General features: G+C 43.2%; 2 protein-coding genes, 2 long non-coding RNA genes and 10 other non-coding genes across 14 annotated transcripts; 7 read left to right on the top strand and 7 right to left on the bottom strand.

The window, feature by feature from the left end:
* Positions 1 to 5,958: 5,958 nt before the first annotated feature.
* LOC147917962 (uncharacterized) lies at positions 5,959 to 12,621 on the bottom strand. Its single transcript, XM_087417804.1, has 4 exons — positions 12,580 to 12,621; positions 12,118 to 12,398; positions 10,053 to 10,153; positions 5,959 to 6,164 (listed from the first exon to the last, which is right to left on the bottom strand). Exons 1-4 carry the CDS (start codon positions 12,619 to 12,621, stop codon positions 6,088 to 6,090), a joined length of 501 nt encoding a protein of 166 aa, XP_087273930.1. The 3' UTR covers positions 5,959 to 6,087.
* LOC147917963 (U1 spliceosomal RNA) lies at positions 9,046 to 9,208 on the top strand. Its single transcript, XR_015549313.1, has one exon. It is a non-coding gene; the product is annotated as a U1 spliceosomal RNA (small nuclear RNA).
* TRNAH-GUG (transfer RNA histidin (anticodon GUG)) lies at positions 11,660 to 11,731 on the bottom strand. The gene has a single exon. It is a non-coding gene; the product is annotated as a tRNA-His (tRNA).
* A 37,922-nt stretch (positions 12,622 to 50,543) lies between the features above and the next one.
* LOC101403781 (NBPF family member NBPF6-like protein) lies at positions 50,544 to 78,484 on the bottom strand. Its single transcript, XM_014791743.2, has 7 exons — positions 78,048 to 78,484; positions 65,402 to 65,614; positions 63,498 to 63,600; positions 60,833 to 61,068; positions 56,905 to 56,956; positions 55,880 to 56,043; positions 50,544 to 51,006 (listed from the first exon to the last, which is right to left on the bottom strand). Exons 2-7 carry the CDS (start codon positions 65,577 to 65,579, stop codon positions 50,996 to 50,998), a joined length of 744 nt encoding a protein of 247 aa, XP_014647229.2. The 5' UTR covers positions 65,580 to 65,614; positions 78,048 to 78,484; the 3' UTR covers positions 50,544 to 50,995.
* Positions 78,485 to 86,807: 8,323 nt separating this feature from the next.
* Positions 86,808 to 86,881, top strand: TRNAN-GUU (transfer RNA asparagine (anticodon GUU)). The gene has a single exon. It is a non-coding gene; the product is annotated as a tRNA-Asn (tRNA).
* Positions 86,882 to 94,183: 7,302 nt separating this feature from the next.
* On the top strand, positions 94,184 to 94,256 carry TRNAV-CAC (transfer RNA valine (anticodon CAC)). The gene has a single exon. It is a non-coding gene; the product is annotated as a tRNA-Val (tRNA).
* Positions 94,257 to 97,240: 2,984 nt separating this feature from the next.
* Positions 97,241 to 98,194, bottom strand: LOC147917967 (uncharacterized). Its single transcript, XR_015549029.1, has 2 exons — positions 97,913 to 98,194; positions 97,241 to 97,487 (listed from the first exon to the last, which is right to left on the bottom strand). It is a non-coding gene; the product is annotated as an uncharacterized LOC147917967 (long non-coding RNA).
* Positions 98,195 to 101,624: 3,430 nt separating this feature from the next.
* On the top strand, positions 101,625 to 101,696 carry TRNAH-GUG (transfer RNA histidin (anticodon GUG)). The gene has a single exon. It is a non-coding gene; the product is annotated as a tRNA-His (tRNA).
* Positions 101,697 to 111,639: 9,943 nt separating this feature from the next.
* TRNAG-CCC (transfer RNA glycine (anticodon CCC)) lies at positions 111,640 to 111,710 on the top strand. Its single transcript has one exon. It is a non-coding gene; the product is annotated as a tRNA-Gly (tRNA).
* Positions 111,711 to 113,879: 2,169 nt separating this feature from the next.
* TRNAG-CCC (transfer RNA glycine (anticodon CCC)) lies at positions 113,880 to 113,950 on the bottom strand. The gene has a single exon. It is a non-coding gene; the product is annotated as a tRNA-Gly (tRNA).
* Positions 113,951 to 120,088: 6,138 nt separating this feature from the next.
* TRNAE-UUC (transfer RNA glutamic acid (anticodon UUC)) lies at positions 120,089 to 120,160 on the bottom strand. The gene has a single exon. It is a non-coding gene; the product is annotated as a tRNA-Glu (tRNA).
* A 3,409-nt stretch (positions 120,161 to 123,569) lies between these two features.
* Positions 123,570 to 123,641, bottom strand: TRNAH-GUG (transfer RNA histidin (anticodon GUG)). The gene has a single exon. It is a non-coding gene; the product is annotated as a tRNA-His (tRNA).
* A 355-nt stretch (positions 123,642 to 123,996) lies between these two features.
* On the top strand, positions 123,997 to 128,040 carry LOC147917973 (uncharacterized). Its single transcript, XR_015549031.1, has 3 exons — positions 123,997 to 124,264; positions 127,075 to 127,361; positions 127,787 to 128,040. It is a non-coding gene; the product is annotated as an uncharacterized LOC147917973 (long non-coding RNA).
* On the top strand, positions 124,396 to 124,469 carry TRNAN-GUU (transfer RNA asparagine (anticodon GUU)). Its single transcript has one exon. It is a non-coding gene; the product is annotated as a tRNA-Asn (tRNA).
* Positions 128,041 to 132,823: the final 4,783 nt, after the last annotated feature.

A 132,823-nucleotide genomic window follows, 5' to 3' on the forward strand; every position in this document is an offset into this window, starting at 1 on the left:
CATCTGTTGTAAGAGGTTTGGTGGATTCGATCGGAGACATAAAGAGAAACTTTCCAACCCAGACAAATGGATTGAATGTACATTTTATTACATAGGGAAGGGTAAAGCCAAAAGTCCACGAACAGATCCGAACAGGTCAGAATAAAAGGAGGAAACAACATCAGCTTGACCAAAAAGGGAAACTTCAGATCGACCGAGACAGAACAGATTCGAATAGGTCAAATAACAAGAGGGAAAAACATCAGGTCGAACGAAAAGAGAAAAGTCAGGTCGACCGAGAGAGAAACATCAGATCCGGTACTCACAACATCCACGCCCTTACACCGGGAGAGTCCCTTGAGTTAACATAGGTAGGCTGGAGTGTCCATAGACAGAGGTCCTGGGCAAGGCATCCCCCGCACAGAGAGACTCTCATCAGGTTTCAGTTTCCAGCAGTTTATATAGCATGAGCAAGTTCCAGAGTAAGCATTTGTAAAGTAAGCATTTGGTGTTCTCATGCACAAATGGTTATCAGTTGTGTACGTGCATTGAGCCCCCTGGCTATGTCCCAGCCCGGCCCAGATGGCCAGTCCCTTCCGAGCTGTGACTCCCATGGAGTCTTGTAATTTTACAAATTGCAACTATCTTTGTGGGAGAAGGGCCAGTTCCCACCACACACAAAGCCGCTTCATATTTCTTTGTGTGCTGGTGGCTGTAGGTTCACGGACCGGCCAAACATAGGTGTACTCATGTCAAGACACCATCCCAGCACACTTGTGGAACAGGCTGATTTGCGTGATGGAGCAGAAGAAAAAGAACCGAAGACTGCACTTGGGGCTCCAGCCAAAGACAGGTAGATGCTGTCTCATGCTCCACTAACTGAGCTGGTCTGGGCATGAAAAGGAGCTTGTACACGTGTGGTTATCAGGGGAGCCCTCTGAGCCAGTTCAGAGACCAGGGAGCAGACAGACTCCGCTCCTCACCCCGAGAGCCAAGCCTACATCTTACTCAGAAGGAAACCAAGGTTCAGAAAGAGAGCATGTCCTTGGCTCTGCCACACACAGTGCTGAAGCTGGACTAGAACGGAACACAGACCAGTTTCTTCGTGGTCAGGCCTCAGAGCCCAAAGCGTCGCCCAGGCTGGGAGAGGTAAAGGGTGATGAGCTGCGGGATAAAGGCTGGGAACCTTGCACAGCTGCATTCAGCCCTGGGCCACTGGGAATTGCTTCCACTTCTCTCTGGGTCTCAGAAGTCCAATCTTTACTTTCAGAATTTTCATCTAGAGAGGCCAAATTAGAGTCCTTGTGTGACTCCCTGGTGGTCCAATGGCTAGGAGTAGGCGCTTTCACTGCAGGAGGCCTGGGTTTGACTCCTGGTCAGGGGAACTCGATTCACAGTGTCTCCTCCAGCAGTGATCTCTGCACTTCAGAGATGTGGTTTGCCGCAAGATCAAGATGAGTCCCTGCCACAGTTTCCAAGACATCGCCCAGGCTGGGGTAGGTAAAATGTGATGTTTTGACCTGATCCAAGCAGACAGAGGCATCCTGATTTGTGGTGAGTATTCAACTGTACCCCTCCCCAAAGCGGGAGGTAGTGACCAAGCTTCTATTTCCAGGATTTCTGTGGAGTTCAAGGACACTATACGGATGGGATTTTTTTTGTTGCATTTCCATTCTTGCTGAATCTGTAACTCAAAAAAAGGTCTAGCTGTAGATAAATTAGTGGTCTCAGTACAGGTATAAGAAAAAAAATTCAAGTTGATAATAAGGATGAATTTTGAATAGTTTCAAACACTTTAAAGAATCCTAATAACTGATGTATAATGGCATAGAAAAGTTTTGCCATGTCATATTTCTAAACATGACTCCTTGTATGCATCAAGCTGCTTTACTAAGTTTGGTCTAAAAGCTACTTTATGTTGTCTTCCAAATTTTCTGCAATATTGGTAGCATAGTATTCTACTTTATACAAGTCGTGGATTTATTTTCTCTTCAAAATCCTAATGATCCCAATACTGCATAAATCTCCTATACTGGTTTTGCTGATCAAATAAGCAAACTTTAATTCCAGTAAATATTTAAGTTATAAAATTTAAAATTATCTGTTGATGTAAACGAAGTATACCATATAACATCTTTTAAATGGAGATTAAGTCTTATAATTCTAGAAATTATGGTGACTCAATTATTCCACTTACAATTTTTGGGTAAACATTTTTAGGTATCATCTAATATGTGAGTCCAACATGCATTTCTCTATTATGTGTCAGATAAAGTAGTATTTTAAGATCAATTATTATCTTTAAGTTCTTTGACTGATATTAAATTGAGTTAATTAATGTATAATCTTTGCCTGGGGATTTTCCAATTAAGATAGAATAACACAACACCTTTTTATTATAATGCTACTCTATAATGCTATATTTTATAGGTTATAGAGTGGCGGTATGTTATCAGGTTAGGAGGAAGTGTGGGTATCTTTAGGGGATGTTGGTGAGTGTGGCTATCACTGTCACTTTAAGAAGTATAAACACATGCAATGTCTGCTCCAGGAAGTAAAGAGTTGTCACTGGACACCTGCTATTTTCTTGAAGTGCTTGTTTATTTCAAAGGAAAAGAAATCATAGTTCTTGGTTACCTGACTTCTAGATCTGAAGTCATCCATTTTCCCACTCTTCATTATGCTTCTCTTGTCTTGCTCACTGCTAGTGACCCTAGGCCTGAGTGGGTGGATGTGCCTGGGAAGGATAGAGCATGAACCAGTTATGTTCCCAGCACTCTGCTCCTTTTTGATGCTTCTAGATATAGGCACCTCGGGGCAGGGACCTTGGGTTTACCCATGATGCAGCATCTCTCCCAGAACAGGGCCTACCACCTAGTAAGTGCCTAATGATTCTCGGTGACTGAAGGTGTGCTAATGCAAGTTCCTGGAAAGCTGAAGAGGAAGAGAAGAAAGTGGACAAGATTGGGGGTAGCCTAGAGTATGAGGGATGGAGAGATGCAGACGGACTCAGATGCGTAGGTGGGGAAAGAGAGAGAGAGAGAGATGGAGAGAGAGAGTCCAAGAACCAGGTTTAGTGGGTAAAAGCCAAAGAGTTCTTATTTTGCTCCTGAGATTCAACAGAAGAACCAAGGGAAAGTGAGCCAATAACGAAGGATCCAGGGCTGCACAAGATGCATTGTCAGGTACGGGATGCTGTTAGTTCCAATGATTTTTCTCAAATGGGATAATTTTTGTAGAAATACCCAAGCACTGTCAAGGAATCACATAGAGACAGTTATTGGCATGGATAATGCACCCTAGCATAGGAGGGAGACCAGTCATTAGATTGTGTGCATCCATCGAAGGCAAAAATGCAATTCATAAAGGAAAGGGAAGAGGAACAAATGTCTGGGACTGGTAGTTTTTTCCCCTCCAACTGATAAGCTGCTCGGCAGGAAGCAATCTTGGGTCATTCTGGCCAGTCTTCTTTGGATCTGATTAAGTATGTCACAGTCAAAATAATTACAATTATTAGAAGACTTTCTAAACATCTTGGAAGTTTAGCTGCTCAACATATGCAATAGGGTATCTCTGGGTAATATCCACATTGTCCTACTGTTGTACCTTCCACTTCGATGAGTCAGGAGGGCACCACTCCTTTTGTTAGAGTATTAGATGTATAGAAAGTTTGTTGTGCTGGCAAGAGTATGAAGAAAAAGGCTCTTTCATCGAGTTGAAAAAATACATTAGAATATAAATTGGCACACCTATTGAAGGCAAATGAAGAACCTGTAAAGAGATGCCTTCAGCTTCTGGCAAAGGTGGAGTGACAGAAATCAGATTTACTCTTCTGCCTGAAATCTCACCCTCCCCTTCTCCCATGCACCCAAAGAAAAGAAAAAGACAAAATACTTGAAATACCAGTTTTCTAGACACTGGAAATCAGGCAACAAAGACAGCAACCCCTGCGAGATGAGGAACAAACAAGATGAACCCTATCATTGGCCCAGCTTACTCCTTTCAGAGAGATTCCAGGCTGGGCAGGAAGAGGGGAATCTGAGGCCAGCTCTTTGGATTGTGGGCATGAAGCTGAGTATCCATGGAGAGCAAGGCAGCTGGAGTTCATAGGACAAAGATCCAGTGTTGAGAGAGATGGACAGAGAGAGAATCCAGGCACAAGGAAAGGATTTCCCTCAAGTATTCAGCAGATACTGATCAGGGCATGCTTATGAAGAAATTGCCTGTGGCTACGGGAAGAAACTTCTGAAAAGATTACGGAATGGTGCCTGGTGCTTGCACAGGGCAGGAAATCATACTTGCTCCCACCAGCCAGACTAGACTAATAATTCATCGGCCATTGGGAAGAACATTCATGAAGGTCTTGTTTCAGTAATAGGAATATCAGCACTAGATGGACCTACCTAAAAAACATCATAGAAACAACATCCAAAGTGATCACCAACTGTTTACAAGTCACTTAACTATACCCCAGAACAAAACTCAAGAAGATTTATAGGAATACCAAGACAGCAAGTACCCGAGAAGGTAAACTTTCACAATGTCTGGCATCCAATCAAAGAATGCCAGGCATGCAGAGGCAGGAAAACATGATCCTTAATGAGAAGAATAATCAATCAAGACTGAACCAGAACTAACACGATGTTAAAATTAGCAGTGATGACTATAAGACAGTTATTATGACTATATTACATATGTCCAAAGAGTTATGTAGATACATTGAGTGTATACAAATGGCCAGAATCAAACTTTAGAGATGAAAACTAGAACGTCTGAGATAATAAATTCCCCAGATGGAATTAGCAGCAGATTAGACATCACAGAAAAATAGATTAGGGAACAAAAAGCCATGAACAATTGAAAATATCCAAAACGAGACTCACAGTCAAGAAAAAAATTTTTTAATGAACATAGCATCATGAATGGTAGGGCAACTCTAAAAGGCCTAATATACAAGTGATTGGAGTCCCTGAAAAGACTGGGGAAAAATTTTCTGAAGAAGACATTTTTGAAGACACGATGACAGAAAATTTTCTAATCATAATGAAAATTATAAAACCACTGATCCAAGGAGACAAATGAACCCCAAGTACCAGAAATATGAAGAAAACTATATCTAGTCACATCATATATAAATCGCTCAAATCCATTGAAAAGGAAAAAAATCTCCAAAGCAGCCACAGGAAATTGACACTGTACATACAGAAAACAAAAATAAAGATCATATCAGATTTCTCATCAGAAGCAGTGCATGTGAGAAGACGGTGGAGCAATATCTTTAAATGACTGAAGGGGAAAAAGTCAAATGTGGAATTTTATGCCTCCTTCCCCCAAAAAATCTTTCAAAAATGAAGGTGAATAGTGACATTTACAGACATACAAATGCTGAAAGACTTCATCACCAGCAGATCCACACTACAAGAAATGTTATAGGAGTCCTCCAGGAAGGACACCGATACCAGAAGGAAATCTGGATGTACACAAGGGATGAAAGACAAGGGAAATGGTATCTGCATGGGAAAACATATAAGATTTATTTCTTAGTATTTAAATCTTTTTAAATACATGGAAGAGATTAAGCAAAAGTAATAACAAATGGATTGTGGGGTTTATAACATTTGAAAAGTAAAATGCTGGACACCAGTATCATAAAGGCAGGCAGGGGAGAAATGTGAAGAGGTATGACATCTCTTGCAGGCAGACCATGGTAAGTTAAAGATGTATGTTATAAATCCTAAAGCAGTCGCTGAAATAACAAAATAAAGAGTTATAGCTATTAAGCCAACAAAGGAGAGAAAATGGGATCACGTACAAAACCAGGTAAACACTATGATAGAGTAATTGCTCTTCCAGGATTCTACCCTATAGATATGTGTACAAGAATGATGACTGCAGTATTATTTGTAATAATAAGCACGCAGAATGAAATTAATTTGAAAAGTATATGGAAAAGGTAAAATAAATACCAGTACAAACAAGGGAAGAAACTTCTTTACTAAAAGGAATCAGAGGGTAACGATGATGACTCTACTCTTTTGGGGATTCCCGAATTCCCAGTGACCTGTTTTCCTCTGGAGCTCTTCTGTGAGAATCCATGAGGATCTTGGCTTAGGTCCTCACGTTGTGCACAACACACAGAGGACAGGAGGGTAATGGAGGAGACCCAAAGCAAACATTTTCACAATCTGAAAAAAAAAGAAGAAAAGAAAATGCAAGACTCATCCCCGGATAGGCTCGAACCACCAACCTTCCGGTTAACAGCCCAATGCGCTAATCGATTGCACCACAAAGAAACGTGAAGACAGTCGCTGTCACCCTAGCAGAGAGCAAGCACTCATCCAACTTAGGCTGAGCCACTCGCCTTTTGCAGGACAGCTGAGCTGGCTAAAGCCTCTGAAAACCATAGAGGTGAGGGCGACACAGTGTGTTCGTCCGGTTTGAAATCTGTGCTTTGGGTGATTCCGAAGGCAAACGGCAGCCCAACGGCCTCACCCCGCCTTACTCCACACCCTCCTCAGATGCCCGCGCCACGGAGACGCCCGGGGCCGCGACCCTCCGGGGCCTGAGCCGAGTGGGACCCAAGGGAAGCTGAACATCCGGTGGGCTCCTGTGATGGCTCTTCCAGACCTTTGTTCCGCCCTCACCCGACCGTCCACCCTGCTTGCGCTCCCCTCATTCCACTCGGTTGCGGTGGGTGGAGTAGGTGGGGCCGGTGTGGCTGCAGCGGGAAAGAGGTCAGGTCAAAAGAGGAAATGTGAAAAGGCGAGAAAGAAAGCAGAGGCATGAATGAGACGAGACCTCCCAGGAAGAGGCACAGGCCCGAATCCTGAGAGATGAAAATTGTTTTATTAAGTAGCAGAATGGGGAGGGAGAAACGGAGAAGAGCACGAGAGACAAAAGCATGAGTATCTGTAGGTGTCCAAAAATAAAACAGCAAAAATAGTGTGAATATTTTTACGTCAAAAAAAAATTATAGGAAGTACAGTGGCTGCCAGCAGGTCCGTGGCGCATCGTGACTCTGTGTGGTTAGCACTGTGTTGTGGCTGCAGCAACCTTGGTTCAAATCCAAGTTACAGTAGGGCAATGTCCCCGACGGTCTTTCCGTTTGCTTTTAATCCCAGCACCAGCTACGTACGCTCCTTTAGCAGCTGTCAGAGAGCCGAGTTTACCAGTGGCCGCACAGTGAGATGCTGTTAAAGGAGGAGTAAATCCCACAATGCACAAACCTATGCGCGGCCAGGCAAAGCGAAACTTTGGATGTTTCCTTGTCTCACTATTGAGCAGAAAATATATCCAAAGATGAAACACTGTCTCTCAAGGAGCCTTGTCGGGAGCTTCTATTTATGAAATAGTGTGGTCATGGCCAGTTTTCTGGTAAAGATATTTCAAGTATCAGTGGGGGGTTTTTTACACTAATGGAGAATGAGTTTTTAATGAGTTTACAATAAAGTGAAAACTAGTTATGTCTACACCGGCTTGTGTCCATCCGCCATCCACTAATTTTTATGGGAAGTCAATTATTGAAATACAGTCCACATAGAATAAAAAGCACAAATCTTTATCGCACATTTTTGTTGAATTTTGGCAAATGTAATCATCACCCAGATCAAGTTACAGAAAATTCCCATCACCCCAGAAATGCCCGTTGAGCTTCTTTCCAAGCAATTCCTACCCTATCTCCCTTAGTTAATTACTATTCTGAGCTCTGTTGCCATAGATTACTATTGTCTGTTCTTGAAATGTAAATGAATGAATTTTGTATCTTTTTTCATGCAGCATTATGTTCATTAAATATATCCATATTGTTATGTATATCTCTTCTTAATTTTGGTATTATTGGAGTAATTTGGGTGTTAATTGGTGTTATTGATGAATACTTTTGGTGTTTTGATGAATACTCTGAAGCAATCTTTTTCTGCACTTGTGCATTCATAGAAGTACTGTAATTGCTTCATCATGGAGTAGGTACAAGTTTAACTTTATTAAAAATTGCCAAACAGTCCTCTAGAATGGTTTCAAACCAACAACCACGGGTGTGATTACTCCACACTCTTGTCAGCATTTCGTGTACTTTCTTTTAAATATAAATATGATATAAATATCATGTGATGGTATCTCCTTATAGTATTAATTTGTATTTCCCTAATGGGTAAAAATGTCAAGAAATTTTTTTTTGTAACTTTTGGTCATTAAGATAACTTCCTTTGTGATCCAGGAAGACCCCAGGTTAGGCTTCCCAGGAGAAGGAAACGGAGTTGGTCACGGAGTCGGTCACCGCGGGTAGGTGGATCCTCTGAGGCTCCTCCGGAGACAATGATCCGACTTCGGCGTTTTCGAAGCAGGGGACCGGAGCAGCATTGTATCACAGGCGCAGATCCAACGACTGGCACGGCATTGGCGCACACGCCAGGGGCCCTAGGCTTTTGCCATATCCATGCACTTAGTTCAGGGAGAGTTGAATACATACTTTAAATATTCTCTTTCAATCGATTCACATTCTTTTCCCTCAGTAGTATGACTTTTTAATTCATCTCACTATCACAAGTGGAAAACTGTTATCAGTGCCATAAGCAGAAGGTAGGTATAAAAATCAACACCAGAATATCAAAGCAATGGTGTTCCAGGCAACTGCCACAACTTCTCCAACTGCTGTTTTTTTTGAACCCCCGTGGACTCTATCAGGTACATTTTCCCTTTTCCCTTCTACACTCGCTCTGAAGATCTGTTGGGGTAAATGTTGCGTCCACTGTAAGGCGAGACAAGAGCCAGAGCCTGGGAAGGTGATGTGGACCGAGCTACGGAGGCAGCAGGTGGAGTGTGGAGTATGGAGATGACACAGAGCAGCGGCTGCTGGTCCGTGGGTCTGGAGCCGCTGCTGAAAGGCTGTCAGTCTGGTGGGCCCGCCCGTGGGTTCTCCTCGGGGGTGGCGGTGAGGGGCGGTCGTTTGAATTTCTTCAAAAGGAGAAGGTTTAGAAGAATGGCGAGGGGCGGGTGGAGGGGAGGGTGGTGACCCTGAGTGAACGGTGGAGGGATGGGAGGCTGCACTGTGCCTGCGGGGAGGTGTTCACACTTACCGGACAGCGGAGATACCGTCATCACAAAAGTGGTTTTCCCATGAGCGAGGCTCGACTATTGCACTCGGGCCATGCTGACCCCTGCGGTTTCCCCACGTGTGGGAAATTTGATTGTGGGATTTCTCCTAGTGGGAGACTGCGTTCGCCTTCTCCCCTGATATTCCTCGTTTCGTGACAGACATCTCTTCGTGGTACCTCACTGCTCTCTGCCAACCCAGGCCCAGAACACGAAGTACCCCACATTCAGCGCTCCACTGCTTGGGAGATCGCATCTGCACTGCCATCTTCCTGGCTCTTTTGTTTTGTGACCAAAGCGTATGGAAAAGCCCTGCTTTTTGCGCAACACCTCCTTCCTCTCCAAAAGCTACCAAAGGTGCGGTCTACTCCAGCCTGCAGCCCGCCATGGGCGTGTTAGTGCGCGGGGACCCAGCCCAGTGTGCGGCCACGGCAGCCCCTGCACGCTGGCGGGCAGGCGCCCCAGGAGAAAGACCACACGTCGGCTGTGGCGAGAGGGCGTTCTAGACGTTGCCTGAAGGCCTCTCGCTCCACAGTCCCTTTGGGGCCAGGTAGGAAGGGGGCACCCCTCCCAGGAACAAAGAGGCTCCTGGGTCCAGCGCGCCATCTCTGCCTAGGCCAGCCAGCTGCTTCTCGCCTCTCACCCTTCCCCCTCCTCCTCCACCCCAGCTGTGTTCCTGGAGACGGTAAACCTTCCCCACCCCCGCCCCCAACCCTTGGAAATGACCCAGACGCCTCTCCAGTGTTTGGGGAAGAAGTTGGATCCACACTCCAACAACAGGAGGAGAGAAAACCTGAGGCAGCAGGAGGTTCCCTAGCTAGTTCTCTTGCCTCAGCCCATTGAGGGGCCAGGCTCAGGGGCCTAAAACCTTGCTCCTCCTTGTGGGGCCTGTGATGCGCGAGGCCCATGGAGCTGGCCAAGTTGGTGTCTCTCTCCCTGCTCCTCAGGGAAAAGCAGGTATATCCTGTGGGGTCCACTCTTACCCAGAAGAGACACCGGCAAATACTCCAGCAGAAGCCCAGACTCTGCGCACTGCACCACTTCGGAGCGGCGCTTCCGTGGGCCCATCCTTCCCCGGGAGGACCTTGGAGAGAGCAGAAATGATGGAAGAGAATGCAGTCTTCAGTGGCAGTAAAAATTCCACTTTTCTCTGAGTTGCCTCAGTGTCCCCCTCCTCTCCCTCATTCTAGCACCTCTAGGATAGGCCAGTGGTCTTGCTTTCTTTGCAGATTTTCTGTCTATGGCTTTCCTTCCTTCAGTGGACATTTTTTCACATATCCACAAATTACTAGTAGAACAGTATTCACATAAGCCTTTTTCCCAATGCTGTAGTTTGAAATTACCCAAATGTCCACCATTTGTGGTGTAGTTTACATTGGTGTAAAACTTAACATTTACACCAAAATTAGGGTGTGACAAACGCAATAACATACATATATATCAAAAATATAGTGTTGCTTGCATCATTCACTATAGCCAAGACGTGGAAGCAACCCAAGTGTCCCTTGACTGATGATTGGATAAAGAACATGTGGTATATATATACAATGGAATACTACTCAGCTGTAAAAAAAAAAGACAAAATTGTCCCATTTGCAACAACATGGATGGACACGGAGGGTATTATGTTAAGTGAAATAAGCCAGACAGAGACAAACACTGTATGACCTCTCTCATATATGGAATATAAACTAACACACAGACAGAATAGTTTGCTGGTTACCAGGGGGAAGGGAGTTGGGGGGTGGGCACAAGGGGTGAAGGGGCACATTTATATGGTGACTGACAATAATGTACAACTGGAATCTCACAATGTTACAAACTATTATGACATCAATAAAAAAATAACATCTTCCATGTTGGTTAGTAAAAGCATGTTAAAAATCTTAAAAAATGTATATAATGTTGCTTGATAATAGCCAGACAGAAAACATGTATATTCATTCATGTGAATCTGAAGAACGAACAAGCCTAATCTGTGGGGTAGACAAATAAAAAAAATGAAATATCAGGGGATGAAGGCATTACCTGTAAAGTGTATCAAAGGGCCATGCTTAGATGGTAGAAAATTTCTATGTAGTGATCCTGGTGACGCTTGCACATTTCAATAGTCAAATAGCTGTCCATTAATAATTTGTGCATTTTTTCCTGTCAATACACGCTAATAGTTCCCTTATAGGATAAAAATTGGCCGTTTGTTTTCCGAGACTCCAATGTAGACCATGAACAGTTTGGAGAATATTGTAAACTCTTTAAAAATCTGTTCTTTTTTTTGTGTAAAAAAAGCCTCGCTGATGTTTGAAATATGTCAGTAAAAAAATCTGTAGTGACTAGACCATTCCCTTAGTGGAAGCTACACACAAGTCTCATTGAGAGCTCCCACCTCATCTTTCAATATCGTCTGTTAAATGGTGTGATGTGGCGCACGTCCAGGGTTTTCCCCTGTGACTGCGCTACAGCTTAGTGCACTATTTTTTCTTCCCTTCTCATGACCTTATTACACTTGGTGGCCAGCGAAAAGAGCTGCTCTGTGGCCCCAGGTGAGAGGCGCAGCCTGTAGGGTTTTAGACACAAAGCAAAAGGGAAACACTGCCGTGACTCGGATTCGAACCGAGGTTGCTGCGGCCACAACGCAGAGTACTAACCACTATACGATCACGGCGCGCCACAGTCCGAGTGGCAGTCTAGTCTTACTCTACGAATTTTCACGTATAATCATTCCATTTACTGCGCTGCTTTGTTCTTGAACAACTGCAGGTACTCATGCTTCTCCCTCGTGTTGTCTCTCGGTTTTCCCCTCCCCATTCTGATGCACTTCTCATCTCCCTTGAATCCGGCCCGCGCCTCTGCACAGGCCTCCTGGAAAGTCTCATTGTCCTCAGTCCACGCCTCCCCGGCTTCTTTCCCGCCTCTCCGCGTTTGCCCCTTTCGACCCCCCCCCCATCCTCTCTCACCGACCGCAGCCCAGTGGAGTGAGGGGCTAGCGCCAGCGGCGCAGAGGCTCTGGTGAAGGCAGAGCAAACTCGAGGAGCCGTCACCGGGGCCCACCTGGCGTTCAGCTTCCCTTGGGCCCTACTCGGCTCAGGCCCGGGGGGGTCGCGACCCCGGGCGTCTCCGGAGGGGCTGGCGTCTGAGGCGGGTGTGGAGCAAGGCGGGGCGAGGTCGTTCGGCTGCCCTCTGTCTTCGGAATCACCAAACGCACAGGTTTCAAAGGCGATGAAGACGCTGCGTCGACTCCACCTCTCAGGTTTTCCGAGGCTCTGGAGCCTGCACAGCTGTACTGCAAAAAAGCGGGTGGCTCCACCGACCACTACATGAGTGCGTGCTCTCTATTGAGATGAAGGAGGTGTTTTCCGTGTGTCTTCGTGGCACGATTGGCTAGCGCGTTTAACTGTTAACTGAAAGGTTGGTGGTTCGCACCTGCCCACAGATGCAGGTTTTTGCAGTTTAAAAGTATTTAGCCTGCAATCCTGTCACCTACAAGTAGGGAGAGGGAGAGATCTCTCTTACCTTACCCTCCTGTCCTCTGTGTCTTGTGCACCACAGGAGCATCCTGAGTGAGACTCAGGAGTAAGTGAGAGTAAGTGAGGCCATCTTGTTACGCTAAACGATCCCAGCACCTCATCTGTGTGACTATTTGCTGCTCTGCACGTACTCTAAAATAATTCATATGCTCTCCTGATTTATGGCCTCCACCTATGCACACATTCCCCTGTAGCTTGGTATATTAAAACTTTGTTCTCTGAGTTTCTCTCCAGGAACAGGCCGGCCACAGGCGGGAAACACACCTACAAGGTATCCATCACAGCTGACAGAAGAATGAAACAATGTGATGTCTGGAGTCCATCATGCCTGGAGACCACCATCCCTGGACCTCCTCCTCACTGCCCATTTTCCCTATATAACTGCCTCAAGATTCTGTAATTCTGGAAGATGGTTTTTTTGAGACATTAGTCTGCCGTCTTCCCGCTTATGCCAGCTAATCGAATTAAAACTTCCTTTCTTGATCCCTAACGCCGTGAGATTAATTGGCTCTGATTGAGGCAAGCAGAGCAAGCCCATTGCTCGGTAACAAGATCTTCTCAGATCTCAGATCCTCCTGAGAGAACCAGTGAAAAAATACAAGGTTTGTGCTTGAGAATCAAGAAATGTATGAAAAAGCAGAAACATCATAATTATCCTCTGCCTTACTTTTTGTTGTTGTTGTTGTTTTTTTGTTTTTTTAAATTTTTTATTTATTGCAGTAACATTGGTTTATAACATGTGTAAATTTCAGGTGTACATCATTATACTTCTATTTCTGCATAGATTACATCATGTTCACCACCCAAATACTAATTACAACCCATCACCACACACATGTGCCGAAATATCCCATTCGCCCTCCTCCCTCCCCCCTTCCCCTCTGGTAACCACCAATCCAATCTCTGTCTCTATGTGTTTGTTTATTGTTGTTATTATCTACTACTTAATGAGGGAAATCATACGGTGTTTGACCTTCTCCCTCTGACTTATTTCGCTTTGCATAATACCCGAAATGTCCATCCATGTTGTCACAAATGGCTGGATTTCATCATTTCTTATGGCTGAGCAGTATGCTATTGTGTATATATACCACATCTTCTTTATCCATTCGTCCCTTGATGGGCACTTAGGTTGCTTCCAAGTCTTGGCTATTGTGAATAACGCTGCAATGAACACAGGGGTGCATGTATCTTTATGCATTGGTGTTTTCAAGTTCTTTGGATAAATGCCCAGCAGTGGAATAGCTGGATCATATGGTAGTTCTATCCTTGATTTTTTGAGGAATCTCCATACTGTTTTCCATAGTGGCTGCACCAGTTGGCACTCCCACCAGCAGTGTATGAGAGTTCCCTTCTCTCCACATCCTCTCCAACATATGTTGTTTCCTGTCTTGTTAATTATAGCCATTCTGACGGGCGTGAGGTGATATCTCATTGTAGTTTTGATTTGCATTTCCCTGATAGTTAATGATTTTGAACATCTTTTCATGTGCCTGTTGGCCATCTGTATATCTCCTTTGGAGAAATGTCTGTTCAGGTCTTTTGCCCATTTTTTAATTGGGTTGTTAGTTTTTTTGTTGTTGAGATGCATGAGTTCTCTATATATTTTGGAGATTAAGCCCTTATCAGATGTATGGTTTGCAAATATCTTCTCCCAATTGTTAGGTTGTCTTTTCGTTTTGTTGATGGTTTCCTTTGCTGTGCAGAAGCTTTTTAGTTTGATGTAGTCCCATTTGCTTATTTTTTCTATTGTTTCTCGTGTCTGGTCAGACATGGTGCTTGAAAATATGTTGCTAAGACCAATGTCGAAGAGCCTACTGCCTATGTTTTCTTCTAGAAGTTTCATAGTTTCAGGTCTTACATTTAAGTCTTTAATCCATTTGGAGTTAATTTTTGTGTATGGTGTAAGGTAAGGGTCTACTTTCATTTTTTTGCATGTGGCTGTCCAGTTTTCCCAACACCATTTGTTGAAGAGACTTTCTTTTCTCCATTGTATGTTCTTGGCTCCTTTGTCAAAGATTAGCTGTCCATAGATGTGTGGGTTTATTTCTGGGCTTTCGATTCTATTCCATTGATCTGTGTGTCTGTTTTTGTGCCAGTACCATGCTGTTTTGGTTACTATAGCTTTGTAGTATATTTTGAAATCAGGGAGTGTGATACCTCCAGCTTTGTTCTTTTTTCTCAGGATTCCTTTAGCTATTCGGGGTCTTTTGTTGTTCCATATAAATTTTAGGATTCTTTGTTCTATTTCTGTGAAAAATGTTGGAACTTTGATAGGGATTGCATTGAATCTATAGATTGCTTTAGGAAGTATGGACATCTTAACTATGTTAATTCTTCCAATCCAAGAGCACGGAATATCTTTCCATTTCTTTGTGTCTTCTTCAATTTCTTTCAGCAATGTTTTATAGTTTTCGGTGTACAGATATTTCACCTCTTTGGTTAAGTTTATTCCTAAGTATTTTATTCTTTTTGTTGCAATTATAAATGTGATGGTATTCTTAATTTCTCTTTCTGCTACTTCATTGTTAGTGTATAGAAATGCAACTGATTTTTGTATGTTGATTTTGTATCCTGCAACTTTACCATATTCGTTTATTACTTCTAAAAGTTTTCTGGTGGATTCTTTAGGGTTTTCTATATATAAAATCATGTCATCTGCAAATAGTGACAGTTTCACTTCTTCCTTTCCACTTTGGATCCCTTTTATTTCTTTCTCTTGCCTGATTGCTCTGGCTAGGACTTCCAGTACTATGTTAAATAGGAGTGGTGAGAGTGGGCATCCTTGTCTGGTTCCTGTTCTTAGAGGGCTAGCTTTCAGTTTTTCACCATTGAGGATGATATTAGCTGTGGGTTTCTCATATATGGCCTTTATTATGTTGAGGTACTTTCCTTCTATCCCCATTTTATTCAGAGTTGTTATCATAAATGGATGCTGTATCTTGTCAAATGCTTTCTCTGCATCTATTGAGATGATCATGTGATTTTTGTTCTTCATTTTATTAATGTGGTGTATCACGTTGATTGATTTGTGAATGTTAAACCATCCCTGCATACCTGGAATAAATCCCACTTGATCATGGTATATAATCTTTTTAACCTATTGTTGTATGCGATTTGCTAGTATTTTGTTGAGGATTTTTGCATCGATGTTCATCAGTGATATTGGCCTGTAATTTTCTTTTTTTTGTGTTGTCCTTGTCTGGTTTTGGTATCAGGGTAATGTTGGCTTCGTAGAATGAGTTAGGGAGCTTCCCCCCCCTCCTCAATTTTTTGGAAGAGTTTGAGAAGGGTAGGTATTAAGTCTTCTTTGAATGTTTGGTAGAATTCACCAGGGAAGCCATCTGGTCCTGGACTTTTATTTTTGGGGAGGTTTTTGATGACTGTTTCGATCTCTTTACTGGTGATTGGTCTATTCAAATTCTCTACTTCTTCTTGATCCAGTTTTGGAAGGTTGTATGATTCTAAGAATTTATCCATTTCTTCCAGATTGTCGAATTGGTTGGCATATAGCTTTTCATAGTAGTCTCTTATAATCTTTTGTATTTCTGAGGTGTCTGTTGTAATTTCTCCTCTTTCATTTCTGATTTTACTTATTTATGCCTTCTCTCTTTTTTTCTTGGTGAGTCTAGCTAAAGATTTGTCAATTTTGTTGATCTTTTCAAAGAACCAGCTCATGGTTTTGTTAATTTTTTCTATTGACTTTTTGGTCTCTATTTCATTTATTTCTGCTGATTTTTATGATTTCCCTTCTTCTACTGATTTTGGGCTTTGTTTGTTCTTCTTTTTCCAGTTCCTTTAGGTGCATTGTTAGATTGTTTGAGATTTTTCTTGTTTGTTGAGATAGGCCTGTATTGCTATAAACTTCCCTCTTAGAACCACTTTTGCTGTATCCCATAAATTCTGGCATGTCGTATCTTCATTTTCATTTGTGTCCAGGTATTTTTTGATTTCTTCTTTGATTTCTTCGTTGACCCAGTCATTGTTCCATAGCATTTTGTTTAATCTCCACGTATTTGTGGCTTTTCTGATTTTCTTCCTATAGTTGATTCCCAGTTTCATACCGTTGTGGTCAGAAAAGATGCTTGATATTATTTCAATCTCCTTAAATTAATGGAGACTTGTTTTGTGGCCTAATATGTGATCAATCCTGGAGAATGTTCCATGTGCATTTGAAAAGAACGTGTATTCTTCGGTTTTTGGATGGAATGCTCTTTATATATCTACTAGGTCCATCTGTTCTAGTGTGTCATTTAAGGCCAATGTTTCCTTATTAATCTTCTGTTTGGATGATCTATCCGTTGGTGTAAGTGGAGTGTTAAATTCCCCTACTATTATTGTGTTACTGTCTATTTCTGTTTTTATGTCTGTTAATAATTGCTTTATATATTTAGGTTCACCTACATTGGGTGCATAGATATTTACAAGTGTTATATCCTCTTGTTGGATTGTTCCCTTGATCATTATGTAATGCCCTTCTTTGTCTCTTTTTACAGTTTTTGTTTTAAAGTCTATTTTGTCTGATATGAGTACTGCTACCCCAGCTTTCTTTTCATTGCCATTTCATTTCTTTTCATTTCATTGCGTGGAGTATCTTTTTCCATCCCTTCACTTTCAGTTTGTGAGTGTCTTTAGGTCTGAAGTGTGTCTCTTGTATGCAGCATATATACGGGTCTTGTTTTTTTATCCATTCAGCCACCCTATGCCTTTTAATTGGAGCATTTAGTCCATTGACATTTAAAGTAGCTATTGATAAGTATGTACTTACTGCCATTTTTTAACTTTTTTTTTCTCAGTGTTTTAGTAGTCCTTCTCTGTTCCTTTCTTCTTCTATACAGAATTGATAGTCTCTTTAGTTTGACCTCTGTCTGAAAGCTCTACTCTTTAACTCCCCTCCTCCCTCCTTTTATATTTTTGTTATCATATCTAACCTCTTTTTTGTGCACTTGTATCCATTACGTTCTTATCATGGATATAGATAATTTTTCCTATTTGTGGTCTTCTCTTTTTCCCTTAAATCAGTCCCTTTAACATTTCTTGTAGCACTGGTTTCTTGTTGACGATCTCCTTTAATTTTTGCTTGTCTGGAAAATTTTTGATCTCTCCTTCCATTTTGAATGATAACCTTGCTGGGTAGAGTATTCTTGGATGTAAGTTTTTTCCTTTATCACTTTAAGTATATCGTGCCACTCTCTTCTAGCCTGTAAGGTTTCTGCTGAGAAGTCAGCTGATAGCCTTATGGGGTTTCCTTTGTATGTAACTTGACTTTCTCTTGTGGCTTCCAGGATTCTCTCTTTATCTTTAATTCTGGATATTTTGATTATGATGTGTCTTGGCGTGGGCCTCTTTGGGTTTATCTTGTTTGGGGCTCTCTGTGCTTCCTGTACCTGGATGTCTGTTTCCTTCCTTAGGTTAGGGAAGTTTTCATCTATTATTTCTTGAAATAGATCCTCTGCCCCTTTGTCTCGCTCTTCTCCTTCCAGGACACCTATAACACGGATGTTAGTGTGCTTGATGTTGTCCTGGAGGTCCCTTAGACTGTCCTCACTCTTTTTAATTCTTTTCTCTTTTACCTGTTCAGCTTGGGTAATTTCTTCTAGTCTTTTGTCCAGCTCGCAGATCCGTTCTTCGGTATCCTCTACTCTGCTTTTGAGTCCCTCTAGTGAATTTTTCATTTCCAATATTGTATTCTTCATTTCTGATTGGTACTTTTTTATATCTTCCATTTCTATGTTGACATTCTCACTGAGTTCATCTATTCTTCTCCCCAGATCAGTGAGCATCCTTAAAACTCTTTGTTTGAACTCTCTGTCAGGTAGGTTGCTCATTTCTGTTTCACTTAGTTCCTTTTCTGGGGTTTTGTCCTGTTCCCTTACTTGGAATGTATTCCTTTGCCTCCTCATTTTGCCTCTTTCCCTGTGCTTGTGTCTTCGTATTAGGTAGATCAGCTACTTCTCCTGCTCTTGGATAGGTGACCTTATGCAAATGATGGCTTAGGAGGCCTGCAGTGTGCTTCCCTCAGTTCTCAATGTTCCAGGGGTGACCCCTATGTGGGCTACGTGTGTCCTTCTGTCGTGGCCTGTTTGCTCTCCCTGTAGGCGCCCAGGGAGGCAGAGTTATGCTCCTGGCCAGCTGTTGCAATGCTCAGCTGCTTGTAGTTGTTGTGGGCCCTTCAGTCTCTTTATCAGGTGTGGGGAGCCCCAGCACAGTTGGCTGCAAGTTCTAATATCACATTTGTGTGGCAGTATTTCTTTTAAGTGAGTAGGCCCCCAGCATGGCAGGTTGTTAGGCTCAGGGCCTTACAATTGCTATAAGCCTCCAGCCTTTAGGTCTCTTGTCAGCTCTCTGAGGATTGCAGCTGGGTGGGGCTGGCCTCAGGCACAGGAGCACCCAATTGTTTCAGGCTTTGGAAGGTGGGGCAAACCCCCTAGGTGGGTCTTTGAGAAGCACAAGTCTTCTGCAGCTGACAAACCCTGCCACCCACAGGTCCACACACACAGTCAACACAGTCCTTCCCCATGTGCGTGCCCCGACCTCCTGAAGTGGACCCAGTCTCTCCACGGCGGGAGCCCCACACACTCCACCACCGCCCCACACTCTCCACCTGCTCCTTGTGCACGTCCTGCTCCGCTGAAGTCGGCTCAGTTGCCAGGCAGCAGAGAATCCAGTCACCAATCTCTGCAGGCCCACAAATTGCCTGAGGGCTTGTTGTTGGGTGGGGCCAGTCTCTAGGGTGGGATGCCTGCCCTGGCTGAGCTGGATTAAATCAGTGCTCTAGTGGGTGGGGCAGACCTGGGGTAGCAGGCCTCAGTGAGAACTCCAATGGCCTCTGTGTCAGCATGCCCACACCGGGCCACAACAATGGCCGCCGCCAATGTCCCAGTCCCTGGAGAGGTCTCACCCCTCACCGAGATGCACTCAGGGCCTATTAGGTGAGTCTCTTTTCACCACAGCACTGTGCACCTTTCTTTCTGGTGATTTTAGGTTGCTTTCTGAAACGGGTGAATTTCCGCGTGGGCCCTTTAAGAGCCAGTTTTAATTTTTTTTTTTTTATTTTTTCCCCCAAAGCACCAGTAGATAGTTGTGTGTCATAGCTGCACATCTTTCCAGCTGCTGCATGTGGGACGCGGCCTCAGCATGGCCGGAGAAGCGGCGCGTCGGTGCCCGCCCGGGATCCAAACTCGGGCCGCCAGCAGCGGAGCACGCGCACCCAACCGCCAAGCCACGGGGCCGGCCCTAAGAGCCAGTTTTAATGTCTTTGTGAATCAGCTTTTCTGGGGATACTCCCCAATGTTTTAGTAGCAGGCAAAGTCAGATATAATGCCACTTGTCTCAATTGTGCTGGGTCCACAAAATGCCCCCAGCGGTGGCGCTCCCGGCTCAGGGCCCTGCTCCTCCAGGGAGGGCTGCGTACCTGTACACTGCTCCTGGGCAGCCGTGAAGCTGGCGGCTTGTGAAGGCGGCGTTTTTCCTCTCCAGAAGGGAGTTTCTGCCTCTTCCACCTCAATTAGGATTGTCCGTTGTTGCAGGAATTCCTCTTATCCAGTTTTCAGTTCTGTCTCTGGGGTAAATTTTCCACGAGTAGTTGTAAATTGGCTGTGTCCGGGGGAGGAGGTGAGTTCAGAATCTGCCTACGCCGCCATCTTGACTTCCTCCTCTGCCTTGCTTTTGACAAAGAAGTTCCTTCCATTGTTTCTTTGTACCCTTTCTATATATTTTTGAAATTAATTTGGTTCTATGCTTTTAATATTACAAATAGTGCTGTGGTCATCACTCTTGTATGCATATCTTTAGCCACTTGTACTAGTATTTCTATAGGGTAGAGTCCTGGAGAGCAATTGCTCTATTGTAGTGTTTACATGGTTCCTCTATTATTCCATTTTCTCTCCTTCATTGGTTTATTAGCTGTAACTCTTTCTTTTCTTATATCAGTGACTGCTTTAGGACTTACAGCATACGTCTGTAACTGACCACAGTCTGCCTTCTAGTGCTATCATACCTCTTCACTTTTCTCCCCTGTCTGCCTCTATGATATTGTTGTCCCACATTTTACTTTACATATGTTGTAAACCCCACAATCCTTTGTTATTACTTTTGTTTAATCTGTTCCATGTATTTAAAGAGATTTAAATACTAAGAAAAAATCTTATATATTTTTCTGTGCAGATACTATTTCTCTTGTCCTTCATCCCTTTGTGTTCCAGGTTTCCATCTGGTATCAGTGTCCTTCTTCCTGGAGGACTCCTTTAACATTTCTTATAGTGTAAGTCTGCTGGTGATGAAGTCTTTCAGCATTTGTAAGTCTGTAAATGTCATTATTCACCTTCATTTTTGAAAGACTTTTTTTGGGGAAGGAGGCATAAAATTCCGCATTTAACTTTTTCCCCTTCAGTCATTTAAAGATATTGCTCCACTGTCTTCTCACATGCACTGCTTCTGATGCGAAATCTGATATGATCTTTATTTTTGTTTTCTGTGTGTACCATGTCATTTTTCTCTGTCTTGCTTTGGAAATTCTTCCTTTTAATGGATTTGAGCAATTTGATTATGATGTGACTAGGTGTGGTTTTCTTCATGTTTCTTGTGCTCAGGATTCATTTGGCTCCTTGGATTGGTGGGATTATAATTTTCATTATGATTGGAAATTTTTCTGTCTTCAAAAATGTTCTTCAAAAAATTTCCCCCTAGTCTTTTCAGGGACTCCAATTACTCATATATTAGGCCTTTTAAAGTTGCCCTACCATTCATGATGCTATGTTCATTAAAAAAATTTTTTTGACCATGAGTTCTATTTTGGATATTTTCAAATGTTCACGGCTTTTTGTTCTGTAATGTTTTTTCTGCAATGTCTAGTTTGCTGTTGATTCCATCTGGTGAATTTATTATCTCAAACATTCCAGTTTTCACCTCTAAAGTTTGATTCTGGCCATTTGTATGTTTTCCAAGTTTCTACTTAATTCTTTGGACATATGTAATAAGTTATAATAACTGTCTTAAAATCCTCTCTGCTATTTTTAACATCACCTCAGTTCTGGTTCCATTTTGATTGATTGATTGATTGATTATTCCCCTCATTATGAGTCACACTTTCCTGCCTCTTTTCATGCCTGGCATTCTTTGATTGTATGCCATACATTGTGAAAGTTTCCCTTCTTGGGTACTGGCTATGTTGGTATTAATATAAATCTTCATGAGTTTTGTTCTAGGGGACAGTTAAGTGACGTGTGAACAGTTTCATCCCTTTGGATCTTGCTTTTATGGTTTTTTTAGGTGGCTCAGGAGCAGTGCTCATTCTAGGGCTGATTATTTCTTACTACTGAAGCATTATGATTATGAATAGTTCCAGTCTGGCTGGTGGGGGCAGGCAAGCACTGTTTCTTGCCCTACCTGGGTACCAGGCCCTGTTCCATGATGTTTTCAGATGTTTCTTTCCATGGCTTCAGGTAGTTTTCTTCACAAGCATGAGCTTGCTGATCAGTACTCTGCTGAATACTGAAGATGGAACCTCTACATATCCCCAGATTCTCTCTCTGCCCAGCTCTCTCTTCACTGGATCTTTGTCCTATGAACTCTCTTTGTTTCCCTCTCCTCAGACACTCAGCTTCATCTCCTCAATGCAATCTCTTCATCTGCCTCAGATCACTTCCTTGTGCCTAACCTGGAAATAATTCTGCACCTGATAATGTAAGGTGGAGTAATCATAGGATTCACCTTGTTTGTTTCCCATCTCTCAGAGGTTGCTATCATTTTTTATTTTTTTATTTTCTTATTTTTTGCTTGAGGAAGATTGTCCCTGAGCTAACATCTGTGCCAGTCTTCTTCTATTTTGTATGTGGGACACCATCATATTATGGCTTGATGAGTGGTTCATAGGTCTGCGCCTGGGGTCTGAACCCATGAACCCCAGGCCACCAAAGTGGAGTGCGTAGAATTAACCACTATGCAACCGGGCCGCCCCAGAGGTTGCTATCCTTTATTGCCTGATTTCCAAGGTCTTGAAAAGTATAATTTCATGTATATTATCAGTTTCTTTTTTTGTTTTGTTTTTGGGAGGGTAATTCTGGTTTGTGTTACTCCACCTTTGAAGCCTTCTCTTTATATTTTCTTAGTTTGACTTCAATAGTAAGTGTACCAATTTATATTCCAATGTATTTTTCTAACTCAATGAGAGAGCCTTTTTCTTCATACTTTTGCCAGCACAACAAACTTTCTATACATCTATCTGATACTCTAACAAGGGGAGTGGTACCCTACTGACTTAACTAAGAGAGAGATACAACAGAAAGACATGTGGACGTTATCCAGAGATACCTGATTGGGTATATGTTTGGCAGCTAAATGTCCAGGATGTTTAGAAAGTCTTACAATTAACTGAATCCAGAGAAGACTGGCTAGAGTGACCTCTCTGATAGTTTCCTGCCAGTTTACCCAGTAGGATAAAAAACTCACTGGTCCAGACATTTGATCCTCTTTTCTTTTTTTTATAAATTGTATTTTTGCCGTTGTTGGATACTAACAACCTAATAACTGTCTTCCCTCCTATGTAAGGGTAAATTAGCATGCTAATAACTAACTCCATATTTTTCCTTGCCAGCCTTTGGTTATTTCTGCAAAAATCTCACTTATACAAATCACTGGAGCCAATGGAATTCTGTACCTGACAATGCATTCGTGCAGACTGCAATCCTTAGGCCCACATTCCACTGGTCCTTCTGTTGAATCTCATGAGTAAAAAATGAGAGCTTTGGCTTTTATACATTAAATCTAGTCCTTGAATTTAATATATCTATCTATCTATCTCTCTATCTTTCTATCTTATTTGTACGTGGTCAATTATTTCCTTCCATCAGTGACATCAGTGTGGATGGTTTTGGTTTTGATATTGTGAAATGAACTTCTTGTGATGAACTCATTTGTTGTTTGACAGAGATCCATTCTCTGTTAGGTGATAGTTGACAATTAAATGAAGCCAGTAAGAGTTCCTCCAAATCAATACCTCTGTGCTATTGACATGCTCATATTAGTCTTTGGGCATTTTATTGATTTGTAGCACAACTATATTTTCCATGATCTTATTATTCTTTCTATGGCAGACCTGAAATCCACCATTTCTCAAAATCTCTTGGTCATTATAACGGGTAATATTTAGAAACCAAGATCTGTGTGTTAGTTGTTCTCATTAATACTGTAACGTCATTGTCTCTCAACAATAAAAACTTCAAGAGGTCATACAGATATCTCTGATTCCAAACTGTTACCACACAGTTCTTTCTTCCTTTCCCCATGACATATTTTTCCCTTTTCTCATAGTGAGAACACTGATTCCCACAGTATCAGCACATTTACTCATTTGTTCTGTCTTATAATAAACTCAAAAGAGTTTCAGAATTTCTCCACAATACAATTACCAACCAAAAAATTCAGTAAAATACAAGATTTCTTTGAAGTCCCTAGAAAGTACTCCATTAAGGGTATATAGGTAGAGCATTGCTTTAAAAAATCACCAGGGGGCATTCATTTCCAATTAGGGTATGAAAAGTTACAAGAGAGTATCACTCCCACCCTAACCTTGAGAACAATCTAGATAAGCTAAAAATCACTAGACAGCCAAGATGAAAAGAAATTAAAATGAACTGAATTCCAGGGAGTGATAAGCCCATTCTAGGAAGAAGAAATATATGACTTTTTCATCTCTTGTGAACTGGTGCAATTAGATGAAGTCTAAATATGCAAAAGTAAAGTAAGATCAGCCAAATATTTAACAAAATTTTAATGGCAACATGTTGGTTACTGTGATAGATTAGCATCCCAAGGAGCTCCAGTTACAGATCAAGTCATTACCCATCTATCAACTTTTTCTCACAGGCATTGTTATGGAATGAATTTTAGTCCCCCCACCCCCAATTCATATGTTGAAACCCTAACTCCCAGTACCTAGAATACAGTACCTGTTCTTGGAGATAGAACCTTCAAAAAGGTAATTAAGTTAAAATGAGGCTATTAGGGTGGACTTTAATCCAATCTGACTGGTGTTCTTATAAGAAGAGGAGATTAGGACATACTGAGGGAGACACCAGGGATGTTCCCTGCACAGAGAAAAGGCCAAATGAGGACACAGGGAAAAGTTTACCATCTACAAGCCAAGGAGAGAGACCTCAGGAGAAACCAAAACTGCTGATACCTTAATCTTGGACTTCCAGCCCCTAGAACTGTGAGAAAATAAATTTCTATTGTTTAAGTCACCCAGGCTGTGGTATTTTGTTAGGCAGCCCTAGCAAACTACTACAGACATCAACAAATTCAGGGTAGTATACTGAAAGCTGAGGGCAGTGCAGGAGGGCTCTCTCAGAGAAAGAGCTGCCAGGTATCCAATAAAGACAACAAGTCAAACTGAAAGTAACAATCAAGCCTTTATTCACTTGCTGCTATACTATAAGCAAGAGGCTAAACAGAATAGATGCCAGCTCCTTCAGTGTTCCATTTTCCCCCATGGAACAGCACCAAGCAAGGGTCAGATGTATCAGTGCAGGTAGGAGGATCATCTCACTGCCAAGGGAGCCCTGAGCATAACGCCCCCAGGGCTAGGGGGAGAGAGAGGGGTAAGGGTTAGGAGTAGAAAAGTACTGAGTACTGAGTCAGAGTAAAGAAAATTGTCTTTGAGGCCCCCTGATAAGATCATGTTCACAAAGGCACTTGAGCAGTGTCTCAGCTGAACCTCTCACTCCCACTTCTAGCCTCTGGGCTAGGAGTGCAGATATGCATTACAGCATTGCTGGCCCCACCAGTGGGCAGGGTGGAGGGAGAGCCTTAGTCCTTAATTGCAACTACCACCAGAGGCCTCAAGAATGCACTGGCTGCTCACCAAGTCTTTGTTGGAGAGCAACTTTCCCCCATGAGGCCTGCCTGGTAAAGCCTTATAATTGCCTATGGTTGTGAAGCCGGGCACTTGAGGGTTACTGTAAATATTCAATAAGAACATGATTCCTCTTGGAACTTGTTCCCAACACAGGCACAGATGAAAAGAAGTTAATCTTGTTAATTTGCTGTTTTCGTCTTTAGCCTGAGGGGTGACTCAAGGGTCAGAAGGATTTTTGACCTTGTTTTGCAGGAGAAAAAGAATGCCTTTAAGGAAGTTACAACTGCCAGATAACCAGCCCTCAGCTGCCACTGACACCCAGAAGTCTGGTTGCCCAAGGACTTGTCTGGAATGAAAGAAACATGGACTTCCTCTTTGTTTCTCCAAATCACCTTCTCCCAAGCCCCTTAGCTCTATAAAGACCCCCTACTTTCTTCTTTCATTAAGGCAGATTTGAAAGAACCTAGCCTCCCACCTTCTCATTTTGGCCAATACTAATAAACCTTTCTCTACCTCCAAGCACTGGTAGCTCAGTGATTGGTTTACTGCGCATTGGGCACACAAATTTGAGATTAAGAGGTTCGGTATCAATTTGGCCTGAAAAATCACACATAGGATTTTGACTTGGAGCTGGACTCCTCAGATGAAAATGATTTCCTCTTTTGGGTACATAGGGCCTTCCTAAAGTGGAAACCAGCAGCCTGACAAGTGTTGAGAACCCCAAAAAATTGCTGAGAGAGATCACACTTGGATTGTCCAAACACAAGGCAGGTATTTTCCCCAAGTGCTAGGCAGAAGCCCAGAAGGCTGGGACAGGGCTGATAAGCTGAGAGATCACTCCCAGGCAAACAGAGCCTTCCCTGAGTGCAGATCTACGGAGTGCTGAAGACTTGATTGGACAGGATGGCAGAGAACAAAACCACTAGGAACTTATGGCCTTCACTGAGTGCACGTCAGTAGCCTGCCAAATGTTGGAGTTTGGGTAGGAAAGAGGAAATATATCTTTCTGAAGCACAGCAGGACTGATACCACAATGATCCATTGAAGCCTGGAAGCAGGGAAGCAGGGTGGAGAGAGCAGAATGTAGACAGCTTACAGCACGGATAGAGAGCAAAGAGAGTTCTTCTGTGACACAAAGAACTGGAAGTCAGACAGCAAAAGCAAAAGATACCAGAAAGAGAAAGAGAAAGCTGGTCTCTGGGCTGTATTGTATAAAAAAATGCCTGCAGTCTCACCAACGTTCACATCCCAATCTATATTGAAGGAAAAGTTGTAATCCAACTTCCAAACATTTGAAGCGAGTGGCAAACTGAATCTAATTTAGGTGAAATAAAACCTAGACTTAGCCTAAGTACAGATTAGGCCTGATAGAAAAATGAGCAAGTTCATATCTGAGAGTAAATATTATTTCCTTCAATGTTTACTATTCTTTACATACTGTTTGACTATCTAAAAATTACAAGATGCCTAATGAAACAAACAAAAAAAAGAGATATATAATCAAGTGAAAATATAGTGCATAAAAGTTGGACTATCAGACAAAGACTTAAAAAATAAGATCTTGAAAAAAAAGTAAACAAAATGCGTGGTCAAAAGAAAAATAGAAACATGAAAAAAACAAAATGAAATTCTCGAAGTAACAATCATAATATTGGAAACGAAGAACACATTCAATGGGATTAACATGAGCCTTCAAATAACGGAGATATCACTTTTCAGGTTTGTGTCTGGGGATGCTGAGATGTCAGGCGCCCAGGAAGGAGTTTTCTTGAGGTGAAAACCACCCACTTGAGTCTAGAGCACTTTGGATTGGCAGATGAGGTCACACATATTATTCAGTTATTATTATCCTTAGTCCTCTAACCTAAAGAGAATATTCTACAGAGATAGGAAGGGATGGCAAATAAGGGGTTGTTGATCTCTACCCACAAGAATAAAATAAAAGGGGAAGAGAAAGTAGGATCTCAAGGCTTCTGGGCACCATGATAATAGGGGGTTGGGCAACTATAGACCAAGGAAAAACTATGTGAATTTTTCAGGTTTCTGGAACCTTTTAAACTTCTTGTTGTGTGTGATTTTTGACCACCCCTCACCCATTCACTCATATATACACATATCTATTTCAATATGGCAGATACTAGAGGCAATAAGTAATGTAGTAGAGGTCCAAGTTCTTTATCAGCGACGTAGGGGCCAGAAGTGTTTCAGAATCAGAATTTTGTGGTTCTTTAGGGAGGTAATACAGCACACAATCCTTATATTTCACACCCCTCCAGTGGGGTCTGGGGCAGCACCCTATAATCAAACATATTTATATTTCTATTGTGAAATGAGCGTATATTCTCACACTCTAGGCTAACTAAAGTCTTCACATAGCCTCATGTCAGCTCAGGTCAGGTCCAGGGGGAAACATGGGGCTCTGCTCTCTCCTCTCCCCTACATATTCTCATTCTCATCCAGGTGTGTTTAAGTTTTTCTTAAAAATGTCTTTCATGTATTTCTTACCACTTAGTCTTCCTGACAGTACCTTATATCAGAGTCTCATCATTGATGCCTGGATTCACGCATTCTCCTAACTGCTTTCTCTGATTCTACCATTTCCGCATCATCAAATGGCTTACCAATCTTATTGCTCAAAAGTCCTGTTCTCATCATGTCCCTACTCTGTTTGTGAATCCTTACTCTCCAATATCTACTACCCAAACTCTAAACTCACTTTGCCTTTGTAGTGCTTCTAACTTCTGGCCCCTCTGTCTTATCCAAAATTACTTCCCACAACTTGCCTAGAGTCAGGCTGGCTCCTCCCTGACCCCAACTCTGTATCAGCTGCCCTCTAGCTTCCAGGTCTTTCTACACAGACACGTCTCTTGGCTTGGTGTGCCCTCCATCAATACATATTATTTTTCCTCAATAATTTAGGATCCCTGATAAGATTTTATGCTAATTCGTATTGAAATGAGTGTAAAAATATCTGAAACCAACAAACCTGTTTGATGAAAGAATTGTCAAGTACAGAAAAAAATATCTTAGAGTTGAAAGGACTGAAGGAAGCAACTGATGCAAGAATCTTTTCGAAAAACACTTGACTCTTCATACAGTTTCTGCTCAAACGTCTTGTGAGGAAAACTCACTTGCTCACTCACAGTCAGCCATTCTATCATTAGACAGTTCTGGTGGTTAGGAAAGTACCTATATGTATGGCCAACACTTGTCATCCTGTACTCTTACTTCCTTTGATCCAACCAGTATAAAGTTGGCCTCCCTGTAACCAGTCCAGTCTACTCCAATCCTTTTGCCACATGGCATCCTGAGTGACTCTTCTACATCCTAAATCTAGACATATCTGAAGCCTAAATCCGTTTAGTGTCCCCCATATTCCTTGACTAAAAAGTCTTAGTACCTTATGATCTGTATACTGCTTCACTCCATGCTCATCATCCCGATAGCTCTTGCCAATTCTCAAATCCAGTAGCAGTGAACTACTTCACATGTCAGTCACTCTCATACTTCCAGGCATGTGCTTCCCTCTGTAGGGAATGGTCTCTCACTGCTCCCTCTTCATTCTTCTAATTCATTCTCATCTTACAAGTCTCATTTCAGAAGTTATTTCCTTTGAAAGATTTTTTCTGACCACCCTAAACTGTAAGATGCTCTCTGATGTGTTTATTTAATTTGGACATTAATAATTCTCTAATGAAATACTTTTTTACTTGTCTCTATCTTCTAAAATATTGGTAATTCCTAGGAAGCAAATTTTGTGTGTGTGTGTATGTACCTAATACATCCTCAGGACCTAGCATAGTGTTCAATCTATAGTTGTTAAAGAATGGATAAATGAATAAAAGGATATTTTTCTCTCTCTCTGATAGACACATAAGAAAAGGAATTTGGCAGGACAGGCAGGAGAATTAGTCTACACAGCAGAGAGATTCTAGCAGAGCAATCGGGAAGTGTAGAGAATAAAATAAGCATGAATAAAGTTTTGCTTGAGTGTAAGCAGTAAAAGGGTCTTGGATGGATCTTTGGGATTGAGAATAAGTGGTAATAGGTGGCTTTATAAGATATGTATGGAGAACAGAGGGGAAGGGTAGAAATAAAATTCCATCTCTGCTCCCTTAAAGTATCATTCCATAGTTATCAAGGTCTTTTTTATCCCCATCCACTACTTATTGAAACCATGAGGCATGGTTTAAATACTGAACATGAAAGCCAGTGGAGCTTCTTTGTCAAACTTGATTATCAAAGGGACCTATTTGGAAGTTATATCACTTTATATTGGATTACTACTCTAAAGGCATAGCTTAGCTCTCCCTGGAAGTTCCAAGAATACTGTGCTTCAATCAATTGCAGGAGAACTCAGAAGAATATGATAAATTGGTAGGACTCTGAACTTCAGAGACAGGTCTATGGAGAATAATTTTTGGCACTCTAAGATTTAGAAAATTCATTACAACCTTATTGGGGGTACCGAATGAATCCAAACTGCATGTTTTTCTCTGACTGACGGTCAGCTAATTTTTGTTTCTCCAAAAGTTTTATGAACCACCCCCTCCCAACAATATCTTAAGGTCCAGAGATCAAAGCACTGAACTAGCAGTTCAGAAGCAAAGTTCAAATCTCAGTGGGACAAGAATCAGAAAGTAAGTGAAGAGACCAGCTCATATTGTCTAAGATGCATATGAGAAATTCTTATATGATGAGGATGGCAACATGAAATCAGGCCCAGGTCACTTAGACTTGGCAAAAGACAAAAACTTCTTTAGGGAGTTGTTCCCTTGGAAAGGAAAGATAGTTTCACTTATTCAAGTCCTTTTATTCCACCTCTAAACCTTCCTACCCGACAACAGTTCCCACACCAAGATACTCACCAACTGCAGACCTTAAAATTGGATCAGGTGGAAGTTGATGGGGTTGTGTCCAGCTATATGACTTGCTTTTGATGAAGGCTTCTAGCTTGAGCCAGACTTACTAACATGCAGAGGAGAAAATCAGAAGAATCACAAGATCTCTCCATGGAAAAAAGGGAGGAGAGCACTAAGAATAAATTACTTAAGAGTAATAGGCAATCAAGGGAAGGATAAAAGAATAGAATGGAAACCCATTGGATGACTGCAGGGAATGGTCTCTAGGTGGATGTGAATCACTACTTACTAGGTTAAGAGCCAAACATGCTGACAGACAGCATGACCAAAATACTTAACGCTATTATCCACCATAAGTTTCACAGTATGGTTGCTAAAGGCTGTTTCTAGCAGCTTCTGGAAGCCAAGGAGTCTGAGCATAAAAATCCTATTAATTGGAGCCTTCTGCTCTATGCTGGAAGCCTGGCCCAGGGACTGGATTGCAAACCCAGCTATTGTGTCTTGGAAAATCCGCTAGCATGGACCTATGGAAAGTTTATTTCCTCAGTGGCTGATGCAGTCTCTTTCCCCTCCCATTGCTTGGTGCCTCCCAAACCATTTTCTCCCAACCTAGATTTCGCCATTAATTCTTCTCCCAAAAACGTATTCAGGACTCAGAGACAATTCAGGAGTCTGAACATTTGGGAATGTGCCCAAGATACTAAAGAAAATCTGTGTGATACTTGAACTTTTTTTCTCTGATGCCTCTTGTGAGTCTCTGGAAAAGGCCAAGTATTGAATGATCCTTCTTTTAGTCTCCTGTGTTTTACAGAGACCTACATGAGGGTAAATAAGTGAAAATTCACTCCAAGATTTCTTCATTTTACCACACCTTTGGCCATGAAAGAAGGCCAAGTCAGTGCAAAACAATTTGAGTACATTTCAAGTAGACACAAGACTACTACACTTCTACCCAATTTAAAGTTTTTTGCCTTCTGCCTTTGTCTAAGAATCACATTTTCACTCTTTTGAGTTCTTTCGTGCTTAGCCTGGTACAGATTTGTACTACTCTTAATATTTAACCCTTTTCTGTCTAGTACACCACTAAAACTGGAATTTACCTTTATAAACAGCCTGAGAAGACTTGTATGAATTATGATTAGCGGTATTTAGTCTTGTGTTGGACATTCTTTTTTTTTTATTTATATTTTTTGTGAGGAAGATCAGCCCTGTTGTAACATCTGCCAATCCTCCTCTTTTTTTGCTGAGGAAGACTGGCCCTGGGCTGACATCCGTGCCCACCTTTCTCCACTTTATATGGGACCCCGCCACAGCATGGCTTGCCAAGCTGTGCATCGGTGTGCTCCCGGGATCCGAAGCAGCAAACCCTGGGCCGCCACAGCGGAGCGTGCACACTTAACGCTTGTGCCATGGGGCCGGTCCCATGTTGGACATTCTTGACATAGTTGGTCTCATTTCCACCATGTCATTGTATTAAAAAAACACTTTCCAGAAATAGATAACTTCTTAGACTCATACAACCTCCCAAAACTGAACCAAGAAGAAACAGAGAATCTTAATAGACCAATCACAAGAGATTGAAGTAGTAATCAAAAACTTCCCAAAAAATAAAAGTCCAGGGCCAGATGGCTTCTCTAGAGAATTCTACCAAACATTCAAAGAAGATTTAATATCTATCCTTCTCAAACTATTCCAAAAAATTGAAGACGACAGAACACTTCCTAACTTATTCTATGAGTCCAACATCATCCTGATCCCAAAGCCAGACAAGGACAATACAAAGAAGGAAAATTACAGGCCAATATCGCTGAAGAACATAGATGCAAAAATCCTCAACAAAATATTGGCAAACTGAATACAGCAATACATTAAAAGGATCATACACCATGATCAAGTGGGATTTATAACAGGGATGCAGGGATGGTTCAACATCCACAAATTAATCAATGTGATGCACCACATTGAGAAAATGAGGAATAAAAGCCACATGATCATCTCACTAGATGCAGAGAAAGCATTTGACAAGAGCCAACATCCATTTGTGATAAAAACTCTCAATAAAATGGATATAGAAGGAAAGTACCTCAACATAATAAAGGCCATATATGACAAACCCACAGCCAACATCATACTCTATGAGGAAAAACTGAAAGCCACCCCTCTGAGAACAGGAACAAGACAAGAGTGCCCACTCTCACCACTCTTATTCAACATAGTACTGGAGAGTTTGGCCAGAGCAAATAGGCAAGAAAAAGAAATAAAAGGTATCCAAACTGGCAATGAAGAAGTGAAACTCTTGCTGTTTGCAAACAACATGATTTTATATAGAGAGAACCCTAAAGAATCCATCAGAAAACTGTTAGAAACAATCAACAACTACAGCAAAGTTACAGGGTACAAAATCAACTTATAAAAATCAGTTGCATTTCTATACTCTAATAATGAACTAACAGAAAGAGAACTAAGAATACAATCCCATATACAATCTCAAAAAAAGAATAAAATATCTAGGAATAAGTTTAACCAAGGAGGTGAAAGACCTATACAATGAAAACTATAAGACATTATTGAAAGAAATCGAGGATAACATAAAGAAATGGAATGATATTCCATGCACATGGACTGGAACAATAAACATAGTTAAAATGTCCACACTATCTAAAGCAATCTACAAATTCAATGCAATCCCAATCAGAATCCCAATGACATTCTTCATAGAAATAGAACAAAGAATCCTAAAATTCATATGGGGCAACAAAAGACCCTGAATAGCTAAAGCAATCCTGAGAAAAAAGAACAAAGCTGGAGGCGTCATAATCCCTGACTTCAAAATGTACTACACAGCTGTAGTAATCAAAACAGCATGGTAGTAGTACAAAAACAGACACACAGATCAATGGAACAGAATTGAAAGCCCAGAAATAAAACCACACATCTACGGACAGCTAATCTTCGACAAAGGAGCCAAGAACATACAATGGAGAAAGGAAAGTCTCTTCAATAAATGGTGTTGGGAAAACTGGACAGCCATATGCAAAAGAATGAAAGTGGACTATTATCTTTCACCATACACAAAAATTAACTCAAAATGGATTAAAAACTTGAAGGTAAGACGTGAAACCACAAAACTCCTAGAAGAAAATATAGGCAGTACACTCTTTGACACTGGTCTTAGAAGCATCTTTTCAAATACCATGTCTACTCAGGAAAGGGAAACAAACAAAAAAATAAACAAATGGGACTTCATCAGACTAAAGAGCTTCTGCAAGGCAAAGGAAATCAGGAACAAAACGAAAAGACAACCCACCAACTGGGAGAAAATATTTGCAAATCATGTATCTGACAAGAGATTAATCTCCAAAATATATAAAGAACTCATACAACTCAACAAAAAATAAACAACCCAATAAAAAAATGGGCAGAGGAGGGGCTGGCCTGGTTGTGTAGTGGTTAAGTTTCCATCCTCTGCTTTGGTGGCAACCATGAACCAGGCCTATATACTGCTCATCAAGCCATTCTGAGGTGGCGTCCCACATACAAAATAGAGGAAGATTGGCACAGATGTTAGCTCAGGGCCAATCTTCCTCACCAAAAAAAAAAAAAAAAAAAAAAACGAGCAGAGGATACTAACAGACATTTTTCCAAAGAAGATATACAGTCAGCCAACAGGCACATGAAAAGATGTTCAACCTCAGTAATCATTAGAGAAATGCAAATCAAAACTACAATGAGATATCACCTTACACCCCTTAGAATGGCTATAATTTTCCAAGACAAAAAATAACAAATGTTGGAGAGGATGTGGAGAAAAGGCAACCCTCATACACTACTGGTGGGAATGCAAACTGCTGCAGCAACTATGGAAAACAGTATGGAGATTTCTCAAAAAATTAAAACTAGAAATACCATACAACCCAGCTATCCCGCTACTAGGTATTGGGATAAACACCCAAAGAACTTGAAATCAACAATTCAAAGAGACTTATGCACACCTATGTTCATTGCAGCATTATTCACAATATCCAAGATGTGGAAGCAACCCAAGTGCCCATCGACTGATGAACGGATAAAGAAGATGTGGTATATATATACGATGGAATACTACTCAGCCATAAAAAAGACAAAACGGTCCCATTTGCAACAACATGGATGGACTTTGAGGGCATTAAGTTAATAAAAATAGGCCAGACAGAGAAGGACAAACACCATATGATTTCACACATAACTGGAAGATAAACAAACTCATGGACAAAGAGAACGGATTAGTGGTCACCAGAGTGGAAGGGGTTTGAGGAGTGGGCACAAGGGATAAAGGGGCAGATATATACGGTAAATGACAAATAATAATGTACAACTGAAATTTCACAATGTTATAAACTATTATGACCTCAACAAAAAAAATCTTTTCCTTACTTTTTTCACTAGACTGGTCTGCATGGATACAATTTTCTGTTTTCCAATAGTGTTTTTGAAATTCCACTTCTCTGATTAGTTAACATATTTTCTTAGACCTCAGGTACATACGATTAAGGTAATTATGCTCCTTAGTTGCAGAAACATTCACGTGGGTTCTCTGAGCAAGGCTCTTTCATACTTGTCTTTCAATTATTTTCTGTTTATCCACACCCCTTCCCTTTTCTACCCCCAGAGGCTTACACTCTAATGGGTTTACTATATGCCCTTTTATTCCACTTTCTCTTTGCATATATAAATAAGGGTGTGTCCTTGAAAAATATATAGGCCCTAGAGTGGTGTTGTTTTTTAAATTGTGGTAAAATAAAAAAATATATACTTTTGATTGGTATGGATATGGAAGGTTGTCGACGCTACACATCCCTGGCTTGAGATCCGGATGCAGGTTTAGATTCTTTTACTTTGGTTCTGTCATGTAAATCAATCTGTTCCCTCCACAGTGGAGGGAAGCTGAACTGTACCCTCAGGAAATACTTCCTGAGCTTTCAGATAATCATTTATTCAGTGTCAGCCTATGGAGAAGATTCATGAACTAGAAGATAATGAAGAGGACTTCAAGGGATTTCCTGATCCAAAACCTAACCTGAAGTGGACATTGTCGTGTGCCCCTCATGGGACCCGGTGACAAATGTGGCCTCTTCCACAACCTGGCTAGGAGGAGAAAAATGCATTCTGGTTAGTAGAGAGTAGACCAGTTGAGTAGTAATGGCACTTTCTTTCCGCCCGGGGAAAATTAAGTTGTCTCCCTCAACCCTGGCTTCAGAATGGAGACCTTTTGGTGTGTGAGGCGAACATGATAACCACTATGTTACCGCATAAAGGGCAAGATCTGCTCCAGGCAAGACAAAAGCCAATCGTCAAGAGGCAAGATGGTGGAAAAGAAAGGGCAGTTTATTACAGCTTTCTAGCAAGGGGCAAGATGGCTGAATAATGTCTCAAAGAACCGTTGTAAGGGGGCACAAAGTCTTACAGCAGTTATATATGCTGGTGGGTTATAGGGGAGGGGGTAAGGAATGTTGACCCTCCGGTGTTACAGACTGGGAGTCGCCACACCAGATCTTTTAGTTTTCATTGATGATAGCTATCAGCATAGACTCTCTGTTCCGGGGTCATCACATTCCTAAAGAACTCAAAAGAACAAAGTCATCATCTTACTGCAGCTGGGAGGTACCTGCACAAGCAGGGGTTGTAAAATTTACAGAGCAGTTAGACCTCCTGGAGGGTGTATATCCAGTCAGGTTAGTTTGTCGGAGGTCATTCAAAGTTACAATAGGGTTTCTTTTCTACAATGGCTTCCCTCATGTCAACCTTGTCTTGAGCCAGTATCAACTACACTACAGAGACAACATAGACAAAGGAATTTCATGATATATCCATTAAAACCTTAGGTCCTGCCACAACTATTCTGGTCACTAACATTTTTGAAAGAAAAGGCACCTAGAAAGAAGCATCAGCGATCCCTCAAGGCAAGGATACTGCGGCTCCCGAGAGGCCCTGGCTCAGGGTTCCGCGCCTATCCCGGAATCGAGGGCCCTGGGACCCCACAGTGTGACTTCGTGATCCCGGATCACACGCAGGGTTTCCACCTCCAGAACTAAGCGCCCTTTTGCAGGAATCGACCCCGCTGATCCCAGCTCCCCGAAGCTGCACGAGCCAGAGGTTAGGTGCGTCTGAGCCCCAGGCGTACCCCACCGCCCAGCAGTGTAGACGCCGTCCCTCTGGGCTGCAGATCCTGGCCTCGGTGGCCTTTTCACGGCGCCGGAAGTCAGTGCTTCCGCTGTCGGCAAAAGATCGGTGCTTCGAATCCACCCAGGAACCGTAGGAAGCGCTCTCCCCGCCCTCCCCTCTGCTCACATGCGCCGGACCAGCGCGATCTTTACACGCAAGCCCTTTCGCCTTAGTGCTTCTCCGGTGTTCTCCCCGGGCGAAGGGGGTCCCCGTGGTTCTTGCTGCTGTCGCTAAATCTATCCGACTAATTTGAGTCCAATACTTTAATCATGCTTTCATGTTTTAGCAAGTGCCGTAGCAAGGGCTGACGTCTTAGGGCATCTGTTTGAAAATATTGAACATCCAACACAGGCCAAACCATGTCTTTTGTCCTCTAGTTGAATTCATTTGAAAATCAGGCCACCGGGCCGCATATAAACAAGGGTTTCAGCCCCTGCTTGTAGGTCCTGATGGTGGAGGACCCAGGGACAGCCCACGCAGATTTCGTGATCGCAGGATTTCTCCCTCGTTGGTCTTGAGATTGTTTTTTTTTTTTTATGCTTTCTTTTTTTTTTTTTTTTGTGAGGAAGATCAGCCCTGAGCTAACATCCGTGCTAATCCTCCTCTTTTTGCTGCGGAAGACCGGCTCTGAGCTAACATCTATTGCCAATCCTCCTCCTTCCCCGCCCCCCCAAAGCCCCAGTAGATAGTTGTATGTCATAGTTGCACATCCTTCTAGTTGCTGTATGTGGGACTCCGCCTCAGCATGGCTGGAGAAGCGGTGCGTCAGTGCGCACCCGGGATCCGAACCGGCGGCGCAGTAGTGGAGTGCGCGCACTTAACCGCTAAGCCACGGGGCCGGCCCTCGAGATTCTTTTTTAAGGGCAGTTTTATTTCACCCTTTACATCACCCGAAAATTTTTATTTGCCTTTTTAATTTTCCTACTCAACAGGTCATACAGTGCAAATTTTAGCAAGGAGGTAAGGACAGTTATCAAATAAAGGTAGTATCTGAAAACTTTTCCCATTTTCCTCACAGCAAAAGACCAACAAGCAGAAAGAATTTCCTTTTACTGAAAGACGTTAATGTTTTTTTCTCTCTAAGGACTTCTTTGGACGTGAAGTTAAAAACGAAGTTTGGAGGAAAATGTGCCATTTTCTCCAGCAGTTCCTTTTCTTAGTATAATGGTTACCGCGATCCTTCACATCCAAAATTCAAATGCTCCCATCCTGAGAAAGATGCGAGTAGTGTGCTCCCTGGGTCGTGGTGCTTGGCCTTGTTCTGCCTTTGGCTCAAACTGGAGACTGGGACAGGAATGGACTACGTCACCCTCGCCAGTGTCTGGAGGGTCCAGTTCCAGATGAGGCAGACTTCAGGGTAACTTTAGGTCAGCAAATTGCGTAACACATTTTTTCTCCTTTCCTTCCCTCCTTGATCTGTCTCCTCCCCTGCCCACTCAGAGGAAAAGATTCATCGTCTTTCTGTTGAGTAGGACGCTTTGGGGTTCCTCCTGGACAGAACAAAAGGAGCAGTTGCCCTTTCCTCTACAAAAGTGAGAAGAGCTGCAGGCACTGGGGGAATTACGAGCTCCTTTAGAGCGCGCCTGGGCGCCTGCGCTGTGCAGCATCCTGGAGAACCTTCAAAAGGCTGCTGCCTGAAGCTTCCCTGAAGGTTGAACAGGAATGTGTGGGGTTCCTGCCTCGGCTAGAGGAGCCGCGCAAACAGGCCTTAGGCACGTCGCTGGGCTTCAGGGACAGAGCAGGAAGACGGTGAAGTAGAGGGCAGGGCCAAAGAAAAGGTGCAAAGACAGACCAACCCCACCATCCCACGGTTAAGTGTCTGGAGCCTGAGATCTTGAGCCAGACAAGGATCGCGTGTTAAATTGATCTCCCCGCTTTTATCAGGAGAGTCATTTGCTCTAATTCAGAGATGAAGAAAGGAGAGGGGCCGGCCCCGTGGCTTAGCGGTTAAGTGTGTGCTCTGCTACTGGCTGCCCAGGTTCGGATCCCGGGGGGCGCACAGACGCACCGCTTCTCCGGCCATGCTGAGGCCGCGCCCACATACAGCAACTAGAAGGATGTGCAACTATGACATACAACTATCTACTGGGGCTTCAGGGGGGAAAAAAAAGGAGGAGGATTGGCAATAGATGTTAGCTCAGAGCCAGTCTTCCTCAGCAAAAAGAGGAGGATTAGCATGGATGTTAGCTCAGGGCTGATCTTCCACACAAATAAATAAATAAAACTGTTAAAAAAAAGAAAAAAGAAAAAAAAAAGAGAGAGGATTAGGTAGACCAACGTCCATACTTGACCAACAGGAAAACACAAATTCCTGACTAATTAGATGTGAGGTTTGAGTAAAACATTGGCGTCAAAAAGAACTCTAGGTTTTTTGCTCTGAGCACTGGAAGGATGGAAACAAATGATTCCAACTAAGACGGAAACACCGTAGGTGCAAAAATTTTAGGGGGAACATCCGGAGTTCTGTTCAAGGCTCCTAGGCCTTGCTTGAAAATTTTCATGCACCCTGTCTTCATTCTTGCAAGCGTCTGAGTCCTGTTGTTGTTGTTGTTGTTGATCCCTGGGTCTCGGAGCTCCGTCCCTTCTCACCCTGGGCGCCCCCCCTCCCACCCCCTCGTCTCCACACACTTGCCGCCTCGAAAAGGCGCATCTCCAGGTCAGACGCGCCAATTCTCTCTGTGACTTGTGCGCCTGGCCGCCTTCGCGGCGTGCTACTTGCGGGGCAGGGCACTCCGTGCATCGCCTATGGTCTTGCCTTTGAGAGAAAAGGTGGAGGGCACGACCTTTCACACTATCCCTGAAGGGGCAAGCGGCACCGGAAAGCGTAGGCAGACGGAGATATTTCAGCGCACCATTCCAATGAATATATCATCAGAAGGCACGAGAGGAGGACTGTGCCATCACTTCCCCTGGTGGTCTAGTGGCTAGGATTCGGCGCTTTCACTGCTGCGGCCTCGGGTTCGATTCCCGGTCAGAGAACATATTTCCTTGCAAGTCTTTCTGCACGCAGGAATCCTCTTGCTGCACAGAAGTGTGGTGGTGTACCACAATGGCGACATGTGGAAGAAGCTCTGCAACCTGTGAAGCCCTAAAACTCAGCTGAAGGAAGGATGGTGGCCCTCTTGTCCCTTCTCAAAACTGCTGCTGGCCACTCAGCCCTTCATGCTCCCTACAGGAGCCTTTCTTACGTGCAGTCCCTCTTTTTTAACTCAGCGCACCCTGGTTCTTGTCACATGTCCTTTTTACACATGGGGAAGGAGTGACTTTAGAGATACATTAGGCACCTTGCCCAAGCTTACACAGCCACACAGAGATTCAAACCCAGTTTGCTAGGCTGCCATTACTGACAGAATGCGTTTGGCTTCTGGTAATGGCCTTTTTCGGAGTAACCCCTCTACAGATAGCAACTGTAAATTGTGGACAAAATATATTCCTAAAAATTTATCTGAAGGTGCTGGGAAACTGAACAAAAGCAGGCAGACACATGGAAGAACTGCACATAGTGAACTTTCAATTTTTCAAATTTTTCACTGAGAGCATACCTCGGTCTGCCCTATTTGGGTCAGCTAAATTTCAATACAAAACCAAACTGTCTTACTGGATGAAAGAAGCAGAGGGGCCGGCCTGGTGGCTTAGCGGTTAAGTGCGTGCACTCTGCTGCTGGCGGCCCGGGTTTGGATCCCGGGCGTGCACCAATGCACTGCTTCTCTGGCCATGCTGAGGCCGCGTCCCACATACAGCAATTAGAAGGCTGTGCAACTATGACATACAACTATCTACTGGGGCTTTGGGGGAAAAAATTTTAAAAAAGGAGCAGAGAACAAAGTTTGGGCAATCACAGCATTTGAAAAATCAAGAGGTCGGGAAGAAACCCAGAAAGGGAAAAGCCACTGAAGGGAAATTCAAAGTTGTGTGTAAAAATTCTGCCCAAGTTTCTGGCTGACTCCTGAATTATGCATGTTTGGGCAGTCTCCAAGAAGTTCAGCTAAAACTAAAGTGACTGAACTGAGATTTCACCTGTCATCCATTGCAAGGGAAAGAGTTTGCAATTTGATATCAACCAAGCTTGCTCTTTAAAAAAATCCAGTGCTTTTGTAATGCATAACAATCCAAAATCTCTATGTCATTCACAATATCCACAATGCAACCCAAAATCACTCTACATAAATTACTCTAATATTGCTGTACCCATGTGCAAGATAAGACAATCATGGGAGACTGACCCAGAAATCTCATGTTGGAAATAGGAGGCCAGAAATTTTAAGCCACAATTATAACTATGTTTAAGAATGTAAAGGAAAATATAACCATAATAATTAAAATTTAGAAAATATTATCAGGAAATAGTAAATGCAGGACCAAATGTAAAATTTGAAATTGGAAAAAGTTCTCAAAAAACAATCACTGGATGGACTTAACTGCATAGTGGAAGTGACAGAAATTCAGTGAACTTGAAGAGAGAGATAGAAATCATCCTACTTGAGGCACAGAGAGAAAAAGAGTTGAAAAAAAAATTAATAGAACCTTAGGGACCTGTAGGGCAATATCAAAAATTCTAAGATATATATATTTAGAGTTCAAAAAGACGAAAGAGAAAATAAGGCAGAAAAAATATTGATAACTACCTATGATACCAAGCAATGGGGTCACTCTGCTCACTGAGATCTGAGCCAATTAATTACAATGAGTTAGAGATTGAGAAACGAAGTTTAATTAAATTAGCTGGTAAATCAGAAGACAGGTGACTAATGTCTAGAAGACCCATCTTCAAAGATTACAGAATCTTGAGGTAGTTACACAGGGAACATGGGCAGTAAGGAGGGGGTTGGGATGTTGGTCTCCAGGTGTGATGGGCTCCAGGCATCACATTATTTTATTCTTCTGTCAACTGTGATGGATACCTTATAGGTGTGTTTCCTGCCTGTGGTCAGCCTGTTCCTGGAGAGAAACTCATGGAACAAGGTTTTTTTTTTTTTTAATTTATCAAGCTATTGGGGAGTACATACGTAAGGAGAGGCCATAAATCAGGAGAGCATGTGAATTTTTTTAGAGTATGTGCAGAACAGCGAGTAGTCACACAGAGGAGTAGCTGGGGCCATTTAGTGTAACAAGATGGCCTCACTTATGCTCACACCTAAATTTGTTGAGAAATATATATTTACCATACAAAGACCCTTTCATTGTTGTCTAGAGCCTGCATAAGTGTATGTCCTGTTTCAGGAGAGGGTAAGTCCTGCAGACAACTGCAGTGCTTCATCTATGTTGGGGGACAGCCCAAGACAGCCTCACCCACAGCTCACCTCCTTCCCGTCCTCGTGGGATTGCCTCCAGGTACCTCTTCCAAATGCCCAATAAACAACTTACAAGCAAAAGAAACCAAAGAGGCAGGGTAGACCATCCCATTTCCAGGGGACGCACAAAGGCTGTGACTATGTTATTCAGAGTTCAGCCCGCTGATGGCTCTGGGGCAGCAACAGCAAGACGGTGGGCTTCAGTGTGAGCCCAGTGCAAGTTGGAATCTCTGCATGGTTGTGTAAGCTTGGGGAAGCTGCTTAGTGCTGTAAAGCCACTCCAGCCTCTGTGTAAAATGGAGATATGACAAGAACAGGTGTGCCCGGAGGGAAAAAACAGAGTGCAGGTAAGAGGGCCTTCTGTGGCGAGCGTGGGGAGCTGGGTGGTCAGCACTGAGTTTGAGAAGTGACTAGCAGACCACCATTACTTACCCGTCTTCATCGGAGCTTTGAGACTCGGTGCCGAGATGCTTCTGTATCTCACCCTTGCAGCACACCAAAACTCCAGGGATAAAGATAATTCTTGCATGAAGGGAGATGTTGCAAAAACATGATCTGACTGGGAATCAAGGCATGGTGGGAAAAACTGCCAAGTCCTAGCCACTACACCAGGGAACCACCTGTTTGGTTTTCTCAGACCCTCCGACTGTAGCTCCATTAGAGTGGAATACTGAGCCTCGACCTACCTACCTTTGTGAATGCTGCTCTTCCTTCCTGGGAAGGTCCAGAAGACTGTTCTTTCCCTGCTTTCCCCAAAGACAAGACCTTTAGTGATGTACTGAGCCCTCTGTGAGGCCAATGATGTGCCCACGAGACCCTCCAGGTCCACCAGTCCAGGAGTGAGTTGCCTCCTCCCAGCAGCACCTCTCAACTGCCCTGGAGACACGCCTTTTAGAGGTGCCCATGTGTGGAGAGAAGGTTGCTGAGCCAGGGAGTGAATGAGATTGCTGAGAGGAAGCAGGAGGGGAGGCGTCCAGGGTGAGACCCCAGGATACTCAACATCATGCCGGAATGGAGATGGCGTGGATGGAAAACTCATTCAAGCAAGGCTCTGAGGCCCTGAACTAGATTTCAGATCTTCCCCCTACAACATGCTGCCTTTACAGTTTTCCCACCTTAGTTGATGGCAACTCCATCCTTCCATATGCTCATGCCAAAATCTTAGTTTTCTCTGACTTCAGAGTTTTCCTTAGAGTCCACATCCAATAAGTCAGTAATCAATGTTGTCTCCTAGGTAAAGTGTGGACATTGATCTACACCAGGGTTTCTCAACCTGGACACTATTGATATTGATATGATAATTCTTTGTTGTGGAGGGAATTCTCGTGCATTGTAGGATATTTCAGTGCATTGTAGGCTAGGGCTTCCCAGGCCTAGGCAGACTAGATGCCAGTAGAGGCCACACACACCTCAAGTCGTGATAATCAAAAAAGTCTTCAGACATTGCCAGATGTCCTAGTGGGAAAGGATGGGGTGGAGGCAAGATCACCCTCTGTTGAGAACCACTGCTGTGCGTGATCCCTCCTGTCCAGGTCTCTGAACTCCGGCTAATGACTCTCTTCATAAATACACAGAATAGATTCAACTCTTGGCCCTTTGCTCATTCAGAGGTTAAGATCTGAGACTTTAGTCTCAGTATCCTGGGGCTGTGCTGTCATTGATCCTTTTCTTTGGTTTTGTCCTAAAACCTGCCTCATTCGAGCCTGTACTGGAAGGCCAGGCTTCAATCTGGGTCAACACAGCAAGGTTTTTCCTGACCATTTTGGAACCTCACACCTCTTTAGTTTGGCCTGCAGAGAAGATTGAGGGATAGCGTTTTCCTCTTCCCCACAAACCCGAGGAGCAGGTGAGCAGTGCACGAAGGGCCACCTGGCTTAACTGTAGTGTCTCCAGCATGTGCTGTCATCTGGGCTCCTTAGGGTCTCATAGGCAGGGAGTTAAGTCATGAGTCACTTCTGAGCTCCTTAAACGATCAGATCGGGAGAGACATATAGGAGAAGCCAGCCACCAGACATGTCTCCAGACATGTCCACAAGGAACCCCAAAAGGGTCCTAACCAGAAATATAGGCAGTGAATCCTCTCCTGTTGAGTAGGTGAGAGATAGTTCAAAGAGAAGGGAAGAAATCCTATGAGATTTCAGGATCTAAAATTACCAGGAAGTCAACCTCATCCAGAATCCGGTCTTCCTGTGGCTGGGGAAAGTGAGTTGAGTCTCCAGTTTGCCAAGTTAGAGGACACAGACAACCTTGGCCAGGCTACCCGTGAGTAGGCAATCTGTAATCTTGCCTTGAATTTCCTTACCCAGGATTTCTGTGGTAAGGATGCAACTGAATATTTTTTTTTTTCCAATAGCCTTTATTTAAAGAAGACAAGATCAGGTCTGAAGGAAATAGGAAAATCACTACATTATGGAAAGCTACTATTCTTGAGACAGTCACAACCCCTTTCCTTAATTTTAATTGCACTTTCCAGGTAGATCTCCAGGTGGGGCCCATTTTACTCTCAATGCACAGTTGATAGGACCAAATATGAAGCTAGGAGGTTCATGGATGAATATTTGAAGTATAATAATTATTTTTATTTAAATATGCATTCCAAAAAACATATAACAGACATATCAAGCTCACCTGTGCCATATTTACAGAGATGGGAAAGAAGAATTACACATTAGCAAATGAACAACGTCATAAAGTAGCCTTTAAATATCTGTTGTTTCCACTAAAGTTCTTTTTCCCTGGATATGCCCATCCAGTATCTTCTCTTTTCCAAAATCTGATATTCACTGCCAAATCCTAAAATCAGTTCTTCCCACTCTTTATCTCTGCCTCTCCCCTATCTTCATTCATATGCAGAAAAAGTCAAGTCTCCCTTAATCTCCAATTTGCACGTCACATCTAACAATAAGGTTAGCAAATTAGGGATCATCCATAGGACTCTATTTTCCTAGAAAGAAAAATTATAAATAACACACAGCTTTGTATAGTTCACAGTTAGAAATAAGCAAAGGAAACATTTCCTAAGATCAAAGGACGGAAAAGTGACCTAAATTTTTTTTGTTCAGGAAAGATTCAGACTCTGCTGAGTGTTGCAGGCATTTTACCTCTCTCAGCCTGCAGCCAATGGGAGATTTATTCTTCCCAGAGGGTACAACAGACGATCATTGACCACAGGGGTCAATCAATACATAGGAGGGCATGTGTCCTACACTGAAATAAGAGGAATGAAATGACAGCACATTTTGATCTGTGATGGTTGCATAAATTTTTTATGTATTTCAAAATTCAGCTGTGTGAAAAGGAGAGCAGAACTGGAGGAATTGCACTACCTGATTTAAGACTTACTATAAGCTATAATATGCAAGGCAGTGTGCTAGTGGCAGCAGGATACACAAATAGATAAATAGGCTGAATTGAGAGGCCTGAAACTGACTCATGTGGTCAACTGGTTTTCAATAAAAGCAGTTCAATGAGGGAAGAAAATAGGTTCAATAAATGGTACTGGAACAACTAGGTGTCCACATTAGGGAAAAAAACTTTATTTCTACCTCATACTACACATAAAAATTAACTTGAGGTGCATCATAGACCAAAATATAAAAGTTTAAGATAGAAAGCATTTTGAGAATATCTTTGTGACCTGGTGATAGGAAAAGATCTATTAAACAGGACACAGAAAAATAGTATGAATAAAGATAAAGTAGACTTAGCAACATTAACACTATCTTCTCATCAAAAGACATCATCAAGGGGCTGACCTGGTGGCGTAGTGTTTAAGTTCAGGGCACTCCACTTCAGTGGCCCCAGGTTTGCAGGTTTGGATCCCTGGTGTGGACCAACACCACTCCTCAAGCCATGCTATGGAGGCAACCCACATACAAAATAGAGGAAGATTGGCATAGATGTGAGCTCAGGGCCAATTTTCCTCACCAAAAAAAAGACACCATCAAGACAGGGAAAAAGCAAGTCACAGGGAGAAAAAACTCACAAAAACTGTCTGACAAAAAAAAAGTCTGTATCTAGGATATAATAATGAGCTCCCCCAATCTGACAATAAATAAATCAAACAACCCAAGTTCTTTAATTGGGTAACAGACTTGAGCAGATAGTTCAGAAAGGAAGATATACACGTGGCCAATAAAGCACATCAAAGAGTGCTTAATCTTGTTAGCTGTCAGGTAAATGGATATTAAAACCACATTGAAATACCACTACTCCCAGTAGTGTGGCTAAAATTATAAAGACAGAAAACACCCAATCTTGGTGAAGATGTGGATAACCCACAACTCTCACACATTGTTGGCAGGAATGTAAAATGGTACAACTACTACAGAAAAACTAGATTTTTTTTCCAAAAGAAATCAAAACAAATGTCCAAAAAATCTCCTATGTAAAGATGTTCAAAGCAGCTTTATTCACAATAACCAGTACTGGCAACAACCCAAATGTTTTTTATCAAGTGAATGGTAAAGAAACTGTGAGATAGCCAAGCAATGGAATACCACTCAGCAATAAAAAAGGAATGAGCATCTGATATACTCAACAGTACGGATAAAATTGAGACATTGTGCAGAAAGAAAGAAGCAGGATACAAAAAAGTACATATGCTATGATTTCATTTCTATGAAGTTCTAGAAGATGCAAAACTAATATGAAAAAATTAGGACAGTGGTTGTCTAAATAGTGCAGCAGATAATGACAATGATTTTGATGACTCTACTGATTTTGACATTATTGAGTAGTTGCTAAATCCAGGCATATCTGGCAACAACAGTATGAAGTAAAATTCTATTATTGGCTCAATCTTGCAGATGAAAATATTGAAGCACATTTATCCAAGCCCATACAAAAGCTGAACTAGCCTCCCAATCTAGAACCTGTGCTCTTGAGCACAGATTAGACTGGATCTCTCTAGTTCTCTATTTCAGTTGTTTCTGGGATTCTCAGATGCAGAGAAAGAGAGAGGGAGAGAGGGGCAGGAGAAGATGGAGAGAAGCACAGGGCCTGTAGCTGTCATGGAGCAGAACAGGTTACTATTTCAAATGTTTTTATAATATAGAGAAGATGTCTGGGGGCCAGATTATTGGTGGCTCCAAAGTGTGTTGTAGTCAGGAAATGAATTTGAGATGTAATAGATTTAAAAATAAAAACTAAAACTTTAAAGTTACTATAAGATATTTAGAAGAATACATTCATAACCCTAGGGTAGAAAGATTTCTTAGAGAACACAAAAGACCTTAATAATAAAAGAAAAAATAAAGCTAAATTGGATTTCATCAAAATTAAAGCTTCTATTCATCAAAAATCAACATAAGTAAATGAAAAGGCAAGCCACAGACTGGGAGAAGATATTTACAGTATTTTATCTTAAAAATTACTCAAATTTTAAATATATAGATAACTTTTAAAAATTAATAATAAAAAGCCTAGCCAACTAAAAGTGGGCAAAATCCTTCAATAGGCTTTCTTCACAAAAGGTGACTTCTAAATGGCAAAAAGGCATAAGAAAATATGTTCAACATTATTACTCACTATGAAAACACAAATTAAAATGGTGATGAGATACCATTACATACCCACCAGAATAGGTAAATTTAAAAGACAGAGAATACTAAGTTCCGACAATATGTGGAGTAACTATATTGCTCATTGCTGCCATTTTACAAAACTGGCAGTTTCTAATTAAGTTAAACTGGCACCTACCCTATGACACAGCAATTCCAGTACTTATTATGTACTCCAAGGAAATGAATGTACCTGTCCACAAATAGACTTGTACAAGAATATTCAAACAACCTTCTTCACAATAGGCCAAACTAGAAATAACCTAATTGTCCATCAACTGTGGTGTATTCACACACTGGAATAACACTTGTTTAATGACATCCAAATTAACTACTGATACCTGTAACAATATGGACATATTTTAAAAACAGGAGAGAGAAAAAAAACCAGATACAAAAAAATGTGCACTCCTTTATGTGAATTTCAAGAAGAGGCAATACTAATCTATTAGACATCAGAATAGAGATTAACCAAGCCCGGGGAGGGTGGTCATTGATTGCCTGGAAAGTGGCTCTAAAGACCTTGTTGGGATGATGGAAATTTTCTATAACGATCTGGGTGGTGGTTGTTTTTGTCAAAATTCAACAACCTGTCTAGTTAAGATTTTTGCATTTTACTCTGTGAATTACTGTCAGCATAAACATGGGGGATGGGGCATGGATATTAACCCGTGTAGACTACGGCAAGAGGTGTACATTTTATCTTAGTGCTTAAAGCACTAAGCTCATCCTCGTTTCTCCCCAAAAGCCCCACTAATAGTTTAAATATCTCAACCAGACGGCTATGATGGCACCATTTCATTAGTGAAAGCTACAAGGCTCTTTGACAGAGGACAGTTCACATTTTGGAATAATTTCTGCGCATGCTCAGATATGGGGCACGTCCAAAGTACCCAATGACCTGGCTCTATGCGTGTTTACTGTGGGCTTTCCTTCGCTTTTGACAGCGGTGTACTGGCGAGTTAGCGGTAAACTCTGGCCGCAGTAAGGGTCGCAGTCAGTGCTGGGATTAAAAGCAAAACAAAAGACGGGTGAGTTCCTCTCAAGATGGACGCCAGACGCTGAAGTTTTGGGTTGGAGCCAAGGTTACTGCAGCCGCAACGCGGAGTACTAACCTTGCTGGCAGATGCTGAGTTTCCTTTAATATTTTCGAGGTAAAAATATTCACAATATTTTGTTGCTTTGTTCTTGGACAACTTGCTTCCTGACAGGATGCAGTGGAAGCACAAATACATATGTGCTGTTCTTTCCAAAAATCTTTAGTTTGATCAGAATGTAGGACATTGAACAAAATAACTAGCCCGTGTTCTTCAAAAATGCAATGCCATCAGAAACAACAAAAGCAAAGAAATCGGGAGAGAGTTCCAGGTGATAAGGACAAAAGTGCAATTTAGAAACTTTAATTGGAACATGGGGAAATATCAGTATCACAACACACAATCTTAATCCTTTATCTTTGTCATATATATGATATATACGCATATGTTAAATGTGTATATGTATATAGATATGTTATGACATTTTTTAAACAATGGAAAAATTTATATCTGGAGCATATATTGGATAATATTGAATTAATATTAATATCCTTAGATTTCATAATTGAATTATATTATGGTTATATAGGATAATGCCCTTAATATCCGGAAATACATGCTGAAGTATTTAGGGTTGAAGTAGGCTTCTTGTCTGCATTTACTAAAGCAATATGAATGTGTGTGGGTGTGTGTAGATAGAGAAACGGAGCAAGTGAATGTTAATTGTTGAATTTAGATGAACAGAATAGAGGTGTTCATTGTATTGTTCTTTCAACTTTTCTGTAGGTTTGAAATTTTTCAAAGTAAATAATTGTAGGGGAAAGTGATTGTAAAATACAGCAGACTGTGAAGAGCTAGCTGAGTCCTGGACTAAAAATTGGCTGTCTATGGGTGTCCCCCTTGCAGGAGGGTGTGACAGTCCTCAATACCATGCATTGGTACAAGAAAATGTAAGTCACTAGTCTGCTGTACAAATTCATCTAAAGGATCCCTTCCTGCCACCCAGGATTTGTCCTTCCTACGTGAATCAGCCTTCTGGCCTGGAAATCTGGTAAGTTGGAGGCTACTTTATATGTTTCAAAGCTTCTGAATAAGATGTCCTACTTTTGTATTTGATTTCCAAAGACAAGTCGATGGGTATGAGGAATTTATTTTCAGAAAAAAAAATCCAAATGAGAGTGGAGTTATTTGAAACCTACTAGTTCCATCTAGGTATATTATCTCTCCCTGTGGGTCCTAAACAGAAACCTCTAGGATGGAACTTTTGCTAGACCTGTATAGGAAATATAAAAAGAATGAACAGCAAACTCTCAAGATCCTTCTCTGGCAGAGATTCTATCATTGTTTCCTTGGGTCCCCCAGCGGTGGACATGTATGAGACTGCTGCTCTGCTTACAGATGCCTAACTGTGGGGTAGAAATTTTTGCCTACGTCATCTCAGTTCCCAGAGTGTGAGACTGTAGGGCCTGGGCCTTGCTTGCTAGGTAAGAGCCCACAAGCCCATTGCAACCATGTGTCTTTCTGGCTCCTTTCTGGGCAGGATGCCCAGCTGCTGGGATTTGTAACCATCCAGGGCCTGGCCAGTCTGGATCTTACCTTATCTCACTCAAAGAACATCACTTCTTAAAGGAATACAGAGCCCCTGTACGTAAGCTACTGTTCCTGGGAACGCTGGTCATACCAGGGAGAGCCCCTCTTGGCAAGCTTATAGCCTTTGTGTCCCCTGCCTATGTAAGCAACCCTCTCCCCACCCAAGGTAGTGGGTGCACATTTCTGTCCAGTCAGCCACCACTGGACATCCCTGTAAGTAACTCCAATAAACCTTTGTGTCTCATTTGCCATCTCTGGGTCTTTTCTTTGGTCTCTCCGCGACCTACCCCTCACTGCTCACCCAACTGGGCGTGTGACCAGAAAGAGACATAATGTATTTTTTCTATGTAATACCAGGTACTCAAAAACATTTAATTTTGGAATGAGGTGATGCACCCAGACTTGGTTGCTATCACTCTGGGGTATAAACGTAGTGGACATATTATGTTTGAGTGTCCTGCTTTTAGCTGGAGAAAGAAAGCTTTATAATTTTGATTTGTACAAAAAAATGGTAGGCAACAGAATGTATATAAAGTAAACTTTATTTTCAGAGATTTCTAAACCCTCTTTTTTCAAGGAAAATGGATATGTGCTGAAGAGCTGATGAATAGTCTGCAGCGACATTATTCTGACTTATTCTTGACCCAAGTCCTTGCCATGTTCTTCCAGTTGCTGCTGACTCCAGTTATCCACAGGATGGGGGTGGGGAGGGAAAAGGGTTAGGGCCTCTCAAGATCTGAGAATCTAAGTATTGGGGTCCCTTAGGTAATTATCACATTCGCAGGCTGACGGGCTATGATTTCTGCCATCAAACTATCTGTTTGGAGTAAAAATCGAGAGTATCTGTGAAAGCCGATTCTCAGAGTTTTGGAAGAGCGAGAGCCCTCTTGCTTTCAGATTTGGACTTTCGTTTGTTTTGTTGTTTTAGTTTTTCTTATTAGTTGTGGAGATGTTCATGTCTAAGCTTTGTTGAAATTAGACAAGAACTTTTCATAGTTCCAGCATTAGTTGTTACCTGAAACAGAGAAAAAAAAAAAAACTAAACTAAATGAGAATCTTCTATCAGGTTCTGCTGATACTTATCTGAGGCTGGAGTGAGAGCTAAGTGAGGCAGGAGGCCACGTGCAACCTGAATGCAGTTAAGTGGATAAGCTATGGTGGTAAGCTACAGTCTGGAAAGAGATAGTTATGCTAGCAGATTGGAGGGAAAGTCCTCGGAAATATACCATCTGCCTTGTGGTGTGGAACATAGGGCCCCACCACCACATAATGCTGATAGCCCTACTCAAAGCTGCTGCAGGTAGGTTAGCCAGATCCCTACCACCTCCTCTTCTCTCCATTCTACTCTTCTGGCGAAAAATGAAGGCCTTTTACACCTCCCAGGAGAGATGGGCCTAGCTTCAAACATGCACATTCATAAACAGTCTGTTCTAGTAAAGAGAGGATATTTTGCATGGAAATCTCATACCTAAATCCATGTCCTATTCCTTTTATTTTTGTTTTTTTAAAGACCTGATGCTTCTTTTTGTTTTTATTTTTGAGAGAGATTGGCCCTGCACTAACATCTGTTGCCAGTCTTCCTCTTTTTTCTTTCCTCTCCCCAAAGCCCCAGTACATAGTTGAGTATCATAGTTGTAGAGTTGTAGCTCTGCTATGTGGGACGCCACCTCAGCATGGCTTGATAAGCGGTGAGTAGGTCCGCGCCCAGGATCTGAACCGGTGAACCCTGGGCTGCCAACGTGGAGCGCACATACTTAACCACTACGCCACCGGGCCAGCCCCCTGTCCTATTCCTTTGAAATAGGAGGGGTGCCAAGGGAAGAGCCCTAGAATGTGAAAACCATCAAGGTCCTCAGACACAATCTGTGATATTGTGATTTATAATAAAAAATATATATTTGGTCTTCATCCAGTTTCTGGCACAGAGCTCCTAAAACCCTTGGAATTTCCTAAGTGATGAGAGTGATAAAAAGTGTCTTTTTTGATGTTAATGAGGTGACTTTTGGAAAGCACCTAAAGATGAGAGCTGGTTGCCAGGACAGCCAAACGTGGTTAGAGGATTGGAACTCCAGTCCCACCCCTTGACCTCCAGGGAGGGGAGAGAGGCTGGAGACTCAGTTCAATCCCCAGTGGCCAATGATTTAATCAATCATGTCTATATAATGAAGCCTCCATAAAAACCCAAAAGGATGCGGTTGGGAGAACTTCCGGGTCGATGAAATGCGGAGGTGCTGGGAGAGTGGTGTGCTCAGAGAGGGCATGGAGGCTCCACACCCTTTCCCCATGCCTTGCTCTATGCATTTCTTCTGTCTGACTATTCTTGAGTTATATCCTTTTATAATAAACTAGTAATCTAGTAAGTAAAATGTTTCTCTTAGTTCTGTGAGCTGCTCTAGCAAATTAATGGAACCCGAGGAGGGGGTCTTGAGAACCTCTGATTTATAGCCAGTCGGTCAGAAGTACAGGTAACAACCTGGACTGCGACTGGCCTCTGAAGTGGTGGGGGCAGTGGTGGTGGTGCAGTCTTGTAGGACGGAACCCTTAATCTGTGGAATCTGATGCTATCTCTGGGTAGATAGTGTCAGAATTGAGTTGAACTGTAGGACACCCAGCTGGTATTCCGAAAATTGCATATTGGTACAACGTGTGGATACCTCCCCACGTTGAAATTGGTACCAGAACCTATTTATTATGCAAGCACAATTCCATCTTTGGCCATGAGGAAACAAAGGCGTCAAGAGGCTAAATACTAGTTAAAGCCACATGACCTGTAAATGAAAAACCTGGGACTAGAATGCAGGCCTCAAGCCTTTTTTACTACATCACAGAGTTTAAAAGAAAGGAGAGGAAAGGCTCCAACCAGGAAGAAGTCAACAGGCTCTAGAGGCTGCTGGGTACCGTGGCTGGGACAGGAATAAGACTTTACAGAAAGTCTCTTGTAAGTGTTTTTCTAAAGAGATTAGGAAGAAAGAAAGGAATTATCAGAAAGAGAAAAAGGGAAATTAGTAAATAACAAGCAAAAATTTAAACCTTGGTCTGATTCATTTACACCGTGTGGAGACCAACATTCTATAAAGTTAATTCCACATCAGGTTTCTAGTTAGGGACATTTCTAGGAATATTTCCAATAGATCAACTAACACAGTTCCTAAGTAAAAATTGAAAAAATACTAATTTCTCATTCCTAGGTGGTCCTCATCACCTAATTCTTTCCAAACTGCTTCTTGGGGAAAGAATTTTTTTAAGTATTTCGCTCCAGTGTAGAGAAGGCAAGTATAAATACAAAATCTGTTTTCCTTAAGGTTTTAGATTTTGTTGCTGTTATATTCTCTTGAGGAGAGTAAGATCTTAAAGCTCTTGAAGGTATCACAGATTTGGCATAAAGATTATTTTAAGGTTAAAACATTTGCAACCTTATTTGGACTTCCTTTATTTGACTAAAACAGAGCCTCCCCAAAATACATATGCCATGATCCTCCCTTCCAAGGGAGGTTCCTGCGAATTCAGCTGTCATGGAGACAGACTGTCCATTGCCAATAACATCAAAAAGCCTAATAAAATTTTCCATGCTTTGCACTGAAGCCCTAAACCTGCCCCCCTTTGCTAAGTTGGTATATAAACCTTTACCTTTGGGTTTTCAGGGAGTTATTCTTTATTAAGCAACTCCCACTTGCATGTGTAAATAAACTTTGTCTTTTCTCCTGTTTATCTATTGTCAGTTAATTCAAAGGCCCTGGATCATTCAAACGTAAGTGAATAGAGGAAAAGTTTTCCTCCCCACACTGTCTTTTGGAATTTTGCTTAATAAAGAGGCTAATCAAAAGTGAAATTTTTCATATCGCAATTCTGAACTAGTAGTGGGTTGTGAAATCAATACAGTGGACTGTTTACTACAGGTTTTATCTACAGAATCAGAAAAGAAAATACTAGGTAGGACCCATTACGTGTAGTAAGGGCTTTTTTTTTTTTTTTTTTAACATAGTGGGTCACAAAGAATTGTATGTTTCTCACTGTGTCTTGTGGTCAAAAAAGTTGGAGAAACTCTACTCTTCATAGACAGGTTATAGATCAAATCTATCCATCTACCTCTTTTTCTCTTCTTTTTTTCCCATGCTATACAAACAAGACTGTTGAGAGAGGAGTACAGATTCCATCAATGGCTGGTGTTCAGCCTTTCCTATGAAGAAGCCACACATTTGGGATACTTCTATATTGGTGACCTGAGATCTTAGTAGACTGATGGTCATTCTCATTTCTAGCCACATATTTGAACCACTTGGGAGCTTTTAAAAACTACTAATGCCCCAAACACATGTGAAACCATTTAAATCAGAATCTCTAGATGTGGAGTCTAGGCATTTGTGTTAGGCAAAACTTTATCAGTTCTTATAATATGATAGCATGTTTTAAAGCTACTTAGTAGACCAGTCCCATTTCCCATAGTTCTCTTTGTTTTTCTCTAGCTCTCCCATCATACGCTTCTTTCCTATTGGACCTAAAGATTTTAATTTTCCTTCCCACGGTCTCAGGTAAATCATTTCCTTTCTCAATTGGCCTTCCAAAGCAAAAATTTCCTTCTGTTTATCTACTTGGGCCTTTATAAAGTTTGCCTCTGAATTCCCTTTTCCCAAAGCTAGTTCACCACAAAGGCTCCCTCAAGTCAAGTAGCTGGGCTTTTGTATGCCTGCACCTGTCAATCATGTGTACAGGCTTTACAGGTAGAGTCATTGGTGCTGTGGGATTGATATAAATTCCTAGGTACTTCCAGCTCTCTGAGCCATCAGGCAAAGTGGTTCCATTAGTCTGAGGACAGTCCTATTCAGAAGGGTCCTTGAAAGCAAAAGCAACATAGGCATAAGAAGGTAAAAGTAATTTCAGGTGATCTTTCTTGACTGACACCTAACAGATCTCATGCAGGGATGTCTATTGAGGTGAGCACTGCACTCAGCAAGAATTCAGTAAACATTAAGTCTGGAGTATGGGCGATAGACTGAAGATATTTTGCAGGTTTGTAAATATTTTTGCCAATCTGAAGGTATTTTGGTTTGGCTTGGTGTTTTGGCTAGTTTGGGTGGGTTTTTGGAAAGAGGCGTGCTAGTGGCACTGCTCCTAGATTCGACCTTTTCTCTAGTAGATATTCTGGTTGTTGATTTAGGTTAGATTACAGCACTGAGACTAGACCCACAAACATTAAAAAAAAAAAAGAAAGCTGTGGTGCTACAGAAAAGATGAGAACCCTGGCCATTTACCCAAGGGTTGCCAAGATCAGAGCCTTGTCTTTAGGGAAACCACCTGATGTTTTGGTACTAAAATCGAAGCTTATGGGGAGGCAAGCCACTGAGGGGAGATGGAGATTGGACCTTGAACGCAGGAACCATGATAATTGCACCTCTGAAAATATGGGCAAGACTGCCAATATTCTTGGATAGTGAGTAAAGCTTAAGGGACACTATTCAGGAACTGTAATTGGCAAGAACATTTCAGGAAAGCTAAGATGCTTCATCTTAAAGAAGGAGATCTGTTAGACAGATTCTGTGCAAATGCTGAAGTAGTGGCAGAGAGTTTGCCATGATCCCTTCACTGTCTCCACTGTGGCTCGCCTGGAGTCCATCAGCTTGCATATGTCAATGGGGGCCAGAGTGACTGAGGTGAGGTATGGACCAGAAACAATGCAAATTACCTGACCCACCAGGGACCTGTACTTGAAACTTCGTCCCATAGGTGTGCTCAGCCTAATCACTTTTTCAAGGTTAATCTTTAGGGCCTACCTGCAGAGATGATCTCACTCAGCCTAGACAGATGTGGTGAGCATGTAGAAGCTACTGGAGCTTTATTCTCCAGTTTTCTGGTTGTTGGGGTTTTATTCTCTTTATAATGGGAGTACTCACTTACTACATCCACAGCAGAGCTGGCTTCTTGTGCATCAAACAGTAAGGCGTTGCTGCTGGGAGGCTGCTGGGAGTCATGGCGACAGGAATGAGTCAAATACCGTTCATCTAGTGAGTTGTCCAGGACTTGATTCAGTTCTTCCTCCTGGAGCCCCCTGCTGAGCCTGGGGGCAGGAAAGGGGGGGATTGCAGGTAGGCAAAACAAGAGATTAAACTAAGGCAACTTGGAACCACAGCTTCACAGCTGGTCCTGATCTGAAGCTCATAGAAGAGGCACCAGAAACCAAAGGGGCCATCCTATCAGAGAGAAAATATAACAATCCACTTCTGACTGGGGTTACAGTGTGTCTAGAGTTGGGGTGGAGGAGAGGGCAGTAGGTGCTCAGTCTACTGACCTCATAACATGTGGATGAGGAAGTAGACTGAATTACTCCTCTAAAATATACCAATGACACACAGGGCACACAGAGACCTATAATATTGGCTTTAAAATGCTGTAGAGAAATTTTATTTAATATTATATGATGCAGTCCATTGAATACTGGCTCCTGAGATAATGTAGCCTCTTAGGGCTCTTGCAGCTTTTAGACCTCTCTCTCTAAATATTTGATATGGGTTGAATTTATTTTTCAAGATAACTTTCTGGCTATGAAACATCTGCCAACATACCTCAGGACAACTGTGTAGAAACCAGATAGGAATCTCACTTTGGTCTTTAACCATACAGGTTTATAGACTACAGAAACTAGGGATCTCTGGCTAGTTTACCTTTAGGTCAGACTGACTCTGTTTAACTAAACTTGAAGAATTACTAGGAAATGGTAACCAGTACAAGAACTGCAAAGAGAATAGAAAACATTGTTTATAAGGACACATTATTGTATGATGAATGAATTTGAAATAGGTACAATCAGCAATTTCTGTTTCTTCCTGGATCTGGGACCTTTGGCCTTTTGATCTCTAGTTCTGGAATCCTCTCTAGATTTCACTATTCCATTATCAGCCCTTTCATTATTCACAGTTACCTGGGTACCAGGGGCTCCTGTCCATCTTCATCCTTCTTATCAGTATGATTTTCTGTGAACCGAAAATAGAAAGAGCTAGTCAGAGATGGAGCAGGTCTCATTTCACATATTACAAATATGAAAGCCTATGTGATCAGAGACATAATATTCTACATGTTTGTTCAGAATGCTCTGGGAGAATTACAGGAGGGTTCAGGTTGTGTCTTTAGAGAAGTAGCCTGGCAGGCTTTTCTGAGCAACACTGGACGGTATGTTCCTGGTGTGGTGAATCATCACCATCACGTCTGCTACTGAGTCAAGGCAAAAAGTTTGAAATGTCTTTTGTTCCCCAGCCCACAGGCTACTTGCCTAGCTGCCTTCTGGACTTCTCCAGTTCTAAGCTTCATTTTCACCACAAGGCTAGTTAATAGACCACGGTTGTGTGTCCCATTACTGCTCTCACACAGAACTCACAGCAGTCTCTGAGGAGCAAAAACTTCAAGAGAAACCACCTCTTTCTAACCAAGTGACTGGACAAAGGGACCTCTGCATGCCAGAGAATGTGAAGAGAATCTGCCCTCCTTTTTCATTTCTTTTCTCTCCCGACTCCACCCAGAGACCAGCCCAGTTGCAGAAATGTATTGTGAAGAGGCAGCTGAGCAGGGACCTAAACCACAAAAGAGAATCTAGCCCTCTGGTCAAAAGAACTAGGAAAAAGGGACCTCTTGTCTGAAAAATGTGAAGAGTGTTTCCCCTTTTTTTTTCTTTCTCAATTTTCTTTCTGCCTTGCTCTTTTTTTTTTTAAAACATTTTTATTTTTATTTATTTATTTTCTTTGTGTGAGGAAGATCAGCCCTGAGCTAACATCCATGCCAATCCTCCTCTTTTTGCTGAGGAAGACAGGCCCTGAGCTAACATCTATTGCCAATCCTCCTTTTTTTTCCCTTTTTCTTCCCAAAGCCCCAGTAGATAGTTGTATGTCATAGCGGCACATCCTTCTAGTTGCTGTATGTGGGATGCTGCCTCAGCGTGGCCGGACAAGTGGTGTGTCGGTGCGTGCCCGGGATCCAAACCTGGGCCGCCAGTAGTGGAGCACTCGTACCCAACCGCTAAGCCACTGGACCGGCCCCTCCGCCTTGCTCTTAAAGCAGCCCCAGTCATGTGAAACTGAAGCACAATGTGAGAGGATAAATCTCTGAAAGAACCCAATCTTTCTGAACAGAGGAATTTGGACAACAAACCCTTGGAAACTGGAAAGAATGGAAGAAATACTAGAGCAAGGAGAGAGTGGAAAACTGTCTAGAAAATGACAAAAGTCCCAGGGCTCATCCCCAAACTGAACATGTGTGGAACAGAGCCAAGGAATCCTGGCAAAGGATTGGAGAACTGAATTATCATATAAACCCACCTAGTCCAGACTAAACCTGAGTGACGTATTTGCTGGACTGACCCAAACAACACGTGAAAGGCATTGAACACTGAACTGACATTGAAACTACTGCTCACAGAAGGTGAGACAGAACTTGCGGTTTGAACCTAATGGAATTGATTGCCTGCTAAAAAATCACTTCCAAAGGATTTTAACAGGACTCAGGGTGTCACGATATAATATTCAAAATGTCCAGAGTACAATCTAAAAGTACTCAACATAATAAAAACATATAATCTTCTCAATTGATAAAAAACATTTGACAAAAATTCAACATCTATTCAGAATAAAATTCTCAGCAAATAAGAAATGAAAAGGAACTTCCTCAAATAAGTTGGAAACATTTCTTGGTCAGACTGTGCCTACTCCTGTTTGCATTAGGAGACATAATTTCTTCTGTTGTCCACAGTCACTATCATAAAACAAAAAATAGAAGGTTTGTTTGTCCATTCAAATATGAATAAATTTAAAAAGAGGAACTTTCTCAACCTGTGAAAGGCACTATGATCATTAATTAGAAAACTCAATATTATTAAGAATGTCAATTCTCCTCAAACTTTTCATGGATTCAAAGCAATGCCACTCAAAATCCGAGCAGTGTTTTCTACAGATAATGACAAGCTGATTATAAAATTTATATGGAAAGACGAAGGAACTTGTTTTAGGTGAAGAGTTCTTAGATATAACTACAAAGGCACGAAGTTTGATTTCATCAAAATTAAGAAATTCTGCTCTCTGAAAGACACTGTTAAGTGGGTGAAAAGATAAGCCACAGACTGAGAGAAAATATTTGCAAATCAAATACCTGATAAAGGACTTGTATCAAGAAGTATAAAGAACTCTCAAAACTCAATAATAACAAACAACTCAACTTCAAAATGGATATAATGTTTGAACTCTCACTTCACCAAAGATATATGGAGGGTCAATAGGCCCACGAAAAGATCCTCAAAATCATGTGATTAGGGAAATGCAAATTAAACCACACACCTATTAAAATTGCTAAAAAGACAAAAAGCAACAGAACCACCACCTGAAAAGAGCTGGTACTGGGGAGCAATTGGAACTCTCACACATTGCTAGTGGGAATGTGAAATGGTATAGCCACACTGGAAAACAGTTTGGCAGTTTCTTATAAGTTAAACATACACTTACCATATAACCCAGCAATCCCACCCCTAGATATTTACCCAAGCGAAGTGAAGTGAAAACATATTTTCACACAAAAACCTGGGTGTGATTCTTTATAGCTATTATTCATAATTGCCCAAGACTGGAAACAATCCAAATGTCTTTCAGTGGGTGAATGGATAAACAAAAAGTGGTACATCCCTATAATGGAATAATCCTCAGCAATGAAAAAGAAACAAACTACTGGTACATTCTGGAGATGGAAAATCTATAGGGACAGAAAAAAGACCCAGTGGTGGCCAAGGACTGAGGTTGGGGAAAATGGTTGACTACAAAGAGGCACAAGGGAACTTAGGGGTTCCCTAAGGGAACTTAGGGGTGATGGAACTGTTTTATATCTTGATTGTGGTGGTGCTTACACCATTGTATGCATTTTTCAAAACTCACAGAACTGACACTACAATGGGTCATTTTATTGTATTTCAATTATCCTTAAAAACCAAAAGTGATTTGATGGCTGCTGCCTCCTGCTCCAAAAGCCTGTGATGAAGGAGGCAGTTATAATAATGTTACCTTCAGTCCTGTGTATTTCTCCACTGGGCTCACCCCCAGCAAGTCCTGATATTGCATGGTCCCCAGAATGTGAAGTGAAAAGCAAGTGCAGCGTAAGTACCTGATAGTTGGCTTTTTTTTTTTTTTATTGTAACCCAAGTGCCTGATATTAAGCTTTTGATAGCTGAGGCATCCACTTCAAAGACCGTTATCTTGAATAAACACATTGCCAGCTGCACACTAGATAAAGAGGCAGGCTGCCCCACCCCTGAAGTTTCCTTTGTTCTAGAGATCTCTGGTTGACTTAGATAACTGAGGTTTGACCACCTGATCTCCCTTCCAGCACTTTAACTCCCTCTCTTATGTTTTAAAATTGCCAATAAAGAGTGAACCTGCAAAACTCTAGGCACCTCACCCTTGACCCTAATAACAGCAGAACCCCAGGCCTGTGCTTTCTCTCTACCCATGACCTTGCTGTGTGGCCCTGGGCATGCCGTGTACCCTCTAGGACTTGTCAGTAATAAACCTTGTTTTTTTCAAAATTCCCTGATAGTTGTTGCTGAGGTGCATCTTGCAATCATAATAAGAACCACAAGGGCTGGTCCAGCCACAAAATTCGCTCCAAAAGGGGAAATGTCTGTGGGGGCTTGCCTTAGGCCCAGGTGAGTGCCCCCAGGTATTTCTAGTTGATAGCATCACTATCAGTAGGCAGAGACTGGCACAAAACAGCAAGACATCTGGCTAAAAGGTCGCTCAATTCGTGGAGGCGTGGACTCTTAAGTGAGGCTTGGACTTTGAGAGGAGCTAAGGGTCTTCAGAGCCTGTAAGCCAACTTACCAGTGGTGAGTTTGCTGGCAAGGCTCTCTGCCAGCTGGCTTCCTTGGGCCAGTTGCTCACATAATCTCTGTCGCTGGGAGTAGGCAATGTCAGTGCTTCTGAGGAGGCCCTCAAAAGACTTGACTGTGTTCTTTGCATGCTGGGTGAAAAGATAACAGATACTTTTTCCTTCCTGTATCTTCTGTCGTAAGTGGGTCAGTTCTTGAGCTTGAGCCTGAATTAGGGGATCATATTTCCTAGGGTGAGAAAGAAAAGTAAAATGTAAATGTGAATGTAGTGAATGATAGGTTATGGGAGTTTCACCAGAGACACCTCTTAGAATGTCCCTAAGGAATTCCCCAAGCTGAATTCTTGCACAAGTTGTGTGACTTGCCTATGGCAGAGGGAATGAGGAAACAGCACTGGGTTTGTTTGTTTTTTTATTAATTTTGCTTTAAAAAAATGCACCTTCAGTTCCTCACTTTAGCCCAAATCCATTTCCATGAAGTATATATAATCAAGCATTATGCAGAAAGTGACAAAAGAAAAAAAGATACAGAAGTATTGGACAGGTACATCTGATGTTAATTGAAAGGATGAAAAGAAAAATCAATGAAAAGGTCAAGAAGGATAGCATTCTTTTAAATGACACGAAGATAAGCCATGGTCAGTAAGGAGGTACTTAAGAGTAAATAAAGTTCTGAGGAACAATTGCATCACTCTATGCAGAATTTCACTGTTTTCTAATTATTGTACAAATATCTCTCATGATTCCAATCGAGAATGTGATCTCTGTGAGGCTAGAGATAGGGCCACATATTACCCAACTTACAGTACCCAATAGAGTGTACACACACAAGTAGGTGTTCAGTTAATACTTAAATCACATAATCCTAAAGCTGGACTAGATATTTATAGTCATCTACCCCATCTGATGCCTGAATCTCTTCCCTACTGTCCTACTAAGTGATGTTCTAAGATTGTCTTTCAAACTCTATTCCATAGAGTTCCTATATAAAGTGTCAGAAGAGGTGAAGGCATATACTAGAGAGAAACGGGCGCTCCAGACCTATGCCTCCTTCAGTCAAGTATCTCTGCTTTAGTGGATTTTACACATTTGAGCTTCTTAGATTTCATTTCAACAAAGGGTTAAAAGACGTCTTGTGGGGCCCACCCCGTGGCTTAGCGGTTAAGTGCGTGTGCTCCACTACTGGCGGCCTGGGTTTGGGGTTTGGATCCCCAGGCGCGCACCGACGCACTGCTTGTTGGGCCATGCTGAGGCAAGCATCCCACATACAGCAACTAGAAGGATGTGCAACTACAACATACAACTATCTACTGGGGCTTTGGGGAAAAAAAGGAAAAGGATTGGCAATAGATGTTAGCTCAGGGCCGGTCTTCCTCAGCAAAAAGAGGAGGATTGGCACGGATGTTAGCTCAGGGCTGATCTTCCTCACACACACACAAAAAAAGACGTCTTGAATGCCACAGTCTACCCTATATTTGAAACCCTCTAAGAATGGGCAGTGCATGGGTCGGCCCCATGGCTTAGCGGTTAAGTGTGCATGCTCCGCTACTGGTGGCTCGGGTTCGGATCCCCGGCGCCCACTGACGCACTGCTTCTCCAGCCATGCTGAGGCCGCATCCCACATACAGCAACTAGAAGGATGTGCAACTATGACATACAACTATCTACTGGGGCTTCAGGGGGGAAAAAAAAGGAGGAGGATTGGCAATAGATGTTAGCTCAGAGCTGGTCTTCCTCAGCAAAAAGAGGAGGATTAGCAGGATGTTAGCTCAGGGCTGATCTTCCTCACAAAAAAAAAAAAAACAAACAAGAAGTTTCTTAAAAAAAAAAAAAGGGCAGTGCAGGTCCTCAGCAAATTAATAATTCATTTTTCAGACAACAGCTGCTCAATGATCTATCTACCCAATGGCTCTACCAGTTAATACTCCAAGTTGTATGATACTAGAAAAAAATTAAAGTTGGGGAGGAGAAACATTTTTATCATGAATGGGCACTTTGGAAACCTTGGAAAATATCTCTTGTAGTAGAAGATGTTAGTCCATTAATGACAACCACCATTTTTTACAGAAATAAGAGCAAGTGTAATAATAAGAGCAAGTATAATAACTATAGCGATTATTTAAATTGAATAAAGCAAGTATAAAAATAGAAGCAAGTATAATAATTAGAGCAAGTATAATAAAGAGCAAGTATAATAAAAAAGAAGAGCAAGTATAATAATTACTGCAAATATGTGTTGGAGCTTCATATGTGTCAGAGATGGTTCTAACCACTTGTAATCATGCATTTAATCTTCAGAACTCTCTGAGGTAGATACTGCTGGTATTTTCATTTTACAGATGAGGTAGCAAGGTAACTGAGATGCAGGAAAGTTCAGTAAATTTGTCCAAGGTCACACAGCTAGAAGCCACATTGCTAGTATTCCAATCCAGGCATGTGTCTCCATTTTATTCATATATTATTTAAGGGAAAATCCCAGAGACCTAACTCGTCTACCATCCAGTTCCCACAGCCCATCAGTTGTCTTTATCTAGTTCTGTGCCTGCCATGTACATTTCTGCCCTTCTCTTTGCACAAATTTGCTCTTTATTCTACCAGCCTGGGTTGCCCCACTTCAAACAGTAATTCACATACTTTTCCACACAGGTACCTCCTTACCCAAGCCTTGCAGCTGGTCTCATCTTCTCTGCCAGCTTCCCCTCCTCAAACTGCGTGTCCTCCTCCAGAACAGACTCAATGATGTCTTTGTACTCTTCACACTCTGAGAAAGCAGAGATGCCTGGGTCAGTGGAAAACTGGATATGCTGCTATGATCACTGCCTTCAAGGGAGGAGGCAGGGCCTGCCCCAATCCCATTACCAGGCTCTATGCTGGGATTTCCACATCTTATTCCTCAGTCTCCCAACTACATGGCATTTGATTACTCCCTGTTTTAGAGATGAGAAAAGAGAAGCCCATATGCAGGTAAAATAACTTGTTCAAGATGATTCAACTGGAATGAGGCAAAGTCAGAATTCACATCCCTTGAGTTCTGACTCCAAATCTTGGGCCACTTCAACCAAGCCTTGCAGCCTCTTAAGTAAAACATACAACTGTGTAAAAACATACATGAAGGGAAAAAGTCTAAAAGACATAAGTTCAAATGCTAACAGTGTTGTGTTAGGTCAGAAGGAGAACTAATACATAGCGTTTCCCATGGCATGGTTCTAGTGGATTTTCATGAATTATCATCATGTAATCATCACCACTACCTGAAAAGGTAGACACTATTCTTATTACTATTACAGATGAGGAAACTGAGGCACAGAGAAGATAAAGAACTTAGATTTGAACCCAGGAATTCTGGCCCCAGGGTACACGCTCTTAACCACTGCACTGTATTACCTTTACACTAAGATCTTGGGTGATATCTTTCTTCTTCTCTAGCTTAAAAAAATTTGTTCTACAATTGTATTATGATTATAATGGTGTAAAAAAACCCGTGTATTCCCACATCCCAAAGCTCATCTTTCCACTTTTTAATATGTAGGCTTTAATTTTTACTTTTTTGTCCATGTCAGTAAGTTAGATAGCAAATTTTATCCCCCATTGATTTACTGAAAAATAATTCTAGAAATTCTATGGCAAACTCAACTTCAGTGTCAGCAAAAATTCTCCTCTAGTATCCTTGTCCCTCTCATGCCCTCACTCCCATGTTCCCTTCAGTCACTACAGCTCCACCCCTCCCCTCGATTATGAACGGGTTTGAGTTTGTCCAGTGGATTTCTAAATGTGAAAGCTGATGGTGGAGAGGATGGGGCCAGCCCCTACACTGACCTGGCCTGCTACTGGGACTGGAGGTCTCCTCCACTTGGCATCACTCTCATTTTTGGCCATATGTCTCAAAGCCCAGATCCTAGACTTGCTTGCTGTCTGCAAAGTTCATAATCAGGGAGAGATAGAAAAGCTGTTATAGAGTCTCTGGTTTTCCTGGAAGTACCCTCAATCTCAACAGAGTGTGAGGAATGGCTTCTTTAAACTTATGTGGGAAAAGATTCTTGCTCTAGGCATCATGATTCCTTCTGTGTCTGCTGTTGATGTTCTCATCTCCAGATATCTGTGGTTCAGTTGGCAACAGACAGCTCTGAGCTCCTTTAAGGCAGGTAGGGTGTACTGTTACTTCTTTCATCCCTAGTGCAGCTAGCACAGTGTTTTGCAAATGGGTTCTCAGTAAAAGTTTGAAATGAATCCTGAGATATTTAAGCCAACACTAATATTATATGTTTGTAGAATCTGACACATGTTCCTGAGAGAGAAAAGATGGTTTAGCGCCTGAGCCAAAATTTTAGCCTCTATTCCTCCTTACATTCTCACTGCAAACTTTACTCCTTTGTGCCTCAGTGTTTCCATTCTCTGCAAATTGAGGGTAAAATGCCCACTTCCACCTTTCTAGGAATATAGTCAGAATGAGATTTATTTTGACGAAGGAGAGAGAAGAATAAAGTCTGGAGAGTGTTTAGTTTCTCGGAAGGGAAATGGACAATTATTTATCACTTTGGTGACTGTGACCCCATAGAGCTTACTGTATTTCTGCAGCTGGTTGGCCAGGGAGTAAGCAGTAGCTTTGGATGTAAGGAATTTCTCTGTGAGATCTCGGAAGTTCTGTTTACTTTCTTCCAGCTGGGAGCGCAAGTACTGGTTGGTTTCTAGGATGCTCATTTCTGTCCTCCAACTGGAGGAAGCGCTGGGAGATACTGCCATGCTAAAGCTTGTAGTGGAAGAAGTAGAGCCAGAACCTGAGGAGAAGAAACATAAACAAATAATAAATTAAAAACAAGTGAATGGATTATGGTAATGGTTGCACTGCCTGGTAAATTACTAAAAATCATTTAACTGTACAATTACAATGGGTGAGTTTTATAGTATATAAATTATACCTCAATAAAGTTTCTTTAAATGAAAAAATGAATTTAAACAGGTTTAAAGAATGCAGATGTAATTCATAACCTACTTTTGGGCTGAACTTTGTCAGTATTCCACAACTCTGAGAATCCTTAACCACGAAAATAAGGCACAGGATGCCAAAGCTCAGAGCTGAAGGCACTGCCTGTAGCTCAGGCTCTGATAAGAGTACCGGAGGGAGGACCCAGTGTGCCAAGTAAGGGTCTGGAGTCACAATAACAGAATTGGAAGGTGGGGGTTGTCATGGAATCTTAGGAGCCCCTGCCTTCCAATTGCCTAGGCCATGCTGATACACAAGGCCACCTGGTCTCTTCTGAAGGTCATCACTGATGGGGACCACCCCCTCAGCAACCACTTTCAATATTTGTGTACTCTTGTGTTGATACCATAGACCTATCTCTTTCTAAAATTTAAGCATGTTTTTCATTGTTTATTCTTGTAAATGCATAGAAAACATCAAGGAATCAATATTTTCCCAAATTTTTTATTGTCTTAAGGACTGTCATGATGTCACTTTTTCTTCATGAAAAATTTAAAACTTTGAGATAGCCTTGGTATTCTTCTTTTGTTGTCTGTTTTTTAGTACATCATTTTAATATTATAAGAAAAAAATCCTGAGTATAATACTCTATTCAGTGTGTGAATAATTAATTTATAAGAAGGATTTCTATCCTGACTGTGTCTTAATTTTCTTCTTGCTGCAGCCCAATGTTATGTTGGCTTCTTTTTCCTCACTGGGGAAGCATGTTGGCTTTTCATTAAAGTTGAAGTCCAGTTTGACATTCCCACCTCCTTGCCCTACCCTCCTTCTCTCTGTGCATGTTGCTTTGTGTTTTAATCTCTACATACATTATTTTGTGCTTGTCTCTTTGAAACCAAGAATGAATGAGTTAAAACTTTCCCTGGGTTAGAATGAAACCATGCCTGGTACCCAAAAGGTTGACATAGGAAACAAAGTGACCAAAGTTTCTGAGGTTGTTTTGCAGAACAACAGGAAGACCACTGATAAGATAGCAGCTTGCTGACAGACCCCACCCCCATCTGACTAAATATCATGCAGGTACACTGAGAAGCTAAAATGATCGATTGTAAATTTTGGATGTCACAGACTAAAAATCCACTGCATGCAACACATAGAACCCCTCCAAATTTGTACATTCGACCAATGAAGAAATAAGACAGTTGCATCTGCACAAAGGACTCTTAAAACTTCAGCCCCCAAGGCCTCCTACTCCCTCTCCTACCCAAAACCCTAGTTAAAAACCCCAGCCTTTTTCCCTTTGAGGAGGTAGATTTGAGTTTTAGCTCCCATCTCTTCATCTGGTTGCCTTTCAATAGTAAACCTCTTTCCTTGCTATAAGCCTGACGTTTCAGTAATTGGCTTTGCTGCATATTGGGTAAACAAACTTGTGTTTGTGTTAGACTTCAACTTATGAATTTTATTCTAGCTCCACAGGGTCTCTTTCCAATTTGTCAAAGTCATTGAAATAGTTTTTGTATATTTCTTTGAATACACATAGCAGCTGCCTAACTTGGAATTACTTATAAACTAATACTATTCCTTATGTTCAGAGCAGTTTTTATAGAACACTGATTGACAGTTTGTGTTGACCCAAAAGCATTGACCTGTGGTTGTGTTCTCAGACAGAGCATGGTAAAAATCAAGGTCTGTGGTGGTTGGTAGTGATCCACAGCATTCCTGTGCAATGGGATTTAGTGACATAGAAGCTGAGGTTTTAAAGATAGGCATAGACAGGCAGGAGAGAAAGTGTTCCCTGACATCTCCTTACTTCCTATGTATCAATTCCTCCCTGGATTTATGAGCCTGAGATGAGGGAAACATCCCTGGAATATCTATCTCTTCCCTTCAGCTGCCTAGCTTTTCCAGGCTAGTGCCCTACACACATATGTGACCAAGGCCACCTCCATATGTGCCACTGAACATTCATGACAAAGTGAAGGAAGGAGAACCAGATAAACTACCCACCCCACTTGCCAACCTGCGACTATATTGTGTGATAGTATTGGTTTGTGAGATGTCTCAAAATTTTATATGATTTCAGTCTTTTTAAATGTATGGAGACTTATTTTATGGCTTAGTGTATGGTCTATCCTGGAGAATGTTCTAAGTGCACTTGAGAGAAATTGTATTCTGCTCTCATTGGGTGGAGTGTTCTATAGATGTCCGTTAGGTCATGTTGTTTAAGTCTTCTATTTCTTTGTTGATCTTCTGCTTGGTGGGTCTAGCCATTATGGAAAGCGTGGTATTGAAGTCTCCAACTATTTTATTGTTGAATTGTCTATTTCTCTCTTCGATTCTGTCTGGTTTTGCTTCCTATATTTTGGGACTCTGTTAGATGCAAACATGTTTATAATTGTATCTTCCTGATGGATTAACCCTTTTATCATTATAAAATATCCCTCTTTATCTCTGGTAACATTTTTTTTTTTATTTTAAAGCTGTCTATTTTGTCTGGGATTAGTATAGCCATGCCAGTTTTCTTTGTGGTTGCTATTTGTATAATTATGTTCCATTATGTGGCAAAAGTGATTTTTCAGATGTAATCAAGTTGACCTTAAAATGGGGAGATTATCCAGGTGGACTGACCTAATCACATGCACTCTTTAAATCTGGGTCTAGAGATCAGAGAACTAGGAAGTCAGAGAGATTCAAGCTTGTCAGGGATTCAATGAGGGAAAAACTCTGCATTGCTGGCATTGTAGGTGGAGGGAGTCATGGACAAAGTCCTCAGTCCTACAGCTTCATCATTAGTACTGCCTACAAAGGTAAGCTGACAATTTTTTGTTGAGGAAGATTAGCACTGAGCTAACATCTGTTGCCAATCCTCCTCTTTTTTGCTGAGGAAGATTGGCCCTGGGCTAACATCCATGCCCATCTTCCTCTACTTTATATGGGGTACCACCACAGCGTGGCTTGATAAGCGGTGTCTAGGTCCGTGCCTGGGATCTGAACCTGCGAACCCCAGGCCGCTGAAATGGAGCATGCGAACTTAACCACTAGGCCACCGGGCCAGCCCCTGACATTTTTTAAAAATGTATTCATAATATGTGCTGTACAGATTCAGACACTCTCACTGCCTCTGCCCATCCTTCTCTTCTGCTTTGTCCTTGAAGGTTGCTATGTCTGTCTAGATTGGGGGACACAACTGCCACTGCTTCATTCAGCCTTTCCTCCACTCTCACATGTGCTATGGCTCTCTGGAGCCAGATGGCACTGCTAAGGGGGGCTGAGCACAGGCAGCTGGTGTTATTGGAAGGCACAGACTCTTGATTAATTTAGACTCTGACCTTCATCTACCTGGAAGGCCCAAGCGCCCTTCTCACAGCTTCCTGTCAGCAATTTAAAGGAATTGTTATGTACAAGCCTTGCCCTTCCCAGAACCCCTAAGGCCCTGGCCTCTAACATCTTTACCACTTTTGGGGTATCTGGCCCACCCCAAAGCTATTCTCCTTCCTGGAGGTTCAATTACTTCATCCCTACTGCGTAGTGAGAAGCTACCAGGTGACCATCCCAAGGCCCAGCATGCAAATTAGTGTTAAACGGTGACCTGATGGTACGTTGTCTAGATCAATCAGAGGTTTAGGTGAATGTGCCAAGGATCTAATTTCCAAATGTTCCACACTACAGAAACATACCAGAATTTACCTCCCACCTTGGAAGATACAACTCGGAGGAATGGTTGTTATACCTCAGGCCAAGCACTGATCCCTCCAGGATTACAACCTGGCCCACAAGGCTGCCAAGCTACTGTTTAGACAAACTGTTGAATTTCTTTTACTCCAAAATCCCTGCTGGGTTCCCCACAATTTCTCCAGTTGACAGCAGCACTGCTCCTGGCTGCTAGATTTCTGCATAGACCAGATTTACATGTGCAATAAACAGTCCAGCAGAGGTAGTAAAACGGATTAGTGTTCTAATCTTGCATGTATAATAAAGATTCCCACAGATGCTCTGCAGTGGCAGTGAATGAACTGTGGTAGAGTGAATGACAAACACATAACATTGGCCAGGAATCAAAACCGGGCACTCCATGTGAAACCACAGGTACTGCCATTGAACCACCAATGTTCACAATTCAAGGTTGCTTGCATAGCTCATAACACTCTCAATAGTTTAGGTTTGGCAACCATTATACCTAGATTTAGTGTACAGCTTGCAACTACACTGAGATCCCTTCTGTTTTTGGAGCTTGGGCTGGAAAGAACCAACTGGAAGAGAGCTGCAACTGGGATCAAACTCCTCCTCAAGCCTACAAATTCCCAGCTGAGGTCTGGAATCCAAAACTGGCACTGTACAAAAGTCTCTGTGCTCCAATGGCAACTTTGAGACTTGACTGCTAAGAATTCCCCTAAGACCAAGTTCCATAACATTTCCTCAAGAGAGCTTCCTTAGAGGGATCTTTAGTGGCCTTCATCCCAGCTGATGACTTGAATGAATTCAGAAGGCAGAAGGTCAGGCACACCAGAGTTGTTACTTACTTTGGTCCCTGCTTCCTAATTTCTGAGCACTGGCAAAGGCTCTTCTTCCAGTATGAATCTGTGTTTCAAAGCTAACACAAGTATAGTTCCCACTGCCTCAGTTGAACTCTGTTGCAGGAGATTGGGCCCTGCAAATCTTCTCCCATCACCTCTCAGGATCAGCACAGCCCTAAAGGCCAAGGAAGAGAAGATTGCTGTTGATCAGTTACCCCTTTGATTAGCATGGTCCAGATGCCTTCAGGACCTTGATAATTAGGAACCAACACATTAGGGTGGTACAAACCTTTGGAATTTTGTCTTCAAGGAGTAAGACCCAGGGAAAGCACAAACTCAGTCTCAAACCACTATAAATTTTGCTGTACATTTTTCCACACTTGGGAAATAAAATAGATCATTTGGAAGAGCAAATTGAGAGCACCCTGGCAGTATTTAGTGAAATTAAGTGTGTACATATTCTGTTCTCCAGTCATCCTATCCTTGTATATATACCCCAAAGAAACAGTTGTGTGATTCCATGATGAGACATGGATGGGAACGATCTTTTTACCTTTATTTGGAGTGTCCTGGAGGTGGGAACAAACTAGGTGCCTGTAACTATGGGAATAGGTAATAAAATGTGGTAAAAACATGCCATAGTCTTCTATGCAGCACATGGATATAATGGAGTAGATACTGAAAACAGTGCTAATAGAAAAAATTAGGAAATAGAAAAAAAGATTTATGGACCAATCTTATTGAATCAATTAGAGTTAAGTTTAGGAAACAAATTGCTAGGAAGCTATTAATTCCACCTTGGAAGGGCTGGAGAAGTAGTATTCAGGTGGAAGCACTGGTACATGAAAATCAATGACTTTCCTCCCTAACTCCCATCTGGGAGTCAGCAAGTTTTGATTGCTGCCAACACCACTGCCTCTCATACACTCGGAAGTAGTGATTAAACATGAGAATATGGCTGCCAGCCACAAGTATCTCTAAATACTCATGGCTCCATAACCTTGTTTGCCATCAGCAACGGCAGTATTAAGGCCTCTCCTCACTTCTACCAAAACACTTGCATGCATCTAATTGGTAGGACATAATTTCTATCCAGAACCCAATCTGTAAGGAAGTCTGAGAAGTATAATTTTTAGTTTTCCGAACTCTTCAACTAGAAGGAAGACGAAATGGATTTTGAGTGAACCAATCCACATTTAAAGTGATTTTATTCCATTGTGTATCAGCCATAAGAAACGATGAAATCCAGCCATTTGTGACAACATGGATGGACATTGAGGGTATCATGCAAAGTGAAATAAGTCAGAGGGAGAAGGTCAAATACCGTATGATTTCCTTCATTAAGTAGTAGATAATAACAACAATAAACAAACACATAGAGATAGAGATTGGATTGGTGGTGACCAGAGGGGAAGGGGGGAGGGAGGAGGGCGAAAGGGATAATTCAGCACATGTGTGTGGTGATGGGTTGTAATTAGTATTTGGGTGGTGAACATGATGTAATCTATGCAGAAATAGAAGTATAATGATGTACACCTGAAATTTATACAATGTTATAAACCAATGTTACTGCAATAAACAAAAAATTTAAAAAAAAAAGTGATTTTAAATCCTTCCCCTGAAAAGAGCACCATATATTCTTCAAAGACACACACTTATTTAAATATGCAAAGAGAAGCTAGAATAAAAAGACATATACTAAACCCCTTAGAGTGTGTGCTTCTGGGGGTGGAGGAGGGAATGGGAGTGGGATAAACAGAAAATAATGAAAGACAACAAGTAAGAAAGGGCGTCACTCAGTGCAGCTACCACTGTGTGTCCTGAACTAAGGAACGAAATTACCTTTATCCTATGTACCTGAGATCTAAGAAAATACATTAACTAATCAGTGACATAGGCTTTAAAAGAATGCTATAGGAAAACAGCAAATTTTTTCCAAACAGACAAGTCTGGTTTAAATAGGCAGAAAGAAATATTTTTAAAGCACAGAAATCATATAATGAGGTGGTAAAAATGAAAGCAACTCTGTCAGAAATCTTCAACCAACACTAAATATAACTAATTATAATGGGTCCAAATCTTCTAGGATTGGGTGTAAAACTAAATTTCAGCTAAGCGGTGTATTAGACAGAAAAGCATTATATGTTAAGAACAGTACAAATCTGTACCAGGCTAATCATAAACAAAGGAGTGAAAATAAGACTCTTCGACAAAGGCAAAGGGGGGAAATAGCTTTAAATTAGTTAGAGGAGTAATGTTCTAGTTTCTACAGGAAGTTATCAAATTGCTTTTCCCTGGTATGTTTTTCCTTCCGTGGCCAAGAGGATGTGATGAAGGGAAGAAATCTTGGAGTGAATTTTCACTTTGATTCATCCTGTGTAGGTCTCTGTAAGACATCACAGTTTAAAGTGGGACTATTTGATCCTTTGTCTTTTCCAGACACTCAAAAGAGGCTTCGGAGGAGAGAAACTCAATTTTGTCACCCAGATTTTTCTGAGTAACTCAGCACATACTCAAAGATCCAGCCTCCTGAATCTTCACTGTGTAAAGAACTGGTGTGTGAAAAACCGGGAGGAAAGAGTTTGGAAGGCACCAAGCAATGGGAGGGCAAAGAGATTGCTTCAGCCAGTGAGGAAATGAACTTTCCATAGGTCCACACTAGATTTAGGACCAGACACAAGGGTCTGAATGAATTTCTGATGTTTTTACATAGAGGTCTAGTATCTACTTGGAAAAAGTTTTTTTCAGAATTAGGCTTTTTAAAATCAAACTTTTTGATTTGAGTGCCATAACTTTATAGTGCTGCCTTGTATAAATCCGCTATGCAAGCCTTTGCTCCAGGTGTCTTTTCTAAGTGCTATCCGTGTCTTCCAAAGAGAACAGTTGTGTAAACCTACTTTAGAACTGCTTTTTCAAAGTCCTTCCAGGAATTCTTCCTGATTAGACCTACTCCAACAGTTGAGAAGCAAGCATAAGTGGTTCAGTAGCAGAGTCTTGGCCTCCCACGCCGGGGGGCTGGGTTCCATTCCTGGTCAAAGGAGGGTTTTCCTTGTGCTTTTATGTGCCCAGTGCTCTCCCTGCTGGATTATATGTTGCACGAGCAAGATGAGTTATTACAGGGTTTGGGCCTCAGGAGGCAAGGATAAAAAGAAAAGGACAACTATACTTCCTAGAGCAGAACAGAGCAGAAGAGATTGAGGTCTGAACAAGGAATTTTTCAGAGCTATGTCTTTGAAACGACATGTGAGTATGGCGGGTCATTTTGAATACTTGAAACCAAAACCACTGCTACTTCTATCCTTTCTCTTGGCAGATATCTGGAATTTAAAGAGTCATCAAGTCACTGCTTCACATGCTGGAGCTTGGGCTGACGGCTGAGCAGTGTCTCACGATGGAGTGAGGATCAAGAAATGAAAGTCAGGAAAGGAGAGAAGCTGCAGGCCCAGCAGACACTCTGGTGGTGGGGGACGCATTGGAAGCCCAATAAAGGGGAAGATTTGTGTGGAGGAGTCAGCATGGACATGAGGGAAGCTGCAGAGAGGGGGCCTCAGACCTTTCTGTGGAGCTAGGCCCTAGACTTTGCTGGTCTTGGTAAAATTAGGGACAAGGATGAACCCCAAGTGGAAAGCAGCATGTACAAGAAAGTCATTTTTAGGGGGCCGGCCTGGTGGCGCAAGTGGTTAAGTGCTCGCGCTCTACTGCGGCGGCCTGGGGTTCGCCGGTTCCGATCCTGGGTGCGCACCAACACACCGCTTGTCAAGCCATGCTGTGGTGGCATCCCATATAAAGTAGAGGAAGATGGGCATGGATGTTAGCCCGGAGCCAGTCTTCCTCAGCAAAAAGAGGAGGATTGGCAGATGTTAGCTCAGGGCCAATCTTCCTCACACACAAAAAAAGTCATTTTTATCACCCTTGTTTATTTTATACTCCACCAGGCCAGACTTTTGGTTGAGGGCTCATTTTTAATGCTTATGGGTAAGCAACATTGGGAGGAGGCCATGACAATCATTGGCTCTGGAGATTTGGAGGAGGAAGCTCTGGAAAAGGAAACCCTTGTTTTCATCAACTCTTTTCCTCAGCAAAGCTTATGTGTGTCCCAGATATCACATTGAAGCTACCACATTGGTGGACTGAATGAGTGCTGCTGATAATTTCTTTCTTGAAGGGGCAACAATGATTGATCCAGGGTTATGGGAATGAGATGCAAGAGCAGAACTTAAAATACTTTTCTCTGTCTTATCTTCTCTCTGTTACCTCTGAATATCAACTTTTCACACACACCGGTTCAAGATAGCCTTGAGTCTCTACTGAGAGTTACAATTTTTTCATAGGTTCTAGAACCACGTTTCCCTCTTGTTTCTACAATTCTTTTAGAGGAAGCTGGATTTCGAGGAAGCCAGTCAGTAGCCTAGACTTGTTCAACATCCTATATTATTTGAATTTTCGTAGCTGTCAATAAATATCATATAATGCTCAGTTTTATTTTATTTCATTTTTCCTGAATACTTCTCACATTGAGTTCTCCATCCTTCTGCTCACATTTCCTCTGATTGCTCTCTAAGTTAACTTTATATCTGTCATCCTATGGTTTCTCTACTCCTCTCGATTGTGGTGGATGTCTGTGTTTTAGATTTTATGTCTTTCTCCTCCTTGATTTTTCACTCTCATTTTACTGGAAGCTAATGTTCCTAATACACCTTCACACGTTTGATCGTTTGTGTATAAAATTCTAGTTTAAAAGCAGTTTTCCTTAATTTTTTCTTGCTTTAATGTTGTTTTAAGAGCTTCCATGACATTCTGAGAATCCTTTGTATGGAGTCTTTTTTTTCTCTACAAGTCTTTGGAGTCTTTTCTTCAAGTCTGATATTCTGAAATTCCAGGATGGTGTACCTTACTGTGGTTTTTCATTCCTTCTTTGGGCCAAGCTATCCATCCAGCCTTTCAATAAGGCAACGTATGTACTTAAGTTGCAGGATATTTCCTCATAATTATTATTGGCTAATTTCCTCTGCTTTCTTAGAAAGTCTGAGAAATGGTTTCTATTGGGTAGTGGTATATTACATGCCCTCTTCACAGAAAACCATATTTTTTCATGAGAGATATTTTCTCATTTTATAGAAAGTATTACCAAATATCAAATTACAAAATATATACACAGGGAGTTATACTCAAACTCTGAGAAGATACCAAAAGGAGGACCTTAAGGAGAAGCTCATTTACATCTCCACTCAGGCTATGATTTTCCAGTGGTTAGTTCTAGGAATGTTATCCAATCTCGAAAGCCTGCTAATAGAAAGACAAATATAATATTATACTTTGGAGAACAATTTTCACATAGAAATAACTGGAGATAATTTCTCTCACACTCTTGAGTCTTTGGAATTTACTACAATTAGTAGATTTGTGCAGGCAGGGGAAAGTAGAGTGTATTCCTACTTTTCAAGAGATGTTGAAGAAATCTTTGTTTGGAGTTTTGAAAGCATCATCTTTCAGTGCAAATTATGCTTATAGGATCAATTGTATCACTGCCTTCCTTGACAGTGAAAACTAGCTTTAAATGTTGCCTTTAAGGATTGACACCACTAGATGAGCAGTAACAATGTGGGATTCTTCTGGCCCTGGACCCTCTCCATATTAATAGGATTGTCAGGAGCCAAAATGCTTCCCCAACAAATCAAGTCATTCAGTATCTGACTCTTAAAAGTAAGCTTGGATGGACTACCCCTTTGAGTCTTGATTTCAGAGGGGTTTGAAAACCTTAGCCTAGATTTTAATTAATTTCTAAAATCTTATATAGATATCCTAGATATTAACATTACCTTAGATATCCTAGATATAATAGCTTTTCTTATATAAATATACAACTACTTTCTCCAATTTTTCCTTTTCCTTGTAACTTGGTACCCAGTTTTTTACATGTATATATTCATTTTTCATCTTTATATAGTGAATATTTTGATTAAAAAGGCTTACCCACTGTATACTTAAAAGTGGTAAAGATGATGAATTTTATGTTATATGTTTTTTATCACAATTTTTTTAAAAAGTCTCACCCACATGTTGTTCAAGAGTATTGTTAAAGAAAAAATTATGCAACGACACTTGTTAAAGCACGGTAAGGAAGACTTTATTCAAGGGAGGCCATGGCCATAGGTGTGGGAATCACTGCAATGGCATCTTGCTGTGGGGGAGAGACATTGGACTCAACTCTGAATATGACAAGGAAAAGTGGGAATTTATAGTCAAGCAGTAAGGTGAGGGGTCAGTGGATGGAAAAGCACTAAGAGGAAACATCAGGGGTTAGGAGGATTCTGGCTAAACCAACCTAACAGGATTCTTGTTGAAGGCAGGCTAGGGTGATCAAGCATCACATGGAGGATGGTTGAGGAAGAGGAACCTGATTGGATAGTGAGGGTGATCAGATATGGAGGGTGAGGTATTCTGGCTAAATTGACTTAGCAAAATTATTGCTAAAATCAGACAATACAGAGACAAACACAGAAGTCCAAAAGTTGAGGCCTAGTTGAAAGTTCAGGGGACATTGACTAGAGTTTGGTCAAGGAGAGAATCTTTGTGAGCATCTGTCAAACGTTTATTTCAAACTGATCCCAATAGAAGAAGCTTATATGTAAGCCAATTCAAATATTTCTGTCTTGATAGAGAATATAAAAAGTCATTGATAATCATTGTTAAATTGAATACAAAAAAAAAAAAAAAGAATGTTTGGATAAAGACAATTAGATTTCTCTGAAAATGGATCAAGATTATTTGGCTGCATCCAAAATTGATAATTAACTAGTCAATGTTCTCAGAAAGAATTCTTAAACTCATTGTAATCTAACAACATTTTATCAGGAGTGCTATTGTTTTCCCAGAGGAGGTAGCTGATCACATCAGATCACAAAAGTTCTTTTCAAGCTCAGATTGGTACAGTTTTCTATCTCAATGCTATCCTTTATTTATTTCTGAATTTAAATATTTTAATCTATATTTATTTTGCATAGTATGTATTAATGTTTTACTGCAAATGACAACAAACCAAATACTAGATGTCTTAAGCCCAGAAAGGAAATGTATTGGTTGTCAGGAAAATTTTCAAAGACTGAAAATAAGTAAAAGAGATTCTTGGGTATCCTTTCTGGCAAGTATTGGGCATAGTTTCATGCAGAGTTCAGCAAACTTGTTCTGTAAAGGGCCAGAGAGTAAATATTTTAGGTTTGTGGGCCAAGAGGCAAAATCAAGGATATTATGTAGGTACACATAACAAGAAAGAAAACAAATTTCCATACAGTTTTTTTGATGAAATTCAAAATTAATAGTAACTGAGCACAACCTCTCCGATGCTAAATGTCCTTTGCATCCAGAACCTGGTGCCTCCCTCTCTTCCCTCTCCACAGGCTGTTCCCTCCCTGCTTTTTCCAGAAGAAGAGCCCCACCCGAAGGGCCCAGCGCTCTGCGGGACAGTGACCCGCGGCAAGGCCCACCAGGTCCACCAGTCCCAGAAGGCAGCACCTCAGAACTGCCCGGGAGACGCGCCTCTGCGAGGCGCCTACGTGTGGAGAGAAGGTCGCCGGGGCCTGGGAGTCGACGAGATTGCCAGGAGGAGAGGGGCCCAGGGTGAGACCCCGGGATCCGCAACATCATAAAGGACCCTACGGGATGCAGGACCGGAGACCGCGAGGATGGAAAACTCTTTCAAGGAAGGCCCCAGGGCTCTCCACTAAATTCCAGGTCTTTCGCCTAAAACCCGCTGCACCTACAGTTTAAACCTACCTTAGTTGACGCTCCGTTTGCTCAGGCCAAAACAGAGTTCTCTTGGACACCGATCTTTCTCTCACACCGCACATCCCATTTGTCACAAAATCGTGTTTCCTCTCTGGTTAATTGTGGACTTTGATCCACACAATCTTTCTCTTTCTTGGTCTCCGATTTTGGCAAACGACTCTCCTGATAAAGGCGTGGAGATTGAGTCAACTCGCGACCCTCGGTCCGCTAAGACTTTAGGAGTTGAGACCTTTAATGTCGGGACCGGGGGTTTGGGCCGCCGTTGAGACTTGTCTTTAGTTCTGCCCGTCAAAATCAGCCTCTTCTAGGCCTGTTCTCGAGGGGCAGGGCTGGGCCCCCTCAGCGCGGCCTTTCTCGCCAGGTCAGGAGCCCCCCCGCCCCCACGCCTCCAGTGGGGCCTCCAGAGAAGCTTCAAGAGGCGTTGATTCAATTTGCCGGGATCCCGCGAGGCGCGGGTGCGCGGTGCGCGCGGGCGCACGCGGCGCGTGTGTGGTTCCCGGTAGCCGCTGCGCTCCCAGCTCCTCGCGTTCTCACCCGCGAGCGGTAACGTCCGGGTCAGACTGAGCGGCGAACACGCCCAGGCAGAGAGAGACCGGTGAGAGAACGTCCGCCTCCCCTTTAAGTCCTGTCCAGTAAAGATTAAAAAAAAAAACAAAACACGATCTTGAAGAGACAGAAAGGGGGAGGTAGAAATAGATCAAAGGGAAAGAAAGAAATCCAATGAGATTTCCATGAAGATCAAGTCGGCGTCCTTTGGGACCCGGTCTTCCCGTCGCTGGTGAAGGTGAGTCGAGTTCCCATCTCCAGTTGGAGTCAAAGCAAACAAACTTGACCTGACTACCAGTGAGGAAGCAAGCCCTTTTCCTCCCCATTGAGCAGCACTTGATCTTGTAGCACTTGAGTGTCTTTCTCTGGGGTTTCTATGGATTCCAAGGATGCAATTGATAAGTTTTTTTTAATATACTTACTTTAAAATCTTTTAGCAAAGGAAATGATTTCTGATGGGTTTTCAGCTGAGGACTTTTAGGTGTGGGGGAAACTAGAGAAAGCCGCAACTGTTGAGAACATCGCACACACAGGGGCACTTCAGCCAGGTAGGTTTGACTCCCCAGGTTGGACCCATTTTACTTTCAATGCATTGTTTGTGAAATTTATTTAAATATGCGTGTTTAAAAATACATAACAAGTACATCAAGTCCACTTTTTGCTATTTTTACAAAGATGAAGAGAAGACTCAAACAAATGATAAGGTGTCATGAAATGGCCTTTAAATATCTGATGTTTCCACTAAAGTTCTTTCTCCCTTTATGTGCCCATCCAGCCTCTTCTCGTTATCCAAAACCTGACATCCACCGTCAAACCCTAAAATCGGTTTACTGGTTCCAGCCTATTCTTCCCCATACTGTATCTAAATCTCTCTCTCATCTTCCTTCATATGCAAAAAAAAAAGTCAGCTCTCCTGCACCTTCCAATTTGCAACCTCATGTTCAATAGTCAGCCTAGCAAATGGGGCTCTCCATAAAACTCTATCTCCCAAGAATGAAGCAGAAAATTTAGATAACACATTATGTTTCATGGTCAGAAATGATTAAAAGGCCTAGAAAGTGAGCTAATTTTTATTTTAAGGAAAAATCCAGAGTTGATGCTGAGTGTTGTGGCTGTTTTGCCTCTCCATTGTCCTTGCGGACAACTGAATATTTTCTTCAGAGGGTACAAAAGAGGATCTTTAGCCAAGTGATCAACCAGTACACGTAAGGCTGAGGATATGATACTGAAATGAAAGGGACTAGGTAAGAGCACGCTTTGATCTGTGTGATGATTACATAAGTATGTACATATTACAAATTTTATTGAGCTGTGCAAAAAATGTACAAAGCTGGTAAACTTACACTACCTGACTTTAAGACTTACTATAAACTATTATAAACAAAACAGTGGGCAGTAGCATAAGGAAAATAATATAGATAAATGGAACTGAGTTGAGAGACCTAAAATAGACTCACACCTACATGGTCAGTTGGTTTTCAATAAAGATTTAAATTCAATGGATAAAAGAATGTTGCTGAAACCAATGATGCTGGAGGGAAACTCTATTTCTGCCTCACAAAACTCACAAAAGTTAATTTTTTAAAAATTTATTTTAATTTTTTTATTGGTGTCACAATAGTTTATAACATTGTGAAATTTCATTTGTACATTATTATTTGTCAGTTATCATATATATGTGCCCCTTTACCCTTTATGCCCACCTCCTGACCCCCTTCCCTCTGGTAACCACTAATCTTTTCTCTTTGTCCATGTGTTTATCTTCCACGTGTAAGTGAAATCATATGGTGTTGGTCTTTCTCTGTCTGGCTTGTCTCACTTAACATAATACCCTCAAGTTCCATCCATGTTGTTGCAAATGGGATGATTTTGTCTTTTTTTATGGCTGAGTAGTATTCCATTGTGTATATATATATACCCCACATCTTCTTTATCCATTCATCAGTTGATGGACCCTTGGGTTGCTTCCACGTCTTGGCTATTGTGAATAAAGCTGCAGTGAACATAGGGATGCATAAGTCTCTTTGAATTATTGATTTCAAGTTCTTTGGATAAATACCCAGTAGTGGAATTGCTGGGTCATATGGTGTTTTGATTTTTAATTTTTTGAGAAATCTCCATACTGTTTTCCATAGTGGCTGCACCAGTTTGCATTCCCACCAACAGTGTATGAGGGTTCCCTTTTCTTCACATCTTCTCCGCAAAAGTTAATTTTTGATGGATCATAGATCAAAACATTAAAGCTAAAACTATAAAGCTTTTAGAATAAAACATATGAAAATATATTTATGACCTGGGCAGGCAAAGATTCTTACACAGAAAAAGATTCCTACACAGAACACAGAAAAAATCAATATAAAGGATGGTAATAGTAAATTAGACTTTATCGACATTTTATTTATTTATTTATTTTTTCTCCCCAAAGCCCCCAGTACCTAGTTGTATATCATACTTGTAGGTTCTTATAGGTCTTCTATGTGGGATGCTGCCTAAGCATGGCTTGATGAGCAGTGAGTAGGTCCACACCCAGGATCCAAACTGGTGAACCCCAGGCCACCAAAGCAGAATGGGCAAACTTAACTGCCGCCCCATTGGGGTGGCCCCTTAACAGTTTAAAAGATCTTCTCCTTCTCAAACTATTCCAAAAAATTGAAGAAGACAGAACACTTCCTAACTCATCCTATGAGGCCAACATCACCCTGGTCCCAATGCCAGACAAAGACAACACAAAGAAAGAAAATTATAGGCCAATATCACTGATGAACATAGATGCAAATATCCTCAACAAAATATTGGCAAACCGAATACAGCAATACGTTAAAAGGATCACACACCATGATCCAGTGAGATTTATACTGGGAACACAGGGATGGTTCAAAACCCCGCAAATTGGGATTCAACATCTCCAATTAATATGATATACCACATTAACAAAATGAGGAATAAAGACCACATGATCATCTCAGTAGATGCAGAGAAAGCATTTGACAAGATCCAACATCCATTTATGATAAAAAACTTTCAATAAAATGGGTATAGGGGTCAGCCCGGTGGCGTAGCGGTGAAGTGCGCGTGCTCCACTGCGGCTGCCCGGGGTTCGCAGGTTTGGATCCCAGGCACACACTGAGGCACTGCTTGTCAAGCCATGCTGTGGCGGTGTCCCGTATAAAGTAGAGAAAAATGGGCATGGATGTTAGCCCAGGGCCAGTCTTCCTCAGCAAAAAGAGGAGGATTGGCAACAGATGTTAGCTCAGGGCTAATCTTCTTCACACAAAAATTAATTAATTAATTAATTAAAAAAATAAAATAAAATGGATATAGAAGGAAAATACCTCAACATATTAAAAGACATATATGACAAACCCACAGCCAACATCATACTCAATGGGGAAAAACTGAAAGCCATTCCTCTGAGAACAGGAACAAGACAAGGGTGCCCACTCTTGCCACTCTTATTCAACATAGTACTGGAGATTTTGGCCAGAGCAATTAGGCAAGAAAAAGAAATAAAAGGTATCAAATTGGCAAGGAATAAGTGAAACTCTCGCTATTTGCAGACTATATAATTCTATATGTAGAAAACCCTAAAGAATCCATTGGAAAACTATTAGAAATAATAAGCAACAACTACAGTTAAGTTGCAGGGTACAAAATCAACTTAAAAAAATCAGTTGCATTTCTATATGCCAACAACGAGCTAACAGAAAGAGAACTCAAGAATACAATCCCATTTACAATCTCAACAACAAAAAATAAAATATCTAGGAATAAATTTAACCAAGGAGGTGAAAGACCTATACAATGAAAACTATAAGACATTATTGAAAGAAATCAAGGATAACGTAAAGAAATGGGATGATCGTCCATGCACATGGATTGGAACAATAAACATAGTTAAAATGTCCATACTACCTAAAGCAATCTACAGATTCAGTGCAATCCCAATGACATTCTTCACAGAAATAGAACAAAGAATCCTAAAGTTCATATGGGGCAAAAAAGACCCCAAATAGCTAAAGCAGTCCTGAGAAAAAAGAACAAAGCTGGAGGCATTACAATCCCTGACTTCAAAATGTACTACAAAACTATAGTAATCAAAACAGCATGGTAGTGGTACAAAAACAGACACACAGATCAATGGAAAAGAATTGAAAGTCCAGAAATAAAACCACACATCTACGGACAGCTAATCTTCGACAAAGGAGCCAAGAACATACAATGGAGAAAGGAAAGTCTCTTCAATAAACGGTGTTGGGAAAACTGGACAGCCACATGCAAAAGAATGAAAGTAGACCATTATCTTTCACCATACACAAAAATTAACTCAAAATGGATTAAAGACTTGAAGGTAAGAAGTGAAACCATAAAACTCCTAGAAGAAAATATAGGCAGTACACTTTGACATTGGCCTTAGAAACATCTTTTTGAATACTATGTCTACTCAGGCAAGGGAAACAAAAGAAAAAATAAACAAAGGGGACTTCATCAGACTAAAGAGCTTCTGCAAGGCAAAGGAAACCAGGAACAAAATGAAAAGACAACCCACCAACTGGGAGAAAACATTTGCAAATCATATATCCGACAAGGGGTTAATCTCCAAATTATATAAAGAACCCACATGACTTAACAGCAGAAAAACAAACAACCTGATCAAAAAATGGGCAAAGGATATGAAAAGACATTTTTCCAAAGAAGATATACAGATGGCCAGTAGGCACATGAAAAGATGTTCAACATCTCTAATCATCAGGGAAATGCAAATCAAAACTACAATGAGATATCTCCTTACACCTGTTGGAATGCCTATAATTACCAAGACAAAAAATAACAAATGTTGGAGAGGATGTGGAAAAAAAGGAATCCTCTTACACTGCTGGTGGGAATGCAAACTGGTACAGCCACTATGGAAAACAGTATGGCGATTTCTCAAAAAATTAAAAATAGAAATACCGTACAACCCAGCTATCCCACTACTGGATATTTATCCAAAGAACTTGTAATCAATAATTCAAAGAGATTTATGCACCCCTATGTTCACTGCAGAATTATTCACAATAGCCAAGACATGGAAGCAACCCAAGTACCCACTGACTGATGAATGGATAAAGAAGATGTGATATATATACATGATGGAATACTACTCAGCCATAAAAAAGGCTAAACTGTCCCATTTGCAACAACATGGATGGACCTTGAGGGTATTATGTTAAGCGAAACGAGCCAGAAAGAAAAAGGCAAACACCACATGATTTCACCCGTATGTGGAAGATAAACAAACACATGGACAAAGAGAAAAGATTAGTGGTTACCAGAGAGGAAAGGAGTTGGAGGGTGGGCATAAGGCATAAAGGGGAAAATATATATGGTGACTGACAAATAATGTACAACTGAAATTTCACAATGTTATAAACTATTATGACCTCAATAAAATTAAAAAAAAAACTCATCAAAATATACTATTACAAAAGTAAAAAGGCAAGCCACAGACGGAGACTAAATATTCAAAAAACATATCTGACAAAGTACCTGTGTCCAGAATACATTATGAGCTCCTAAAGTTTGATTTTAAAAATCAAGCAATGCATTTTTAAAAATATGGGCAAAAGGCTTGAACAGACACTTCAGAAAGAAAGATATACAAATAGTCAATAAGCACATCAAAGAGTGCTCAATATCATCAGTTGTCCAGGAAAGGGAAATTAAAACCACATTGAGATATCATTACACTCAGTAGAATAAATAAAATTAGAAAGTCTGAAAACACCAAATTTTGTTGAAGATGTGAAACAATGTTAAAGAAAAAAATTATTCACGACATTTATTTTTTATTTTTTTTTATTGATGTTTTAATGGTTTCTAACATTGTGAAATTTTGGGTTGTACATTTTTGTTTGTCCATCACCACATATATGACTCCCTTCACCCCTTTATTCACGACATTTTTTAAAGAACAGTAAGTCAGACTTTATTCATGAAGACTACTACAATGGGGTTTTGTAGCTGGAGAGAGAGATCAAACTTACCTCTGAATACAAGGAAAAGTGGAAATTTATAGCCAAGGAGCAGAGTGAGGGTTAGTGAGTAGAAAATTAAGAGGAAACATCAGGGGTAAGGGGAGATTCTGGCTAAATCAACCTAATGGATTCTTGCTGAAGGTAGGCCAATGTGATCAGGCATCACCTGGGGGATGGTGGAGGATGAGCAACCTAATCAGATACCATGGATGGGGGAATTCTGGTTAAAATGACTTAGCAGGAATCTTGCTAAAATTGGACAACGCAAAGACAAACTCAGAAGTCTGAAAATCAGGGCCTACTTGAGAAGAGATGTCAGAGGAAACTGATTAGAGTTTGTGAAGAGGAGAATTTTTTTCAACAAACAGAACTCTCATTGTTGATGTGACTATGAAATGATACGACCACTTTGGGAAATATTTTGGCAGTTTCTTATCAAATTAAACATACACCTTCCCCTTTGGTTCCACCAAATCCTCCCTCAGGTATTTATCCAAGAGAAATAAACAAAAAAAGGCTTCCACAAAAACATTGTAATAAGAATATTCATAGAAGCTTTATTCACAACAGCCAAAAATTGGAAACAACCCAAATATCCAAGAGAATGGTAAAGAAACTGTGAAATATCTATGCAATGAAATACTACTCAACAATTAAAAAGAGGTGAAAATCTGATATACTCAATAACATGCATAAAATTCAAAGACATTATGCAGAGAGAAACAAGTAGACACAAAAGCACTATACTCTTTGATTCCATTTACAGGAATTTCTAGAAGAAACAAAACTAATTTAAGGTGAAATAAATAAGGATAGTGGTTGTCAAAAGATTCAGGGGATAATAACAATAATATTCATGATGCTACTGCTTATAACATTATTGATCCAGTAGTTACTAAATCCAGGCATATCTGACAGTAACAGAATGAAGTAGAATACCGTTATTAGTCCCATTTTACAGAAGAAAGAAGTGAAGCACATAAAGTGTACTTTATTTGTCCAAGGCCACACAAGGGCAGAACTAGATTTACAACCCAGAGTTTATGCTCTTGAGCACAGATTAGATTGGGTCTTTCTTCTCAGATTTGGGTATTTCAGGATTTCTCAACTGTAGGGATGGGAAGAAGAGCGAGAAGCAGAGAGGGCAAGTCAGGGAGTGAGAGAGGGATGGAAGCACAAATTTTGTCCCCGTCTCCCCCCCCCCCCGCCCCCTCCTCCCGCCATTCCTCCCTTCCTCCCTCTCTCCGTCTTTCTTCTTCCCTCCTGCTTTCTCTCCTGTTTTAGCTCTCTCCCTCCTTCCCCATTCTGCTATATATCTAAAACAATTCTCATCCCTACGGATCCGGCCTCGGAGGTCTCTCTGCTCCTGTCCAAACCCCACCTCCCCCGCTGGTTTTCTCTCCGTGCCGTTTCCCTTTTGGCCCCGTCCCTTTCCCACTCCTGGGGATCTACTCCGCAGAACAAGCAACCTAGTTGAGCGCCAGGAGCTCACTGCGCAGACCTTGCACTGTAGGCCTTTCTTCCCGTTGCCTGCCCCACCCGACGCTGCGAAATCAATTAACCGGAACGAAGTCTTTTTAAAAAGAATTTTCCGCTGTGAAAAACCTTTCATTATTTCCATTCTCAGGGTTCTTCATGGAACAAAAGCTACAGACGACAATGTTGTAATTCAACAAGTCCTAATAGAGAGTCCTTGTGAGTGCCAAACCCTGTGCTCGACGAGGGGACACAAGAGCAACCACTGCGCTCGTGAAGCTCCGGTGCTGGACACAGGAAGCCGAAGCACCACCCGATTTGCGAAGGCCTCTCAGAGGGTGGGCAAACGCTCATTCGTTGGGTGAAAATGAAGAAAATGGGAAGACCCATCATGGGAGCCCACCGCGTGTTCAGCTTCCCTTGGGCCCTACTCGATTAAGGCCCGAGGGATCGCGCAACCAGGCGTCTTCGGAGGCTCTGGCATCTGAGGCGGGTGAGGGGGAAAGGCGGGGCGAGGCCATTCTGCTGCACTTCTAGTGTCGGAATCATCCAATGCACTAGTTTCAAAGGCGACAAACAGCACGATTCATCGCTCTAATCTCTCCATTTTTCTGAGGCTTTGGACTTGCAGTTGTCCTTCAAGGCGGGCGACCCATCCTGGGGGTTAGCAGGTGCTCGTTTCCTAAGGAAGCCGGGAACCCCGGCTCCCCGTGTCTCTGTGGCGCAATCGGTTAGCGCGTTCGGCTGTTAACCGAAAGGTTGGTGGTTCGAGCCCACCCAGGGACGTAGGGTGTGGGTTTTTAACTAACTTGTTTCTTGCTATCGATCACCTGCAAATTTCCTCTTATAAAATTTACCCTCCTGTATTCCTGGTCCTATCCACCTCACGTCTAATACCTGTCAAGAGCCATCCCGCCTCCCCAACCAGACTCTCTCGCAGAGTATCTGCTGGGATATCAGGTTTATACCTGTATAACAGGAATTCCTGAAACAGAGACCCTAACAACACAGGTTCTGGTGTGGTAAAATCTTTATTCTGCCCTTTAGAGGCTTGGATGTGTAAGATAAACTTTTGGTCCTTCAATATTTGTGTGTGTGTGTGTTTAGTTTTCTAGACATACTTGCATTCATTTTTCAAAATGCTTACTCTTGGAAGATTGAGCTTTTCAAGTGTGCTTACTTTTTTTTTTTTAATTAAGACTTTATTTTTTTAGAATGTTTTAGGTTCACAGCAAAATTGGAGGGAAGGTACACAGATTTTCCATATACTCCCTGCCCCCCACCCCATATGCATAGCCTCCCTCATTATCAACATCCTCTATCAGAGAGGTGCATTTGTTAGAGCTGATGAACCTACATTGACACCTCATAATCTCCTAAAGTCCATAGTTTACATTACAGTTCACTCTTGGTGTTGTACATTCCATGGGTTTGGACAAATGTGTAATGCCATTATAGTATCATACAGAGTATTTTCACTGCCCTAAAAATCCTTCCTGCTCCATCTATTCATCCCGCTCCCCCAACCTCTGGCAACCACCAATCTTTTTACTCTCTCCATAGTTTTGCCTTTTCCAGAATGACATAGAGGTGGAAGCATACAGTATGTAGCCTTTTCAGATTGGCTTCTGTCATTTAGTAATATGCATTTAAGATTCCTCCATGTCTTTTCATGGCTTCATAGCTCATTTCTTTTTAGTGCTGAATAATATCCCATTGTCTGGGTGTACCACTGTTTGTTTATCCATGCAACTGTTGGAAAACGTCTTGATTGCTTTTAAGTTTTGGCAATAATGAATAAAGGTGCTATAAACATCCGTGTGCAAGTTTTTGCATGGGCATAACTATTCAACTCCTTTGGATAAATAGCAAGGAGTGTGATTTCTGGATCATATGTTAAGAATATTTTTAGTTTTGTAAGAAACTGCCAAACTGTCTTCCAAAGTGGCTGTACCATTTTGCATTCCCACCAGCAATGAATGAGAGTTCCTGTTGCTCCACATCCTTGCCAGCATTTGGTGTTGATGTGCCGCAATTTTTTTATCTGTAATATGAGGCCAGCAAAAGTGTCCTATCCCCAGGACATGCCTGGATTTGGTAATTGCTCTATCAATAATGTTGTGATCAGCGGAATTATCATCATAATTAGCCTCTGCATTATTTTTGATAAAAACATTTCTTTCATAGTTTGTGCATTATTTATTTAACCTTTTTCATATTGCTTTTTAAATTAAGTTGGTTTTGTGGTTTTATGATTACAAACAATGCTGCAACCATCATTCTTGTTCACGTATCTTTGGCCACTTCTGCAGGTGTTTCTATAGTGTAGACAAATGGAAGTGCAATTGCTGTATTGTAGTGTTTATACGCTTCCAATTTTAGTAAATCCTGCAAATTTGCCTTCCATAGAAGCGGTATCAAATTATATTCTAATTCATTTTCCAATTCTATCAATGTACCTTTCCTCACTTACTTACCAACACAACAATCTTTCTATGCATCTATCTATGATATTCTAATAACAGCAGTGGTGTTGTCCTGACTTAACTAAGGGGGAGGTACAACAGAAGGACGTTGTAAACATTACACAGAGATATTCTATTGCATCTGTTGGACAGCTAAACTTCCAAGATATGGTCATTGGATTCAAAGTTCTCCAATGACTGTAATTTTCTGTGGTGATCTAGTCAACTGGGTCTGGAAAAGACTGGTCAGAGTGATCTCTTTGCTTCTTTCCCTCTTTTTAAAAATAATTCTTGGTTTTGCTTTCATCTGGTAAAAACAAACTTTGCCTGTTCTCCCTCCGATACAATGGTGAATTAGGATGCAGATAACTGTATATGTTATCCCCTGACAGCTTTGTGTTTGTTTGTTTGTTTTATTGCTGTATCCATAAAAATTAGCCCATCTGAAACACATCATTGGAGCCAATAGAATTCTGCCCCTAACAGGCACCTCATGGAGATCTGGACCCTCACAGCTATTGGCTCATGTTGTCTTGGTGTTTCTGTTGAATCTCATGGGCAGAAATGGAGCTCTTTGGCTTTTACATACTAAGTATGGTTACTGAACAAGTCTTTTTCTCTCCCTTATTTGTGCATCGTTATTTTCTCCTATCAGTGTTATCAGTGTGGGATTCTGATATTAATTTGAGGAAGTGAATATCTGGGGATAATCTCTGATGGGGCGTGGTTGACAGGGATGACAACTAATCTAGTCTGTGATTCTTTTTGTGCCCGTTGTCCTGAGGATTCTGGTATTTCCTGGTATTTGGGACTGCAACAATGAGAAGTTGTGCACATCTTGTCTTTCCAGTATTTGGTAAAAACCTTATGAGCCCAGTAGTTACCAATTTCTGCAAAAGTGGAATATCTATAATAAGGATGATCTTAATACACAACGGTCCCCCCACAGGAACTCCTGGCTTTAATAAATTGCTACACTTAAAGGGGATCTTAGTACAGGAAGAAAACTGAATTTCTAGCGTGGAAAGGGCAACTTTCTTTCATCCGCACACTCAAGATTCTAAATGGCTGAAAAAATTTTTTATTAATGTTCTTTAAGGATTGTTTAAATCAGAGTACAGAAAGGAGAGGAAAGACATTTATATCATCACAAACAAGCAACTACATCAGCAACATGAGCACTTCTGACAACTACACAAATCAAGATTTAATACTTTCCAGAACTGTAAGCAATAAAACAGTTAAGTTTTATTAACTGTCAGCACTTAATGAAATGGATGCAAAACAATGATTTCACGCACAGATGTATACCCTGGAAAGGACAATGTCTTGTGTGACTCAAAAGGGTACCACGGAATTATTCCAATTTTTAGCAGTGAGAGTCCTTCAGGGACCTCATGTTGCTACATTATTTTCGTTTGTTTCTTTCACCAGTAAGCGTTGTTAATAGATATCATCGCCTCTGTTTCCACCTTAAATAATGTTACTTGCCACAATTAAGTTCCTTTAGAATGCCCAGTAGGTTGATGGAAGTTTTCCCTTTTATAAATATATTTTCTCAGAAACAAATCAACATACTTTCTCTTCCTCTGGAGGGAATAGACAAACTAGGTCTCTAAAAATTTAAAGGTGTTACTGCCCCGATTAGCTTAAGGATGGTAATAATCACTTAGATAAATTTACATATAAACTTAAAATAAGAAAAGTAATAATTTCTAGAAAAAATGTTTTACTACTTCTGCTTTAAATGAGATATTTCCTCAAGGAAAAATTTTGTTGCTGAATTTGCAACACGGAAAAATAAAAGACTCAGCTGTAGATTAAATCAATTGTCTTGATTGCTTGATACAAAAAAAGAAAAGAAGTGAAGTTGATAACAGAGAGGACTCTTAATACTTTTAAATAATTTAAATATTTGATATACAATGGCATTGCAAAAGTTTATGTCGTTTTGGGTTTTTTGTTTATCAAGGTGACTCCTTAGAAAAGCTAGAATGGTTTAATAATTTTGGTCTAAAAAGTATTGTATACTTTCCTTCAGATTTTGTCATACTGTAGAAAATAATGGTAGCATAATATTCAAGTCTACACAAGTCTTGGGTTTATTTTGGTTTGAAAATCCTAATTAAGTTGGACTTCCTAAATTTCCTATACTGGTTGTACTGGTCAAATAAGCGAACATTACTTCCAATAAGTATTTCAATTGATAAAATTTTAATGTTGTGTGTTCAAGTAAGTTAAATATGCCAGACAATATCTTTAAAAGGGGGTAAATTCTTATAATTCCAGAAACCAGAGGACTCAATTATTCCATTTACAATTTTTGGTAAATATTTTTAGGTGACTCCATATATACCAATATATGATTCCAACATTCTCACGTTCCAACATGTGTCAGCTTAATTCACAATTCCAAGATCTACAGTTAACTTTAAACCTTTGGTTAATATTAAATTGATTTAATTAATGAATAGTCTTTGATTGCCTGAAAATTTTCTCTCTCTCTCTCTTCCTTGTTTGGCCTAATTTCCTGATACATTGACTGACAGCAAGAATATAACTTTACTTGGGGAATGCTGTTGTTGGCTGAGTTCACGTAGATTTCTACATTTTGTGGGTATGTGGCTGGTGCCATGGATATTCTTATGTGTTCTCTTGACTCTCTGTAAAAGTTCAATAGAGAGGTTTTTTGTTTTCAGTGTTCTGACATTTCAAAATCGTGTACCTTGGTGTTGTGCACTGCACAGCTTCTCAAACTGCCACCTCATTTCCTGTTCCGCATAGATTTTTTGCATGGTGTTGCTTTTTATCACAGCAACCACCAAAATCCAGCTCTGCAAAGAAATGATATCATTGAAAAATATGTAGCATAACTAATGTTGGGGAATTGTACTGTATGTAACTGTCACCTCAAGAAACCTGACCAAAAAAAAAAAAGACTGACAATTCCAAATGTTGACAGGATGGGGAGGACTGGAGACTCTCATTCCTTTCTGGTAAGAATATAAATATGTTCGACAATGTTGGAAAAATTTTTTGAAGTATCAGCTAAACGTCATACATACACAGTGGTGTGCTGTGGCCCAGAAATTCTACTTTTAGCTCTCTACCTTAGACCTGGGCTGTCCAATATGGTAGCTACAAGCCACATGTAGCCACTGAACACTCGAAATGTTGCTAGTGCCACATGTTGCGATGATAATATTTTTGGTATAGTAGGTCTCATAAAATATTATTAAAATTGATTTCACTTCTTTCATTTTACTTTTTAAAACGTATCTACTAGAAAATTTAAAATTCCTGTGCTTGGCATTATATTTCTATTGGAATGGGCTGCCCCAGAGAAATGTGTGAGTATGTCCACCAAAAGACATATAAAAGAATGTTCATACCAATTCAAAATATCCTAAACTGGAAACAACTCACGTGTCCAACAACAGTAGAATAAATAAATATGTTGAGATATAGTCATACAAGGAAGACACACAGAAACAAAGAACTACGTAAAACACATGGGTAAATTTCATAGACATAACGTTGAATGAAAGAAGTCGGACCTCATGCCCCTCTCCCACAAAAAACCCAGCACATACTTTATGATTCCATTTATATGAAAGTAAAGGGCAGGAAAAACTAACCTGTATTGATAGAAGTCAGCGGATGACGGGGTCGGAGATCACTCTGTGAGCTCTTCATGGGAAGAGCCATGAGGAAGCTTTCTGGGGTCTGGACATGTTCTACACCTTAGTCTGGGCGCTACCTCAGTACTTATTCAGGTGGGTTTACACATTGGTGAAGGTTTTTGAATTCTATACTTTTCGTCCCTTATATTTATCATGCCTCAATAAAAAAGTTGAAATCCACTTGGTTATTGCTAAAGAGATGTTGAGACTTATTCTTTTGGTTTGGCCTAGGCTAGGATGCAAAGTAAGCTGAAAATATTATTGTGATATTTTTGCTGTCCTCAGGTTTTTGACTTTCCTCCACTATCTGGTGTCTGATAACTTATATGTTGTTCACAACCATTACCTTAAGCTGATATCCAACTGTTAATACTGTGTCAAAGAGTGACTGAAGTGTTCATGGTCAAATCTTCTCTTTTAAGAATAATTATGACCCAAAAGCGGGAGAGATGAAATTGAGAAATCCCGGTGAGGAAAATAGTACAATTAGGCGTGACCAACTCAGAGATGCCAAAGGAAGGACACTGGCAGGTATTACACAAAGAATGTTGCCCCATTCATTCCACACCTTCAAGAATTTTTGAAGCACCTATACATAGCCAAAATTGTTTACCTGATGAGTTAGACAGCTTTACCAGAACAAACTGTCAGATTAGCTGTTTGATGGCTTTCAGCTGATCCTTCTACCGAGGAAAAGAAAATTACAATTCCCATTCCTAAGCTGTCTGTGGTTTTTTCCTTCTCTTTTGTAAACCCTGTTTTTGTCTTTGTTTAATGACAAGATTCTGACAACTGTTTCCCATTTTCATGAGTAAAGGTGTGAGATAACTCATTCAAAGTCCCTTACTATTATTTAAATAGTAGTTAAATAATTTTCATATTAACGTCTGTATACACATCGTAGCTAGCTTTGAAATATATTCCGGGCGGACACACTTCCCCGGAAAATTTAGCCCCTGAACCGTTGGAAGACAGGCCCTTCTTAGTCTTTAAATAAAGCCAGTTCCCCCGTTGATGTAGAGTTAACAAACCCGTTGTAATTCTCTCAGTGTCTAAACCGCTTTGCTTCTCCATTCTGGCCCTTGTGTCTCACCCTCTGCTTCTGGTGGATCTGGGAAACCCCTTGTGCTTTTGCTTTGCTCCAAGATGCTCTTTTGCTCGCAGGAGGGACTTGGGAATGAAGGGTAATGGCATCCAGATCGAAGCCCCTGAGGTGCCAGAGCTTCCCTGGGCTCGGCCGTTGGGCTCCCATTGAAGGTCAGGACCTCTCCATCACCGTTCAAGTCCTACCTCAAAACTCTTTCCTTTCTTGTCCTCTAAGGCCATTGTTTCTGTGACTTCCATTCTTATACTGCAGCCTTGTCTGTACATTAGAGAAATTAGCTTTTCAAAATTCAGTAAAACGCCGTCCTTGAGAATCAAACGCAGTGTCCTGGGGATGGGGCAAAAATTCTACCACTGTCCCTCAATTGCTGGCATGACCGTCTTACTCGTACATCGCCTAATCCACACAAAGATTGCATAGCTCTTTGTGGCTGCGAAAAGGGCCACCGAGGCGCGGGTCCGCAGCCCCGGAGGGGCGACGTCCAGACTCCTGGACGGCGGTGGGCGTCTGGGGCTCAGCGCCCAACTCGCCGGCTCCCGCAACTTCCAGGAGCTGGGATCAGCGGGGGCGACTCCTGCACAAGGGCGCTCAGTTCTGGAAGTGGAAACCCTGCGTGTCGTCCGGGATCCCGAAGTCAAACTGTGGGGTCCCAGGGCCCTCCCTTCGGGGGTAGGCGCGGAACCCTGAGCCAGGGCCTCTCCGGAGCTGCAGTCTCCTTGCCTGAGGTCACTGGTGCTTCCCGGGGACTGACTCACTTTAAAAAGTGGGTGTCTAGAATGGTTCTGGCAGGACCTAAGGTCGTCAAGGAGATAGCGTTACCCCTTTGCTACCTCAAGTTTCCGTAGTGTAGTGGTTATCACGTTCGCCTCACACGCGAAAGGTCCCCGGTTCGAAACCGGGCGGGAACAGCTTCCTTTTCCTGACTACCTTCATGTTTGAAAAACAGAAAAAGGAGGCGAGGGGGAGTGGAGGTGCGGGCGCAGCTGCATTTTCGAGTCACAAGAAACCTTGGGAGAACTTCAATTACAACCTGAAAGCCTACTCAGCACTCCTTAGGAAACCGGCCTTGCTTGTCTGCTCTGAGTCAGACTGGAGACCAGGACACAGTCAGTTAGCCCGAGGAGGGCACAGGACTAGGCCTACTTCAGCTTACCTTTAGATCCAGAAATCCCCTCACCTTCTCATCTAGCGCCTAAATCTTCTCTACAGGCTGACAGGCATCATGTCTCTAAAAACCAAGAACTTCTTGCCTGTGAAGCACGCTTGGCCTTCCCCCACCCCAGCACACTTGCGGAATAGGTTGATTTGCCGGACGGAGCAAAAGAAAACGAACAGAAGACTGCACTTGGGGCTCCAGCCAAAGACACGTAGATGGAGTCTCATGCCCCACTGATTGAGCTGGTCTGGGCACGAAAAGGAGCCTGTACACGTGCCGTTATCAGGAGAGCCCCTCGAGCCAGTTCAGAGATCAGGGAGCAGGCGGACTCTGCTCCTCACCCCCTGAGAGCCAAGTCCGCACCTTACTCAGAAGGAAACCGAGGTTCAGAAAGAGAGCATGTCCTTGGCTCTGCCGCACACAGTGCTGAAGCTGGACTAGAACGGAACACAGACCAGTTTCTTCGTGGTCAGGCCTCAGAGCCCAAAGCGTCGCCCAGGCTGGGAGAGGTGAGGGGTGATGAGCTGCGGGGTAAGGGCTGGGAGCCTCGCACAGCTGCATTCAGCTCTGGGCCGCTGGGGATCGCCTCCACTTCTGGCTCTCCGGGTCGGAGAAATCTAACCTTTACTTCCAGAATTTTCACTTGGAGAGGCCAAATTAGAGTCCTTCTGTGATTCCCTGGTGGTCTGGGGCTAGGATTCGGCGCTTTCACTGCCGCTCGAGGATTGATTCTCGATCAGGGATGTCTCTTGGCAACGTCTCCGCGGGTAGGAATCTTCCTCTGGGTCCCCAGAGGTGTAGTGGGCCGTAAGGTCCAGAGGCAGAGGAGAGCCTCTGCGCGGAGGCCAGGCCCCAGGGGCGAAGGCATCTCCCAGGCTGGGAGAGGTGAGATGTGACGGGCAGCCTGCCCTCCTTCTCCCTTCATCTCAGAAATCTAATGTCTCGCTTTCAGAGTTTTCATCTAAAGAGAACTTGGGACCTAAGTTTCAATCGCTCCTTTAAAAAAAGAAAAGGGAAACATTCAAAAAAACGTTGCAAGAATAGTAATATCGTATTTATTCACCCAAATGTACCAGGTAACAACTTCCCACTTTTGCTTTCTCACTGTCTCTCCACATAACATGATTTGCCACATCCTTTGAGAGTAATTGCAGACATCTCAAGATCATTAGTTGGGCCACTGTTGCTCCTTTCCTTTGCGATGTCCCTCAAAACCAGCTGGAGGACTTTTCCTCCAAGGAGAGGGGAGGGCTTTGTCCTCTCTCTGGAAGAGACCCCTCTTGCCCTTTCAGGAACCTGACATCCGTTCCCTTCAGGCTGTAGAGAAGCTTCAGGCCGGAGTTTTATTCCGCTCTCCCCTTCTCCCCGATAGTGCAGGCCAGGCCCGCCCTGCACTTGTAGGAAGAGATTAGGTTGTCATGCCCCCAGCACCGGCTGTCCTCCGGACTCCTCCTGGTTGCTTTGGCCTGCAGCGGGGTATTAGGTCAGTCTGAACTCTGGAACCACCCAGCTCTTCAGGGAGACCCTTCAGGGAAGTGCAGCTGCCCCCTTGGCTCCTGCCAGGCTCTCTGTGCCCTGCTGGGATCTGAAAGGGTTCTGACCCAACAAAAAGGTGAAGGGTCCTTTCCTGTGGTGGGAGGATGAGGGGAGCAGGTGGAAAATGCATCAGAGGGAAGGGGAGAGTTCTCAAGAGCTTTCCAGAATTGTCTGCATCTGGGGCTGTCAGGTAGGTGGCTGCCCTGTGATAGTGGTGCTTAGTCTTGTCTTGACCTGACCTTCACCTGGTCCTGGCTTCAGTCTGAGTCCAAGCAGACAGAGGCATCCTGATTTGTGCTGCATACTGAGCTGTGCCTCTCCCCAAAGTGGGGTAGTGACTGAGCTTCTATTTCCAGGATCCCAGTGGAGTCCAAAGATGCTATTGATGAGGTTTTTTCCTTGCACTTCCTTTCTTGCTGAACCTGTAACTCAGGGGGAAAAAAAAAGGTTTAGCTGTAGATAAATTAGTGGTCTCAGTGCTGAGTACAAGAAAAAAATTCAAGTTGATAATACAGATGAATCTCAAATACTTTTAAACACTTTAAAGAATTTTAATTGGCATATAATGGCATAGAAAATATTTACGTCGTGTCACATTTCTAAAGATGACTCCTCGTATGCATCAGACTGGTTTAATAATTTTGGTCTAAAAAGCACTTTATGTTGTCTTCCAGATTTTCTAATAATGTAGAAAACATTGGTAGCATAGTATTCTAGTTTATTCAAGTCTTGGACTTATTTTCTCTTCAAAATCCTAATGACACTGAAGTGCCTAAATTTCCTATCCCAGTTTTACTGGTCAAGTAAGCAAACTTTAATTCCAACAAATATTTAAATTTATAAAATTTAAAATTCTATGTACAGTAAGTGAAATATGCCATATAGTATCTTCTAAATGGAGATTGTCTCATAATTCTGGAAATCAGAGTGACTCAATTATTCCACTTGCAATTTTTGAGTAAACGTTTTTAGATATCATCTAATATATGATTCCAACATGTATTTCTTTATTATGTGTCAGCTCAATTTGAGAATTTACCATTCTCTTTAAGTTCTCTGACTGATATTAGACTAAGTTAATTAATGTCTGGAGATTTTCTAATTAAGATAGAAATAACAAAACACTGTGTTTATGTTACCAAGCAATGGGCTCACTCTGCTCGCCGTGATCTGAGCCAATGAATCACAACGAGTTAGAGATCGAGAGAGGAAGCCTTTATTTCGATTAGCCAGCACAATCGGAATACGGCAGACTAATGTCCCAAAAAACCATCTTAAAGAATTACAGAATCTTGAGGCAGTTACATAGGGAAAATGGGCAGTAAGGAGAGGGTTTAGAGATGTCGGCATTCAGGCGTGGTGGACTCCATGCCTCACTGTTCTTTTCTTCTGTCAGTGATGATGAATATCCTACAGGTGTTCCTTCTTCCTGGCGGCCTTTTTGTTCCTTGGGAAAATTTGTTAAGATTGTTAAAAACCAAGCTATCAGAGTACCTCAGCAGGGGTATGTGCACAGGGTCAGGGCCAGAAAATCATGAAAGCATGGAGCAATTTATAATGATTACATGCTAGAAGGGTTTTAACTAGGAAAAGGTCATTCAGCGTAACAAGATGGCCTCACTTATGCTCACTGACATTAATATAAAGATACCGCATATTTTTATAGATTATAGAGTGACCACATGTTAACAGGCTAAGAGGAGGTGTGGGTATCCTTAGGGGATGTTGGTGAGCCTTGCCATCATTGTCACTTTAAGAAGCGTAAACACAAGCAATGTCTGCTCCAGGAGGTAAGGAGCTGTCACTGGAGGCCTGCTGTTTTCCTGAGGTGTTTGTTTGTTAAACAAACAAACAGACAGACAGACAAACAACCTGGTTCTTGGTCACGCCTTCTGGATCTAGAGGCATCCATTTTCCCATTCTTTGTTCTGCTTCTCTGGTGGCGCTCACCGCTAGTGCCTGTAGGCCTGGGATGGTGGAAGCCCCTAGGAAGGACACTGCTCTGCCCCTTTTTGATGCCTCTAGATGTGGTTACCACAGGGCAGGGAACTTCGATTTGCTCACGATGCAGCATCTCTCCCAGAGCAGGACCTGGCACCTAGTAAACACCTAGTAAATGCTTGATGATTGAAGGCATTCTGATGTGAGGTCCTGGAAAGCTGAAAAGGAGAAGAGGAAAGTGGGTAAGATTGGGGCCAGCCTAGAGTATGAGAGACAGAGAGAGAGACAGACTGACAGACACAGACACCTATGTGGAGGGAGGGAGAGAGAGAGAGAGAGAGAGAGAGAGAGAGAGAGAGAGAGAGAGAATGTCCAAGAACCAGATTTAGTGTGTAAAACCCAAAGAGGTCTTTTTTGCTCAAGAAATTCAACAGAAGAACCAAGGGAAGGTGAGCCAACAACTCTAAGGGTCCAGGTCTGCACAAGGTGCATTGTCAGGTGCGGGATTCTGTTGTTTTCCATGATTTGTGTCAAATGGGATAATTACTGCTTTCAGAGAGTTTCCAGGCTGGGCACGAGGAGGAGGATCTGAGGCCAACTCCTTGGATTGTGGGCATGAAGCTGAGTGTCCACAGAGAGTAAGGCAGCTAGAGTTCATAGGATAAAGATGCGGTGATGAGAGAGATGGACAGAGAGAGAACCCAGGCATATGGAAAGGGTCTCCCTCAAGTATTCAGCAGATACTGATCAGGGCATGCTTATGAAGAAACTGCCTGAGGCCAAGGGAAGCAACTTCTGAAGAGATCATGGAACAGTGCCCAGTGCACACACAGGACAGGAAATCGTACTTGCTCCCACCAGCCAGACTGGACGACTCATAATTCGTGGGCCATTGGGAAGAACACTCAGGAGGGTCTTGTTTCAGTAGTGGGAATGATCAGCCCCAGACTGACCTACCTAAAACATCATAAAAGCAAGATCCAAAGGGATCAAACTGTTTACAAGCCACTTAACTGTACCCCAGAACAAAACTCAAGAAGATTTATAGGAATACCAAAATAGCAGAGACCCAGGAAGGTAAACTTTCACAGTGTCTGGCATCCAATCAAAGAATGCCAGGCGTGCAAAGAGGCAGGAGAACATGATCCTTAGAGAGAAGAATAATCAGTCAAAACTGAACCAGAACTGACATGATGCTAAAATTAACAGAGAGGACTTTAAAACAGGTATTCCGACTGTGTTACACATGTCCAAGGAGTTAAGTAGAAATGTGGAGCATATACAAATGGACAGAATCAAATGTTAGAGATGGAAACTATAAGATCTGAGATAATAAATTCACCAGATGGAATTAACAGCAGATTAGACATTGCAGAGAAAAAGATTAGGGAACACAAAGCCATGAATAATTGAAAATATACAAAATGAAACTCAAAGTCAAAAAAAATTTTTTAATGAACATATAATCAGTGAATGGTAGGGCAACTTTAAAAGGCCTAGTATATGAGGCCTTTTATTCTTCATCCCCTAGTACCTGAAAAGACTGGGGATGAAGAAATAATTTTAGAAGAAACAATGACAGAAAAATTTCCAATTATAATAAAAATTATAAACCCACTGATCCAAGGAGTCAAATGAACACGATGAATGAGCACAAGAAACATGAAGAAAACTACATCTAGTCACGTTATAATTAAATTGCTCAAATCCATTGAAAAGGAAAAAAATCTCCAAAGCAGCCACAGGAAAATGACACGGTACATTCAGAAAACAAAAACAAAGATCATATCAGATTTCTCATCAGAAGCAGTGCAGAGCAGAGAAGAGGGTGGAGCAATATCTTTAAGTGGCTGAGGGGAAAAAAGTCGACATGGAATTCTATGCCTCCTCCCCCAAAAAGTCTTTCAAAAATGAAGGTAAATAATGACATTTACAGACGTACAAAGGCTGAAAGAATTCATCACTGGCAGATCCACGCTACAAGAAATGTTCAAGGAGCCCTCCAGGAAGAAGGACACTGATACCAGATGGAAATCTGGATGTACACAAAGAGATGAAGGACGACAGAAGTGGTATCTGGACAGGAAAATATGTAAGATTTTTCTTAGTATTTAAGTCTCTTTAAAAACATGAGACAGATTAAACAAAAGTAATAACGATGGATTGTGGGGTTTACAACATATGTAAAGTAAAATGCGGGACAACAATATCATAAAGGCAGGCAGGGGAGAAATGTGAAGAGGTATGATAGCACTTGAAGGCAGACTGTGGTCAGTTGCCAATGTATGCTGTAAGTCTAAAGGAGTTGCTGAAATAACAAAGAGTTATAGGTAATAAGCCAACAAAGGAGAGAAAACGGCATCATAGGGGAACCATGTAAACACCATGATAGAGCAATTGTTCTTCCAGGACTCTACCCTATAGAAATACTAGCACAAGTGGCCAAAGATATGTGTACAGGAGTGCTGACTACAGCATTGTTTGTAACCATAAAGTCATAGAACCAACTCAATTTAAAAAGTATATGGAAAGGGTTAAATAAATACTAGTACAAACCAACGGTGGAAGAAACTCCATTGTTACAAGGAATTCAGAGTAACGATGACGGTTCTACTCTTTCCAGGATTTCCGTATTCCCAGCGACCTGTTTTCCTCCCAAGCTCATCAGCGAGGATCCGTGATGATCTTATGATCTTGGCTTAAGTCCCCCTGTTGTGCACAAGACACAGAGGACAGGAGTGTAGTAGTGGAGGAGGGCTCTCTCCGCCTTTACGTGAGAGGATGTGCAGAGTAGAAACATCCGCAAACACTTTTACGTTCTAAAAAAAAAAAAATGCGCGATCCGTCCCGGCCTGGGCGCGAACCACCCAACTTTCGATTAACAGTCGAGCGCGCTAACCGACTGCGCCACAGGCACAAGCGGAGAGCGGTATCGTCGTCCCGATGGAGGGAAAACAGTCATTCACCGCTAGGCGGAGCCACCCGCCCGTTGCAGAACAGCTGTGCGGGCTCGAGAGCCTCGAAAACCGGAGGGGTGGAGTCGACGCAGCGTGTTCGTCTCGTCTGTAACCCGTGCGTTGGGTGATTCCGAAGGCAGAACGGCGGTCGAGTGGCCTCGCCCGGCCTTGCTCCACACCCGCCTCAGATGCGGGCGCCCGCGATCCCCCGGCCCTGAGCCGAGTGGGACCCAAGGGAATCTGAACGGCCCCGTGGACTCTTGCGCTGGCTCTTCCCGTTTGCTCCGCCCTCACTCGACCAATCGTGCCGCTGGCGCTCCCCTCGCTCCACTTGGCTGCGGTCGGTTGGGGCAGGGAGCCGGAAAGAGGGACAGGAGGGCTCAAAAGGGGCAAATGCAAAGAGGCGGGAAAGAGGAGGGGGAGGCGTGGGCGAAGACGAAGAGACTTCCCAGGAGGCCTGTGCAGAGGCGCGGGCCGGATTTGGGAAGTTGAGAATTTTGTTGTGGTTGTTGTTTTTAAGCTTGTAGCAGAATTGGGGGAGCGGGGAGCGAGACGGAGAGCGGGCATCAAAGACAGATTTATAGACATACCAAGAAATGTCCAAGAAAAACCAGCGCGGTTATCAGCATGATATTACGTCAAAAAGCATAGAGCAAGCAGTGAAGTCGCCACCGGAGCTGTGGCGCGCCGTGATCGTATAGTGGTTAGTACTCTGCGTTGTGGCCGCAGCAACCTCGGTTCGAATCCGAGTCACGGCACCGTTGTCTGTCATGCCTGGCGTTTTGCTTTTACTTTGAATCCCGCCCCGGGCTGCGCCCCTTACCTGGGGGCCAGGGAGCAGACCCTTCCGCCGGCCACCAGGCGCGCGAGGAGGTCAGGAGAAGGGAAGGAAACCCTACAGTGCGCTAACCTGGGGACGGGGACGGGGACCGGGACATTCTCTGCTCCCGTGTCTGAGCAGAAGTAAACTGAAGTAATGGTTTATCTTCAGTGGTACTCCAAAATAGGAGCGTCCTTGATGCCCTAAATGCTCATCAGGAGGCTCACGTGGTACAATTTTTGAAAAATACTCTTTCTGTGTTACTCAGAATCTAAAGCGTCTTAAAGACCAGATAAAATTTTTCATCAGGTAAGTGACACCTCTTCTGTAGACCTGTTTAGCTGGTTAAACCTTGGCTCCTGGGAACCTGCGCTCCGGGGACTTTTTCAATCCTTGGCTATTGTTCTCCTTAGAGCCTTAATGCCTGTCAGCAGCCCCTCGCACACCAAATGGTATCTATCAGGCTCGGACAACCGGAAGAACTCGACGATAACCGCATAAATGATGATAACGGTGACTACATGACCCTCAATCCTGCTGACTCAGCTAGGGGAAACAGCCGACTATATGATTCTTCCGCCTGGCTGCATCCAGGGTGGTAACTGAGAGTAACATTATACTGGTGGTCAGCTCTAGGCTGAGAACGTGACCAAAAGGGGGGAGTTGTTAAAATCAAACACACAAATGGAGATCAGACTTGAGAATTCCCTGAGAAGACAAACCAGTTTAGTCATACAAGCAAAAGTTAATTTAGATTATTTTGAAAAACGAGTGGAACTCAACTAGGGCCAGCTCTTGTTAATGCCTCTGAAAATCATAGACGCAACTTAAACCGTTCCCCGGAATTGATATGAGGTAATCACTTTTAACCAATTCCCTATCACCAGTAAAACTCTAAAGTTATAGCCAATCGCTGTGAAGAATGAACAGCCACTGCCTCCTCACCGTGTGAGCTGCTTTATAAGGATATACCTCTGAGCCTCATTCCATATTCGGTTTGAGCGCTCCCAGTTCCCAAACTGTCTTTTCGTGCACAACAAACTTTTACTTGTGACTATTTCGGTGACCCAGTGGTTTCACTTCTGCTAGTTCTGAACTTTTGGCAGTGCCTCAACATTTTCATCGGCCAGGTTCGGCCCACCACAGAACTCCACTTCATGCTGTTTTTGTCATAGAGTCCCACGGAAGGTCCCCAATTTGCTAAACTGATCTTCCGGTGCCATGTTGCAAATCGGAGGCTGAGGGAGAGCTGACTTTTTCTGCATATGAAAGAAGAGGAGGAAGAGGCAGAGTTATGCAGAGGGGGAAAATAGGCTGGAACCAGAAAACCGATTTTAGCGTCTGGCACCGGACGTCATATTTTGGAGAAAGAGAAGAGACTGATGAGCGTATCCAGGGAAGAAGAACTTCAGTGGAAACAGCGGACACTTAAGGCCATTCTATGACGTTTTCCATTTGTTTTGTGTAATTCTTCTTCCTCATCGTTGTAGAAAAGGCACAGGTGAGCTTGATATGTTTGTTTTGTGTTTTTGGAATGCCCGCTTAAGTAAAAATGCCTACCGTGCTTCAAATATCCATCCGGGAACCTTCTAGACTTCTCTTAGGTTCCACCAGCTGTGCATTAAGAGTAGAATGGGCCCAACGTGGGGACTCTACCTGGGAAAGTGCCATTAAAATTAAGGGGGTGAGAGAGGAATGTGACGCTCTCAACACTAGTTGCTTTCCTTACTGCAGAGGTTTTTGCACATGCTTCACGCTGGATGGATCCTTTCTTCAAATGAGAGCAATTGGGAAAATAAAAAAGTACTCAGTTGCATCCACAGAAATCTTGGGTAGGGAAGTTCAAGTACTACCGAGTTGGCGGACTGGGGATTGCCTCCTCACCGGTACCGGGCTATAGTCGTCCGCTTTGACTACTTTGGCAAGCTGGAGACGGGACTCCACTCACCGTCAGCAGTCACGGGGGACCGCGGTTCCGGAGGAGGTCGGCTTCTCGGTAACTGTAGATTCCGAAACCTCGTAGGATTTTTCTTCTCTTCCCTTTAGTCCCTCCTCCGCCTACGCAATAAGAGAGGCTCCACCGCCTTTCCGTCCTGTCAGGACCCTTTCTGGATCCCTCCACAGAACTGAAGTGGGCACCTGGTTTCCTCTAGGTGTCCCTCCGGGCCTGGTTGTCTCCCAGGACGTAACTCCCGGCGGGCAGGACCAGGGGGAGGCCGGAAAGTTTCGTGCGGGAGTGGAGGTCGGGCACCGCGGGTGGGGCGCCACAATCAAACCGCCTTCTTCGCCGGGCACCGCGCACCTGCTCCTCGGGGATGCCGGGGGAAGCCAAATAAAGTGGACTCTAAAGCTTCTCTGCAGGCTGAACCCAAAGAGGTGTGAAGTTCCAGAAGGAGTGAGAGGAACCTCACGGATCGGAACCAGCCCTCTGCCTGCCTGGCCGGCGCAGACAGGCTCAAACGAGGCTGATTTCGTTGGACAGAACCAAAGAAAAGGCCTACCGACAGAAAACCCTGTGATCTCGAGATGAAAGTCTCAATTGCTAACGTCCAATTGAGCCGGGGGCCGAGAGTTGAATCGGCCCCTGCACCCTGATCAGGACAGTCGTCTGCACGAGCGCAGAGACCAGGAACAGGAGCGACTGTGCACATCGCCCCCGGTTCTCAACCCGGGGCGATTAGGGTCCCCGGTCCCCAGCCCCCAGCCCCCTAGTGTGACACTAGGCCTTGTCTGGAGACATTTTTGATGGCCACGCCTGGGGGAAAGGAGTGAGGGAGAGTTTTCCCGTGCCATCTAATCATCAAAGGCCAGGGATGTCACTAAACATCCTGCAGTCCACGGGCGGAGCCCTCCCGCACAAAAAATGATCCGACCCTACCTATCAACACTGCCGAGGTTGAGAGAACCCGGTGTAGATCAACGTCCCACACCTGACAGACGAGAAAACACGAATTCCTGACTAATTGGATGTGGGGTCTGAGGAAAACTCCGGCGACGGAGAGGACGCCTAGTTTTTTGGCCTGAGCGTAAGGAAGGGCCGAGTCGGCATCCACGAAGGTGGGAAAACTGCGGGTGCAGCAGGTTGCAGCGGGAAGATCCGGAATGCAGCTGAGGGCCGCCTTGAAAGGAGATTTGCTCGAAAGCGTTTTCCCTCCAGTCGTCTGTCTCCTTTCTTGCATCCATCTGAGTCCTTTTGGCGGGTGGAGATGCCGGGGTTTCGGTGCTCGGCCCCTTCTCACCCCGGGCGCCTCCCCTCCCACCTCCTCCCCGCAACCTCGTCCACTCCCCGGTTCCGGCGACCTTCTCTCCACACGTGGGCGCCCTCGCAGAGGCGCGCCTCCTCTCCAGAGGCAGTTCTGAGGTGCCGCCTGGACGAGGCAACTCGCTCCGTGACTGGGACTGGTGGACCAGGCGGGCCTCGGGGTCCCTCGGTGCGTCGCCTGTGGGCTTCTTCTTTTGGAGAAAGGAGAAAGCAGGGAGGGAACGGCTTAGGAAAGAATTCCTGGTAAGACGGGTGACCCCCTCCCAGGGGCCCAAGGCCTCCCAGTGCGCAGAGAAAAATGTCACTCTTGTCAGAAGCAAGGAAAAGAAACGATAGCCGTCAGCTCCCTGGTGGTCTAGTGGCTAGGATTCGGCGCTTTCACCGCCGCGGTGCGGGTTTGATTCCTGGTCAGGGAAACATTTTGCGCGGTCTGTCGTCTGTCCCCACGCACGAATCTTCCTTTCATCTGCTGTCGGGTCGTGTCCTGTGCTCCTCGCACCGAGTCTTCCACTCCCTCCAAGGAAGGGAGGCAATGGCGGGCCCCTTCTCAGGGCACACCGCTCTCGCTCATCTCCACGTCAGCCTTCCGCAGCAGCGGCTTCCCAGGGCTGCTAAGCATCCTGCTCAGGTTTACACAGCCTGCAGAGGGTCAAATCCCCGCGGGGCTGCACCCGAGCCCGCGCTCCTCGCTGCCCCAGCGACACAGATCAGGCTGAGCTCTCTGTAACGGAGACGAGGCCGAGCCGAGCCGGGCTGTTGGTTCGGACCCCGCAAATGGGCGGGCCGGCCGGCTGAGCCTCCCCAACCCAGTTCGCAGGTAAAAATGCTTATGAGGCCTTCGGAAAGAGGTACCTGGAGGCGATACCCGCGAGGGTTGAGGGGAAGGCGGGGGCTGTCCTGTTTGTAAATCAAGCGGCGGCGGAGGGAGCTGATGTTCACTGACCCAACAAAGGCAGCACGTGAAGTATGCGCAAAAGGGAAAACTGTCGCTGCTGCCGTAAGCAGAACGCAGGGGTCAAAATCGGCGCCAGAATGTCAAAACAATGGTACCACAGTCAAATCCCACAACTTCTACGACGGCTGTTGCATTTAAACTGCGTAGACTCCACCAGACCCTGCGCACGTTCTCCCTTTTCCTTTCCACACTCGCTGCGAAGGCCTGTGAAAAGACAAGCCACAGCCTGAGAGAAAATATCTGCAAAGCATATCTGATTAAGGACTTGTATCCAAAATATGCAAAGAACTCTAAAACTCAACAATCAGAAAAATTTAAGAACCCAATTAAAAAATGGGCGAAAGATCTGAACAGACACCTCAGCAAAGAAGACATACAGATATACAGATGTACAGATGACAATTAAGTATAGGAAAAGATGCTCAACATCATATGTCATTAGGGAATTGCAAATGAAAACAACAATGGGATACCACTACACACCTGTTAGAATGGCTAAATCCAAAAAACTAACAATACCAAATGCTGGTGAATTGTGGAGCAATGGAAGCCGTCGTTTGTTGCTTGTGGGAAAGCAAAGTGATACAGCCACTTGGGCAGCGAGTTTGGCAGTTTCTTACAAAGCTAAACATAGTCTTACCACGTGATCCAGCAATCGTGCTCGTAGGTATTTACCGAAATTTGTTGAAAACTTACGTCGATACAGAAATTCGCACACGAATATTTATAACAGCTGTATTCATAATTGCCCCAATCTGTAAGCAACCAAGATATCCTTTAATAGCTGAATGGATTGAACAAACCATGGAATAGTATTAAGCAGTAACAAGAAATGGACCACCACGAAAGGCGTGAAAGAACCTGACATTCGTATTGCTAAGTGAAAGAAGCCAATCTGAAAAGACCACACGCTGTGTGATTCCAACTATACGACATTGTGGAAAAGGCAAAGCTATAGAGACGGTAAAAAAAGATCAGTGGTTGCCCGGACTTGGAGGGGAAGGCGAGAAAAATGATTAAGGGGAGGACAGGGGATTTTTTAGGGCATCGAAAGTACTCTGTACGACACAGTAATGGTGGATACGTGACGTGATCGATTTGTCAAAACTCATGGAACTGAAAAAGAGAGGGAACCTTAATGTAAACTATGAACTTTAGTTAATCGGAACCTATCAACATTGATCCATTCATTGTAACAAATGTATCATATAAATGCAAGATGTTAATAATAGGGGAAACTGTGAGCAGGGAAGGAGGGACTATGAGAACTCTCTTTGCTATCTGCTCAGTGTTTTTGTAATCCGAAAACAGTTCTAAAAATAAAGTGTATTAATTAATACAAAAACAAAGATCTCCTGACCAGAAGATTTGACTGGTGGAGGGTAAAACAAAAAGGCACGATAAAAATGATTTTCTTGTAGGTGTGACTCTCCACTTGGGGCTCATCCTTGTCCTTAATTTTACCAAGACCAGCAAACTAGGGCCTACATCCACAGGAAGGCCCCACTACCCAGCTCCCCTCATCTCGACAGGAATTCCTCCCCACAACATCCCCCTTCCCTGGGCCCCTAATGCCTCTCCCAGCGCAACTTCTGTCCTTCAGTGACCTTCTTTCTTGATCCCCACTCCATAGTGCCATGTAGCCAAAGGATAGGACAGGAGAAAAGATAAGAATAACAATGGTTTTGGTTTCAAGTATTCCAAACCTCAGAGAGCCACCAGATCCCCTTGTGGCTTCAAAGACATGCTCTGGCCAGGTGGTGGCTGCACTGCAGGTCAAGCACTGAAGCACGGGTGATCATTTCAGGGCCTGGGAGCGCTGCATAACCCCTGTTTAGACCAGTTCCTCAATGTCTTCTGCCCCCGGAATTAACTCAAGGGGTATAGTTGCCATTTTCCTCCCCTTACCGCCGCTGCCAGTGCGCGCGGAGGGCGGGGGTGGGGGGTGGGCACAGAAACCAGGTGTCTTGCCTGTGCAAAAGAGAGCACAGCAGAGACAGGTGTGCTTTGGCCGGGGACCGAACCCAGGTCTCCCACATGGGAGGGGAGAATTCTGCCATTGAACCACCAACGCCGCGCGCTTTACCTCCAGGGTGGGATTCATCAGGAAGAGTTTCAGGAAGGACTTTGAAAACACAGTTCTAAAAAGAAGTTTATACAATCCTCTTTGGTAGACATGCAGAACAAAGAGAAAAGACACTCAGAGCACAGGCTTGCGTAGGAGACTTATATCAGGCAACACTATGAACCTCTGGCATTCAAATCACAGTGCTAGAATTCAAATTCAGATCAAATTTCCCCAGTGATGATGCATTCTCTTTGCCCTCTCATTGCTTGGTGCCTCCCAAACCCTTTCCTCTCAACCTTGAGACAAACACCAGTTCTTTCCCTGAACAGGCATTCAGGACCCAGTGACTTTGTTGGGGAGGCTCACGTTTGGAGATGCGCCTGAGTTACTCCAGAAGATCTGGGTGGTAATTGAGCTTCTCTCCTCCTATGCCTCTTTTGAGTCCTTGGAAAAGGGCAAGGTTCAAAGGGTCCTGCTTTTAAACTCTTGCGTGTGAGAGAGACCTACACAAGGGTGAATAAGTGAAAAGTTCACTCTAACATTTCTTCCCTTTAACTACACCCTCTTCGGCTACTCAAGGAGGCCATGCCAGGGAAAAACAATTCGATTAGATTCTGGGTAGATGCTAGAATGTTACTCTTCTATCCAACATAAAACTTTTTTTTTTTTTGCCCTTTGCTTTTGTCTGATATTCATATTTTCACTCTTTGATTCTTTTGTTTACAATTAGCCTGGTTCAGGCCAAGCACTAACCCACGCACAAGCACCCCAGGGCCCCAGAGCCTCTCTCCTCTGATGCCTCTTTTGAGTCCCTAGAAAAGTCCAAGGATCAAAATGATCCGCTTTCAAACTCTGGTGTCTTACAGAGACCTACACGAGAGTATAAGTATAATTTGCACTCCAGAATTTATTCCCCTCACCACACCATGCCATACCCTTCCCCTCCCCTATCTGGCTCTTGACTTTTTTTCAACTCTGAAGATCCACCAGAGATCCTTTTACTACCTTACACTCAAGGACAACCTTCTTCTTCTTCTTCTTTCTTTCTTTTTTAGAATTTTAAAAGCTATCTTTGTGTTGTTGATTTCCATTTATACAAAACCTTATTCTTGATCACTGTATTCTCTACCCTTTCCAACTGCTCTGCTGGAGTTACTCTACTTTGTAGACTAATCATTCTGCTGCTGATCTTGCTCAATTTATTTTCTCGTTTGTCCGTGTGTGTGTGTGTGTGTGTGTGTGTGTGTGTTTGAGAGAGAGAGAGTTTCCTTATTTGCTTCTCTCCCTCTCTCTCTCTCTCTCTCTCTCTCTCCGTCTCTTTCCTTCATTGTTTAACAACCTTAGACTATAGAGTATGCTAGGTACTGTGCTACCTCTCGAGAATATTTTATTTACATACACAACCTTGGTTTCCCAGGAAATATGAATCTTTTTCATATGCAAATATGTCTTTGGAAGACAGAGTCAAGTAAAATGTGGTCTCGTTAGAGCACAATTAATGCCGAAATAAAAGTGGACACATGGCACACTCAATTCAGACAGCCAGGAAGGTCTTTCCAGAGGAAACGACTTCTGAACTGAGACCTGAAGGAAGAGAATGATTTTGAAGAAGGAAGCGGAAGTTGTGAGAGACCATCCCTTGTAGAGGGAAGCAAGTGCCTGAAAGCGAGCGAGGTCCTGACATGTCCAGTATTTCACTGTTGCCGGACTTGAGAATTGGCAAGAGATATTCCGATGATGAGGATGGGGGAAGCCAGAGTACATGTCATGAGTGTATTAAGACATTTTAGTGAAGGCATATGGGGACACTAGGTGGTTTTAGGCTACATGTATGTCCAGATTCGGCTGTGGAAGGGTCACTCACGATGCAGTGTGGCAAATGGATTGGAGTAGACTAGACTGGCTGTAGGGAGGCTGGCTCCTTATCTGGTTGTATTAATGGAGGTAAGAGTTGGTGGATGGAAGAGTGCAGTCATTAAGTGGCAGTAAGGCACTGGTGTACCCAATAAAGTCAAGCACGATCTGTTGATTATACTGGACATAAATTTCTGTGCTGGAAAGATGAGAGAGTATATTCAAAGAGAGTAGCAAGATGTGGTTGGGGCAGCAAGGGGCTTGGTGGTGAGGGTAAGCATACTAGGCAGGAGTAGGAACAGATTTGGGTGTTGTTTTGGTGAGTGATCAAAACACTCGTGACAGTGCACTCCTGTTGGGAGACACTGTGCCTGGGTCTGATCATAGACTGTTGAGGTAGAGGGTGGTGTGTGATGCTGACAGGAACTCACTGGTGCGTTGAGTTTTAGCATTCATGACTCTGAGATGCATATGAGGCATTGACTTGTGAATTAGGGGTTGTGAGTTGGAAGTGCAGGTTTGTAGTTTAGAAAGAGATGTGGGAATCAGTGCAGATCTGGTTGATGTAGGTGGGAATTGAAAGCATATTGACCAGAGCTGGTGTGTGTCTTGGGTGTCGAGCAGAGGGCAGATAGAGCCAAGGCTCTTCAAGGTCAAAATGAGGATCATTTTCCTTGTTGAGCTCAAGTTTATGAGTCCGCCTCCACGTAACTTGGCTTCTCAACAAGAGAAGCATGATTGCCTGTCTGCAGCTCCTGTCTTCAAAAAGTCATAACGATTACCAGTCTCAACACGTAGGGGAGCTCTCCAGGTTCCTTTCTTCAGTTTAATTTCCCCAGGGATAATTGGGGAAAGAAATCTCTCTGTATTTCAGTTTCATCAAAGGACCGATATGTTAACATTTCAACCATCAATATTTTTCGAAATCTTAGTCTGCTGCTTATATAACCGATACACTAAAGCCTAGGCTTCACATGCATCTCAGAGTCACAAATGCTAAAACTCAGCGCAACAGGGAGTCCAGTTTAGGAGATTAGATCCTCCCAAACAATTAAACATTGAGTGCAAACTTAATGTTAATCAATCTTTTAATAGTTATGATACATCACACATCCATCCAAATGCTTTGAACACCTTGAAAAGCAGACACATGCTATTGTTCTAACGATTATGAGTCTGACTCATTATTCTTCTACAAAAAAACGGCTACAAAGAACTAATTCCATTGACCAAAATTTGTTTCTTCATTATCTCTATTTTGATTTCGGCCCTTTCCTTCTTTTAATTCCAATCTAATTCTGCTTCTGCTTCTTATTTCTTCCCTGGATTAGAATTTTACTTTCCTAACCTAGCAAGTTGGATTACTGTCTCAGACTCTCCAAGGCAACAGTTTGAGGTTGACAGTTGGTGGTTCAGGATCATAAACAAGGGATCTGGATGAATTTCCAATGTTTTTCTGCAGGGGTCTGTTACACAGTTGGAAAGAGCCTTTTTCAGAATTAAAATATCTGACAAAACAGATATTTTCATATTTTAATTTGAACGTCCCCACTTTATGTTGTTGCCTGACATAAGTAAGCCTCTTTCCCAAGCCTTTGCTTCCAGTGCCTTTCTGTTTGTTAGCTCTGTCCAAAGACAACTGTGTAAACCTACTTTGGAACTTTTTTGCTTCCCGGCCTCCCAGCCTTTGGTCTCGGTAGAGATTCTTTCTAGAGATCCATCATGAGCAATGCCAACGGGAAGCATTGGTGGTTCAGTGGTAGAATTCTCGCCTCCCACGCGGGTGACCCGGGTTCGATTCCCGGCCAATGCATTATGCCTAATCTCATTTTACACACCCTGTCCCTTCGTGCCTCCTCCTTGCTTGCCTATAGCACCGGCAAGTCTGGTCATTTCGTGGTTCTGGCCACCAGGAGTAGGCAAATGAGAATAAAAGCCATAGTTCAATTCTGAGCAGAGCACCAGAAGGAGTCGGTCTAGACTGGGACTTCGCAGAGCCTTGGCGCCGTGAGGTGCTCGGGTATATGGAGTGGCGTGTGGCGTGCTATGGAGTCACCACGTTGCTCTCGAGTTCCTACCTTTCAACCCGCAAGTGTTTCTGGTGGGTCTGCGATTTTGAATACCTGGACCTAAAACCATCGTTACTTTCAGCCTTTCTCCTGGAAGATCCCAGGAACCCAAAGAGCCATCAGGTCACTGATTAGCGCGCTGGACCTTGGGCTGACCGCTGGGCCACGTCTCACTATGGAGCGAGGATCAGGAGATGAAGGTCTCGGAAGAAGAACAGCCACAGGGCCCGAGGGACACCCAGTGGCGGGGGAGGTGTCAGTGGCCCAAGGAAGGGGGAGACATGTGAGGAGGAACCCGCGTGGGTAGGAGGGGAGCTGCGGAGAGGGGGCCTCGCGCAGAGGTGGCGAGAGGCCCCGGGATCTGTACACCGGACACCGTGAACCGAATTTATTCACGTCGTCAGCCACCGCACCTCCGCGTGTCCCGAGGGCCCATCGATGTTCTGGGAAGGATTCCATGTAGCTGGCAATGTGTGTCAACAGGTGTGAGCCTGAAAATTGTATTTTTAAGAAGAGAAAACGAACTACAGAATCTGGGAACTGTTTTGTCCGGTTTTGTTTTATGCCACTTGCACGCTCCTTCGAAAGCATTGCGATTTGAGGGTCCTGGTGGGTGGGCAGGGGGGTGATTAGGTTAGAGAGACTACACGTGATTAATTTTCATCCAAAAATCTTTGGAGGATTCCCCTACCTAACTGTAGTTTCAAATAGAAGATCAGTGACATTTTGGGAGTCTTTATTCTCTTTCTACTTTAAAGATAAACCTCATTTATTCAATTTCAAGAGTTTCCTTCTTCTGAGATTGTCTTTCTACATTTTGAGTATACAACGATGGCTGTACTGTGTTGGAACCCTCCAAGTTGTTTTATTCATTTCTTTATTTTTAAATTCTCTTGGAAATCTGAAATTTCAATGAATAGATTCTGAACTATAATACACAATTTCTTGTTTTTGACTATTTCTCTGTAAACAAGAATCAGAATTTAGAAGGTTGGGGTCAGAGGGTGTAGGAGTTCTGATTTATGTAAAGGAAAATCATGGATTACTTACGTGGTGGAGTAAAGTTTTTAAAGACTGTAATGTCCCCCAATTATCCCTTCTCTGTTTGCTGAAAAAAATGTCTGCTTGGATGCCCTTCCTTACCCACTCCTGGCCTGTGAGAGGCTTCCTCCATGTTCAGTTCATCTTCTCCTCCTTCCCCTCCTCCTCCTTCTCCTTCTGGTCCTCCCTTTTCTCCTCCTCATCCTTGTTCTCCTCCTCTTCCACTTCCTTTTCCTTTCCCTCCTCTTTATTCTCTTCCTACTTATCCTTTTTCTCTTCTTCCTTTTTCTCCTTCTTCCTTTTTCTCCTCCTACCCACGCGGGTTCCTCCTCACATGTCTCCCCCTTCCTTGGGCCACTGACACCTCCCCCGCCACTGGGTGTCCCTCGGGCCCTGTGGCTGTTCTTCTTCCGAGACCTTCATCTCCTGATCCTCGCTCCATAGTGAGACGTGGCCCAGCGGTCAGCCCAAGGTCCAGCGCGCTAATCAGTGACCTGATGGCTCTTTGGGTTCCTGGGATCTTCCAGGAGAAAGGCTGAAAGTAACGATGGTTTTAGGTCCAGGTATTCAAAATCGCAGACCCACCAGAAACACTTGCGGGTTGAAGGTACAAACTCGGGAGCAACGTGGTGACTCCATAGCACGCCACACGCCACTCCATATACCCGAGCACCTCACGGCGCCAAGGCTCTGCGAAGTCCCAGTCTAGACCGACTCCTTCTGGTGCTCTGCTCAGAATTGAACTATGGCTTTTATTCTCATTTGCCTACTCCTGGTGGCCAGAACCACGAAATGACCAGACTTGCCGGTGCTATAGGCAAGCAAGGAGGAGGCACGAAGGGACAGGGTGTGTAAAATGAGATTAGGCATAATGCATTGGCCGGGAATCGAACCCGGGTCACCCGCGTGGGAGGCGAGAATTCTACCACTGAACCACCAATGCTTCCTGTTAGGCCAGTCCACAATGCATCTCTAGGAAGAATCTCTACGAAGACGGAAGGATGGGAGGCGGGGAAACAAAAAAGTTTCAAAATAGACTTACACAATTGTCTTTGGACAGAGCTAGCAAACAGAAAGGCACTCGAAGCAAAGGCTTGCGAAGGAGACTTACTTATGTCAGGCAACAGCATAAAGTGGGGACGTTCAAATTAAAATGTCAAAATATCTGTTTTGTCAGCTCACACCACAACTCTGAAAAAGGCTCTTTCCAACTGTGTAACAGACCCCTGCAGAAAAACGCTGGAAATTCATCCAGATCCCTTGTTTATGATCCTGAACCACCAACTGTCAACCTCAAACTGTTGCCTTGGAGAGTCTGAGACAGTAATCCAACTTGCTAGGTTAGGAAAGTAAAATTCTAATCCAGGGAAGAAATAAGAAGCAGAAGCAGAATTAGATTGGAATTAAAAGAAGGAAAGGGCCGAAATCAAAATAGAGATAATGAAGAAACAAATTTTGGTCAATGGAATTAGTTCTTTGTAGCCGTTTTTTTGTAGAAGAATAATGAGTCAGTCTCGTAATCGTTAGAACAATAGCATGTGTCTGCTTTTCAAGGTGTTCAAAGCATTTGGATGGATGTGTGATGTATCATAACTATTAAAAGATTGATTAACATTAAGTTTGCAATCAATGTTTTATTGTTTGGGAGAATCTAATCTCCTAAACTGGACTCCCTGTTGTGCTGAGTTTTAGCATTTGTGACTCTGAGATGCACGTGAAGCCTAGGCTTTAGTGTATCGGTTATATGAGGAGCAGACTAAGTTTTCAAAAAATATTGATGGTTGAAATGTTAACATATCGGTCCTTTGATGAAATTGAAATATAGAGAGATTTCTTTCCCCAATTATCCCTGGGGAAATTAAACTGAAGAAAGGAACCTGGAGAGCTCCCTTACGTGTTGAGACTGGTAATCGTTATGACTTTTTGAAGACAGGAGCTGCAGACAGGCAATCATGCTTCTCTTGTTGAGAAGCCAAGTTACGTGGAGGCGGACTCATAAACTTGAGCTCAACAAGGAAAATGATCCTCATTTTGACCTTGAAGAGCCTTGGCTCTGTCTGCCCTCTGCCCGACACCCAAGACACACACCAGCTCTGGTCAATATGCTTTCAATTCCCACCTACATCAACCAGATCTGCACTGATTCCCACATCTCTTTCTAAACTACAAACCTGCACTTCCAACTCACAACCCCTAATTCACAAGTCAATGCCTCATATGCATCTCAGAGTCATGAATGCTAAAACTCAACGCACCAGTGAGTTCCCTGTCAGCATCACACACCACCCTCTACCTCAACAGTCTATGATCAGACCCAGGCACAGTGTCTCCCAACAGGAGTGCACTGTCACGAGTTTTTTGATCACTCACCAAAACAACACCCAAATCTGTTCCTACTCCTGCCTAGTATGCTTACCCTCACCACCAAGCCCCTTGCTGCCCCAACCACATCTTGCTACTCTCTTTGAATATACTCTCTCATCTTTCCAGCACAGAAATTTATGTCCAGTATAATCAACAGATCGTGCTTGACTTTATTGGGTACACCAGTGCCTTACTGCCACTTAATGACTGCACTCTTCCATCCACCAACTCTTACCTCCATTAATACAACCAGATAAGGAGCCAGCCTCCCTACAGCCAGTCTAGTCTACTCCAATCCATTTGCCACACTGCATCGTGAGTGACCCTTCCACAGCCGAATCTGGACATACATGTAGCCTAAAACCACCTAGTGTCCCCATATGCCTTCACTAAAATGTCTTAATACACTCATGACATGTACTCTGGCTTCCCCCATCCTCATCATCGGAATATCTCTTGCCAATTCTCAAGTCCGGCAACAGTGAAATACTGGACATGTCAGGACCTCGCTCGCTTTCAGGCACTTGCTTCCCTCTACAAGGGATGGTCTCTCACAACTTCCGCTTCCTTCTTCAAAATCATTCTCTTCCTTCAGGTCTCAGTTCAGAAGTCGTTTCCTCTGGAAAGACCTTCCTGGCTGTCTGAATTGAGTGTGCCATGTGTCCACTTTTATTTTGACGTTAATTGTGCTCTAATGAAATCACATGTTAGTTGACTCTGTCTTCCAAAGACATATTTTCATATGAAAAAGATTCGTATTTCCTGGAAACCAAGGTTGTGTATGTAAATAAAATATTCTCAAGAGGTAGCACACTCTATAGTCTAAGGTTGTTAAACAATGAAGGAAAGAGACAGACAGACAGAGAGAGAGACAGAGAGAGAAGGAGGGAAGCAAACAAGGAAGCTTTCTCTCTCTCTCTCAAACACACACACACACACACACACACACACACACAGAGATAGACAAACAAGAAAATAAATTAAGATTGGCAGCAGAATGATTAGTCTACAAAGTAGAGTAACTCCAGCAGAGCAATCGGAAAGGGTAGAGAATACAGTGATCAAGAATAAGGTTTTGTATAAATGGAAATCAACAACACAAAGATAGCTTTTAAAATTCTAAAAAAAAGAAAGAAAGAAGAAGAAGAAGAAGGTTTTGCTTGAGTGTAAGGTAGTAAAAGGATCTTGGATGGATCTTCAGAGTTGAAAAAAGTCAATAGCCAGAAAGGAGAGAGGAAGGGTATGGTCTGGTGTGGTGAGGGGAATAAATCTTGGAGTGCAAATTATACCTATACTCTTGTGTAGGTCTCTGTAAGACACCAGAGTTTGAGAGCGGATCATTTTGATCCTTGGACTTTTCTAGGGACTCAAAAGAGGCATCGGAGGAGAGAGGCTCTGGGGCCCTGGGGTGCTTGTGCGTGGGTTAGTGCTTGGCCTGAACCAGGCTAATTGTAAACAAAAGAATCAAAGAGTGAAAATATGAATATCAGACAACAGCAAAGGGCAAAAAAAAAGCTTTACGTTGGATAGAAGAGTAACATTCTAGCATCTACCCAGAATCTATTCGAATTGTTTTCCCCTGGCATGGCCTCCTCGAGTGGCCAAAGAGGGTGTAGTTAAAGGGAAGGAATCTTAGAGTGAAATTTTCACTTATTCACCCTTTTGTAGGTCTCTCTCACACGCAAGAGTTTAAAAGCAGGACCCTCTGATCCTTGGCCTTTTCCAAGGACTCAAAAGAGGCATAGGAGGAGAGAAGCTCAATTACCACCCAGATCTTTGGAGTAACTCAGGCGCATCTCCAAATGTGAGCCTCCCCAACAGTCACTGGGTCCTGAATGCCTGTTCAGGGAAAGAGCTGGTGTTTGTCTCAAGGTTGAGAGGAAAGGGTTTGGGAGGCACCAAGCAATGAGAGAGCAAAGAGAATGCATCATCAGTGAGGAAATTTGATTTGAATTTGAATTCTAGTACTATGATTTGAATGCCAGAGGTTCATAGTGTTGCCTGATATAAGTCTCCTACGCAAGCCTGTGCTCTGAGTGTCTTTTCTCTTTGTTCTGCATGTCTACCAAAGAGGATTGTATAAATTTCTTTTTAGGACTGTGTCTTCAAAGTCCTTCCTGAGACTCTTCCTGACAAAACCCACCCTACTGGTAAACGGCAGGGCGTTGGTGGTCCAATGGCAGAATTCGCACCTCCCCCACGGGAGACCCGGGTTCGATTCCTGGCCAGTGCAAATCTCTCTCTGCTGGGTTCTCTTTTGCACAGGCAAGACAGGTGATTTCTGCCACCCGCCACTGGCAGCAGTGGTAAAGGGAGGAAAATGGCAACTATACTCCTTGAGTTAATTCCGGGGCAGAAGACATTGAGGAACTGGTCTAAACAGGGCTTATGCAGCGCTCCCAGGCCCTAAAATGATCACCTGTGCTTTAGTGCTTGACCTGCAGCGCAGCCACCACCTGGCCAGAGCATGTCTTTGAGGCCACAAGTGGGTCTGGTGGCTCTCTGTGGTTTGGAATACTTGAAACCCAAACCATTGTTATTATTATCATTTCTCCTGTCCTATCCCTTGGCTACATGGCACTATGGAGTGGGGATCAAGAAAGATGGTCACCGAAGGACAGAAGTTGCGCTGGGAGAGGCATTAGGGGCCCAGGGAAGGGGGGCCTTGTGGGGAGGAATTCCTGTGGAGATGAGGGGAGCTGGGTAGTGGGGCCTTCCTGTGGATGTAGGCCCTAGTTTGCTGGTCTTGGTAAAACTAAGGACAAGGATGAGCCCCAAGTGGAGAGTTGCACCCACAAGAGAATCGTTTTTATCATGCCTTTTTGTTTTGCACTCCACCAGTCAAATCTTCTGGTCAAGAGATCTTTGTTTTTGTATTAATTAATACACTTTATTTTTAGAACCGTTTTCGGATTGCAAAAAAAATCGAGCAGATAGCAAAGAGAGTTCTCATGTTCACGCCTTCTCTGCACACGGTTTCCCCGATTATTAACATCTTGCATTTATGTGATACATTTGTTACAATGAATGAATCAATATTGATAGGGTACGATTAACTAAAGTTCATCCTTCACATTAAGGTTCACTCTCTTTTTCAGTTCTATGAGTTTTGACAAATCGATCACGTCGTGTGTCCACCATTACTGTGTCATGCGGAATACTTTCGATGCCCTAAAAAGTCCCCCGTCGTCCCCCTAATCATTTTTCTCGCCTTCCCCTCCAAGTCCGGGCAAACACTGATCTTTTTTACCGTCTCTATAGCTTTGCCTTTTCCACAATGTCGTATTGTTGGAATCATACAGTGTGTGGTCTTTTCAGATTGGCTTCTTTCACTCAGCAATACGAATGTCAGGTTCTTTCATGCCTTTCGTGGTGGTCCATTTCTTGTTATTGCTTAATACCATTCCATGGTTTGTTCAATCCATTCACCTATTAAAGGATATCTTGGTCGCTTCCAGATTGGGGCAACTATGAATACAGCTGTTATGAATATTCGTGTGCGAATTTCTGTATGGACATGTGTTTTCAACAAATTTCAGTAAATACCCACGAGCACGATTGCTGGATCACATGGTAAGACTATGTTTAGCTTTGTAAGAAACTGCCAAACTCGCTGCCCAAGTGGCTGTATCACTTTGCTTTCCCACAAGCAACAAACGACGGCTTCCATTGCTCCACAATTCACCAGCATTTGGTATTGTTAGTTTTTTGGATTTAACCCTTCTAACAGGTGTGTAGTGGTATCCCATTGTTGTTTTCATTTGCAATTCCCTAATGACATATGATGTTGAGCATCTTTTCATATACTTAATCGCCATCTGTACATCTGTATACCCGTATGTCTTCTTTGGTGAGGTGTCTGTTCAGATCTTTTGCCCATTTTTTAATTGGGTTCTTAAATTTTTCTGATTGTTGAGTTTTAGGCTTCTTTGCATATTTTGGATACAAGTCGTTAATCAGACATGCCTTGCAGATATTTTCTCTCAGGCTGTGGCTTGTCTTTTCACACGCCTTCGCAGCGAGTGTGGAAGGGAAAAGGGAGAACGTGCGCAGTGTCTGGTGGAGTCTACGCACAGTTTAAATGCAACAGCCGTTGTAGAAGTTGTGGGATTTGACTGTGGTACCATTGTTTTGACATTCTGGCGCCGATTTTGACCCCTGCGTTCTGCTTATGGCAGCAGCGACAGTTTTCCCTTTTGTGCATACTTCACGTGCTGCCTTTGTTGGGTCAGTGAACATCAGGTCCCTCCGCCGCTTGATCTACAAAGGGGACAGCCCCCGCCTTCCCCTCAACTCTCGCGGGTATCGCCTCCAGGCACCTCTTTCCGAAGGCCTCGTAAGCGTTTTACCTGCGAACTGGGTTGGGGCGGCTCAGCCGACCGGCCCATTTTCGGGGTCCGCACCAACAGCCCGGCTCGGCTCGGCCTTGTCTCCGTTACAGAGAACTCAGCCTGATCCGCGCCGCGGGCTCGGGTGCAGCCCCACGGGGATTTGAACCTCTGCAGGCTGTGTAAACCCGAGCAGGTTGCTTAGCAGCCCTGTGAAGCCGCTGCTGCGGGCGGCTGAGCGAGAGCGGTGCGCCCTGAGAAGCGGCCCGCCATTGTCTCCCTTCCTCGGAGGGAGTGGAAGACTCGGTGCGAGGAGCTCAGGGCACCACACATCAGCAGTTGAGAGGAAGATTCGTGCGTGGGGACAGACGACAGACGGCGCAAAATGATTCCCTGACCGGGAATCGAACCCGGGCCGCGGCGGTGAAAGCGCCGAATCCTAGCCACTAGACCACCAGGGACCTGAAGGCTGTCGCGTCTTTTCCTCGCTTCCGACCAGAGTGACATTTTCTCTGCGCTCTGGGAGGCCTTGGGCCCCTGAGGGGGGTGAGGGGGTCACCCGTCTTACTAGGAATTCTTTCATAAGGCCGTTCCCTCCCTGCTTTCTCCAAAACAGGAGCCCGCAGGCGACGCACCGAGCGCCCCCGAGGCCGCCAGGTCCACCAGTCCCGGAGCGAGCTGCCTCGGCCCGGCGGCACCTCAGAACTGCCTCTGGAGAGGAGGCGCGCCTCTGCGAGGGCGCCCACGTGTGGAGAGAAGGTCGCCGGAACCGGGGAGTGGACGAGGTTGGCGGGGAGGAGGTGGGAGGCGAGGCGCCCAGGGTGAGAAGGGGCCGAGCACCGAGACCCCGGCATCTCCAGCCTCCGAAAGGACTCAGGTGGATGCAGGAAGGGAGACAGACGGCTTTCGAGCAAGTCTCCTTTCAAGGCGGCCCTCAGCTGCATTCCGGATCTTCCCGCTGCAACCTGCTGCACCCGCAGTTTTCCCACCTTAGTTGATGCCAACTCGGCCCTTCCATACGCTCAGGCCAAAAAACTAGGCGTTCTCTCCGTCGCTGGAGTTTCCCTCAGACCCCACATCCAATCAGTCAGGAATTCGTGTTTTCTCGTCTGTCAGGTGTGGGACATTGATCTACACCGGGTTTTCTCAACCTCGGCAGTGTTGATAGGTAGAGTCGGATCATTTTTTGTGCGGGAGGGCTCCGCCCGTGGACTGCAGGATGTTTAGTGACATCCCTAGGAATTGAGACTTTCATCTCGAGATCATGGGGTTTTCGGACGTTTCTTTGGCTCTGTCCTCGAAATCAGCCTCTTTTGAGCCTGTCTACGAGGGCCGGGCAGGCAGAGGGCTGGTTCCGCTCCGTGAGGTTCCTCTTGCCCCTTCTGGAACTTCACACCTCTTTCGGTTCAGCCTGCAGAGAAGCTTTAGGGGTCACTTTATTTGGCTTCTCCCGGCATCCCCGAGGAGCAGGTGCGCGGTTCCACCGGGAAGAATGAGGTTTGATTGTGGCGCCCCACCCGCGGTGCCCGTCCTCCACCCCCACACGCAGCTTTCCGGGCTCCCCGCCCCGCCCCCCCACCCCCGGTCCCGCCCGCCGGGGCTTACGCCCTGGGAGACGACCAGGCCCGGAGGGACACCTAGGGGAAACCAGGTGCCCACTTCAGTTCTGTAGAGGGAGCCAGAAAGGGTGCTGACCGGAGAGAAAGGCGGTGGAGCCTCTCTTATTGCGTAGGCGGAGGAGGGACTAAAGGGAAGAGAAGAAAAATCCTACGAGGTTTCGGAATCTACAGTTACCGAGAAGCCGACCTCCTCCGGAACCGCGGTCCCCCGTGACTGCTGACGGTGAGTGGAGTCCCGTCTCCAGCTTGCCAAAGTAGTCAAAGCGGACGACTATAGCCCGGTACCGGTGAGGAGGCAATCCCCAGTCCGCCCACTCGGTAGTACTTGAACTTCCCTACCCAAGATTTCTGTGGATGAAACTGAATACTTTTTGTTCTCTCAATTGCTCTCATTTGAAGAAAGGATCCATCCGGCGTGAAGCATGTGCAAAACCTCTGCGGTAAGAAAAGTAAGGATTGTTGAGAGTGTCACATTCCTCTCTCACCCCCTTAATTTTAACGGCACTTTCCCACGTAGAGTCCCCACGTTGGGCCCATTCTACTCCTAATGCACAGCTGGTGGAATCTAAGAGAAGTCTAGAAGGTTCCCGGATGAATATTTGAAGCACGGTAGGCATTTTTATTTAAGCGGGCATTCCAAAAACACAAAACAAACATATCAAGCTCACCTGTGCCTTTTCTACAAAGAGGGGGAAGAAGAATTATACATAAACAAATGGAAAACGTCATAGAATGGCCTTAAGTGTCCGCTGTTTCCACTGAAGTTCTTCTTCCCTGGACACGCTCATCAGTGTCTTCTTTCTCCAAAATATGACATCCGGTGCCAGACGCTAAAATCGGTTTTCTGTTTCCAGCCTACTTTTCCCCTCTCTGTATCTCTGCCTCTTCCTCCTCTTCTTTCATATGCAGAAAAAGTCAGCTCTCCCTCAGCCTCCAATTTGCAACAGGGCACCCGAAGATCAGTTTAGCAAATTGGGGACCCTCCGTGGGACTCTATGACAAAAACAGCATGAAGTGGAGTTCTGTGGTGGGCCGAACCTGGCCGATGAAAATGTTGAGGCACTGCCAAAAGTTCAGAACTAGCAGAAGTGAAACCACTGGGTCACCGAAATAGTCACAAGTAAAAGTTTGTTGTGCACGAAAAGACAGTTTGGGAACTGGGAGCGCTCAAACCGAATATGGAATGAGGCTCAGAGGTATATCCTTATAAAGCAGCTCACACGGTGAGGAGGCAGTGGCTGTTCATTCTTCACAGCGATTGGCTATAACTTTAGAGTTTTACTGGTGATAGGGAATTGGTTAAAAGTGATTACCTCATATCAATTCCGGGGAACGGTTTAAGTTGCGTCTATGATTTTCAGAGGCATTAACAAGAGCTGGCCCTAGTTGAGTTCCACTCGTTTTTCAAAATAATCTAAATTAACTTTTGCTTGTATGACTAAACTGGTTTGTCTTCTCAGGGAATTCTCAAGTCTGATCTCCATTTGTGTGTTTGATTTTAACAACTCCCCCCTTTTGGTCACGTTCTCAGCCTGCTCCACCAGTATAATGTTACTCTCAGTTACCACCCTGGATGCAGCCAGGCGGAAGAATCATATATCGGCTGTTTCCCCTAGCTGAGTCAGCAGGATTGAGGGTCATGTAGTCACCGTTATCATCCTTTATGCGGTTACCGTCGAGTTCTTCCAGGTGTCCGATCCTGACGGATACCATTTGGCGTGCGAGGGGCTGCCGACAGGCATTAAAAATCCTTGAGAGCATACGCCGCACCCGAGAGGTTAATACGAAGGCTCTAAGGAGAACAACAGCCAAGGACTGAAAAAGCCCCCAGAGCGCAGATTCCCAGGAGCCAAGGTTTAACCAGCTAAACAGGTCTACAGAAGAGGTGTCACTTACCTGATGAAAAATTTTATCTGGTCTTTAAGACGCTTTAGATTCTGAGTAACACAGAAAGAGTATTTTTCAAAAATTGTACCACGTGAGCCTCCTGATGAGCATTTAGAGCATCCAGGACGCTCCTATTTTGGAGTACCACTGAAGATAAGCCATTTACTTCAGTTTACTTCTGCTCCGACACGGGAACGGCCCGGTCCCCAGGTTAGCGCACCGTAGGGTTTCCTTCCGTTCTCCCGACCTCCTCGCGCCTGGTGGCCGGCGGAAAAGCTGCTCCCTGGCCCCTAGGTGAGGGGCGCAGCCCGGTGCGGGTTTCAACACAAAGTAAAAGTGAAACACCAGGCATGACAGATAACACTGCCGTGACTCGGATTCGAACCGAGGTTGCTGCGGCCACAACGCAGAGTACTAACCACTATACGATCACGGCGCGCCACAGTGCCGGCGTCGAGCTCTGTTCTTGCTCGACGAGTTTTGATGTTACATCATTCCAATTACTCCGCTGCTTTGTTCTTGTACAGCGGCAGGTACTCCTGTTCTTCTCTTTCGTGCCCGCTCTCCATTTTTCTCCTCCCTTCCTTCCTCTCCATGCCGGTACACGACTTAAAAACACAACAAAACAATTCCCGTCTCCCCAAATCCGGCCCGCGTCTCTGCACAGGCCTCCTGGGAAGCCTCGTTGTCCTCCGTCCACGCCTCCCCCGCTTCTTTTCCCGCCTCTTCGCGTTTGCCCCTTTCGACCACCCCCCACCCTCTCTTTCCGGCTCCCTCCCCCCACCGACCGCAGCCCAGCCGAGTGGAGTGAGGGGAGCGCCAGCGGCGCAAACGGTCGGGTGAAGGCGGAGCAAACGGGAAGAGCCAGCGCAAGAGTCCACCGGGCGCTCAGCTTCCCTTGGGCCCCACCCGGCTCAGGCCCGGGGGGGTCGCGGCCCCGGGCGTCTCCGGGGGCGCTGGCATCTGAGGCGGGTGTGGAGCAAGACGGGGCGAGGCCGTTCGGCTGCCCTTCTTCCTTCGGAATCACCCAACGCACGGGTTTCCAAGGCGATGGACACGGTGAGTCGACTCCACCTGGCCGGTTTTCCGAAGCTCTGGAGCCTGCGCCGCTGTCCTGCAAAGGCGGGTGGCTCCGCCTAGCGCTGGAGAAGCGCTTGCTCTCTGGGGGGGCGAGAATAGGGCTCCTGCGGGTCTCTGTGGCGCAATCGGTTAGCGCGTTCGGCTGTTAACCGAAAGGTTGGTGGTTCGAGCCCACCCAGGGACGAGTCTTGTATTTTTGGATTATAGAAGTGTTTGCAATTGTTGCTACTCTGCACATCCTCTCATGTAAAGGCGGAGAGAGGCCTCCTCCACTAACACCCTCCTGTTCTCTGTGTCTTGTGCACAAAAGGGGGACCTAAGTCAAGATCATAAGATCATCACGGATCCTCCCGGAAGAGCTCGGGAGGAGAACAGGTCTCTGGGAATACGGAAATCCTTGAGAGAGTGGACACATCGTCGTTCCTCGGAATTCTTTTTAACGATGGAGTTTCTTCCATCATTTGTTTGGACTAGTATTTATTTAACCCTTTCCATATACTTTTTAAATTGAGTTGGTTCTATGACTTTATGGTTACAAACAATGCTGTAGTCAGCACTCCTGTACACATATCTTTGGCCACTTGTGCTAGTATTTCTATAGGGTAGAGTCCTGGAAGAACAATTGCTCTATCATGGTGTTTACATGGTTCCCCTATGATGCCGTTTTCTCTCCTTTGTTGGCTTATTACCTATAACTCTTTGTTATTTCAGCAACTCCTTTAGACTTACAGCATACATTGGCAACTGACCACAGTCTGCCTTCAAGTGCTATCATACCTCTTCACATTTCTCCCCTGCCTGCCTTTATGATATTGTTGTCCCGCATTTTACTTTACATATGTTGTAAACCCCACAATCCATCGTTATTACTTTTGTTTAATCTGTCTCATGTTTTTAAAGAGACTTAAACACTAAGAAAAATCTTACATATTTTCCTGTCCAGATACCACTTCTGTCGTCCTTCATCTCTTTGTGTACATCCAGATTTCCATCTGGTATCAGTGTCCTTCTTCCTGGAGGGCTCCTTGAACATTTCTTGTAGCGTGGATCTGCCAGTGATGAATTCTTTCAGCCTTTGTACGTCTGTAAATGTCATTATTTACCTTCATTTTTGAAAGACTTTTTGGGGGAGGAGGCATAGAATTCCATGTCGACTTTTTTCCCCTCAGCCACTTAAAGATATTGCTCCACCCTCTTCTCTGCTCTGCACTGCTTCTGATGAGAAATCTGATATGATCTTTGTTTTTGTTTTCTGAATGTACCGTGTCATTTTCCTGTGGCTGCTTTGGAGATTTTTTTCCTTTTCAATGGATTTGAGCAATTTAATTATAACGTGACTAGATGTAGTTTTCTTCATGTTTCTTGTGCTCATTCATCGTGTTCATTTGACTCCTTGGATCAGTGGGTTTATAATTTTTATTATAATTGGAAATTTTTCTGTCATTGTTTCTTCTAAAATTATTTCTTCATCCCCAGTCTTTTCAGGTACTAGGGGATGAAGAATAAAAGGCCTCATATACTAGGCCTTTTAAAGTTGCCCTACCATTCACTGATTATATGTTCATTAAAAAATTTTTTTTGACTTTGAGTTTCATTTTGTATATTTTCAATTATTCATGGCTTTGTGTTCCTAATCTTTTTCTCAGCAATGTCTAATCTGCTGTTAATTCCATCTGGTGAATTTATTATCTCAGATCTTATAGTTTCCATCTCTAACATTTGATTCTGTCCATTTGTATATGCTCCACATTTCTACTTAACTCCTTGGACATGTGTAACACAGTCGGAATACCTGTTTTAAAGTCCTCTCTGTTAATTTTAGCATCATGTCAGTTCTGGTTCAGTTTTGACTGATTATTCTTCTCTCTAAGGATCATGTTCTCCTGCCTCTTTGCACGCCTGGCATTCTTTGATTGGATGCCAGACACTGTGAAAGTTTACCTTCCTGGGTCTCTGCTATTTTGGTATTCCTATAAATCTTCTTGAGTTTTGTTCTGGGGTACAGTTAAGTGGCTTGTAAACAGTTTGATCCCTTTGGATCTTGCTTTTATGATGTTTTAGGTAGGTCAGTCTGGGGCTGATCATTCCCACTACTGAAACAAGACCCTCCTGGAGTGTTCTTCCCAATGGCCCACGAATTATGAGTCGTCCAGTCTGGCTGGTGGGAGCAAGTACGATTTCCTGTCCTGTGTGTGCACTGGGCACTGTTCCATGATCTCTTCAGAAGTTGCTTCCCTTGGCCTCAGGCAGTTTCTTCATAAGCATGCCCTGATCAGTATCTGCTGAATACTTGAGGGAGACCCTTTCCATATGCCTGGGTTCTCTCTCTGTCCATCTCTCTCATCACCGCATCTTTATCCTATGAACTCTAGCTGCCTTACTCTCTGTGGACACTCAGCTTCATGCCCACAATCCAAGGAGTTGGCCTCAGATCCTCCTCCTCGTGCCCAGCCTGGAAACTCTCTGAAAGCAGTAATTATCCCATTTGACACAAATCATGGAAAACAACAGAATCCCGCACCTGACAATGCACCTTGTGCAGACCTGGACCCTTAGAGTTGTTGGCTCACCTTCCCTTGGTTCTTCTGTTGAATTTCTTGAGCAAAAAAGACCTCTTTGGGTTTTACACACTAAATCTGGTTCTTGGACATTCTCTCTCTCTCTCTCTCTCTCTCTCTCTCCCTCCCTCCCTCCACATAGGTGTCTGTGTCTGTCAGTCTGTCTCTCTCTCTGTCTCTCATACTCTAGGCTGGCCCCAATCTTACCCACTTTCCTCTTCTCCTTTTCAGCTTTCCAGGACCTCACATCAGAATGCCTTCAATCATCAAGCATTTACTAGGTGTTTACTAGGTGCCAGGTCCTGCTCTGGGAGAGATGCTGCATCGTGAGCAAATCGAAGTTCCCTGCCCTGTGGTAACCACATCTAGAGGCATCAAAAAGGGGCAGAGCAGTGTCCTTCCTAGGGGCTTCCACCATCCCAGGCCTACAGGCACTAGCGGTGAGCGCCACCAGAGAAGCAGAACAAAGAATGGGAAAATGGATGCCTCTAGATCCAGAAGGCGTGACCAAGAACCAGGTTGTTTGTCTGTCTGTCTGTTTGTTTGTTTAACAAACAAACACCTCAGGAAAACAGCAGGCCTCCAGTGACAGCTCCTTACCTCCTGGAGCAGACATTGCTTGTGTTTACGCTTCTTAAAGTGACAATGATGGCAAGGCTCACCAACATCCCCTAAGGATACCCACACCTCCTCTTAGCCTGTTAACATGTGGTCACTCTATAATCTATAAAAATATGCGGTATCTTTATATTAATGTCAGTGAGCATAAGTGAGGCCATCTTGTTACGCTGAATGACCTTTTCCTAGTTAAAACCCTTCTAGCATGTAATCATTATAAATTGCTCCATGCTTTCATGATTTTCTGGCCCTGACCCTGTGCACATACCCCTGCTGAGGTACTCTGATAGCTTGGTTTTTAACAATCTTAACAAATTTTCCCAAGGAACAAAAAGGCCGCCAGGAAGAAGGAACACCTGTAGGATATTCATCATCACTGACAGAAGAAAAGAACAGTGAGGCATGGAGTCCACCACGCCTGAATGCCGACATCTCTAAACCCTCTCCTTACTGCCCATTTTCCCTATGTAACTGCCTCAAGATTCTGTAATTCTTTAAGATGGTTTTTTGGGACATTAGTCTGCCGTATTCCGATTGTGCTGGCTAATCGAAATAAAGGCTTCCTCTCTCGATCTCTAACTCGTTGTGATTCATTGGCTCAGATCACGGCGAGCAGAGTGAGCCCATTGCTTGGTAACATAAACACAGTGTTTTGTTATTTCTATCTTAATTAGAAAATCTCCAGACATTAATTAACTTAGTCTAATATCAGTCAGAGAACTTAAAGAGAATGGTAAATTCTCAAATTGAGCTGACACATAATAAAGAAATACATGTTGGAATCATATATTAGATGATATCTAAAAACGTTTACTCAAAAATTGCAAGTGGAATAATTGAGTCACTCTGATTTCCAGAATTATGAGACAATCTCCATTTAGAAGATACTATATGGCATATTTCACTTACTGTACATAGAATTTTAAATTTTATAAATTTAAATATTTGTTGGAATTAAAGTTTGCTTACTTGACCAGTAAAACTGGGATAGGAAATTTAGGCACTTCAGTGTCATTAGGATTTTGAAGAGAAAATAAGTCCAAGACTTGAATAAACTAGAATACTATGCTACCAATGTTTTCTACATTATTAGAAAATCTGGAAGACAACATAAAGTGCTTTTAGACCAAAAATTATTAAACCAGTCTGATGCATACGAGGAGTCATCTTTAGAAATGTGACACGACGTAAATATTTTCTATGCCATTATATGCCAATTAAAATTCTTTAAAGTGTTTAAAAGTATTTGAGATTCATCTGTATTATCAACTTGAATTTTTTTCTTGTACTCAGCACTGAGACCACTAATTTATCTACAGCTAAACCTTTTTTTTTCCCCCTGAGTTACAGGTTCAGCAAGAAAGGAAGTGCAAGGAAAAAACCTCATCAATAGCATCTTTGGACTCCACTGGGATCCTGGAAATAGAAGCTCAGTCACTACCCCACTTTGGGGAGAGGCACAGCTCAGTATGCAGCACAAATCAGGATGCCTCTGTCTGCTTGGACTCAGACTGAAGCCAGGACCAGGTGAAGGTCAGGTCAAGACAAGACTAAGCACCACTATCACAGGGCAGCCACCTACCTGACAGCCCCAGATGCAGACAATTCTGGAAAGCTCTTGAGAACTCTCCCCTTCCCTCTGATGCATTTTTCCACCTGCTCCCTCATCCTCCCACCACAGGAAAGGACCCTTCACCTTTTGTTGGGTCAGAACCCTTTCAGATCCCAGCAGGGCACAGAGAGCCTGGCAGGAGCCAAGGGGCAGCTGCACTCACTGAAGGGTCTCCCTGAAGAGCTGGGTGGTTCCAGAGTTCAGACTGACCTAATACCCCGCTGCAGGCCAAAGCAACCAGGAGGAGTCCGAGGACAGCCGGTGCTGGGGGCATGACAACCTAATCTTCTTCCTACAAGTGCAGGGCGGGCCTGGCCTGCACTATCGGGGAGAAGGGGAGAGCGAATAAAACTCCGGCCTGAAGCTTCTCTACAGCCTGAAGGGAACGGATGTCAGGTTCCTGAAAGGGCAAGAGGGGTCTCTTCCAGAGAGAGGACAAAGCCCTCCCCTCTCCTTGGAGGAAAAGTCCTCCAGCTGGTTTTGAGGGACATCGCAAAGGAAAGGAGCAACAGTGGCTCCAACTAATGATCTTGAGATGTCTGCAATTACTCTCAAAGGATGTGGCAAATCATGTTATGTGGAGAGACAGTGAGAAAGCAAAAGTGGGAAGTTGTTACCTGGTACATTTGGGTGAATAAATACGATATTACTATTCTTGCAACGTTTTTTTGAATGTTTCCCTTTTCTTTTTTTAAAGGAGCGATTGAAACTTAGGTCCCAAGTTCTCTTTAGATGAAAACTCTGAAAGCGAGACATTAGATTTCTGAGATGAAGGGAGAAGGAGGGCAGGCTGCCCGTCACATCTCACCTCTCCCAGCCTGGGAGATGCCTTCGCCCCTGGGGCCTGGCCTCCGCGCAGAGGCTCTCCTCTGCCTCTGGACCTTACGGCCCACTACACCTCTGGGGACCCAGAGGAAGATTCCTACCCGCGGAGACGTTGCCAAGAGACATCCCTGATCGAGAATCAATCCTCGAGCGGCAGTGAAAGCGCCGAATCCTAGCCCCAGACCACCAGGGAATCACAGAAGGACTCTAATTTGGCCTCTCCAAGTGAAAATTCTGGAAGTAAAGGTTAGATTTCTCCGACCCGGAGAGCCAGAAGTGGAGGCGATTCCCAGCGGCCCAGGGCTGAATGCAGCTGTGCAAGGCTCCCAGCCCTTACCATGCTGTTCGTCACCCCTCACCTCTTCCAGCCTGGGCGATGCTTTGGACTCTGAGGCCTGACAATGAGGAAACTGGTCTGTGTTCCATTCTAGTCCAGCTTCTGCATTGTGATGGCAGAGCCAAGGACATGCTCTCTTTCTGAACCTCAATGTCCTTCTGAGTAAGTTTCAGACTTGGCTCTCAGGGGGTGAGGAGCAGAGTCTGTCTGCTCCTTGATCTCTGAACTGGCTCAAGGGGCTCTCCTGATAACGGCACGTGTACAGGCTCCTTTTCGTGCCCAGACCAGCTCAATCAGTGGAGCATGAGACTTCATCTACGTGTCTTTGTCTGGAGCCTCAAGTGCAGTCTTCTGTTCGTTTTCTGTCGCTCCATCCCGCAAATCAACCTGTTCTGCAAGTGTACTGGGATGGGGGAAAGCCAGGCGTGCTTCACAGGAAAGAAGTTCTTGGTATTTAGAGACATGATAGCTGTCAGCCTGTAGAGCAGATTTAAGCACTAGATGAGAACATTAGGGGATTTCTGGATCTAAAGGTAAGCTGAAGTAGGCTCAGTCCTGTGCCCTCCTCGGGCCTAACTGGACTGTGTCCTGGTCTCCAATCTGACTCAGAGCAGACAAGCAAGGCCGGTTTCCTAGTGCTGAGTAGGCTTTCAGGTTGTAATTGAAGTTTTCCCATGTTTCTTGTGACTCGAAAATGCAGCTGCGCCCGCACCTCCACTCCCCCTCCCCTCCTTTTTTTGTTTTTCAAACATGAAAGTAGTCAGGAAAAGGAAGTTGTTCCCGCCCGGTTTCGAACCGGGACCTTTCGTGTGAGGCGAACATCATAACCCCTACAATACGGAAAGTTAAGGTAGCAAAGGGGTACCGCTATCTCCTTGAAGACCTTAGGTCCTGCCAGAACCATTCTAGACACCCACTTTTTAAAGTGAGTCAGTCCCCGGGAAGCACCAGTGACCTCAGGCAAGAGACTGCAGCTCCGGAGAGGCTCCTGGCTCAGGGTTCCGCGCCTACCCCCGAAGGGAGGGCCCTGGGACCCCACAGTTTGACTTCGGGATCCCGGACGACACGCAGGGTTTCCACTTCCAGAACTGAGCGCCCTTGTGCAGGAGTCGCCCCCGCTGATCCCAGCTCCTGGAAGCTGCGGGGGAGCCGGCGAGTTGGGCGCTGAGCCCCAGACGCCCACCGCCGTCCAGGAGTCTGGACGTCGCCCTCCGGGGCTGCGGACCCGCGCCTCGGTGGCCCTTTTTCGCAGCCACAAAGAGCTATGCAATCTTTGTGTGGATTAGGCGATGTACGAGTAAGACGGTCATGCCAGCAATTGAGGGACAGTGGTAGAATTTTTGCCCCATCCCCAGGACACTGCGTTTGATTCTCAAGGACGGCGTTTTACTGAATTTTGAAAAGCTAATTTCTCTAATGTACAGACAAGGCTGCAGTATAAGAATGGAAGTCACAGAAACAATGGCCTTAGAGGACAAGAAAGGAAAGAGTTTTGAGGTAGGACTTGAACGGTGATGGAGAGGTCCTGACCTTCAATGGGAGCCCAACGGCCGAGCCCAGGAAGCTCTGGCACCTCAGGGGCTTCGATCTGGATGCCATTACCCTTCATTCCCAAGTCCCTCCTGCGAGCAAAAGAGCATCTTGGAGCAAAGCAAAAGCACAAGGGGTTTCCCAGATCCACCAGAAGCAGAGGGTGAGACACAAGGGCCAGAATGGAGAAGCAAAGCGGTTTAGACACTGAGAGAATTACAACGGGTTTGTTAACTCTACATCAACGGGGGAACTGGCTTTATTTAAAGACTAAGAAGGACCTGTCTTCCAACGGTTCAGCTAAATTTTCCGGGAAGTGTGTCCGCCCTGAATATATTTCAAAGCTAGCTACGATGTGTATACAGACGTTAATATGAAAATTATTTAACTACTATTTAAATAATAGTAAGGGACTTTGAATGAGTTATCTCACACCTTTACTCATGAAAATGGGAAACAGTTGTCAGAATCTTGTCATTAAACAAAGACAAAAACAGGGTTTACAAAAGAGAAAGAAAAACCACAGACAGCTTAGGAATGGGAATTGTAATTTCTCTTTTCCACGGTAGAAGGAACAGCCGAAAGCCAACAAACAGCTAATCTGACAGCTTGTTCTGGTAAAGCTGTCTAACTCATCAGGTAAACAATTTTGGCTATGTATAGGTGCTTCAAAAATTCTTGAAGGTGTGGAATGAATGGGGCAACATTCTTTGTGTAATACCTGCCAGTGTCCTTCCTTTGGCATCTCTGAGTTGGTCACGCCTAATTGTACTATTTTTCCTCACCGGGATTTCTCAATTTCATCTCTCGCTTTTGGGTCATAATTATTCTTAAAAGAGAAGATTTGACCATGAACACTTCAGTCACTCTTTGACACAGTATTAACAGTTGGATATCAGCTTAAGGTAATGGTTGTGAACAACATATAAGTTATCAGACACCAGATAGTGGAGGAAAGTCAAAACCTGAGGACAGCAAAAATATCACAATAATATTTTCAGCTTACTTTGCATCCCTAGCCTAGGCCAAACCAAAAGAATAAGTCTCAACATCTCTTT

Source organism: Ceratotherium simum, chromosome 2 (genome assembly GCF_057802395.1).
Source record: "Ceratotherium simum simum isolate JZ-2026a chromosome 2, ASM5780239v1, whole genome shotgun sequence".
Lineage (NCBI taxonomy): Eukaryota > Metazoa > Chordata > Mammalia > Perissodactyla > Rhinocerotidae > Ceratotherium > Ceratotherium simum.

Excerpts from the sequence above, each read along its gene's own strand:
- LOC147917962 (XM_087417804.1), bottom strand. The coding sequence starts at position 12,621 with ATGCTCCTGTGGTGCACAAGACACAGAGGACAGGAGGGTAAG. Across the intron at positions 10,154-12,117 it reads CAAGGGAAGCTGAACGCCAG|GTCCTCCCGGGGAAGGATGG; the intron begins GTGGGCCCCGGT and ends GCTCTCTCCAAG. Across the intron at positions 6,165-10,052 it reads TTTGCCGGTGTCTCTTCTGG|ATTGTGAAAATGTTTGCTTT; the intron begins GTAAGAGTGGAC and ends TTTTTTTTTCAG.
- LOC101403781 (XM_014791743.2), bottom strand. The coding sequence starts at position 65,579 with ATGGCAGTATCTCCCAGCGCTTCCTCCAGTTGGAGGACAGAAATGAGC. Across the intron at positions 61,069-63,497 it reads AGACCAGCTGCAAGGCTTGG|GAAATATGATCCCCTAATTC; the intron begins GTAAGGAGGTAC and ends TTCTCACCCTAG. Across the intron at positions 56,957-60,832 it reads TGCCAGCAAACTCACCACTG|AAAATCATACTGATAAGAAG; the intron begins GTAAGTTGGCTT and ends TTCGGTTCACAG.